We start from the raw sequence: 144,179 nt of genomic DNA, 5'->3' as shown, positions 1-144,179 counted from the left end.
AAATCATAGCTGTGTACATTAGTGCAATCGCCTGTACCCATTCTAAGATGCACCATAGATGTGGCCCCACCCATTACCCTCCCTCTACCAAAACCTCCCTCCTCCCTTTCCCTTCCTTGGCCCTTTCCCCATAGTCTTGTGCTATAGTTGGGTTATAGTCTTCATGTGAAAGCTATAATTTTTCTTTGACAGGCAGCTAGAAATCACTGTGCATTTGCCCACAGGTGAGTCAAACTTGTCTGGAAATTTACATATTCCTGGGACTTTTCATCAAATCATGCCACCTGAGGGGCATGGGAGTTTGGGCAGGCAATGAGGAGGTGCAATTTATACTCTTTCCACAGCTCATCTCTCAAACTGAGCCACAAGTAACTTTTTTTTTTTTTTTGTAGAGACAGAGTGTCACTTTATGGCCCTCTGTAGAGTGCCGTGGCCTCACACAGCTCACAGCAACCTCCAACTCCTGGGCTTAAGCGATTCTCTTGCCTCAGCCTCCCAAGTAGCTGGGATTACAGGCACCTGCCACAACGCCCCAGCCACAAGTAACTTTAATGGGACTTTGTTTGACAATACAACCATTTTTGCCCACTTCCCTACTTCTGTACAAGTAAAACACTGTTAAGATACATTTCAAGCATTCTACCCTATTAATTAGGTCTTATAGTAGGTTCAGTCAATAGTTCCTTTATTCTTTTAGTGAGGCTATTTTTTCTTTTTTCTTTTTTTTGACGGTCTTGCTGAAACTTGACCTACTTATTGCATTAGTAACCAAGAGGGACAGATTGCAGATCTTGAAAAAGGAAATTATCAGCTTTCAAGGCATCTGCCGCAACTGAGCTTCCTGTATGATTCTCAGCCTAGGAGCAATGCTAGCCTACAGCTGTTTATTCTAGCCAACCAAGAGGGTGCAATGTTTTTTTAGCGAATCTACGCAGATTCATTCCATGTCAAGCGTCATAGTTCTAACTTCTCTATCTGGGCTGTGACTTTAGCATAGGAGACTTGCTAATGCTACTGATTTAGCCTTTTTTTGTAGTTCTGCAACTCTAACCACCAAGCCCATGATTGAGAGTATTGATGTGGCAATATTTGCTATTAGACTCCAAAACCTGGAAAAAGGAGGCTTATATTAAGTGAACTAGTGGTGCCAGAAGTGCCTTACCAAAGTGTTTTTAGAAATATAGTGATGACCTAAGGTAGGTATTCTAGAAGAATCAATTATAAAATACCTAATAACCTCCATCTCCTCCCCAAGTTGTCTTTTTTCTCTAATAGGACTCAGAAGACGCTACCTTCACAGAAGTTATAAGTAATACTTTGATGAGGGGGGGCACTAGCATCGTAAAGATCAGTGTGCGCTGTCTTACACATTGGAGTTAACGATGGAGGTTGCATTTATGAAACTGGGCTTCCTAGTGATAATGAGCATCTTAAGATTTCAGAATAGCAGAGGCTAAGTGATAGCAATTAACCTTTAAAGAAAAGGGACCCCAGATTACTGTAATACAAACATAGGGCACTACTTCCTATACAATTCCAAGAAACAGAACCCATACATTAAAGGCGAGTATAAATGTACACGAGGAAGACCACTGTACCACGATAGCAAATGTACAAGGTACTTGTTCCTCCTATCTTTCCCCAAAACATTCTTCGGACATGTACTCACATTACAGTTTCATTATAGACAGATCAACATGATTTCTGGAACTTAGTCCATGGGTCACTATGAAAGTTTTGAGACAGATGGTGTTATTATCCATTATTTCACTTTCAAGAAACAGTTGACAGTGTCCTTTCTGATTCACCCATGCAAGTTTCAACTTGCTCGGCTTATGGGGTTGCTGGGAGGGCTTCATTTGTTTCCATCCATGTGAATTTTATGTTTCTTGTATTTTGTGTATCTCAACATTTGAGTAATGATGCACATATGCAGATTTATCTATAAATGTCTCCTCTTTTTAATTCGTATTAGGAAAGAGAATCAAAATTAGTTTGAATACACATTGAACAGAGAACTGTACATGTTTATAGACTTTACTTGATATTATACTCTTATTTGGCCTATTTTTTTCCAAGTCCTAATTCCTTTCTTTCCTACTAATTATCTCTTGAAAACACTTTCTAATATATCAATTTCATATGACTGTGCTTCTCAGAATCAATTTCTAGGGAACTCAACTTACGACATGTTCCATGTCCTTTGGATCATTTTACATGTTGTCCTAAATCAATTTTGGAAGAAATGTGGCAAAGATTCAAAAGTGAAAAATGAAACAGAGAAAATATTTGCCCTTGTATTATGCTTACACAAAATGAATTCATGGTAGGTTTTTTAATTTTTTTATTTAATTCATTTAGTTTCTTTGAGATGGGAGTCTCACTCTGTAGCCCATGCTGAAATGCAGTGACACATTCATAGTTCCCTGTGGCCTAAAATGTGTAGGCTATAACGATCACCCTGAAAAGCTGGCACTACAGGTGCACACCTCCGCACCTGGCTAATTTTTAAAACATTTGTTAGAAGTGAAATTTTGCTATCTTGCCCAAACTGGTCTCAGACTTTTGACTTCAAGTGATTCTCCAGCTCAGCCTCCTAGAAGTAATTTTTTTACTTTTAACTTTTGTTGATACATAATAGTTGTAGATATTTATAGGATATATGTGAAATTATATGATATGAGCATAAAAACTGAGTAGTAATCACATCAAGCACTTCTTTCATTCTTTTTTTTTTTTTTTTTTAATTGCTGGGGATTCATTGAGGGTACAATAAGCCAGGTTACTCTGATTGCAATTGTTAGGTAAAGTCCCTCTTGCAATCATGTCTTGCCCCCATAAAGTGTGACACACACCAAGGACCCACCCCCCTCCCTCTGTCCCTCTTTCTGCTTCCCCCCCATAACCTTAATTGTCATTAATTGTCCTCATATCAAAATTCAGTATATAGGACTCATGCTTCTCCATTCTTGTGAAGCTTTACTAAGAATAATGTCTTCCACTTCCATCCAGGTTAATACGAAGGATGTAAAGTCTCCATTTTTTTAAATGGCTGAATAGTATTCCATGGTATACATATACCACAGCTTGTTAATCCATTCCTCGGTTGGGGGGCATTTAGGCTGTTTCCACATTTTGGCGATTGTAAATTGAGCTGCAATAAACAGTCTAGTACAAGTGTCCTTATGATAAAAGGATTTTTTTCCTTCTGGGTAGATGCCCAGTAATGGGATTGCAGGATCAAATGGGAGGTCTAGCTTGAGTGCTTTGAGGTTTCTCCATACTTCCTTCCAAAAAAGTTGTACTAGTTTGCAGTCCCACCAGCAGTGTAAAAGTGTTCCCTTCTCTCCACATCCACGGCAGCATCTGCAGTTTTGAGATTTTGTGATGTGGGCCATTCTCACTGGGGTTAGATGATATCTCAGGGTTGTTTTGATTTGCATTTCTCTAATATATAGAGATGAGGAACATTTTTTCATGTGTTTGTTAGCCATTCGTCTGTCATCTTTAGAGAAGGTTCTATTCATGTCTCTTGCCCATTGATATATGGGATTGTTGGCTTTTTTCATGTGGATTAATTTGAGTTCTCTATAGATCCTAGTTATCAAGCTTTTGTCTGATTGAAAATATGCAAATATCCTTTCCCATTGTGTAGGTTGTCTCTTTGCTTTGGTCATTGTCTCCTTAGCTGTACAGAAGCTTTTCAGTTTAATGAAGTCCCATTTGTTTATTTTTGTTGTTGTTGCAATTGCCATGGCAGTCTTCTTCATGAAGTCTTCCCCCAGGCCAATATCTTCCAGTGTTTTTCCTATGCTTTCTTGGAGGATTTTTATTGTTTCATGCCTTAAATTTAAGTCCTTTATCCATCTTGAATCAATTTTTGTGAGTGGGGAAAGGTGTGGGTCCAGTTTCAGTCTTTTACATGTAGACATCCAGTTCTCCCAACACCATTTATTGAATAGGGAGTCTTTCCCCCAAGGTAAGTTCTTGTTTGGTTTATCGAAGATTAGGTGGTTGTAAGATGTTAGTTTCATTTCTTGGTTTTCAATTTGGATCCTCTCAATAGATGCAGAAAAAGCATTTGATAAAATCCAGCATCCTTTTCTAATTAGAACACTGAAGAGTATAGGCATAGGTGGCACATTTCTAAAACTGATTGAAGCTGTCTATGACAAACCCACAGCCAATATTTTACTGAATGGAGTAAAACTGAAAGCTTTTCCTCTTAGAACTGGAACCAGACAAGGTTGTCCTCTGTCACCTTTACTATTCAACATAGTGCTGGAAGTTCTAGCCAATACAATTAGGCAAGACAAGGAAATAAAGGGAATCCAAATGGGAGCAGAGGAGGTCAAACTCTCCCTCTTTGCTGACGACATGATCTTATACTTAGAGAACCCCAAAGACTCAACCACAAGACTCCTAGAAGTCATCAAAAAATACAGTAATGTCTCAGGATATAAAATCAATGTCCACAAGTCAGTAGCCTTTGTATACACCAATAACAGTCAAGATGAGAAGCTAATTAAGGACACAACTCCCTTCACCATAGTTTCAAAGAAAATGAAATACCTAGGAATATACCTAATGAAGGAAGTGAAGGACCTCTATAAAGAAAACTATGAAATCCTCAGAAAGGAAATAGCAGAGGATATTAACAAATGGAAGAACATACCATGCTCAGGGACGGGAAGAGTCAACATTGTTAAAATGTCTATACTTCCCAAAGCAATCTACCTATTCAATGCCATTCCTATCAAAATACCAACATCGTACTTTCAAGATTTGGAGAAAATGATTCTGCGTTTTGTATGGAACCGGAAAAAAACTCGTATAGCTAAGGCAGTTCTTGGTAACAAAAATAAAGCTGGGGGCATCAGCATACCAGATTTTAGTCTGTACTACAAAGCCATAGTGCTCAAGACAGCATGGTACTGGCACAAAAACAGAGATATAGGCACTTATTTCTATATGTTAAGAATAATATCTAACATTCAGTAGCACAATAGGCTGACCATAGTTAATAACTTATTTCATATTTCAAAATAACTAGAAGAGTTATTCTAGTTATCTAGTTATTCTAGTTATTCTTTATAATAATCATTATAGGTTTTTTAATAGAATAATCATGCTTTGGTTCTTCTAATGTCCAAGTTTCTCGAAATATTATCCCTGAGAACCAAGGAAATACTTCTGTTCTTCTTAATGTACTGTACCTATGAGCTAAAGGGAACTCTTTACTTTTTTCTTCATGTATGCAAACAACCAAACAAAAAGAAATACACCAAAACATAAATCATCTGTGAGTTCTTTTAGGAAGCAACAAAATTTCTTTTTTTTTTTTTAATTTTTAATTTTTTAATTTTTTTATTATTGTTAAATCATAGCTGTGTACATTAGTGCAATGAAAGGGTACAATGTGCTGGTTTCATATACAATCTGAAATATTCTCATCAAACTGTTCAACACAGCCTTCATGGCATTTTCTTAGTTGTTGTATGTAGACATTTGTATTCTGCATTTAGTAAGTTTTGCCTGTTCCCATTCTAAGATGCACCTAGGTGTGGCCCCATCAATTACCGTCCCTCCACCCCAACCTCCCCCCTCCCTTCCCCTCCCTTGGCCCTTTCCCCATATTCTTGTGCTATAGTTGGGTTATAGCCTTCATATGAAAGCTATAAATTAGCTTCATAGTAGGGCTGAGTACATTGGATACTTTTTCTTCCATTCTTGAGATACTTTGCTAAGAAGAATATGTTCCAGCTTTATCCATGTAAACATGAAAGAGGTAGTCTCCATCATTCTTTAAGGCTGCATAGTGGCTTTGCTAGTGAAGGGTTCATCATACCTCATTTGTCATTTTAGGTGTGCATATTAGCTCCATGAGGATTAGTTCTAAGGTCAAAAGTAAAGGATAAAATACAGAAAGGAAAATTGACAATGGCATCCGTATGGCCCACGACCATTATTAACTTAGCTGAGCAGGACCTCAAAACTCTGTGAAAAGTCACCTAAGTCTACCTAGAAAAAGCCTGAACATCTCCAGCAGGATACTGCACAGACTGCCCGCTGGCCAGGGCCAAGAACCTGGTGGATATGCTTGTCTATTTTCCCCATCATGGCGGCCATCATGCGCCCTCATGGATACCTTATTTCCTTTCATTTAACCTAGCAAAAGAGATCCCAAAGAAAGATAAAAAGACTATATAATAGATAGGATTGCTGATTTGTCCTTTTTTTAAATTGATTCCTGTTTAAAAGTATTCAAATTAATATATGGTTACAAACAATTAGGTTACACTGTTTGCATTTTTTAGGTAAAGTCTGAGTTGTAGCTGAGCCCTTCACCCAGCAGGTGAGCCGTCTACCCCTGCATCATACCCATAGGTGAGAGCACACCAATCCTCCTCCCTCTTCTCCCCTCCTCCTCCCGCACTACTTGAATTTAATTCTGTGTTTTTTCTTGTGTAGTTGTTCATCTACTAGTTTCATATTAGTACAGAGTACATCAGATGCTTGCTTTTCCCTTCTTGTGATACTTTATTTCAGCCATAAAGAAAGATGGAGACTTTATATCTTTTGTATTTACTTGGGTGGATTTGATTTTTTGTCTTATGTAGAGACTTTTTAAAAAAGTTAATTATACTATTATTAGTGTAATTATCATAAAATATTATTTAGGTCAGAATTTTCTCCCTATTTCTCCTGAAAATATCCTGCAAATTATAACTGGAATTAACTGACATCATTTAAGTCAGTGGCTGGTTAAAATGAAGTAGAAGTTTTATAGCCTTTTGGGACTTTCAGGAAGAAAATGGGGTTGTAGTCCCTTTTATAAACTAAAACAAGTTGTAATAGACATCATCACTTTGTGCCTGAATGTACTCTTGATGTTTTATGACATCTCTTGCTAGCACCCAAAAAAATGTTTTTCAAAAGAGGAAGCATGTTTCATTTCTTTCTTTCCCTTTTGCAGCTTATGTATCTGCTGATTCAGAGTACACAGATCTTCTTTCACTGCGCATAGCATTTGCGGGATACGTTTCTACTGAATCAAAGTTTAAGCTTTTATGAAAGCCTGTCCTTGCTTTTGTGACTTGATGGTTTCTTTCCAGTTCAATTGAAAAATGTGAAGATTTACCAGGACAGCTATTGCAGTACTAAATCCACATTAAAGCTGTTACATTATTTTTCTCATAAAGGGTCATTTTCTCATGGAAAAGAAAATCCAAGTCTATTTCCAGCTCTGATGAACAGATAAATATAGGTCACACTTCATATTTACTTGTGTTCAGAAATATGAAATACTGGTAATTGGGCCTGTGATTTTCTTTGACAGTAGTAATTCTAGCTTCCTGGGAACTATTTAATATTGTTTCATATTGTTTCATTTCACTGTAAACTTGGGAAGGAGAGGGTTTTATGCTTTTGTCTATTAGTTTTGAGGGTAATGATCACCAGAGGAAAAGTTAAACAAAAAAAAAAGAAAAAAAACCTTCATAAAGTTGGAAATAAAGGGGAAAAAAGGAAAAAAAAGATTGGTTACTGGGTTACTACTACATCTTTACACCTTTAGCTACTGCCTTTTACTAACTGTTCGTTTTGTCAGAATACAAAAGAAAGCAACCTCTAATATCTAATCAAGAGGTAATAGGATAGATTTTGTATCACCCAATGTTTACCTTCAGACAGTTTATGTTTTGCTTTTGGTAAAAACCCCTTTGCATTCATTACCTTATTCTTATAACCTTGTATGAAAAACAGTTACATCCATTTATCAGGAAAGTTTGTAGAAGGCATGCTAATTAGCCACACAATACAGATAAGCAAGAGGAAAAGTGTGTGACGTGTTCAGCATCCTTCTCCCCAAAGCAATACCCTGCTTCTGTGTAGTGTGAAGCATCTGCCTCCACCACAAAATGAGTGAAAATACCCAAGCAAAAACTCATCTTTGTTTTTCTTGCAGATTGCACAATTTATCTCCAATAACACACACATTCATCATCACCAAAGCTCAGTGGAATAATTCTGAGTATTTACTGAATAGACCATGCAAAGCCATATGCTGTTGGTAGAAAGAATGTGGAAGAGATACTGAAAACTGGCACAAATAATAAGACTGCAAAGTCAGCCGCTTGTAGTTGAATGGTATTGAAAATCATGCATGCAAACCGAGTGGCCTATATCTGTGAATAGAGTCCTGGATTTCCATGAAGGAGGAGTTTGATGGCTGAGGATAGGGGATAGGATATTTCTGCCACAAAACACAGATTCCTATCCTTCTGAGGATAGGGACTTCAAAATTTCTGCCACAAAATGCAGATGTTTTAAAAAATAAGTTATTAAAGTGTTAACATAACATGGATACGCATATATATCAATCTATACGTATCACTCTCACTTTGTCTCCTGTAATTTGCAATGTTAAAGAATTTAAAAGAAAGCAGGAGTCTAAGGGAGAAAAGCAAAATGGCACTAATGTTAAGAACAGCTTGCAAATCACTGTGAGGTAATACCGTAAAACATAATAATCCTTTGTATTTGCGTTCAATTTTGCAAAACCCTCTTCAATATAGGTCCTCATTGGATTCTTTCAGGATCAGAATCACAGGCCTCAATGCAATGCAAATCAAAATTATTTGAGACACCAAACTCAAAGATGACTGAGGACTGAAAAACACCCAAAGGAGAAAACAAATTTCCAAGATGACGTTAGGATTCCTGACCCAAAGCAGATACAATGGAGGGGAACGCCCACAGCCTGAAGCCAGGCCGTTGTCAGGAGGCTCTATTTCCATGTTAATTCAATAAAAATTTACAATTTTTAAGGGCCTTAGATCTTTGATGTTGAGCTTGTTGGCCATTTGTATGTCTTCTCTGGAAATATGTCTATTTATTTATTCTGTTCACTTTTTAATAAGGTTATCTGTTTTTTTGTTGTTTCTGAATTGTTTGAGTACCTTACCGATTATGGAAATTTAGTCCCTTGTTGAAATAATTTGCAAATATTTCCTCCCATTCTGTAGGTTATCTATTCACTCTTTTGATAATTTCTTTTGCTGTGCAGTTTTTTAATCATCTGATTTGTCTAGTTTTGATTCTGTTGCTTATGCAGTCTTAGTCACAAATTTTTCGCCTACACCAATGCCTAGAAGAGTTTTTTTTTTTTTTTCCTACTTTTTCTTCTAGGGTTTTATAGTCTCAGTTCCCTCAGTCTTTATTTCATCTTGGGGTATTTAAATGTTGTAAATGGTAACACAGGTCTTGTTTCATTCTTCTGCATATGACTATCCAACTTTCCTAGCACTATTTATTGAACAGAGTATCCTTTCTCTAGTGTATGTTTTGTATGACTTTGTCAAAAAATAGTCGACTATTGGTCTATGATTTCATTTCTGGGTTCTCTGTTCTATTATTCTAATCCTTGTCTCTAATTTTCTGCTGGAACTATGCTGTTTTAGTTACTTCAGCATTATAGTATAATTTAAAGTCAGGTAATTTAAAATCTATAGCTGTGTTCTTTTTGCTTCAGATTGCTCTGGATATTCAGGCTCTTTTTCTGATTTCATATGGATGTTTAGATTATTTTCTCCAGTTGTATACAAAAATGTCAGATTATAGGACTTTCATTGAATCTGTGAATTGCTTTGGGCAGTGTGGCCATTTTAACAGTATTCATTCTTCTAATCTATGAGCATGAGATACATTTCCATTTATTTGTGTCATCTATGATTTTGTTCACTGGTATTTTGTAGTTTTCCTTAAAAAGGTCTCTTAGTGCCCTGGTTATTCTTTCTTTTCTTTTCTTTTTTTTTAGTTTATATTAAATGTTAAATGAGATTGACTTTGTGGATTTTTTTCTCAGCTTGATTATTATTGGTCAATGGAAATACTACTGATTTTTGTACATTGATTTCGTATTCTGAAACTTATACTGAATTCATTTATAAAATCTAGGAGTCTTTTGGAGAAGTCTCTAGATTTTTCTAGATATGGGATCCTATCAGTAGCACACATGGACTTGCTCTTTTCAAATATGGATGTCTTTTATTTCTTTCTCTTGCCTTATTGCTCTGGTAGGAGAAATCCAGCACTATGTGGAATGAGAGTGGTGAACATGGGAATCCTTGTCTTGTTCCAGTTCTTAGGATAAATGCTCGGAACTTTTCTCTGTTCAGTATAATGATGGATATGAGTTTGTTATGTTTGGCTTTTATTATTTTGAGATTTAGTTTCCCTATGCTTATTTTGTTTATTTTTCTCTGCATCTATTATGTTTATATGCTTAAACATATTTGTTGATTTGAATATATTGAACCATCCTTGTATTCCTGGAGTAAATCCACTTCATCATCATGTTTATTGTTTTGATATGCTGTTGGATCTTTTTTGCGGGTATTTTGCTGGGGACTTTTGCATCTAGACTCATAAGGGATATTGTTCTGTAGTTTTCTGTGTTATGTGTGTCCTTGCCTGGTTACAGCATCAGGGTGATACTGACTTCATAGAATGAGTTAGGAAATATTCCCTCCTCAGTATCTTAGAAGAGTTTCAGTAGGTTTGATACCAGTTCTTATCTGTACATCTGGAAGAATTTAGCTGTGAACCCATTTATCTTGGGTTTTTGTTGCTAGAAATATTTTATTGCTGAATAGATTTCATTACTTGCTATTGATCCATTTGGGATTTCTTGTTCCAGTGTTGTGTGTGTGTGTGTGTGTGTATGATTGTTACTTCTTCCTGTATTGATCCTTTTAACTTTGTCTTTTATTTTACTGTTGTTGATTTAATGTCTGTTTTATCCAATATAAATATAGCTACTCCTCACTTTGCATTTACCTTGTGTGCAAAATCTTTTTTCATGCCTTTACCTTCATTCGGTAAGGGTATTTGTGAATAAGGTGAGTTTCTTGTAAGGATTATAGAGTTTGTTTTTTTATATATACATTCTACCAATCTCCATTCTTTAAGTATAAGATTTATACAATTCTCTTCAACATTAATATACATATGTGACACTTTGTTCAAGTCATAATGTTATCTATTTGCTTTGTTGAAGATTTTCTCTGCCTTTGCAGGCTTAATGCAGTTCTGACATTTTCCATTTGATTTCTTTCTCTTCCTCATTTGAGTAATTGCTTCATAAGATCTTTGAGTTTTATACTTTTGTGTGTTTTGTGGTGGCAAGTATTTCATATCCATGGTTAGAATTTCCTTGAGCATTTCTTGTATGGCCAGTCCAGTCGTGTTAGATTCTCGTAGTGTTTGTCTGGGAAAGACTTTATCGCACCTTTATTTATGAAGCTTATCTAGCAGGATTAAAAAATGCATGGCTAACAGTTCCTTTCCTTAAGCACTTTGAAAATAGAATCCCAAACTCTTCTGGCTTCTCCCAAGGTTTCTGCCAAGAATTCCACTATTCATCTGATGAGCTTTCCAATATAGGTGATTAAGCACTTTCCTTTTGTTGATTTTAGGATTTATAATTTTGCTTGATGACTATGTGCCATAATGATGTCCTTCACTGAATGTATTTCCCTAGAGTTCTTTGAGACTTTTGTATCTAGAGGTATAAATCTTTTGCTAGACTAGGGAAGTTTACCTCAATTATTTTCTCAAACACATTTCCCAAACTTTTGCTTTTTCTTCTCTCTCAGGAATACCTATGATTCATAGTTTTTAATGCTTTACATAGATCCATACTGTCTGTAGGGGAAACTGAGCCCTGATCTTTAGCATAAGACTCTCTTCCTGCTTGAGAGACCTGGAGAATTACAAGAATGACCTGTGAATTGTGTGCATGCAGGAGATCAGAAAACTGGCCTCCACGAGAAAATGTATGTGTGAGGTGTGGCAATAATAATCACGATAAAGAGTCTCTAGAATCCAAAGGTCTCTGGATTCTGGAGGCAGAAGTTGTGCTCAAGGTCTGCTGTTTTGCAAAAACAAAGGTGGAGACATCCTATCTGATCATCTCCTTCTCCTCCCTAATCAGTGTTAATGTCAGACAAGCAGCTTTTGTTTACTTCTTGTTTTGTGATAATAAATATAGACCCCAGGTTTACTCAGGAGGGCTCCTCCCAGAGTTCCTCAGTTCTCCAGCACAGACTGTGTCAAACCTCTTCATTCTTCATGCCCAAGACCCCCTCATCTGGTGACCCTAAACCCCTTCACTTCTCAAATACTTTGTCCATTTTTAAAAATTCTTTAAAAAAAAATTGTATCTGACTGAATTGATTAGAAAGTCTTCTCTTCCAGTTCTGAGATGTTTTCTTCTGCTTAATGTAGTCTATTGTTGAAGATTTCAACTATTTTTTTTAATTCTTTCAATGAATTTTTTCCAGAAGTTCTATAAATTTCTTTCTTTTTCATTAAATATCTATTTGAAAATTTTCTCATCCATATCCTGAATTGATTTATTTGTATTGGCTTTCAGATTTCTCTTAAGATCACATTAAGAATATAATTTAGCTCTTTTAAAATCAGTGTTTAAAATTCTTTATTGGGTATTTCTTATATTTCATTTGTTTAGGATCTATTGTTATGGAATTGGTGTGATCCCTTAGGGTGTCATAATACCCTGTTCTGTTTTTCATACCTTCAGAATAGTTATGTTGATTCTTTCTTATCTGGAGAAAAGGTCTTCTTATTTTTTAATTTATTTTCATTTTGATGTGATTATTTTTTCTGCTTAAGGATGCAACTGTAGTATATGTTGAATAGGGTCATTTAGCTTTGTTTCTGGGTGCTTTCACTGAATGAGACTGTATGAATTCCTTGGTCATAGATAGCCTTAGTTGGAGGTTTTCTTACATGCAGTGGTGGTGGTGGTATACTGGGTGTGTAGCCAGGCTCCTGGTCCCCTGCGGAGTGAAGGTGGTGAGGTCTCCAGAAACTTATCTTGTTCCCAAGTTCTATGGTCTTATACCAGATTTTTTTATTTGGTTATGCAGTTCTGCCTCCAGGCCACTAGATGGTGATCACAACTAAGAGCTGGCTATGGTGGTAGCAGTAGGGATTATGCTTCATCTTTGTACAGGAGTTCTGTGGGGTTTTAGTTCAAGGGTAGGTCTGTGGAATGCACAGAGGGAAATGGTCATTTATTATATATTTGTTGATTTTTTAATAAGTGAATATTTTGTGCAATTGTGCAATGTGATTTCTCCTCCTCTCTTTCAGTAATCCCTTCTCTTTTTCCAGCTCCTTTTCTGTGGAAGTTCTATAAGACATAATCTCTTGGTATTTTCTCTTAGGCTATTCCTCCTTTTTTTTTCTTTTTTCTTTCTTTGGCAAAGCTAATGCATTTTATTTGCTATATATTTTTTCATTGCTTACTCTTAATCAAAGTATATGCTCCATAGTAGCAAATTCCTTATTTCTTTTCCTTCCTTTAACTTCCCTGATTATTAGATGCAGCCTGAAATCTATTTCCAGGCTACTATTCCTAGCATGCCATTTTAATTAATGAACTCCATTTTTCAGGAAAGGCTTCTGGCTGCTGAATCTTATCAGATGGACTATGATTGGGAGACGAGAATATGCCAAATATACTGTACTCTATCCTTCTTCCAACACACACATTTTAAAAACACTGGTGTACTTTCTTGGTTTATCAATATAAAGATATATTATTTTATCAGAAGCAGTGAAGTATTAGTGGCTAGGGACAGATTCACCATAAATAGATTCCATTTTTCTCCAGCCTCGAGACTCTAACCGAAATATATACACCTTTGAGTGACATTATTCATATAATGTAGGGTCTTATCAGAACTGAGAATTTCAATTATTCTTTGACAATATGAAGTTTACAACATTATGTAAGGGCTCTTAAGTTCATGAATAAAAGTAAGGGCCAGCAAGGCCAAATCCATACTATGTTCTCTAATCTACTGAATCATATATCTGCCTTCATCTTTCCTGTTTTGTGGAAATTACATTTTTCTGCACTTCACTATCTCTTGGTCTCCTAATGATATAATTTCACTACTTTATAATTAAGAACAACCTAAAATTTAACTTGCCTGGATTTTATTGAATTACATTGTCCAAGGGTATAAACAAAATTAGTGAAGTATTAAAAAAGAAAGAAAGAAAATAAAAAAGAGAAGAAAAAGGGAAAGAAATAAAATCTCCAAAGAAAACATTTACAAAGGGAAATATAAAACAATCATATTTGCATAGCCTCTGTAATCAAAGAACTATCTCAACTGCCAATTTTGTATGATTTCAAATCAAAAGTGAATTTTTTTCTCCTAACAAATCAAAGCTATTATTTTTGATTTAAACATTTATTTAGATGCTTAAGAGGAATATTTTCATTAAAATTTGGGAATATATTATCGGACACTGAAATCTTCTTATACATTTTTTATTGGGTGCAAATTTGCCCACTATTACCAGTCAACTAATCGCTCAACTATTTCTGCATTTCACATACTTATTTGTTTTATAGTAATCTAGTTGGAAAATACGGAGGATTCTACTATAATTAATGTACTTAACAACAATATTTAATCATTTTGGGGAAGTCTTTAATTTACTGTGTCTCATGAACTCTCTCTCCACTTCTGTTACTTTCCTGTGAACTTCGCTTTACTCTAGCAATAAGTAATATTCACCTATGGGTACATGAATTAATTTTTAAAAGTTCTATTCATCTCATTAAGAAATATATTTCCAGTAAAAGTTTATTTTTCATGTTTTAATCAATTGTGTACTATTAATAATTGTATAGTAATTCAATACAAGGGAAGTTTATTAACATTTAGAGCTTTGCAGGAATTGAAAAATCAATTTCAATTTATAAATATAATTTAGTTGAAGAGAAGTATGTTAGGGTAAGCCACATAAAATGCTCATGCATAAAGTATAGTGTAATACAGTAAATGTGTGTGCAGGTAAACCATGCAAATAAGAGTTGGGGAAGGAAGATGCAACCTTGACTGAAAATGATCCTGGGAGATTGGTTTGATTATGTGCTAAATCAGATTTTTTTCTTCTTCTTTTCTCAGCAGGAGAGGCTACACCAAAAATGAGTTTCCAATGAGATCAGTGGTTTTTCATGCAAACATTCCTCTTTCCCTTGGGATCTGGAATTTCCCACTAGCTTCAAGACTTGCAGTGATAGCGCTTGATGTCAGATATTATGAATAAAATGCTGCCATTTGCAATCAGTTTTGCAGATATACAAGTTGTCCATGAGACTCTCCCTCATAAGGTTGCTCTCAATTTTCCTTATAAGAAAGGAGAAAAGTGAGAGAGGTTGTTCATCCACTGATGTACAGTACAGCCCCCTGCTGCATGCACAGCAGAGTTCCCTTCCCCCTGGGGGTCAATGGGAAGCTGTCCAGTGGTTGTCCTTTGTTTACCTAGACCTTATTAGTTTACTTGAAACAGAATCCATTGTTAACCCATATCACAGGTTGTGGAATCATTGCATAACAGGTGGGGCTACACATGGAGTTTTCTTGCTCAGCATAGAAATAATGTGAGATTTATGAATATTAAAATACAATACTACAAGATAGTTTTATATGAATAAAAGGGGTATTCACTCAGTTTCCACTAAACATATTTAAAAGAGTAAAGTATAAGTTTTATTCTGAAATTTCAATATTAAAACAAACAGAAGATTATGTATTTTGCTACCATTAAATGTTAAAAACAACTTCTTTTTGCCTTATTTTGAATTATAAAATTATTGAAAATGACATTTTTTTTTTCTCTTGGGACTTGAAATAAAATTTCTTAGGTCACATTTTCTTTTTTTTCCATTTTGTCGTAATCATACAGGCATACCTTTATTTCATGCTGGTTGTTAAACCTTCCTTGGAGGATCTTATAAGATTGTTTACCTTGAACTATTTGAACTCATCATCAAGTTGACAAAGTTTTATACAATGATTGCTATGCTGGTAACTCTCTCTCACACCTTGCCTTATTCAATGCAAATCTGGCTGATGCTAACTCTGAAATCCGTCGCAAATATAATTATTTTCCATCATTAGGAAAGAGTCTCCTGTGTTCACTTTTTTGCCTAGAAGAGCCTCCTGTGTTCACTCTTCAGTTTATTCTTCACATAGTAGTCAGAGTGGTCTTTCAAGATTAGAATTCAGATCACTTAACTCTTCGTTGATCCCCTTACATTTCCCCATTGCATGCCTTACAAGTGAATCTAAAATCCCTTTAAAGGACTACACCATTTCATGCAACCTTTCTCCTGCTTACCTCTGCATTCTCCTCTTGGACTTTGCTATCCCCTTCCCCCCATTTTTTTGCTATATCTCCCATTTTATTAAATTTCAAAATAATAAGGAGGTGTAAATGTTTTTGAAGTCAGGTAACATGAAGGTCACATTTTCTTTACATCACCATTAAGCAGAAAGTACTGCTGTAGCAAGACCTAGGCTAGTTTACCCATTTTCCTCCTATGTACCAGATTTATTTCTTCTGTGACCTGACCCTTTATTTGCATTGTAAATGCACTTTCCTTATAAGTGTGGCAGTGTTACAGTAGGTCTTATGTAAAAAATTTAGAAATCCGTTGCCAGCTTCCCTTTATCAATTTGGACTCCCCTGTTGTTCGGAAGGTGGAACTGGTTTTAAATACTTGTTACCTACTATTCTTCCTAAATCTGCTATGTCAACATCACCTGGGAAGTTGTTAGACATGTAGGTTATCAGACCCAATCTCAGGCTTACTGAATCAAAATCTACACTGTGACAGGATCCCCAGTTGATTCTTATGCACATTAAAGTTTGAGAAGAATTATTCTAAATGCAATCTCATTTGATCCCTTCATTACCTTAAGGAAATCCAGATGTCAGCCAAGGGCAAACCTTATAAGGTCTTTCTAAGGATAGAAATTACAGGCCTGCTCTGTTAACTCTATAAGGCACTCAGCCCAAACCAATGAACTCGAAAAATCTGCGATTTAATTAGTGAATTTTACCCAGGAGGACTTACATCTATTAATGGTTTCTACTTTAAGGCAAATTTATTGCTTGATAAAATTTTGGCTTCAAGCACGGTAAATGTTACTGTCTTGATTTACCATATTCAACATTTTGCTATTTAAACCAATGGAGAAATACAGTGGTAAAAGGAAATTAACAATGTGAGATATTCATTTATCTTTTGATGTTATTTTTTGAACTTATAGTGGGATTTTTTAGTATTAGTTCTAGAATTTACAGTTGTTTTTTTTTTTTTTGTGGAGACAGAGTCTCACTTTATGGCCCTCTGTAGAGTGCCGTGTACTCACACAGCTCACAGCAACCTCCAACTCCTGGGCTTAAGCGATTCTCTTGCCTCAGCCTCCCGAGCAGCTGGGACTGCAGGCGCCCGCCACAACGCCCGGCTAAAGAATTTACAGTTTTCAAACAAACTCTAAATCTCCATGGGGTTGTAACTGAGGCAGAGTTTGAAGGGTACTGTAGGGCTGAAGACAAACTCGCTCTTTCTCCCAAAGTTCGCTGAAAGATCAACTCACAATTAAGGAAGATTAGTAAGAGAAAGAATTTATTTATTATGCACTGGGAGAAATCACAGAGTTATAACACAGATTTCTAAGAGTTCAGATATCTTAGTACAGGCCTTTTAGAGTGTAGGGGAGAAACTGAGGAATATAGGATATGAATGGTTGCTAGGGAGGCTAAATAGATGGGGGAAAGGAAGTAGATTGATTTGCAGATTAACCTGAGAGACAGGTGCTTATGAGCCAAATGATTTGAGCAAGATCCAACACTCCTTATTGAAATATTTTGTGATAACAGGAAGCGGGAAGGGGAGTCAAGAGCCTCCACTGAGCCTCTCATCAGGTCAGTCCAGTTTATGCAGATAGATGGAGGGCCTCCCCCCGTGTTTCTTCATATTGAAAGGCCTTTGATTCAAAATATTCTTTATAGCGGGGGACTCATATTTTGAGGTGAAATTTCCTTAGCTCCTTCATTCATCATCATTCCTACTCTGTCTTCCCGAGCTTTTCTCTCATCTATAGTGGAGAATAAACACTTTTGAAATATGAGGTAATTTGTGTTGATCTATGAGAATGTATTATATGCTTTTTGAAGGTGGTTTTAAAATTTTTTTCTTCTGTGAGAGAGTGGCTAGAAGATTTTTTATTTATGAGATTCATCAAATTCCAGGCTTTGTTGGAAAATTGCCAACAACAGCAATCGTGTGAATATCCAATCTGAATATCTTTATTAATAGAATTAGAAATAAAAATTCTGCTGTAAAATATGAATTTCACTATAAACATATGATAGCTTGAAATTCCAAATGTATCCTGCCATTATTTCTACTTTTACCAAAGGTCAAATTTATAGGGGTGAATTTTCAGAATATGCAAAATAATTTAGTGAGAAGGAAAAACCTAAAATATATTCTTTCCTACATGTAAGTAAAATTTAGCTCATAGATGTAATTTTAAATGGTGTGAATTTATCTTATTTGAAAATTTCTTCTGTCAATTAAAAATGTTTAAATAGTAAGTCAGTCATGGGGTTTAAATATGCCAGAGACTAAACATGATAGCGAGGAAACACTAAAATTAACGGGTATAAAATGTTTAATTCAATGGAGTATTGATTTTGTGAAGGGGTTTTGTGGAGTGTGAATGAGAGATTATGGACCCAAAGACGAAAGATTATTCTAAGGTGCGACATGAAAGGAACACGGAGGCCTCGGTGAATGTGGTCTCTGTGGCTTTTATTCCACCCGGATGCAAGTGGGGTGAAATCCGGAAAGGAATTCCACACGGGGGTTATGGCAGATGGGGATTTAAAGGGTTAGGGAGGGCAGAAATTGTCGTCATTCCTATTTCCTGGGAGGGGGCATGAGTCTGACCCTACTTGGGCGGTTTATTTGGGCAGGTATATCTGATTCCATCACTGAATTTAGCTAAACACCTTTTAAAGTGTTCATTTTTCCACAATATGTTTCCAAATTCAGTTTAAATTAATCAAACTACTTCTAAAAGTTTCTATATTGTTCTCTTCTCAAATCTTATTAACCACACCAATTAGAAATTGTTTTCATTTTTTTCTCTGAGATACATTCATATTTAAAGCCTTAGAATTCTTAAATATCTTCACATGGGTTTCTCAGCTCAGACCCTTACAGCTTTCACTTTTAATGTGAAAAGTGGTCATGTATAAATATTCTATATTTCAGAAAATTTCTTTGTGGAGAGAAACATAATTTCTCTTTTTAAAGTGGTGGTAGGTAACAGAAAGTGTGGCATTTATGAGTCAATTAATAATTATCACTGAAGAAGGCCAAAGACTAAAATGTTAAAGTAAATAAATAATATATAAGTTAGAGTAATTGAGCAAACAATGTCTGCAATATTAGAATGGAACCAAATAATATTTCTTTAGCTAGGTGTTAATTATTCAAACAGAATTAGGTGGATTTTGGGATAGACTCATGGCAAACAAATTCTGTTGTGTGCTGTTTAGGCATTTGTTAAGGTATTTTATTTTTTGAGAAACTTTGTATTTTGAAAGCATAGAAATATATGTAACCTTTCAAATCAGGCACTGTTCACTAATTGACAATAGGTCAACGTCTAAGATTTTTTTTTTTCTGTCATCAATTACTTTGGGGATGGCTGATGGCCATTAAAATAGTCACATTTTAAATCCTGAGTAATTTTCCTAATTATTCTGCTCTCTCAATTGTTGCACTTTTAAAACATTGTAGTCACTTCATTTTTACAATGCTCTCATAAAACAATGTGTCTACATGTGAAATGAAGTAATGAGGGGGTAGATTTATTAGGTTTCAGTTGAGCTAGGGATTTTCTTTTAATTGCTTTATACACAATTCCAGCAGATGCCATACCAGGGTACTATCTTGAATTTTTAAATTAAAATTATGCCAATGGTAAATCGAGGGTTAAATGAGAAACTTCAAGCAGCCATATGAGCATTTTGGACTTCCACTATAATTTACAGTTATACAATTGAGCCATTTGAATCAGATCTTCTGAATTAATCTAAGACTATCTTTTTATATAGTTCCAAACAATATGACAGGCTATCATTTATCTCAATAAATTGTTGGCAATTACAACTGACAAGCAGATTAGAATAAAGCCAGAAACAGAAATATCTAATAAACAAACACTATTGCTAATGAATGTAATTGTGTAGTTTCAGGGCACCAGTGACCCAGGGACTGTAAGAAGAGACTCAGAAGCTTGGTGAGTACAAAGTTTATCATAAAAGCTGTCATTTTGTTATTGCAACTGGAGGCACAAGCCAATTTTTTTCAATGACAATATCTCTGTGTAATATGAAATGTTGTGTAATAAAAATTATAAATTGCTCTGTTGTCTTTGTGACACTGAGTCACTTAGGAAGAAATAAAACCAGAGAAGCCTAAGTAAAGAATAGAAACCATATTGTTCCAGAGGTCAGCATAGTCTCCTTAAAAACTTCTTAAAAATTGCTCATATAAAAATAAAGTTGATTTGTATTACAGTCATAAATGTCCTTAAAGAAAGAGATTAAATCTATACGGGAGCTGTTTGTTTGAGCATATTCAACATCTGCTTAATATGCAGATATTTTGTTTCTTGATTAAATTCATATTTTCCTTGTTACCCATGGGATTTTCTTCTTCTGAAGATGACTAGGAAAGATCAGTAAACTAAAAAATCATTGCAGCACTTTCATTAGTACTTCTTTAAATACACTCTGTAGTGCTATTATCCATTACAGAAATAATTTTGAAATCTATTATCATGCATTTCAGATTTCACAATAAAATATATTAAATCATATCAATATGTGTCATACACACATCATGTATGTAGCTTAGAAATGAGTAGAAATTATTTTCCTACAATTATTGGTAATACAAATGAGCATAATAAATAATAATGTTCTTGTAGCACTTGTAATAATTCTAAAATAATTTAATTTGTTTAATGCCTATCTACTCCATTTGATTATCAGTTCTTAACTGCAAAAAAGTATGCCCTGGTCCTAATATACTCATCAACTTGTTATTAACATGTCTTTAATTAAATTTATTAATGAATGAATAAATAATTTCTATTTGTTGATGTGTCATTATAACTAAGCTGAACACTGAGTTCCACTTCTTGGTTTTCAGATCATGTACTTATTCTGTGGATGTAGGATTATTATAATACGGTTGCTGATTTGGAAAGTGCAGAAATTATATGGGGTTGGGTAATTGCTAAGAATCCATGAGATATACGCAAATAGGCTTTACTTATGGAGGAAGATATGACAAAGCATGAGAAAGGAAGTAAAGACAATAGGTCAAAAACCTTCCAGGCACAGCAGCCTGCGTCCTTTGCACAGAGCCCATTTCATCTTTGGATCATGTACCACAAGGATAAATGGAAGTAACTTTGCTTTCAGGAGAACTGAGTCATTATTTTACTGAGGAATTTTTGTAGTCCCTGTTCTGTGTAACATAGTAAACCAGGTGTAAATCACCAGTCTGTAAATATTCAATAAAGAATGTAAAAAGAGCTAGAACAGGGTATAAATAATGTACTGTTACCTTTCTTCCTTGTTTGGGCAAAGGGTCAATACCACAGCTTTCAGTAGTCTCAAAGGAAGCCCAGAACCGCCAACCGGCTTCCTCATGCCAAGTACATGCTGCATCTGAAGGACAGCTTCCCATGCCTGTGTGGTGTCATCTCCAAGTGGACACTTCAGAGGCACCTTCAAAGTTCTGTTCCATTACATTGTCCGGCAGCTTCTGGGTTGCATGGTATTTAATGGTGTACAATTAATTCCCTGGTCACAGACACTCTTTGCACCTCATATCCTATAAAATGAATGTTCACTCCTTTGGTCTAAGATGGTTTTGTGTGGTACCTGACTTCATTTAAACAAATACTCTAAATTCTCCAAGAGTGCACTATTTAAATCCTTGAAATTATTATCAGATAAATTACACTTGAGGTTTTGTTTCCTTTCAAGTTTATAGTCACATATGTAGATAATCTTTTAGTAATCTTTTTTACTCCCCTCCCCTTTTTTTCTTTTAATAGAGACTAGACATGGGTCTTGCTAGATTGTCCAGGCTAGACTCAAACTCCTGAGCTCAAGTTATCCTTCCACTTCTGGTCATTTATCTTTTCTTCTTTTTTTTTTTTTTTTTTTTTGTGGTTTTTGGCAGGGGCTGGGTTTGAACCGGCCACCTCCGGCATATGGGACCAGCGTCCTACTCCTTGAGCCACAGGCGCCGCCCTCTTTTTTTTTTTTCTTTTTATTGTTGGATTCATTGAGGGTACACTAAACCAGGTTACACTGATTGCATTTGTTAGGTAAAGTCCCTCTGGCTCCGGAAAGGTGTGGCACATACCAAGGCCCCACCCGCCTCCCTCCTTCCCTCAGATCTTATCCATTTAAATTCAATAGAAAAACTTAATAAGATTTCTAAGACCTCAATACAATGTTTGTTATTGAGAAACAGTTTTAGATTCATTTAGTAAGAAAGTGTTTGTTGATTTCTTAAGTATCGAGAAGTAAGACATTGTTCGTTATTTGATTTATTTTCCCTTATACATGGTCTGTGCCTGGACTAGCTCTCTACTCCACATCAATCATCTCTGCTGTGGATCCAGTCACGCTGGACCCACCAAATTTACTCTTACTCTATGGGTGTTGTGATTGTTGCCTTTAGCTGGAATACTCTTCCTCCATGTGTTTGCCTAATGTGTTATTTAATCGGGCCTATACTGAAATGATCCCTTATCAGAAAAAGTCTCCCGACAATTCCATCTAAAATGAACACTGTTATTCCGCCCCTCCTTATTATGCTTCTTTTCCTCATTGCATTACGTTTGGTGAAAGTTCCCATGACCAACCATTCATTCAGAGATTTGCTAAAAGGATTCACAGATCAGTAGTTATTCTCAAGGTTATAGTAATATATAACAAAAGTTACAGAGCAGAATCAACAATGGCAAATGAATCAGGTAGACTCAGGGGATCAAGTTCAGGTTTCTAAACCACTCTCGTTAGGGGTTGCAAAAGACATACTTATTCCTCTAGCAACAATACATATGAAGTGTTCCTGCCCTGAGAAGCCAGACTGAGTCTCAGAGTTCAAAAAATTATATTGAAAGCTCCTCCTATAGTGTGCTGATCTTAATTTTGAAAGACAGAATTCTGAATGCCATAATCTTGAATGTTGGAATCCCTAAAATATAGAATCCCCAATGTCTAAAATCTCAAATATAAAAATCCTGAAAGATTAAAATCTTGAATGTTGAAATTCTGAAAGTTGAATTCTGGGAAAGGAATTAATGCATTTTTTGTTATACACAGGATAAATGCATTATTTTAGCTGCATCACGCTAGGCAGAACTATTACTTTTTTATTGTCTTTATTTGGCAGAAAATGCAGATAAGTAGATGGGCTATGCAATGCCGCAACAGTAAAAACTTCAGTTTAAAATGCCTTATCTGTCTGCATTGATGTTCCTTGATGGAATACCAGGAGCCCTTAGGGAATTAAAAACACATTTTCCTCCATTTGCAATCACCAAAATGTGGAAACAGTTTAAATGCCCACCAACCCAGGATTGACAAGCTGTGGTATATGTATACCATGGAATACTATTCAGCTATTTAAAAAAATGGAGACTTCTTTTCTGGAGGGAGGGCAGTGGGGCCTTGGTGTGTGTCACACTTTATGGGGGCAAGACATGATTGCAAGAGGAACTTCACCTAACAATTGCAATCAGTGTAACCTGGCTTATTGTACCCTCAATGAATCCCCAACAATAAAAAAAAAAAAAGAAAAAAAAATGGAGACTTTACATCCTTCGTATTAACCTGGATGGAAGTGGAAGACATTATTCTTAGTAAAGCATCACAAGAATGGAGAAGCATGAATCCTATGTACTCAATTTTGATATGAGGAAAATTAATGACAATTAAGGTCATGGAGGGGAGGGAGGAAAAGCAGAGAGAGGGATGGAGGGAGAGAGGTGGGGCTTTGGTATGTGCCACACCTTCTGGGGGCAAGACATGATTGCAAGAGGGACTTTACCTAACAAATGCAATCAGTGTAACCTGGCTTATTGTACCCTCAATGAATCCCCAACAATTAAAAAAAAAAAAAAAAAACACATTTGCCTAAGAAGGCTAGAAAAGGTACTGACTGGTTAGAAAATGGTTCTGTGTACAGTGGGTAAGAAGACTCTTAATGCTACTGTGTTGCTGTTCCCTTACCAGTATTATTTCTGTCACACTGGTGTCTGTATTTAAGTGCTGGCGGAACGGATTTCAGCACATGTGAAACAGCACAGAAGCAGGGCGAAGTTGGAAAAATGTCATAGGGAATGCTCATGTCAGTGTACACTGAATCACAGAAGAATTTCAAAAAGAACAGTGCCACAGAAAATAAATGTGAATGTATTCCCCAAGGACAGACATGCCTCAAAAATAAAAAGTTGTTAATTGTCCATAATCTATCCTTGGAATACACTTTACACTTTTTTTTCTATGCTGAATTTTCTTGGTATTTTGTTTAAGTTTTCCTTTTTTGCTATTTTTTATGTATTCCATCTTCACATTACCTCTGATGCCGGAAGTATAAATTATATAAAGACTTTTACAGAGTTCTAATTTATTTCATTCATTTTTTAAAGATTTGATTCATGAAAATGCGTTATCACAAATTGATTTTGTGTGTAAGCATTGCTCGTGTTTGCACGTTATAGAAACTCCCTCAATAAAGGAAGAGATGTTCTTTTTTTCACATCTGCATTTGTGAGAGATATGATTTCTGGAGATCTTAGCTCATTGGAAATAGCACATGTAATAGGGGCCCATCACAGTTTTTTATCTATCTTGTCAAAAGACAGGTCTCTGGGGGCCCACAATCACCTAGCATCGTGCTATGTGTTTATACATTTTTCCCTTTGACCTATTTCTTTTATAAATATGATTCCTCTGATAATAACCTTTATACCTGTTCAACTGTTCATATAGCTGGGTGGTTATGTTTGCAAATATTTGTATTATTATTGCCTACTTTATTGTGTCAAGTGCCTTATGAAGTGTTCTGTCGTAATTTTATATGCAGACGGTGCCAAAAATACATATACATGTTAAGAGATCTTTACTTATGTGTTATTTTTTGAAGTTGTATTGAAGGTATCCTTACTCATCAAGTGTACCTAGACATTCATATGCTTTTGGGGAATGATCTATTTTGCTTTCAAAAAGATCTCTTAAAATGTGTGTATAATTTTTGGTACACCCGGCATTTCTCAACTAAATCCCCTTTTAAGAAAACAAATGAATGTTGAATGATTTTTAATTACTTTGCTCCAGAATTATATTTGTGAGATTTTTTTTCTATTTTTTAATTTTTTTAATTTTTATTTTTCTTGTAATTTCAGGTTAATGTGAGGGTACAGACGACCAAATGACAGTATTTGAATTTGTTAGGTAGAATCCCTCCTGTAGCTATGTCCTGCACCCAAAAGGTGTGTCATACACTCCTACATTGTACCCATTAAGTGGGAGCACCGCAATACCCCAACCCCCCTGACTTTTACCCCAAACTTAAATTGAAATGATTTTTCTCCTATATGGGCACGGATTAGATCATCCACTGGTTTCATATAAGTGTCGAGTACATTGGATATTTGCTTTTCCATTCTTGTGACACACTGTGTTTCATCTCCATGTAGGTTAAATCCATCTCCATCTAGGATGAGATCACCATCTTTGCATGGCTGAATAGTATTCCATGTACATACCACAGCTTGTTAATCCATTTCTGAATTGATGGGCATTTAGGTTGTTTTCACATCTTGGTGATTACAAATTGAGCTAAACTAAACAATCTAGTGCACGTGTCCTTATGATAAAATGAATTTTGCTCCTGGGTATGTGCCTAGCAGTAGGATTACAAGGTCAAACGAGAGATCTAATTGGAGTTCCCTAACCCCGAGTCATCTCAACATCAACACAGGATCTCCAATACGTGTTGTATTTTTGAGATTTGGTTTTTAGGAATTGTGATTTTCAGAATTTGAGACTTCCAGAATTTTGGCCTTTTGGGATTTCAGCATTTGCGATTAGAGTGTTCATAATGGTGTGTTTTAGGATTATGGACCTAATCTCTCACATAGGCACAGGCTGCTTTCGTGGAAGCTGTGATTACTGAAAGTCCAGACCCAACAGGAAAGCAGGCATCCACCCTGTCTCACATTGTTTCCACACACTAGCTATGGAGTCATTTTTCAACATTTGTTAAAAGCAAAAAGGAACGACCACTCACTAACATATGCTTGGTAGGGCTAGAGTATGTAATAATGAAAGAAAAGGGACAGGGGCTGCAAGAGAAGATTATGTGGAAAGTGATGTTTCCTACCAGATATTGAGAATGAGATACAAGTACTTATTCCTCTTCCTGTTCCAAAAAAAAAAAAAAAACAGTGTCCGAAATTAACTTACAGGGGATGACAATAATGAAATGCTAGAAAATGTAAGGTGATTATGAAAAGAAAGGGAACAACTGTTCACCATAGATTTTGAAATGAGAATATAGGGTTTAATTGTGAGCTAAATTCATAGACGAGTGTGACATAGAAAGACAGTCATGTCAGGCAAGTATTTACTGTAAAAGGCTTTGAAATCGGTACAGAAACCATCAAAAAAGAAAAGATCACTTTTTATCCTGGGTTCTTTTGCTCTGATTTTACCACTTTATGGAGCAGATAAACAGAGCCTTTTCAAGGTCACTTTAGATCATAGGGCTGTGGCTTCAACATTTCCATCCCATCCTCCAAGAGTAACTGTACATATGGTAAACATTTTTCAAGAATATATGAGGCATTAGAAAGCATAAAATGCATTTTATTCTGATAATTTGAGATAAACAGTCTATTGTGCATGAATATTTCTTTCCTCTTCCAAACTCCTATGTTAATTTAAACATTTTTGAAACCAAATTATTATGTCTTTGCTAGATTTTGAGTGCAAGGACGTGAGCTGTGATTGAAGGAAGGAACTGAATGATGTAAAATAAAGGTGGGATAAGTAAGAAATATGTATGTCTTTAAAAATCACATAATTAAAAAAATTAAAAATACAAATTGCTAGTGATAAAAGAAAACTCATAATGTTTATAATTATTATAGCTGAAAAATATGATACAAGATATCCTGTGGATAATTTGCATGTACTCAATGCACATCAATCAATATCACTGGGTATACTTAGCCTGCAGAACAGATCTCAACATTTTACCAAGAACCATTTGAAATGACCATGCTTAAGTAAAATAATAATAAAAAGCAGATTTTAAAACATCTTAAGGGTATGGAGACTTTGTTGTCTACCTGTGTGGATTCTTCCAAAAGTTATTAAAAACAAAACAGAAACCTTATAAACCTTTGATAAAAGCAGGCACTAGAAGCGATAAAAAGCTCAAGTCCTTGAACTGTTTTGGAGACATCAGTAATCTCTAACCACAATGAAGTGGAAAAGAAATGAACTTTCAGCCTTTCCTTGGGAAGAATAAATGATTGTGATGAACAATAATTCACATAAAATGCCATGGTAAGTGAGTAAATAGCGCAAGGCTCCGCCGGCCCTCCAATATTCCTCTGCACTCTTTATTCATTCTACCCCCTGTTTTCCTCCCTTTGGTCACTAACACAATTTACATATTTTCCTTCAAACGTAGTCCAGAGTCTAGGAAGGCAGAAAGAGAGTAAATAAAGATTTCTCAAATTAGCAAAATAAAAACTTCATTTTATCCTGTCCAAAATTGTATATCATGTAAAGACAGCAGGAACTAGAGTCAGTGGTGTGTATTTTATTGGTACAGGCTGTCTTTTATATGTTAATCTGATTGAAAGTGCTGATTTAAAAACACACAAGGTGTAATGCATGTTTTATGCTGCTATGCTCCTAAAAGCGTGTGCACCACCAGGACCAGGCCTAGTCAGTTTGGAGATAAAATGTAGTCAAGAGAAATAACTAGACTTATTAGACAAAATCATTGCATGCTATGTTCCTGGAACAGTGGATGTTGTTTTAGGAAAGAAGTTGTTTTACAGATGACATGGAAAACCCAAAAAAAGGCTTGATTGTGATCATTAAAAACCTTATCAGGTTTCTAAAGAGAATAACAGTTTGCCTGTTGGCCTGATTCTAATGAGGATAATTAAATTCTGCATACCTAAAAACCTTCTCTGATTTCAACTTGGGGGAAGTTATTTATTTTCTATTATATTATGTACTGCCGTTCCAGGCTCTGAAACCCTAGCTGTCATTCAACCCAGAGATAATTGCATTTCCTTGGTGGGTGAAGTGTTACGCTTCATATGTTACCTAGTAAAATACTCTCATGTAAGAATTTATCCTAAATTTGCATCATTAATATGGATATTTGATCCTATTTTCTGGAATGATATAATTGTAAATATTATATATTTACTGCATCTTGGAGAAATAAAAATTGGCCGAAGTAGTAACATGGTGAATATTTTATAACTCTTATATGCATTCCATAGGACCAGAATAAGTCATATGAAGAATGACATTAAGTATTAATAATTTACCTAGGAATTTAGTATTTTAACATTTTATGACATTATTTTTTCCTATATGAGTGTTCAATCTCAGATTCTTACCTGCCAAACAGCACTGGTACAGCATCCAGTTGTCAACGGCCTGTAGCCATGTTTTCTTCTTCATTCAAACTAACGTTGATTTTGAGAGAAACAACTTTCTTTTTCTAAACATCCTTTCTCTCATTTCTATTTAAACCAGAAATTACCATTGCAAAATGGCAAGGGAAATAGTCTGGAAAGGCTGTTCCTTTGTACTTGCATAAAGCATTAACTTTATGCAAGGAGGCTGCCATTCAGCCTACTATTGTTACATACTACTGTCTAGTTATGATGCTTTCCTGGCTGAAATCCTTAGTATTATTGGGAATACTGTTTATGTCTTTAAACATTCTAGTGTTGCTCAATTAATTGGCCAGGTGCTTCTCATTAGGGTGACTGACAGGTGCATGATGAAGCTGTGATAAGGATAGTGGGGACTGGGAAAGACAGAACAAGAGCTCCTATCCTCTCCAACTTCATCTTACCATCCAGCAGGTGCAGTATGGGTGGGCCGCTGCCCTGCCGGCCTCCCGCTGAGTATCCAGGTGTAGACTATCAAACATGGTGTACAGTTTGGTTATTTATATAAATGTAATTAAACAGAAACTTTGTGATTATACCTGCTCTTCACCCAAGAATATTACCCCTGTGCTATGGAGAGTCTGATAAAGTCACCACAGCGTGAAATTGCAGCACGTTCTTAATTCTGCCAATGTATGTGTTGTCTAGTTTCAATTCCATTTTGCTTTGAATTTCAGTTTCATCTAAATCATAGGTTAAAGGGAACATTCAAAAGCAGTTTTATTACATTTCTAAGTTTCCAAAAAGGTTAATGAAGTTCAATGCTTCAGTTGAATCTAAAAATGAAGGAAAAAGGATGATTATTATAGTTTACATTCTGAAACCACTGCCTAGAATCAAGCACAAATCATTATAATATTGATGTCCTATGAATACATACATGGGCGTTATTTGAAATTCCTTCTTTGAAAAAAAATTTGGTATACGTTTATTTGGTACCTGCAACCACAGGCAAAGTAGTCTTGAATGTAAAAAGCCTTGCAGAATGAGATGTATGTTCTCAAAAATTTATCAGAAGAGCAAATAATTTTCCTGTGCTACTTTTATTCAAATTAATTTCTAATGGAGGTCTCTGAGGAAATCTGCTTTTCCTATATCTATGCTAAAAATAAATTTGTACTGAATAGAACAATGATTTTTTAAAGAATTAGAAAATTCATATTCATATAGCTACTGTTTCACAATATGAGTTGGAAATAAGTAAAAGTTGCTTAAGCTGAAGTTTCCCCAACTCATCATGAACAACTTTATATACAGTAGGATTCAAAAGGCTATTCATTAAAACTATCAGTCATGATGCCCCATGATCATATCAATGTATACAGTTATGATTTAATAAAAAAAATATATAAAAAAATAAAACTATCAATCACATTCAAAATCTTTATTTTGGATTTACAGTGCAAATCTCAGGAACAAAGAAATTGCAGTGGGGATTAACCCTTTTATATGCTCATTTATCACCTGATTGAGCTCCTAATTATCATGATCATTTTGCCAGGAAGACACAAGTCGATGCTTCTTTCTCTCGTGAGTTCTGTTGTTGCTCTTTTAAATATAAAAATGAGCCAGAATTTAAAATCACAAGTATAAATTATAAAGTTTTTTCACAAGTTCTACACAAGATGATGCCAGAGTGAACCCATACCCTAATTTATTCTCACTAGTGTGAGATATTAAGAATGAGGCAGGTATCCAAGAGGCTGCCATATACTTGTTACTTTTTAGAAAATGTACTTAGCTTTTTTAGTGATTTTGAATGAATTCTTTTTAACTTAGGTGATTTATCAGATAAAACATTGGTGAGTCAGTTATATTCATATGGCCCAGGAGAAACATTCCTCTTTTTGCTGAAACATATTGACATTTTGTTTTCCTAAAAATAATATATTTGGAGCTTTTATAAAGGATACGATGTAATGTTTGGGATTAGTTTCCAACAGAGCTAGCAATAGACTGATGTTTCTTGGCTGAGAGGAAGTCTTCATACTATTCTCTTCACTTTTAAACATAGTATGTTTGAAATATTCCATAATGAACGTTTTTAAAAATAATCTTCCTTAGTGATTGCATATGAGTGGTCTGCAAGCTGGATACAGTCAGCAACATTGGCCAGACAGTGCTTGAAAAGTGAGTTCACATAATAATCTGAAATTTCCGATTTCATTTTTCTTATGAAAAATCATAAGAAGTGGCAACATGAGACAGTGTCCCCTTATAATAAACACTTGGATAGTGCAGAGTGGCAGCTGCTTTTATAAGACAGGACGAGGACTTGCTGCAGCCCGTAAGCACCCAGATGTGTTATGTATTGCTAACTTTACTTACTCACTTCACCTCCCTGGCTCTTATGACCATCTGATGTTTAAGTTACAGAAAGGTTTTCACTTTCTTATTGAAAAATGCTGATACTAAGAACCATCCAGTTGTTCATTATGAATAGTATGAGCTCAATGTTACCAACTTCTGATTTTTTTTTTTTAAGAAAATATGAAAACTCAGATTGTATACTTCCAAGTTTACAAATAAGGTTTGGATCAAATATCACTAACAAAATTAACCAATAAATCAGATTGTTTTTTCTTTTTTTGAGACAGAGCTTCAGGCTGTCACCCTGGGTAGAAGGCCATGGCATCATAGCTCACTGCAACCTCCAACTCCTGGGCTTAAGTGATTCTCTTGCCTCAGCCTCCCCAGTAGCTGGGACTATAGGCACCCCCCCACACACAATGCCTGGCTATTTTTTTTTTTTGGTTGTAGTTGTCATTGTTGTTTGGCAAGCCCAGGCTGGATTCAAACCCACCAGTTCTGGTGTATGTGGTTGGCACCTTAGCTGCTGAGCTACAGGTGCTGAGCCCAGAATATTTTCTAATATTGTTATAGGCTTAAGTGATTCTCTTGCCTCAGCCTCCCCAGTAGCTGGGACTATAGGCACCCCCACACACACAATGCCTGGCTATTTTTTTTTTTTTTTTTTTTGGTTGTAGTTGTCATTGTTGTTTGGCAAGCCCAGGCTGGATTCAAACCCACCAGTTCTGGTGTATGTGGTTGGCACCTTAGCTGCTGAGCTACAGGTGCTGAGCCCCGAATATTTTCTAATATTGTTATAGCTGTTTCTAAACCAATTTGTGTTTCATCTCATGAAAGGGCTAAAGAAAAAAAAATAGAGAATATCAAAAAGGTATTCTGAAATACAAGAGAAAAACCTACCCCCTTACCACCCAAGATTTACAGTTAGCATGTGAGCTTTTATATATATATGTCTATATTTACTTATATTAGTTATTTATATTAAAGATTTATACTAGTTACTTAAATTCAGGATTTGTACTAATTGAAGAGTTTTATTCCTGAGCTCATGTGTTATTCTTACTATGGTCCAGTCACAATCTAATCAGCCACTCCAATCATAGTGATACAATCATATACATATATACACACACCCCTTACTGCATATTAAAGTATATTTTCCATGTCAGAAAAATGTAAATCAAGCATATAAAAATGAAAGGAGAAGAAAGAAATATACCGACATTGTAGGAAATAGAAGTAAGAAGAAAAATGAGTTATGGATGTCATTATATATCATTCATGTTTAAAAGAACTTTTTGTAACATGAATATTCAATTTACAAAGCCTTGTTATAAATCAACCATCATCAATGTGCGATTTATCTTGCTTGCCTGCGTGCTATCATAACTCATTGCTTTATAGGGAGGAAACCATAGCATAAATTGCTAAATTCACTAAAAATGTATATATTACTGTCTTGGAGAAAATCAATTTATTGAAAACTGGTAAACCATCTAATATTTGATTATTCTACACATAAATACTTCAATGAGCCTTTATTAGAATAGATATTCAAATGCAGTTATAAGAGATAAAATATTGTCATGTCAGGTTAACAATTTATTATGGTTCAGATTAGAAGTTTTTGTAGTGGGGAGAAGGCAACGTAAAAATAATGTTTTCTAAAAATTAATGGTCGAAGATTTTATTCCATTCAGGTGAGGAATTTTTATCACTGGGAGGGTATATGCTATGCAGAGAATTTTAGCACTGACACTAATTGCCATGCATATCAGTCTCACATTTAGAATGGGTCTAATAATAGCACATATTAAGTCTCTTCTGGCCTTTTGAGTTCAGGGAAAGCGATTAATAATACCTTGATTGGGAGGAGAATTAAAGACCTACAGGGCAGGTTTCTTTGTATTCATTTAAAGAAATGAATATGCCAACCATGAAAACTTTCCTTCCCAGTGAACACAGCACAGAGAGCATTTATATGGGGATATGTAACCCTTTGTGAATGTCATCTATTATCCTGGAACAGACTTTTAAAAATTCTATTAATTTCATAATAGCTAGTTGGCTTTTTTAGGCCATTAAAGAAAACATTAAAGATGGACTGAGACTGAAATGTGAGCAAGTAGCCGTATGTTTACTTACAATTAGATTGCTAATATGTATGTGCTTGGACTATCTTTGCATCTGCTGAAATAGAGGAATTAGGAAGAGACAACTGGAAATGTGTTTTCCAAGGTTAATGAAATATGAACTATGGCTTTGTAATGTACCAAAGATTATAAACAGGTTGTTTGCTCTTTTGGGGTAATAAGGTCTACCTTTCCTTAGCAAGAGATATACAGATCTGTTAGGAACATCTTGTCAGATTAATGGGGAAGCCATTCATCTTTCAGCATATGGAGTCAACCCCCTCTTTAGAACAATTAAAACAACAAATGAAATAAAGAATAAATAGGAGCTGAATTTATAAATTACGTTATCTTTTTAAGAGATTATAATTTTAAGACTCAAATTTTTCTTTCTCATATACTTGGTTGTGGAAATAGGCAGAGAAGAGGGTCATGTAACAATCTTTATCATCTTGGAGAAGTAGCTTGGAGAACCAAAGAGGAGAAAGACAACCTGAGGAATGGAGGGGAGGAGAGCATGAAACACAGTGTACACTAGCTAGCTAGCTGTGATCATGAAGTTCAAATGTGGAGTGTAAAGGAATGGGTTGGGTGAGTTACAGGTTCAAACTGGATTTTGTTCTCCAAATTCCATCTTCATCTTTACCCACACCAACCCTCACATTTTGCAGGTAGTATTTTTATCATAAAAAATCATTATGTAATAAGCTGTTCTTGAATCTTCTCAACATTCTTTTATGAGCTTCATAATTAGAGAGAGGGATGTTGTGTTTCCCTTCCTGAACCAATGGTGAGTACCTGAATCGTCTTTAGTGAGTATCAGAAGTCTGAGATGTATTCACAGTTGCCAAGTTAACTAGAAACAAAGCAAATTCAAATGTCCTGATGTTCTCCTCCATCCACAGAACAGAGGTGCAGACAACAACAGTGGGCTAAAGAGAAGGATCATGTCACACTGTTTGTGGTCCTTATACATTTCTTTTATTTCATCCTATTTTGCAATTTTACCCTAAATAATGGTTATATAATTGTTGGCTCCATCGCTCATGGAAGATATTGTTTGAAAAGGATGTTGTTTTTCGAGATGGAGGGCCACCTTGGTAGTCACTTTGCTGGGCACCCCCAAGCACTGGACTTGAGCACCACTTTCATAGTTAAAATGGACCAGGGAGTTCACTGTGTCACTGAGTACCTAGAGATGGGGTGGGTTTGGCTGTGGGTATTGAATCACACCATATTCCTTCAGTCCTAAAAAGATTCCATCTACTCGTATGGGTCTTTAATCAGAATATCCTTTCATGACCCTGAAAACATTTTTATCCACCTTTGGCCCCTAAGCTTCCCTCTCTACTGGCCTATGAGTTGGCTCTTCACAACTTTCTAACCCCATGTGACTAAGAACTCAGAAGATTCATTTCTTATAAGAAATTCTTCCCCACTATCACTCTCCACGTAATGACATTTCTTCAAATTAGTAAGTTCCTTCAAATTAAAGTGTGGGACCTTAACTGCCATGTAATTTAATACTCTTAGAATCATGCCCTTATCTTCCACAGACAGGACAAAACTGAGAATTCAGAGCATTTTTTTAAAAGTCATAAAATTTAAAAAATGCCAATTTATATCTTGGTAGGAGAATGTTGGACCAGATATTATGAAAAATGCCTAGAAATGCAACTAGTGTATAGATAAGGTAAAAACCTCTTTACTTAACCATTTTTAACCTCACTTCCATTTCCTGGACGTTTCTGTTTGAGTATCAAACACAACAGGGTGAGGTCAGTATCACGAAGACAGACTGATCATTACTTCGTGCAAGATCAGTTAGTTAAAAGCAAGATCAGTGACTTCCTCGTGTTTGTTTCCTCACCACATAACACAGTGCTGAGCACATGTGCAGCACAGAATGTGACTTGACGATGGCTTTAGTAATAAATGAGCAAATGAATTACAAAGACCAAATTGTCTGTTTTTAAGACCAAAACTCCAAAGTTTGAGACGTTTGTCAAAACATAGACAAACAACAATTCTCTAAATATTTGTATTTCAGTGATTTGCTTTAAGATAAATGACATTTTATGTTTTATATCAAGGATATCTTATCTTTCTAATAAACTCATTTTCATTTCAAGGCACTCTGATATATTCCTTAGAAAAAGGAGGAATGGGAGCATGAGCTGTGAAAGCTGCCCATTGGTTTTGGCACATAGTCACCTTCTCTTCTGAGTGTCTCCCGGCAAACACTAAGAATCTCTGCCAAGGTGTGGGGGGCTCTTAAAATGAAAAATTCATACAACCCTACATCAAGTGACAGGATAGTGACTCAGAGAGGCAGCTGACAGCAGGAGAGGAGGAAAGAAAAGAGAGAAACAAGTACCCAAGTATAGTTAATAAAAATATTCCTGAGTCTCACATTTAAATACCACAAGCTAAAAACCTTGCATTCCATCCTATATGGCTGATCAGAACAGTTGGCGATGCCATTATAGAGAACATAAAATGCTCCAGTGATGAGCCACATTTTACTTTCTTATGTTCAGGGTGAATTTCAAGGCAGTCGCTCATTTAACTTTGGAATTCTATTGCTCCTGCTTCTCTTTCTTTAGCTTTGTTAACTTTTCCTCATTATGAGCTAAATTGTGTTCCTTCACAAAAAGATATGCTAAAATCCTGCCATTGGTACCTAGGAATTTGAAGAGTTTGAAAGTAGTGTCTCTGCAGAAGTAATCAGTTAATTTAAGGCCATTGGTGTGGGCCCTGATCCAATATGACTAGCATCCTTATAAAAAGGTGATACTTGACACAAACACAGGCAGACCTTCACAGGAGGAAGAGGATGTGTTTATACGGAGAAGAGGACTATGTAGCTGAAATGCTAGATTTACAAGCCAGGCTGTAGATTGCTAGCAAACCTCAGAAGATAGAAGAGGGACGGAAGGGTTCTCAGGCAGAACGTGGTCCTTCCACTACCTTCATTTTGGATTCTAACTTCCAGGACCATGAGACAACAAATTTCTGTTCTTTTAAGCCATCTAGCTTTTGATATCTCATCATGGAAGCCCTCGGAAACTAATATACTGTTTTTTAAGTCTTATTTTAAATGCTGCTTTCTCTAGTAAATCTTTCCTAACGATGTTCCCCCAAATAGTGGGTGTCTGCTATCCTCTGGGGCCTCATGCTTGTAAGTGGTGTATGTCAGGCACTCAATAAATATGAATTGACTGATGATTTTATTGAAAGATGTCAATTATTAAAAATGAATAATGGGTTAATTCACAGACAGGCTGGAAATGCTGATGTGAAATACTTGTAGGTTGGGGCTTGCCCCTAATCAATCATTTACAAGAAGTTCAGTACTACATAGGAGATGGAACAAAATGTGCATTGCTGTTAAACTGTGATCTCAGTAGTTACTTCTTATCATCTGTAATTTAACTAAATAGAGACATATTTGTATTGCTATCACTTGGCATTATGTCTAATATGAGGTGGAAGAAATTTTTTTGGTGGGAAGGGAGAGGATACAAGATTCACCTCAGAATATTTCATGGTAATAAATCAGAAGATGTGGCAAAGATGTTGCCTGAAAACCCAAAATGAAGATAGTACTGATATTTTATCAGAGTATACCAAGGGGAACTTTTGGAAATCTTTGAGTATTCTAATTTGAAGAGTCAGGTTTCTAAATCATAATCAAATCATACTATGACCGTTACTATGGAAAAATAAAAAATAGTCACATCCTATGAAACTAAGAATGTATCAGTACTTGCATTTACTGAAGATAGTACCTGTTTTTTTCAAGGGATTGAAGGGCAGAGAGCTTTGAAGGGGACATTTAGTGAAGATTTCAGACCTGGGACATGAGTCGTATGAATGAAAAGACTTATGTTTTTTGGTGGGTGGGGGAATAGGGAGGATTTCTTCTTTGTAAATTTATTTTTATTTCAGATTAATATGAGGGTATAAATGATTAGGTTACATAGTTTGCATTTCTCAGGTTACCCTAAGGGAGATGACAGTCTCATGAGGGTAACAGATTATAGATGATCACATTAATAAACACATAAATATAAGAGAAAGTTTTAAGTGCTATAAAAGAAAGTATAAAGGGATTGACTTAGGTTTTCAAGGAGCAAAGAGAAGGTTTTATGAGAGATGACATTTACGATGGGATAAGACAAAATTAAATGGAAGCTAACTAGGTGAAGAAGGTACAGGAGGTACAGGTTTTTTATTTAATGTTATTTCCTTTTCAAGAGTATAATGTCCTATATACACACTATTAATAAGCAAAAATCATATGGCTCAATCCTCTGCTACGTGAAGCAAACGAATTATTCACTTAAAAGAAAATAGAGAGGAAGCTACCACAAATTCCCAGTATGTCTTGACTGTGTCTGCTTCTCATCATCTGACTGCTGCCATAATCTGACATCTCATTATTTCTCTTCTGATTCCCTGCACTAAACTTCCACCTGATCAGCTTGCTCCCACAACGTTTACCTTCCAGCCCAATTCCATTGAGTTTTCACACAGTAGCCAGTGTTTTTTTCTGAGAATCCAATTATGATCATGTAAATGTCTTGTTTAAATCTTCTCATCATTTCTGCAATAATAATGGAAATTCTTAGTCTGGTTTTCAAAGCCTGAGTTACATCTCTTCCCCCATACACATTCTAAAATTACTTGTGCAAATCTCTGATTGCCCCAGGGGCAGGGCACTCTGGACTTTTCAAAGAGGTACTCTTCATCTTGCTGCCTCAGACTCTAGATGAATTCTTTCTACCTGAGATGCTTTTTGTCACCTATCTGCCTCCTGTACCTTCTTCACCTAGTGAGCTTCCATTTAATTTTGTCTTATCCCATCGTAAATGTCATCTCTCATAAAAGCTTTTCTTTGCTCCTTGAAAACCTAAGCAAAATAACTAAGAAAATGCTACCAAAGCTATGTTAACTAATGTGATGAAAATGTGTCAAACGATCTATGAACCAAGTGTATGGTGCCCCACGATCATACTAATGTACAGAGCTATGGTTTAATAAAAATAAATAAATAAATAAAAAGAAAACCTAAGTCAATCCCTTTGTACTTTCTTTTATAGCACTTAAAACTTTCTCTTATATTTATGTGTTTATTAATGTGATCATCTGTAATCTGTTACCCTCATGAGACTGTCATCTCCCTTAGGGTAACCTGAGAAATGCAAACTATGTAACCTAATCATTTATACCCTCATATTAATCTGAAATAAAAATAAATTTACAAAGAAGAAATCCTCCCTATTCCCCCACCCACCAAAAAAAAAATGTTCAGGCTGTTTTGATTCACGGATTCATCCCTAGCACCTTGCAAGTCAAGAAGTATATGTTGAATCAGCAAATGAAAAGGAAGAATACATGAATTAATTGGTAGTTTTTATATTAGCCTTAGTCTAAGCCATTGTTTCTGAAGGCCTGCCAATCTCATGATCGTTCCATCAATATTACCAGATAGATATCTGTGTTACTATAATATAGGTTACCAGTCTTGTCCCATGGTTAACCTACTGTCTCAGGCTCTCTGGGCACAGGGCCCTGAATCAAAGAGGTAATTCTGCTGTGCTTTGAAGTGTGTGGAATCACTCAGCTAAGCAATATTTCCAGCAGTCTGAACATGTATAACTGCAGGAACGCCAAATTCAATCTCTTTGCAAAAGAGTAATTAACTATTAAATTATCCAAGTGTCCTCGTAAATGTGTAAGATTCATTACAAGGCCAGGTTTACATAACATTAAATTAATAAAGTTGGACTGCTATCCGGAGAGGAGATCACAAACCAGTAAATTAAATAGACTTCTTATAATCAGAGAAATTATGATACATGGAAATACATTTTTCTGCACAGAGATAGGACCTTTAGCCCTGATTAGAAAGGATAGAGGAAAATCTATGACGTACTAGGACCTCAACTTGAACTTTTTATTTTTTGCAGTTTTTGGTTGGGGCCTGGTTTGAACCCACCACTTCCAGTGTATGGGGCTGGTGCTCTGCTCCTTGAGCCACAGGTGTTGAATCTTAATAGATGAGTAAGGAGAGAGAAGGATATTTCCAGGGAGATAAAGTAGTTCAACATTATGGAATCAGGAAAGGGGAAGGCTGCTTGAGGAGTAAGGGGTAGTTTGTAAAAGGCATTATAAGCAAAACCAAAAAATTTGTATATTAAAATTTTCACTAATGTAGTAACATTTATAAAGACAAAGATATTACCTTTTACAATTTAGTAATGAACAAATACATCTCTTAACTGACTGCTGAAGCTTAGTTATTTTTTTCTGCCAACTCTGAAATAATATATTAAGTTGAAAATTATTATGTTCATCAACAAGAATATATTTTTTTTTTTTTTTGTAGAGACAGAGTCTCACTGTACCGCCCTCAGGTAGAGTGCCATGGCGTCACACGGCTCACAGCAACCTCTAACTCTTGGGCTTACGCGATTCTCTTGCCTCAGCCTCCCAAGCAGCTGGGACTACAGGCGCGCGCCACAACGCCCGGCTATTTTTGTTGCAGTTTGGCCGCGGCTGGGTCCGAACCCGCCACCTTCGGCATATGGGGCCGGCGCCCTACTCACTGAGCCACAGGCACCGCCAACAAGAATATTTTTATACCTATTTATATGAAATAGAAACCTCAATCTTTTAAATTCTTAATGTGAAATGTCATGTTAGAGTTTCTTTTTTTTTTTTTGGCCGGGGCTAGGTTTGAACCTGCCACCTCCGGCATATGGGCCTGGCACCCTACTCCTTGAGCCACAGGCACCGCCCTATGTTAGAGTTTCAATTGATGTTTAAAGACATCTACACAAAACCATACTTTGGAGTTTTCAAAATCATATTTTATATTAATTATTATCTAGCTATAGAAGATACACATTTAATAATCATTGACATAAAAAAGTATCACAATTGTTAACTGGAAAAGATTCTATAAATAAAAGAACAGGCTTCCTCTAACTCAATAGTTTTTTACCATAGTTATTCTTTAGAATACTTGGAAATGGGAGGCGGAGCATGATGGTGGATGGGACAGAAGTGTAGCCCACCTCTCCCAGGTCATTAGGTGAGAGGAAGGAAGGTCTGGACCTTTTCCCTGCATGGATTGTTGGTGTGGACAGACAGCCGGAGACACACAGCAAATTGGCGGATTGCTGTATATGAGGGGTAATTTAAAACCATGGACTCTATTGTAGAGATTTTCCCTGCTTGGCTGTGCTGGCCCGTAGGCCCCTACTTCACAGAGGACAGCAGCTTGCAATTCCTGGCAAAACCCAATTGACGAAAATTTATTCCTGAGCCGAGTTTACCGACCCAAAAGGGGTCCCACTCAGAGCCACAAGGGGCTAGGCAAACTGATGGAAAATTGAAGGGAAGGGATCCTGCCCAGAAAATAGACATTTTGAATTGTCTGAAATGGCGGACACCTTCCCCCAGAACAACAGGAGTGATTAAATAGACTGGACCATTCATGGTGGGGAATATTGGTGTGGGCTGGCAGTTCAAGCGGTGTGGTAAACTGGTGAGTGGCTGGACTCAAAAGTCCAGATTCAAAAGTGAGACTCTGAGCCACAAAAACTGAGGATAAGGTCTCCGTGTGCTACAGCCATGGGAGCCATTAGCAGTTAAAGCCAGCGGCAGCCAGCACCCTCCCCAATTGCAGTTGCCACTTACAGGAGAACATGGGAGCAGAGTGGAAATATTTGTGAAGCATGGACTCCTGCACCGAGTTGGGAGGTCAGATAGGAGTACTGTCCGGAACAGAGCAGCTGAGGTTGGACAATAATTAGGTAATAAACTTTTACAGAAACTCCAAAATGGCGATAAACCAGGTAGGGTGGTTACCATGGTAACAGTGTAAACTGTGAACCAGGTATAAGTCTGAGAACCACTCACAGCACCACCTGGTGCCCAGAAAGTATATTGCATTATAAATATATTCCTACAAAAGTTGATCCCTACGTCATACATATAGATGTGTATTTCTACATATATACAAGAATAATATTTTTGTGGTTGGTGCCTTTTTTTTTCTTTTATTTTCCTCATCACTTTTTTGGAGGAGCTATTGTTAATTTTATTATTATTATTATATATTTTTATTTTTATTTTTTCTATTTTTAATTTTTTCTTTCTTTTTTTATAACTTTTTTATGAACACGACATTTTTTTCTTTTCTTTCTCCTTTTTCCCTTCTCTCTTCCTCTTCCTCCCTTCTTATAGTTTCTAAGAGTGCTAACATCAGATTTTTAGAGGTTTTTTTGTTTGTTTGTTTTGTCTGTTTTTTAACCTTTTTTTCAACCTTTTTTTCAATTATCTTACGATTATCATTATTTTTATTGTAGTTGTTTTTTTTTTGTTGTCTGTATGTCTATGTGTTTCTGATTGTTTGTGCATCTGTGGGCTTGTGTGTCTGGTAACCTTTTTATCTGTCTATTTGCTCATTTGGCCTCAATGAGTTTGGTGTTTTGCTAAATCCTCGGGTTGGCTATTTTCCCTAACTCTAATTTTCACATTCAACAAGAACAAGCAGGAGTCTAGAGCTGACAGCTAACCATGCTGCGAATACAAAACTACAGGAGTAAAGATAGGGCCTAAGGCACAGGTTCTGGGATAATCTATTAAATAATCTCAAAACGGCTTCTCTTCTGCAGGAGAATTTAGCAGGGACAGAAATAAATTCCCACAAAGTTGTTCTGTTCTGTCAGTAACATCAATCAGGGGCGAGGCTGGAACTGAATGAACAATCCCCAGCCTCCATCAAGCACCTGAAGTTGTCAGGCCTCACCTCTCCCTGCTGGATAGAGACAGAGAGCAGCAGCCTGGCTGATCAGATATAGATTTCCTTGTGATTCAGGCAGGTACAAACCCATGGAGTATCTGCTCACTAGAGACAACTGGGTCACAGCCCTGTGGGGCTATCAGTTACTGGGTGTGACAGAAGGGCAAGGTGGGGAAGGAGGCATCAACCTTCCCAGACTAATCTGTTTCCTGGGTGGGTCCTCCTGACTTCACAGAGCACTGGAACAAGTCATATTTGAGTTGTCAACAGACCCCTGTGATCCAGTTGCCAGAAACATTTTAAGCTCTCCCACCTGAGACAGGTGCTGACAGAGACAATTGATTTGGACCTTTTGAACTTAGCCAATCGCCCAAAGACTATTCAAGTGGTGCCCTGGGTGTGTAGTGGTAGGAAGGTTAGATTTTCCTTTTCCAATTGTTGCTTGTGGGGGTGGGGAGACTTAATTGCTAGTATTTCTCCACAGCTCAGACTTCAATCCAGAGTAACTGTTTCACTTGGGTCGGACAGAGACCAACTGAAAACAAGACAGAACCACTTAGCCCCACCACACCAAACAGGTCCACAGTTTCTCAGGCCGTAGCACTGCATGGGTCCTTGACAAAGGTCCAGGGGAAAAGTCAAATGGTGTAAAATACTCATGGGGAAGAATCAGTGGAAAAACTCTGGTAACATGAATAACCAGAATAGATCAACCCCCCAAGGCAAGATATGGCAGATGTAACTGAAGATCCCATTCATAAACAGCTGGCTGAGATGTCAGAAATAGAATTCAGAATTTGGATTGCAAACCAGATTAATAGAATGGAGGAAACTTTGGAATTAGAAATCAGAAGAGCAATTCAAAAGTCGGAATTACAAATTAGAGGAGAAATTCAAAAGTTGTCTCAAGAATTTAACGAATTTAAAGACAAAACCACCAAAGATTTTGATGCACTGAAGCAAGAATTTGCAGCCCTCAAAGATCTGAAAAATACAGTAGAATCCCTCAGTAACAAAGTGGAGCAAGCAGAAGAAAGGATCTCTGACATTGAAGACAAAGATTTTGAATGCTCCCAAACTCTCAAAGAGGAAGAGAAATGGAGAACAAAAATCGATCATTCTCTCAGAGAGCTCTGGGATAATTCAAAGAATGCAAATATCTACCTCATTGGAATCCATGAAAGTGATGAAGTGGCCTTGCAAGACACAGAGGCTCTTCTCCATGAAATTATGAAAGATAATTTTCCAGACATGCCAAGAGATTCTGAAATTCACATAACAGACAGTTTAAGAACCCCAACATAACTCAATTCAAATAAGACATCCCTTAGGCATATCATAATTAACTTTGCTAAAGTTAATATGAAGGAGAAAATTCTCAAAGCAGCCAGACATAAGAATGCCATTACCTACAAAGGGAAGAATATAAGAATGACTCAGATCTCTCTGCTGAAACTTTTCAAGCCAGAAGAGGGTGGTCATCGACTTTTAATCTCCTAAAACAAAATAACTTTCAAACCTGGATCCTGTATCCAGCTAAACTGAGTTTCATTATGATGGAGAAATTAAATACTTTAATTACATTCATGTGTTGAAGAAATTTGCCATAACCAAACCAGCTCTTCAGGATATTCTCAGACCTATCCTCCATAATGACCAGCCCAATCCTCTACCACAAAAGTAAACTCACTCAGAAACTTTTGATCAAACTCCAACTTCCACAGTGGCAAAAAGATTAAAAATGTCCACTGGACTTTCGAAAAACTCGATACCCAAAATTTTACCAGACTTATCAATATTCTCCATTAATGTGAACGGCTTAAACTGTCCTCTAAAGAAGCACAGGTTAGCTGACTGGATACAAAAACTCAGGCCAGATAGTTGCTGCATACAAGAGGCACATCTTACATTAAATGATAAGTATAGACTCAGGGTGAGAGGATGGTCATCCATATTTCAGGCAAATGGTAATCAGAGAAAAACAGGTGTAGTAATTCTATTTTCAGACACAATAGGCTTTAAACCAACAAAAGTAAGGAAGGATAAGAATGGTCACTTCATATTTGTTAAGAGTGATACTCAATATGATGAGATTTCAATTATTAATATTTATGCACCCAACCAGAATGTGCCTCAATTTACAAGAGAAACTCTAACAGACATGAGCAACTTGATTTCCTCCAGCTCCATAATAGTTGGAGATTTCAACACTCCTTTGGCAGTGTTGGATAGATCCTCAAATAAGAAGCTGAGGAAAAAAATTTTAGATTTAAACCTGACCATTCAACATTTGGATTTAGGAGACATTTACAGAACATTTCATCCCAACAAAACTGAATACACATACTTCTCTTCAGTTCACAGAACATACTCCAAAATCAATCACATCTTAGGTCACAAGTCTAAACTCTGTAAATTTAAAGGAATAGAAATTATTCCTTGCATCTTCTTGGACCACCATGGAATAAAAGTTGAACTCAGTAACAACAGGAATCTGCATACTCATACAAAAACATGGAAGTTAAATAACCTTATGTTGAATAATAGCTGGGTCAGAGATGAGATTAAGAAGGAAATTGCCAAATTTCTAGAACAAAACAACAAGGAAGACATGAATTATCAGAACCTCTGGAATACTGCAAAGGCAGTCCTGAGAGGGAAATTTATAGCACTGCCAGCCTTCCTCAAGAGAATGGCAAGAGAGGAATTTAACACCTTAATGGGACATCTCAAGCAACTGGAAAAGGAAGAACATTCCAACCAAAAACCCAGTAGAAGAAAAGAAATAACTAAAATTAGAGCAGAATTAAATTAAATTTAAAACAAAAGAATTATACAACAGCTCAATAAATCAAAAAGTTGGTTTTTTGAAAAGGGAAATAAAATAGATAAACCTCCGGCTAACCTAATCAGAAAAAGAAAAAGAGTAAAATCTCTAATTTCATCAATCAGAAACCACAAAGACGAAATAACAACAGACTCCTCGGAAATTCAAAAAATCCTTAATGACTATTACAGGAAACTTTATTCTCAGAAGTATGAAAATCTGAAGGAAATTGAACAATACATAGAAGCATGTCACCTTCCAAGACTTAGCTAGAATCAAGTGGAAATGTTGAACAAGCCAATACCATGTTCTGAAATAGCATCAACCATACAAAATCTCCCTAAAAAGAAAAGCCTGGGTCCAGATGGCTTCAGGTCAGAATTCTACCAAACCTTTAAGGAGGAACTACTACCTATATTACTCAACATGTTCCAAAATGTAGAAAAAGAAGGAAGACTACGCAACACATTCTGTGAAGCAAACATCACCCTAATCCCCAAACCAGGAAAAGACCCAACAAGAAAAGAAAATTATAGACCAATATCACTAATGAATATAGATGCAAAAATATTCAACAAGATCTTAACAAACATAATCCAGCAAAACATCAAACAAATTATACATCATGACCAAGTCGGTTTCATCCCAGGGTCTCAAGGCTGGTTCAATATAGGTAAATCTATAAGTATAATTCAGCACATAAACAAATTAAAAAACGAATACCATATGATTCTCTCAATTGATGCAGAAAAAGCTTTTGGTAATACTCAGCATCCCTTCATGATCAGAACACTGAAGAAAATTGGTCTAGAAGGGACTTTTCTTAAACTGACAGAGGCCATCTACAGCAAACCCACAGCCAATATCGTATTGAATGGTGTTTAATTGAAATCATTTCCACTTAGATCAGGAACCAGACAAGGCTGCTCATTGTCCCCAATGCTCTTTAACATTGTAATGGAAGTTTTAGCCATCACAAGTAGGGAAGAAAAGGCGATCAAGGGTATCCATATAGGGTCAGAAGAGATCAAACTTTTGCTCTTTGCAGATGATATGATTGTATATCTGTAAAACACCAGGGATTCTAGTACAACTCTTAGAAGTGATCAAGGAATACAGCAGCATCTCAGGTTACAAAATCAACTTTCATAAATCGGTAGCCTTTATATATACCAACAATAGTCAAGCTGAAAAAACAGTTAAGGACACTATTCCGTTCACAGTAGTGCCAAAGAAGATGAAATATTTTGGAGTTTATCTAACAATGGACATGAAAGATCTCTATAAAGAGAACTATGAAACTATAAGAAAAGAAATAGCTGAAAATGTTAACAAATGGAAAAACATACCGTGCTCATGGCTGGGAAGAATCAGCAGTGTTAAAATGTCCATACTACCCAAAGCAATATACAATTTTAATGCAATCCTATTAAAGCTCCCCTGTCATACTTTAAAGATCTTGAAAAAAATAAGACTTCATTTTATATGGAATCAGAAAAAAACCTCGAATAGCCAAGACATTACTCAGAAATAAAAACAAAGCAGGAGGAATCACGCTACCTGACAGCAGATTATACTATAAATCGATAGTGATCAAAATAGCATGGTACTGGCACAAAAACAGAGGAGTAGATGTCTGGAACGGAATAGAGAACCAAGAGATGAGTACAGCTACTTACCGTTATCTGATCTTTGACAAGCCAATTAAAAACATTCCGTGGGGAGAACATTCCCTATTTAACAAATGGTGCTGGGTGAAATGGCTGGCAAACTGTAGAAGACTGAAACTGGACCCACACCTTTCACCATTAACTAAGATAGACTCTCACTGGATTAAAGATTTAAACTTAAGACTTGAAACTATAAAAATACTAGAAGAGAGTGCAGGGAAAACCTTGAAGAAATCAGTCTGGGTGAGTATTTCATGAGGAGGATCCCCCAGGCAATTGAAGCAGCTTCAAAAATACACTACTGGGACCTGATCAAACTAAAAAGCTTCTGCACAGCCAAGAACACAGTAAATAAAGCAAGCAGACAGCCCTCAGAATGAGAGAATATATTTGCAGGTTATGTCTCCGTCAAAAGTTTAATAACCATAATCCACAGAGAACTCAAACGTATAAGCAAGAAAAGAACAAGTTATGCCATCTCAGGCGGGCATGGGACTCAAAGAGAAACTTCTCTGAAGAAGAAAGTTGCATGGCCTACAGACACATAAAAAAGTGCACATCATCTTTAATCATCAGAGAAATGCAAATCAAAACTACCTTGAGATACCATCTAACTCCAGTATGATGAGCCCTAATCACAATGTCCCAATACCAGAGATGTTGGCATGGATGTGGAAAAAGGGATCACTTCTACACTGATGGTGGGAATGCAAATTAATACATTCCTTTTGGAAAGATGTTTGGAGAACACTTAGAGATCTAAAAATAGATCTGCCTTCAATCCTATAATTCCTCTACTAGGTATATACCCAGAAGACCAAAAATCACATTATAACAAAGATATTTGTACCAGAATGTTTACTGTAGCCCAATTCATAATTGCTAAGTCATGGAAAAAGCCCAAGTGCCCATCGATCCACGAATGGATTAGTAATTGTGGTATATGTACACCATGGAATATTATGCACCTTAAAGAAAGATGGAGACTTTACCTCTTTCATGTTTACGTGGATGGAGCTGGAACATATTCTTCTTAGTAAAGTATCTCAAAAATGGAAGAAAACGTATCCAATGTGCTCAGCCCTACTATGAAACTAATTTGTGGCTTTCATATGAAAGCTATAAGCCAGTTATAACCTAAGAATATGGGGAAGGGGGGGTGGAGGGAGGGTGATGGGTGGGATTACACCTGTGGTACATCTTACAAGGGTACATGTGAAATTTTAGTAAATGTAGAATATAAATGTCTTAATGCAATAACTAAGAAAATGCCAGGAAGTCTATGTTAACCAGTGTGATGAAAATGTATCAAATTGTTTATAAAACCAGTGTATGGTGCCCCATGATTGCATTAATGTGCACAGCTATGATATAATAAAAAAAAGCATAAAAAATATAACACTTGGAAAGCTTTTAAATGAATTGAGAGGTGTTCAATATAAATTTCTTCTGTTGATTTAGAGTTTTCTTATTAGTTTAAGTGACTAACAATGAACAACAAAATCTAATTATCTGTAGTAATATGCTAACATCAGGAAGAGATAGATATATCATAAAGGAAATCTATGTTAATATTTTCTTAAAACTAATGTTTCTCTTCAAACACACTCTGGTTGTAAATTCTTAGCCTCTTCTAGCAGACTAAAGGTGATATTATGTGATATCCTCAATGATAAGATTTTAATTTGCAGTTCTTATTGTTTGGGGGAAAATATTTGTGATTATCTCAAAGATTACGAAGAATTTTATCATTTGTGTACCATATTTTGCAGTGCCTCAGGTCTTATTAAATTATATTAACCAATTAACTTTTAAGATTTTTCTTTTTCATCGTATTTTTATTCACAAATATCAACATTTAGTATCATAAAAAAAAAATAGAGAGGAGCATTAACTTCATGAATTTTTTTCTGTGAGAACCACTGTGAAGGCCAAGCCTGCCACATTGGTGTGTCAGCGGCTCTGCTGCCTTAATGTGATACATGAGCTGATTACTGTGTGTTGGATTAATGTCCCCCCTGAAGAACGGAGTGGAGAGAAGCTTTCTTACTCAACTGACTTGCCTTCTAAAAGTGATATTTAATCCTTTGAGCTCTATCCCCACCACAATTGCAATCAGATTTCCTACCTCCAAGAGGGCTTGGGCATGTAAATTAGAGTATATGAAAAACACAGTCCTAACAGCAGAAACATATTTCTTGGTGTAGAAAGCATGAGTAGAGTCAGAAAATTTAAACTCAAAGTCTTAATAAATAGTTGTATATCCCTGTACATTTTGGCTTTTGATTTTCCTGTACTGCCTAATGGGAATAATTTATGCCCTTGTTTAGTTAACAGCGTGACAGTGAAATACAGGACTTTACACTTGTACAGTGATATTAAATAATATGATGCCTTCAGCCTGTTCACTTGGCATCCACCCATTTAGTAAATATTTTTTGAGGATGTACCATATGGGTATACTGTGGTGATTAAAATCATGACTTTGAAGTCAAACATTACTACTTTTTCCCAGTTGTATGGCCTTTTGAAATTAAATGTATTTCTTTATTACCAGTTTTCTTATCAGAAAAGTAAAAGAGATTAGGGGCATGTACCTTGTGAATTGTTGGGAAATTTTAATAGAACCACATGTATTAGATGCTTAGCTTGGTATCAAATAGTAGGTGGGAATTCAGTAACGTTAGCATGCAAGAATGTGGAGGAAAGATTAACATAGCAAGCCTGATCTGTAGAAGGGCTGGTCCTTGACTGGCTCCAGGAAACTTGGCATTGGAATGTTGGGTACACTGAAGAGGTTGCTGTACCACCGTTATGTACAGACTATGTAATTTATGGTAAACATCTGCTTTCCTTCTGGGAATCTCAAATTTTGATACCTGTGTTTATGTGACCAACTCCCAATAAAATCTTGGATTCTGAGTCTCAGTTGAACTTTCCTGGGTAGAAATAGTATGTATTTCACTGGTGGAAGAAGAAGAGCATTGTGTGTGGCCCCTTTGAGGAGTACATACAAAGCCTGAGTGGAATTTTACCATACTTTCTGCCATCTGTATTTTACCATCTGTATTTCACATTATGACAAAGTTGATTTTGACTCTGTTGTACTATGTGTATTCTTTCTCTGTACTATTCTACAGTCATGAGTACAACTGTCTCTGAGCCTTCTGAGTTCATCTAGCAAATCACCAAATATGTGAGTGGTCTTAGGACCTTTACTAACCTAAGTAGTGGCAATGGTTGAATTTCCTAGAACAACCTCCACTCACTGAAACATAACAGGAATGTTCTTTTGAGGAAATGAAGAGGAAGAGTTAGGGATGCTGAAGCCCTGATCCCTAGATATCTATGGAATAACCTGTATACAAAATAGCAACTGAGTTACGATCTGTTATGAGAGGTAAATGTCATCAATGCAGGTTTAAATGATAAATCTAATTAAGAAGAGCTGGCTCAACAACTCCCTTGGTTTCTTCAGGGTGAGCTAGCTAAAGTGAATAAAAGTAATATAAGAAATAGGAAAGAATAGAAGGGACTCAGAAATTTCTAAGATTGTACTTCTAAAGATAGGAAGGAGAAACGTACATTTTGTGAATGCCTAAAATGCACAGTATTTTTAAGAATTAATTTAGTATTAAAGTGAAATAAAATTTAATTGAATAAATGCTTATTTTAAGCCCTACTGCAGGCAATAAGAAAATATCTTTTTAAAAGTAGAAAAGAATTTAAAAAATTAAATATTATACTAGATGTCTGCTTAATCATATCCTCATACAAACACCTACCCTCTGGGAGATATGACTAAACATAATTGCTGCTATAAACTTTGGAATTATAACAACATAAAACTGAATTAGATCAATAAAGACAATTTATTTTAATTAATTAATTAATTTATTTTTCCTTATCTTTCTTTTTATGTTTTTTAAAAATTGTTTGGGATTCATTGAGGGTACAAAGAATTAGGATACACTGATTGCATTTGTCAGATGAAGTCCCTCTTATAATTGTGTCCCACCCCCAAGAGGTGTAGCATACACCATGACCCCTCATCCCCCGCCCTTCTTCCCTCTGCCCACTTGCTTATTCCCTTACTCCTCCTTGTATTAGCTCATCTACTGCCTTCATATTAGGATAGAGTACATTAAATTCTTGCTTCTTAATTCTTGTGATGCTTTACTAAGAAGAATGTGTTCCACTTCCATCCAGGTTAATATAAAAGTTGAAAAGTCTCCATCTTTTTCAGTGGCTGAATAGTATTCCATAGTATATATGTGCCACAGCTTTTTAAGCTATTCCTGGATTGGTGGGCATTTAGGGTGTTTCTACATTTCGGCAATTGTAAATTGAGCTGCAATAAACAGTCTAGTGCAAATGTCCTTATGATGAAAGAATTTTTTTTTTTTTTGTAGAGACTGAGTCTCACTGTACCGCCCTCAGGTAGAGTGCCGTGGCATCACACGGCTCACAGCAACCTCTTTACTCTTGGGCTTACGCGATTCTCTTGCCTCAGCCTCCCGAGCAGCTGGGACTACAGGCGCCCGCCACAACGCCCGGCTATTTTTTAGTTGCAGTTTGGCCGGGGCTGGGTTTGAACCCGGCACCCTCGGCATATGGGGCTGGCGCCCTACTCACTGAGCCACAGGCGCCGCCCGATGAAAGAATTTTTTTTTCTTCTGGTTAGATGCCTAGTAATGGGATTATAGGATCAAATGCAGGGTCTAATTGGAGTTCTTGGAATATTCTCCACACTTCCTTCCAAAAGGTTGTATTAGTTTGTAGTCCCACCAGAAGTGTAAAAGTGTTTTCTTCTCTCCACATTTACACCAGCATCTGCAGCTTTGAGACTTTGTGATATGGGCCATTCTCACTGGGGTTAGGTGATATCTCAGGGTAGTTTTGATTTGCATTTCTCTGACTAGGGAAGATGAGCATTTTTTCATGTGTTTCTTAGCCATTCTTCTGTCTTCTTTAGAGAAGGTTCTATTTATGTCTCTTGCCCAGTGATATATGGGATTGTTTGGTCTTTTTTTTGGTGTTGATTCATTTGACTTCTCTATAGATCCTAGTTATCGAGTTTTTCTCCAATTCATAATATGCAAATATCTTTTCCTATTTGTAGATTGTCTCTTTGCTTTGGTTGTTGTTTCCATAGTGGTACAGAAGCTTTTCAGTTTAATTAAGTCCCATTTGCTTATTTTTTGTTGTTGCTGCACTTCCCACGGAAGTCTTCATAAATTTGTTCCCCAGGCCGATATCTTCGAGTGTTTTCCCCACACTTTTTTTGAGGATTTTTAAAGTTTCATGCCTTAGATTTAAATCTCATCCATCCTGATTCAGTTTTTGTAAGTGGTGAGAGGTACAGGTCTAGTTTCAGTCTTTTACATGTGGTAAAAGTACCTAGCACCATTAATTGAATAGAGATTTTTTTTTTTCCCGCAGTGTATGAGATCAGATGACTGTAAGAAGTTAGTTTCCTCTCATGGTTTTCCATTCGGTTCCAAATGTCAGTGTTTATATTTTTGTGCCAATACCATGCTGTTTTGATCACTATGGCCTTGTTAGTATAGCTGAAAGTCTGGTAGGGTGATGCCCTCTGCTTTGTTTTTATTACTAAGAATTGTCTTGGCTATATGGGATTTCTTCTGGTTTTATACAAAGCGAAGAATTAATTTTTCCATATCTTGAAAGTATGATGAGGGTATTTTAATGGGCATTGCATTGAACCTGTAAATTGCTTTGGGTAGTATAGACATTTGGACAATGTTTATTCTTCCCAGCCATGCACATGGTATTTTCTTCCATTTGTTAATATCTTCTGCTATTTCTTTTCTTAGGGTTTCATAATTTTCTTTGTAGAGGTCCTTCACCTTTTTGTTACACATATTGCTAAGTATTTCCTTCCTTCTTTCCTTCTTTCCTCCCTTCCTTCCTCCCTCCCTCCCTCCCTTCCTTCCTTCCTTCCTTCCTTTCTTCCTTTCTTTGTTTCTTTACTACTATGAAGGGAATTGTATCCTTGATTAATTTCTCATCTTGGCTGTTATTGGCATATACAAAGGCTATTAATTTATGAACATTGGTTTTATATCCTGAGACATTGCTGTATTTTTTGATTACTTCCAGGAATCTTTTGGTTGAGTCTTTGGGGTTCTCTAAGTATAAGATCATATCATCAGCAAAGAGTGAGAGTTTGACCTTCTCTGCACCCATATGGATGCTCTTCATTACATTCTCTTCCCTGATTGTTTTGGCTAGAACTTCCACCACTATGTTGAATAGTAATAGCGATACAGGACATCCTTGTCTGTTACAGTTCTAAGTGGAATAGCTTACAGTTTTACTCCATTCTGTATAATATTAGCTATGGTTTTGTCATAGATGCCTTTGATCAGTTTAAGAAATGTGCCACCTGTGCCTAAATTCTTAAGTTTTCTAGTTAGAAAGGATACTGAATTTTATCACATTTATTGAGAGGATCATATTGTCTTTGTTTTGCTTCTGTTTACATGGTGAATTACGTTTATGGATTTGCATATGTTAAACCAGCCTTGCATTCCTGAGATTAAACCTACTTGACAGTGATGAATGATTTGTTTTAATGTGTAACTGTAATCTATTGGCTAGGATTTTATTGAGAATTTTTGCATCTATATGCATTAGTGAAATTGGTCTGAAATTCACCTTTTTAGATGGGGCTTTTCCTGGATTTGGTATCAGGGTGATGGTTGGTTCATAGAATGTGTTGGAGAAGATTTCTTCCTTCTCTATTTTTTGGAATAATTTCTGCAGTATGGGTATAAGCTGTTCTTTGAAGCTTTGATAAAATTATTGTGAAGCCATCTGGACAAGGACTTTGTTGGAAGACTTTTTATTGTTTCTTCAATCTCAGTTCTTGAAATTGGTCTGTTCAAGAGATCTATTTCTTCTTGATTAAATCTAGGGTGAGGGTGTGATTCCAGGTATTGATCCTTTTCGTCCACATTGTCAAATTTCTGGGCATAGAATATCTTATAGCACTCATAGAGGATCTCTTGTATCTATGGCATCTGTTGCTTTTTCCCCTTTTCATTTCTGATCAAGGTACCGGAGATTTTACTTTTTTCTTTCTAGTTAACCTAGCCAAAGGTTTATTGATTTTATTTATTTTTTCAAAAAACAATTTTTTGTTTCATTCATTTTTCTGAATGATTCTTTTGTTTTCAATTTCATTAATGTCTGATTGAATTATGGTTATTTCTTTTCTTCTGCTGGGTTTGGGATTAGATTGTTCTTCTTTTTTCAATTCCATAAGTTGGTTCCTGAGTTTGTTGATGCACTCTCTTTCTGTTTTTCAAATGTGGGCATCTAATGCAATAAATTTTCCTCTTAAGACTGCTTCTGCTGTATCCCACAGGTTTTGATAACTTGTCTCTTCATTGTTGTTATGTTTTAGAAATTTAACAGTTTCCTCTTTCATCTCTCCCTGAACCAAACTATCATTCAGCATGAGGTTGTTTAATTTCCAAGTCTTTGTGTGGGGATGAACGTTTTTTGTTAGAGTTGAATTCTGCCTTTATTGCCTTGTGGTCTGAGAAGAAATGAGGTATAATTTCTATAGTTTTCATTTTATTGAGGTTTGATTGGTATTCTACGATGTGGTTGAATTTGGAGTACATACCATGGCTGACATGAAAAATGTATATTCCTTAGCTTTGGATGTGTGATCTATCTTTGTCTATTAATCCCATTTGTTCTAGAGTCACATTTAAATTCTTTGTATCTTTGTTTAGTTTCTGTTTAGAGGATCTGTCCAGTTCTGTCAGAGGGGTGTTAAAGTTCCCAATTATAATGGTGTTATGGGATATCTTATTACTCAGACTGTTCAAGATCTATTTCATAAATCTTGGAGAATTTAAGTTGGCTCCATAAGGATTTAAAATTGAAATGTCTTCTTGTTTCATTTTTCCTTTGATCAGTAAAAAGTGTCCATCTTTGTCTTTCTTAACTTTAGTGCTTTAAATCACTTGTATCTCGAAATAAGATTGCAACCTCTCCTTTCTTCTGATTTCCATTTGTTTGAAATGCTACTTTCCAACCCTTAATCCTAAGTCTTCCTTTGTCAGGGCTATGTGTCTCCTGGAGACAACATATGGATGGCTTATGCTTTTTTGACTTAATCAGCTAGCCTGTGCATCTTTGGTGGCAAATTCAATCCACTAACTTTTTTTGAGAGAACTGATAAGTGTGGTGGAGTTCTATTCATCTTATTTTGTGAAAGGCCATTGTGTAGTTTTATCCTTTACCCCATTGTGAAAGCTAAGTTTTAACCTTCAGCTTCTGGGTGTTTACTTTTCTGGTGGTCCATTGTGATGGTCAGTGTTGAAAATAGGTCTAAGTATTTCCTGTAGAGATGACTTGTGGCAAATTTCCTCAGTGCTTGTTTATCTGCAAAAGATTTGATTTCTCTAACAATTTTGAAGCTTAGTTTAGCAGGATACAGAATTCTGGGCTGAAAATTGTTTTGTTTAAGAATGTTGAAGTTGGATGACCATGTTCTTGTGGCTTGGAAGGTTTCATTTGAAAAGTCTGTTGTCATCCTAATGACCCTGCTTCTGTAGATCACTTGGAGCTTACTCCTGGATGCTTGCAGAATTTTTTCTTTCATCTTGACTTTGGACAGGTCATTACAATGTGTGCTGGAGAGACTCTGAGCTATGACTCTGGGTAAGGTCCCTGCACCAGGTATGGTTGGGTTCTCTCTTTTTCCCCAGTCATTCTAGCAGAGCTCAACTGAATGATCCTTCTGGTCTGCATATTGCTGTTGAAATCCAATAGTAATAAAGATAACTTAAATTGAAAATTTATCTATAATAATGTAGACAATAAAAAACAAATTAATCAGTAGTTTTCACAAATTTATATAATCCACAGATATAAATTTATATCTATCCATAGCATACACATGAATTAATGTTCTTGAAATTTTTGTTTAAAATTATATTGTAATTTTAGAGTGGGAAGAGACATTTACAGGTCAATTTTCAGATAAAGGTTGTCAGAAGATATCAAAGCATTGATAAGCCTCAATTTGTCCTATCCCACTGCTTTTTCCAGAAAAATGCAGACCTCTCTGGCAATGGCAGGGAACCTGCAGACTCCAGGCCACATGTGGCCCTCAGGATCCCCAAGTGTAGCCCTCTGACCAAATCCAAATTTTACAGATTAAATATTTTTAATAAAAGAGTATGTCCTGTGAAATTTGAATTCAGTCAAAATATCTCACTTCCCAAGGCCTCAGTTTCTCCAGGTTTTTTGTCAAGTAGTTAATGACATGCAAACACCTAAATATATTTATTGCTTTTAAAAAAGTGCTTTTTCAAATAACATTGACAAAATTTACATATTGAAAATAATAAAACCTTAGTATTATTTTAAATAAAGTTCATATTTTGTGAATTAAATCAAAATAATCTATCTGCATTTAGCACTAAGCAAATGCTAAACACTGGCAATTCTTTAGCAAAGTCTTTAATCTAGAACTGAAAAAAATTACCTCCACCAATTTATACCACTTTTCACCTTTAACACTTTTTAAGAACACTGATTAAAATATAAATTGCCCTTTTGTCTAAACCTGCATAAGCATTCGTAACTTGAATTTCATGAGGCCAGATACTTTGGAGTCGGTGTGAGAGGAGCAGTTTGTGTGAAGATATACTCTTCCTCAGACTCATAATGAAACACCATTCAGAATGTGATAATATAATTCCTTATAAATCACACAATTTTCAGTGTTATCCTTCAGGTAGATGACCCTGCTCATTTGGGTTATCACTCATGCTGCATACTGCCAAAAATAGATTGGTTCTTTAATATTTGTAAAGTTCAAGAGGCTGAACAAAATATAAAGGCAGACAGAGAAAAAGGGAAAAATTGTCAAGTATTTGTGAAGCCCTTTCTAGTTTGCTTGGATGCAGTCACGGTGAGAAGGATGCGTTTCCCATTGACTCAAAACAACAGACATTACTAGTGATCAATAGAAAATGTTCTATTGGATAGGGTGAAGAGCTTCTCAGCCACATTGTTGGTTACTCTTTAGTTTTTTCAGTCATGACTTTCAGCTTTTAACATTAAAAAGAGTTTGTTGAAATGCATTTAAATTTCCATCAAATAGGTTAACTAAGAGAATCTATGTTTGAAATCTTTAGAAACTTCTAAGATTTCAAAATACCACATAGAAACATAATTGCTGGGTGACTGTCATTACATTTATTACCATTTATTTATATCATTACATTTATTACCACAGTGACAATTAAATATTGAAACTTTAGTATATTAGAAAACTTGTGTTGATGTTTTTATTTTTAAAAGAGAAGTAGGAATGAACAAAATTTAAATGTTGGGAAAGACCTTAGAGGCCATCTACTGTTAAGTCTTTTTTTTTTTTATTTCAGAGAAAGAGAACTGAGAGAAAATGAGAATTGAGAGGTTAAATTAAATTTTCAAGAGGACACAAGAAATACTACAAAGCCCCTTTCCTTATATAAGGTCAAATTCTTAGAGAAGTAGCTGACATTTATATACATTTCTTTGCCAGTACAATGACAAAACAAGAAGGATCTCCCTACTGTACTAAGATTTTCTAAATCCAGTTTAGTTAAGAATGGGAAAAGAAAGTGGAAATAAAGTTATAATTTATATTCAGAGTACAAGCAAATAGACACAGTCAATACATTGGTAATATTAACAATTTTAATATTGCTTAGTGCTATTTTGATATGGATAGTGTAGATGAGGTTGACAGCATTTACAACAATAAATGCTCAGAGTGTTATCATTGTTATTATCACTGATACTGCTACTAGTAGGACTCCCAGAGTAGCTGTTCCCACTTTTATGTCTATAACTGAAGGGTTGAAAATTGTTCAACACTGAAATGTTAATAGTAGGTTTAGCGTGTCTCTATGTATTCCTTCCTTTCTTCCACCTGTCTTCTCTTCCTCTTTTTCTTTCTTCTGACAAATAAAAATTTTATATGACAAATAAAAATTATGTGTATTAAAGGTGTACATCTTGATGTTTTGATATATGTATACACTGTGAAATGATTATTTGAAATTAAGGTAATTAATGTACCAATCCCTCACATAGTTACCCAAATGAGTGTATGTAGTGAGAACATTTGAGATGTACTCTCTTAGTAAATTTCAAATATGCACTACGTTATGTAGCTATAGTCATCATATTGCACTATAAGTCTCAAGAACATCTGCATCTTATAACTGCATCTTTGTATGTTTTTGACCAAAATCTACCCGTTACCTATACCCTTGATTCCTGGTAATTAACCTTCCCCTCTGTTTCTATAAGTTTGACTTTTTAAGATTCCACATAATTGTGAAAACATTCAGAATTTCTTTTTCCATGTCTGGCTTATTTCACTTAGTATGTCCTCCAGGTTCATCTATGTAGTAATATTTTCTTCTTTCTGAAAGTTGAATAATACATCATTGTGTATCTACATGTATACCTCATTTTCTTCTTTATCCATTCATACATTGACAATTTTGTTATGAAAACATGTTGAATTCTGTCAAATGTATTTTCTACACTTATCAAGATGAACATACAATTTTTGTCCATCATTCTGTCATCATGGTGTTTCACACTTATTGACTTGCATGCATATATATATATTTTTTTAATTTCACAATATTATTGGGGTACAAATATTTTATTTACATAATTTTTTATGCAGTTTCAGTCAAAATTACATAAGTGTGGTATGGTATGCACTATGCCCATTATTTGTGAATTTACCTATCTTCTTCTGGTCTCTCCCACTTGCTTACTTTCTGTTGAATTTCATTACTAAACGTGCATCTGGGTGTTGATTAGTTAGTTCTAATTTATTAGTGAGTACCTATGGTGTTTGTGTTTCCATTCTTGCAAAACTTCACTTGGAAATTTCCAATTCCATCCCAGTTGCTTTTTACAAAAGATACTAGATTATCATATGTTTTATATCTGAGTTACTGCATATAGAACATTTTTGTTAATCCATTTATGTATCGATGGGTACTGGTTGGTTTGAATTAATGAATTAATTTTTGTTAGTGGTAAGAGGTACAAATATTGTTTCAATTTTCTATATATGGCTATCCAAGTTTTCTAGCACAATTTATTGAATAGGGATTTTGCTCCCCAGTGTATATTACAGTATACTTTGTCAAAGATCAGACGGCAATATCAGGATGATTTTATATCTGGATTTTATGTTCTGTTTCATTGGTCTATAATTCTGTTCTACCTGTACAGTGCTGTTTTGATTACTGTAGCCTTGTAGTATAGCTTTATTTTTGTATCTTTATTTTGCATTTGTATGTTATCTTTGATGAATCGTGTAAGATATTTTTTCATTTTCAATCAGCTTTCTCTGCATCCACTGAGATGATCATGTGGTCTTTGTTTTTGCTATTATTTATGTGGTTAATCACATTCATAGACTTGAATACATTGAACCTTCCTTGCATTCATAGAATGAAGACCCCTCGGTTGTGGTGGGTTATTTTTGTATGTGCTATTGAATTTCCTATGCTCAAACTTGACAGAGAAATTTTTCCACCTATATTCATTAGGGATATTGGTCTATAGTTTCCTTTTTTTGTTGTGTCCTTTCCTAGCTTTGGTATCAAGGTGTTGCTAGCTTCATAGAGCAAGTGGGGATATTGTTGTAGGTCTTCGGCTTTGAAACCATCTGATGTAGAAATTATTTTCATTGGAAGATTTTTTTTTTTTAATTGTTGCTTCAAGTGCATTACTGGATATTGGTCTATTTAGTTCTTTTTCTTCCTGATTCTACCAAAGGAAGTTGTGTGTTTCTAAGAATTTGTCTATTCCCTCAATATTTTCCAGTTTATGTACATAGAGGTTTTTATAGTATTCAGAGATAATGTTTTGTATTTCTTTGATATCAATCGTAATACCTCCTTTCTCATTTCTGATTGACCTTAGTAGGGTCATTTATATTTTTGCTTAATCTAGCAAGTGGTCTGTTGATTTCTTTAATTTTTTTTTTTTAAATAACCAATTTTTGTTTCATTGGTCTTCTGTATATTCTTTTGTTGTTGATTTCATTTAGTTCTGCTTAGAGCTTAGTTTTATAATTTCTTCTGGTGGATTTTAGATTTGTTTGCTCTTCCTTTTCTAATTCCTTCAGGTGATTCATTTGATTTCAATTTTAGATTTTTTTTTTTTTTTTGCTTTTTTAATGTATGATTTTAAGGCTGCAATTTTTCTTCTTAGGACAGCTTTTGCTAGATCCCACAGATATTGATAACGTATGTCTCCTTTGTCATTTAGTTTATAGAATCTGATGATTTCTGTCTTAGTTTTCTCTTTGAGCCAATAGTCATTCGGCAGTATGTTGTTAATTTCTATGACTGTGTATAATTGAGTATTTCTGTTGGAGCTGATTTTTAATTTCATTCTACTGTTATCTGAGAGAATATGTGGTATAATTTCTATTTTTTTTTTAATTTGTTGAGACATGTTTTGTGGCCTAAGCATGTTTTGTGGAGAATGTTCTACAAAACCTCTGCTGATAAGAATGTGTATTCAGTAGTTTTGGGGTAGAATGTTCTGTAAATACATGTTTGTTAGGACCATCTGGTTTAAAGTCTCATAGAAGTTTTTATTTATTTTTTGCTTGGAGGATCTGTCTAGTTCTGTTAGTGTGGTTTTGAAGTTCTCAGCTATTACGATATTGCTGTTATCACCATGTTTAGATCTAATGTGGTATGCTTTATAAATCTGGGTACACCTGTGTTAGATTCATATTTAGAATTGTTATGTCTACTTGCTGAATTGTTCCCTTTATATTATAGAATAATGATAATCCTTGTTTTTTGCTTTTTTGTTTTGGCATCTATGTTTTCTGACTTGAAAATGGCTACACTCCTTTATTTTGGTTTGCATTTGCCTGAAATATTATTTTCCATCTTTTCACCTTGAGACTGAATGTGTCCATGAGGATTAGATTCATTTCCTGGAGATAACAGATACTTGGCATTTTTTAAAAAATCTATTCAGCCAGCCTATGTCTCTTGAGAGGGGTTCAATCCATTCCCATTTATTGAAAGAGTTGATAAGTGGGGTAGATTTCTTGAGTAGAACTTAACTTCATTGTTTTACCTCTTGAGCCACTGTAATATCTAGGATTTTCAGCATTTGGATGATTTTATACCAGTGGATGTCTTTTGTGTTGATCATTGTATAATGCAGATCTGAGTACTACCTTTATGGCAGGCCTGATCTTGACAAATTTAGCTTTAAATCAGTGGCCCAAGGAGTGGCCAAAACAGATAGTTGATGTTACTTTTACAGGTCAAAATGCTCACCATTAAACAAAATATATAGTTGATATTTCTATTAATTTGTGGGGTCGAGATTGACTTCAACAGTAGAAAACTATGGTAACTATTCCTTCATCTCAGTAAAACAATAAAGTCCCCATCTGTGTGATCCTGTGTTGGAAATTCTAAGGAGAGTAGAAAATGGATATTGCAAGGTTTATAAAGAAAAAGTTATAGTAAACTAAGTTTAATTTATTGTGGAGAAAAATTGATATAGCTTTCTAGTTACTGTGAACCCTGGACCAAGCTCCTCTGGGCAACCTATAACAGTCCCCCCCATATCATCATCCAGTTTCAGCAGGAAGTAGCTTGGAGTGGTCAGCATCCCTTTTCTCTACCAGCAGTTGGAGTTTCTATTCAGAGAGGAAGGATTGCTACAGGGTTCCACCACTTAGGACTAGATAGAAAGCTCCCCATTCTCTAGGCCTAGGTGAGCTTAGATGTTGTTGGCCTCTCTTCCTTTTCTTTTATGAAAACCCTCACTGACTTCAATAATGGTTATTCTATGTTTTTTCCCATGACCTAACAAGAAAAGCTCTTTGGTGAGGAGAATGGCTGAAATAATAAATGACAAATTTTCTCCCCTGCCTATCCAGAAATGTCTTTGAATACACAAGAGGGGGGAGAATGTAGAGGGCATGGAGAGCCTGACGGCCTCTGAGTGAGATGATTTGCAGTCTGGGGGCAGACCCTTGGGTAACTCATCCGCAGGTGTTGAAGCTTAATCATCCTCTAGAGTTGCGGAGAAAGAGTCCCAACTATGGCAATCCTTAAGCATGCAGTCATTGTCTAATACTCCCCTCACCTGTCATGGACTGTCTCAGTAAATAGCTATTGCGGAGGTTGCGGGGGGCGACCCTGCACTTATGGTTAGCCCACCTCTTGCAAGCCTGTACTTCAGTCCGTGTCACACCTGTTTCCTTCATGCGGCAACAGGGACAGGGCGTTAGGGGATGCGACAGCTGTGGTATGTATTTTCTTAAATTATTCATTTCCAGAAGCTCTGGTTGGTTTTTCTAAATAATTCAGTTTCTTCAGTGAATTTTTCATTCATTTTCTGCATTATTTTTATGGCTTTTTTGTGTGTTGGGTTTCTACTTTCTTTTTTTTATTCTTTTTTTTACTTTTGTGAGGATGAGTCTCACTCTGTTAATGCAGATTAGTGTGCTACAGTGCCGTGGCATCAGCCTAGTTCACAGGAACGTCAAATGCCTGTGTTCAAGTGATCCTCCTGCCTTGGCTTCCCAGAGTACTAAGATTGCAAGTGGCCTACTTTCTTTTGTGTTTCATCGAGCATCCTTACAATCCACATTTAAAATTATTTGTCAGTCATTTAAATATTCTCATTTTGTGTGGTTTCCATTGGTATGAAGTTATTGTTTTCCGTTGTAGGTGGTGTCCTTTCCCTCTCATTTTTCATGTTTCATGTCACTGATTCTTTCTCGGGGGAACAGCTATTGCTTCCTAGTTTTTGATTATTTTGTTTGTTTAGATAAGGGCATCCCAATTTAATCTCTGGGACAGTAGGTGGTGCTAGTGGAAGAGACTCAACAACACCTATGATTGAGTTAGTAAACCCTATAAACGGCTATGCAAATTGATCTCTCTATAGGTGGCACTTGTTGGAAGGAATAAGTTGTGATGTTGTTCTGAGGCCTGTGACCAGCTCTACTCCCTCAGGAAAAGCACTTGACTGCCCCAGGTAGTCCCAGATACTCAGGAGGCTGAGTCAGGAAGATTGTTTGAGCCCAGGAGTTCAAGGTTACAATGAATTATGATTGTGCCACTGCATTCTGAGCAACCTATCAATAAATCAATTTTAAATTATACCAAATGTGTTCTCTAAAATTAAGCTAAACTAGAAATCAACAACAAAAATGAAATTTGGGAAATCTCAAGATATGTAGAAAGTTAAAACAAAAGCAATTCTTTTTTTTATTTTTTTTTAGCGTTTTTATTTTTATTTTTTATTATTATTATTTTTTTTTGTAGAGACAGAGTCTCACTTTATAGCCCTCGGTAGAGTGCCCTGGCATCACACAGCTCGCAGCAACCTCCAACTCCTGGGCTTCAGCGATTCTCTTGCCTCAGCCTCCTGAGTAGCTGGGACTACAGGCGCCCGCCATAACGCCCAGCTATTTTTTGGTTGCAGTTCAGCCGGGGCCGGGTTTGAACCCGCCACCCTTGGTATATGGGGCCGGCGCCTTACCGACTGAGCCACAGGCGCCGCCCAAAACAAAAACAATTCTTAATAACTAACATGGATTTCAAATTTAAAAGACCCACAAAAAACTGGATGTAAAACATCAAGTCAAAATTTCAGAGATAAAAATAAGGCTGTACATATAGAGAAATAACTAGCTTTTAAATACTTATATTAGAAAAATGGGTAATTTAAAACTTTCCAAGAAATAGCTGAAGATGTTAACAAATGGAAAAATATACCACGCTCATGGCTGGGAAGAATCAACATTGTTAAAATGTCTATACTACCTAAAGCAATTTACAGATTTAACGCAATCCCTATTCAAGCACCTCTCCCATATTTTAAAGACCTGGAAAAAATAGTACTTTTTTTTTTTATTTTTATTAAACCATAGCTGTGTACATTAGTATGATCGTGGGGCACCATACACTTGGTTCATAGATTGTTTGACACATTTTCATCACATTAGTTAACATAGCTTTTGTAGCATTTTCTTAGTTATTTTGAATCCTAGTAGAATGGAATGTAAAGGTCTTAGTACTTTGTTTTATACAGAAACAGAAAAAACCTCAAATAGCCTAGACATTACTCAGAAATAAAAACAAATCAGGAGGAATCACGCTTCCAGACTTCAGACATTATTATAAATCAATAGTGATCAAAACAGCATGGTACTGGCACAAAAACAGAGAGGTAGATGTATGGAACAGAATGGAAGACCAAGAGGTGAACCCAGACACTTTATCGTCATTTGATTTTCCATAAGCCTATTAAAAATATAAATTGGGAGAAAGAGTCCCTATTCAATAAATGGTGCTGGATGAATTGGCTGGCAACTTGTAGAAGACTGAAACTGGACCCACACCTTTCTCCTCTAACAAAAATTGACTCTCACTGGTTAAAGGACTTAAAATTAAGACATGAAACTATAAATATTCTTAGACAGAGTGCAGGAGAAACACTTGAGAAAATTGGCCTGGGAGAATACTTCATGAAGAAAACACCCTGGGCAATTGAAGCAACATCAAAAATACATTACTGGGATCTGATCAAATTAAAAACTTCTGCACTGCCAAGAACACACTGAGTAAAGCAAATAGACAGCCCTCAGAATGGGAAAGGATTTTTGCAAGTTATGCTACTGACAAAGGTCTAATAACCAGAATCCACAGAGAATTCAAACTTATTTCTAAGCAAAAAACAAGTGATCCCATTTCATTGTGGGCAAGAGACATGAACAGAAGCTTCTCTTAAGAAGACAGGCGCATGGCCTTACAGACACATGAAAAAATGCTCATCATCTTTAATCATCAGAGAAATGCAAACCAAAACTACTCTGAGATACGATCTAACTCCAGTAAGAGTAGCCCACATCACAAAATCCCAAAATAACAGCTGTTGGCGTGGATATGGAGAAAAGGGGACACTTCTACACTGCTGGTGGGAATGCAAGCTAGTACGTTCCTTCTGAAGGAAGTTTGGAGAACAATCAGGGATCTAAATATAGACCTGCCGTTCGATCCTGCAATTCCTCTACTAGGTGTATACCCAAAGGATCAAAAATCATTTGGCAATAAAAATATTTGCACCAGACTGTTCATTGCAGTTCAATTCATAATTGCCAAGTCATAGAAGAAGCCCAAGTGCCCATCAACCTATGAATGGATTAATAAATTGTGGTATATGTATACCATGGAATATTATGCAGCAGTAAAAAAGAATGGAGACTTTACCTCCTTTATGTTTACATGGATGGAGCTGGAAAATGTTCTTCTTAGTAAAGTATCTCAGGAATGGGGAAAACAGTATCCAATGTATTCAGCACTACTGTGAAACCAATTTATAATAACTCACACTTGCATATGAAAAATGAAACACAACTTTAGGCTAAGATGAAGGAGGGAAGGGGAGGGAGAGGGATGAGGAGGGGGTGGGAGGGATAGTATGGGGACCACAACTATGGAGCACATTGCAAGTACAAGTTGGTTCTATCATGTGTAGAACACAAATGTCCTAATGCTATAAATGGGTAAATGAGACGAAAGCTATGCTGATTAGTATGATGTAAGCACTCCAATCTGTACAAATAATCAACACACTGAAAAGGGCATAAATGTATTTATGATCTATGTACAAAAGGCTTAATTAAAAAAATAAAATTAAAAAAATCAAAAACTACAGACAAAAAATAAATAAATAAATAAAAATAAAATTTTCCTTTAAGGATTAAGAAAAAAGTGAGAAAAATAAACTCACTAAGCAATGAACTATAAAAGAATGATGTTCAAATAAATAAAAAAGAAATGAAAAAAGAAGATAAAATCAATGGAACAAATACTTGGTTCACTGAATGATAAAAATAATTTACAAATCTTTATATTGCCAAGAGAGAAGACACATATTATCAAAATCATAAACAAAAAAAAGATTCCCGTAATTTTTAAGAGCTTTATATTTCAAAGGCAATCTTAAAGAACTCCATAAGGGGTTGTGGGACATAGAGAAATTAGATTGAAGTAAAATCAGAATATGTAGGTTAGTACCAGACATTCATGAGCACTTTGGTTCTCTCATTGGAGAAAGTGGAGTGCTTGATGCTAAGACATGATACTCTCTCAAAGGTAGCTTCCTAGGAAATTTAGTACATGCCACTAATTTAGTTTGGATGATGTTCTAAAAAGTTTAGGCTTGTTTTTTGTATATATTTCTTGTTTTCCACAACAAACCATTGAAAAAATAGGTGCTTAAAAATGGCTTAGTTAGCCAGACAATTTAATCAATATAATGTTGACTTCCCTATTGATTTTGGCATTAGAGTGGTGTGCTATAACCCTTTTACTTTCCACAGAATGAAACTCAACTCAAAGCTGACACCTTGTAAAGAATATTAAGTCATGTGCTCGCTTCGGCAGCACATATACTAAAATTGGAACGATTCAGAAAAGATTTGCATGGCCCCTGCATAAGGATGACACGCAAATTCGTGAAGCATTCCATATTAAAAAAAAAAAAAAAAAAAAGAATATTAAGTCATGATCTCTTCACGTTCTCCAGAAAGAGTTTCCTGGAGAATAAACTCTGTGATTAGTGATTTAAAGCAACTTATACCATCAAAAGAAAAAAAAAAAACACAAAGTGTAAATACGAAGCATTGAGGAACTTAAAAGCAAAAATCTTGCTTATTTGGGAAAACTGCTGTTTAACATTTTCAAAGGAGTTAAGAAAGAAGTTCATTAATCAACAAAAAATAATTAGTCTCTAAGCTTAGGTCTCTGTGCCCATGAAGAGGCAAGGGCAGATTCCACCCCAGAATCTGTGTGGCAGTCAAATGATATACTCAAAAGAGATAATGGTTAAAGTAAAGACTTTGATTTTTTAAGAACTTCTCTAAACATTTATATTTAAGTGTATTTGTTTCACTATGTAACATGTTGTGTGATCCAGTAGGAGGGATGTCCTATGTGATTTACTAGGTAAATGGAAGGGCATTGCTGAGAAAAGAAGAGGTAAAGCCATAGCTAAACTCTGTGAATTTGATTTCCAGGGTCCTAATTGCCTCAAAGTCCAAAGTCCCTAGCAGTCACAGAGAACTCACTTTTAAAATTTAAAGACATTCATGATTTCACTAATTAAAAGTACACTTGCTACTAAAGAGAAGGCATATTCTCCGTGTCAACCAGGTAAATGCAAGAGATACTTCGTTATTATTGCTAATCAGTGTTCTCCTGTTCCTAATTTGGGAATTGCATGAAAGAGACAGTCAGGAGACACCTCCCCACCTTTGTAACAGAACATGAAGTCTTCACTTGGAGTTCCTGCCGGAAACTATGGAGGCAGCCTTACTACTAGGTCTGACTCTACCCTTCCTTCTTTATCTCTGCTTGCCTTCTTATGTTCTTCAGGCTCCACTGACCTACGTAAAAACAACAGATCCTATACATGGTCACAGTTAAATTTTTTTTCCTCAAATGATCATGTGAATCTGTAGAGCAACATAAATTTAGGGGAAAGGTTTATCTAACTCTATACTCCAGGTATATTTGAAGCACAGATCTTACCCATCTGTGAATTTTAAGATTGTGGAATTTATAATAAATTTTCTAAAATTATAGAAATTTTCAGACAATTTCTAAATGTTTTACATGTTAATGTTACCATATTTATTATTCAAGATAACACTTTATGAAGGGCATAAATATACTCAGATGAGAAAACCAGAGAAAATAGGATTTAATTTAATGGTAGTCAGATGGCAGAGCCAGAATTCAAATTCAAAACTCCATTTCTTGAATTTCCACTTTTAGTCATCACATCTACTAACATGCAATATATATATATAAAACATTACTACAAAAAAAAAGAAGAAGAAGAGCAATGTAGAGCCATTTTAATGCTCAAAAATAATCCCATCTTCCAGATAAGATGATGAATTTTTCTTTAATTTCTTATGTGATAAATCTTGCATGTAGTTCTGGTAAATAAGTTATGTGTATTGTTTTCAGGTCTAATATTTAGTTGCCTGTGTGAGACTTCTTGACACAGAAAGGGGTATATTCAAGGTGGTGGATGTCCATCTATGTAGGTTCCTTACTAACTACAATGAATAGAAACACCTGTGAGGAAAATATACTTGAATAAAAATCAAAATTGTGTCACTTCAAGTGGCATAAATTTGGTAGCTGCTTACTTACAACAGTGAAATCTAAATATGTCACATGATTCTGATATGAGTATTGCAAAAAAGTGTCAACAAAACATGTAAGCAATACATGTTAATCATTCCAGAATATGTCATCAGAAGATAACATTAATGTCAATCATTCTAGAAACTGTTATCAGAATTAAAAGACAATATAAATATTTTTATCATATATAATTTTATATTTATTTCATCATTTTATCTTTGTGAATACCCTGCTAAAAATGATTTTTTGCTTCCATCACCATTCTTAGCTAAACATTTAAAAATGTATGACAAAAGACAATAAAAATATTATTGAAAACTAATACATTTCTTCATAACAGTTTATATGAAGTTATACTTCTCACTTTCTGAGGTTGTTAGGTAATAGTTGTTGTAGATAGAGATAATTCAAGCCTTGTCATTGGTAAAATTCTGGACACTATGTTCATCTAAATAAAATATTAAGGTTAGTTTTCTGAAGGAAAATTTCTGCAAAATAAATAATATATTTATCAAGCTTTTCAGTCCCATGGGGAAAACCATTAATGTGTTTACCATGCAAATAAGAACACCTAATTTTTCGACAGCTGTGTTATTTGAAAGCAAGAGCTTTATGTATTGCTACCAAAGCTATTTCCTTAAATTCTTTTACAACATTTACTCTTAAAGACAATGAAATATATCCCATTTTTTACTTTTTTAGGGAGAAACATATGGTAGTAAGAGTAAAGTTGATGAAATTGGTCACATGTTCCACTTACTAGGGAAATTTCCCTTGAATTAGTAAAATTAAAGGGAAGAGAAGATTGACTTGAGCTAAGTTACAGAAATGTGAATATGGAGCTTCTCTTACTATAGAAAATTAGAGTTAACTAAATATATTTGTTATTAGATAATCATTAATATAAAGGTAAAATACATACAAACAATTTTAAAATGAGATTTGAAAGAGAGGAAGTATCTTCCCTAACCCTCTTTTTCGAAAGACCTTAATTTTATTCTTTTTGTTAACAGTAAATGGAAAACATCACTTCCCTTTTTGTGTGTGTCTTCCTCCGACTTAATTTCTCCTTTGTTATAGCCAGTGTTTGGAAGAACAAAGAAGAAAGAGAAAATCGATACTTGAATTGTGAATGAAGGTTATTTAGGGACAAAAACATGATGAAAAAAATCATTTTGCTATCTATCCTCTACCTTAGTCATGGAGAAATGTTGCTTTGAAAATGTCTGTTTTTATAATTAATGTGTTCATTCACACTGTTTGGATTTTCACACAATGAAATTTCAAAATATATAATGTAGGAGTACTTTATATGTGAAATATTATAAAATAAAAAATGTATCAATGCAATAGCCAAAGCAGGTCTGCCTCCTAGCTATGGTAGCCTGAATGGGGAATAAAGAGAAGGACTTGTGCTTTAGAAGCCAGTAGCATAGTTCTAGTCCTAGTTTCTGCCTTAGAAGAGCTTCAGTAGTTATAAAGAGATTAAAACATTTAAAATATCCAAAAACTTTCAAAATGTTATCTAAAAACAAATATGGGCTGCTTGTTGAATAAAAAGTAGCCAATGGTATGTCCTGTGATCCCAGAAGGCTTATTCCCTGGGGTGTTATGCCTGTTTAAATCCGATATTCAAAATGTATAGCATATATATCACATATTGATATTAAAAAATTGGCTTTAAAATCATCCAGATCTGAATTTACATATCCTCTCTCGATTTTAGCTGCCTTATCTTCAAAATAGAGATACTGATAGTAGCTAATACTAATTGAATTTTTGAAGGGACAAGTATGATAATATTTGTAAAAAAGTTTAGCTCAGAGGCTCATACATACTAAATATTCACATAAATATCAACTTCTTTCATAATTAACATAGGATGACTCTGTTTTATTTACTGTCAGACTTGATTTCATTCCAGATAGGCCTACATTGTGTGTATGACGGGGAAATAAACAAATGTGCATTGGATCACTACAAATTGCATAATGGTTTAGACATCTATGCTTAGGTCAACAATGGCTTCTCAAGGAACAATTAATTATTCATTTTTAGTTTTCCTGTCCCTGAGATATGCTATCAATTATCTGATGGTGGCCAGCCCATTAGATATATAGTGAACTGGTAAAAATTCTCCAGGAAATGGAAACAATTGTGTGTGTGTGTGTGTTATAAGGAATTGGCCATGTGATTATGGAGGCTGGTGGATTGAGACCTAGGAGAGCCAATAGCATAGTTCCAGTCCTCATGCAAGTTCGACATCCCAGTGAAAGCAGAAAGACAATTCTTTCTAACTCAGCTGTTTATTTTATTCAAGTCTTCAAAGATCAGATAAGGCCTGTCCACATTGGAGATGGTAATCTATTTTACTCAGTCTATAAACTCAAATTTAATCTCATCTAGAAATACCTTTATAAACACACCTAGAATAATGTTCAGTGAACTTTCTGGTAACTCTGTGGCCTAGTATTGTTGGCACACAAAATTAACTACCTAGCAGCAGTTTCTCAACCTGTGGGTCATGACCCATAGGAACTGTACTAAAGGGTTGCGGCATTAGGAAGATTGAGAATCACTAAGCAGAACTGGAAACCCCATATTTCCTATTGTTTGCTTTCCTTTTCCATGACTTCTATAATCAGGGCTTATTTCTAATACATAAACAAATCCAAACTATATAACCTGTTGTATGTACCCTTATATTAATCTGAAATTAAAAAAGAATGATTCAGTTCGAGATATTCCTATTTGCTATCAGGAACCATCCTTGACACACTTTGGGTTTACTTCCTAGTGGTCTGGTGGTGCAAGGAGACTGGAAAATTATTAGTAGGAGTTAAAGAATATTAATAAAGAGAAATAATAGACACAGACAAAGAGATAGTTTAAGAGCAGAGGAGCTCAGGAGGTGGCACACACTTCCTCGTGTGGTTTCCAGTATGCCGCACAGAGTATCAGGCTAGCTCTGTATTTATTTCCTACATCAGCGTTTAAGTCATAAATCTCATGAAAGCAAGGCAAACAATTCCATCAAGGTTCTTGTTGTGCTTGCATTCCTACCAAGTGTCCTCAAACTTTTTAAACAGGAGGCCAGTTCACTGTCCCTCAGACCACTGGAGGGCCAGAGTACATTTTAAAAAGAAAGAAAAAACTATGAACGAATTCCTATGCACACTGCACATATCTTATTTTGAAGTAAAAAAAACAAAACAGAAACAAATACAATCATACCACCTTATGTGGCCCGTGGACTGCAGTTTGAGGATCCTTGATAGACTAGCTGTTTACGTGAATTGCATGGATATATTTATTAGTTTTTACTGTTTCAAAGTGTTATGGTCTTAACGTAAACAAAGTCTTGATAAGGAAGCCAATCAGAGGCTGACCCAAGGTCCTAGCTGACCCACAGTCACACACCACAGATGTGATATTTTAATACGCTGACAGCCTTGTGTCCAAACAGACTCCTCTGGCCCAGTCAAGGTGACAGAAGAAAAGAGATCTTTCTTCTCCTTGTCTGGTCTGGAGAAAGTCTTCCTGAGTTGGACAAAGTTGAAAGAATTCACATTCTTAACTCCTCATTACCACTCCTTCCCAGCCTTGCCCTGGCAGAAAGCAGCTTCAAGGCCTCCAGCCAGCTGCTGCACCACAGCTACAAGGGGACAACACACCAGGCTTCAGAAATATTAAAGTGACAGGATCTCGCATCTTATTGCTCAAAGCCAGGAAAATGGGTCCAAATTGACTCTCTATAACTGTCTCTTTTTGTTTAGACTTTGTTCCCTATTCCTAATAATATTTCTAATTTACTAACAATTAATAAATTAATATTAGTTTCAAACTTATAAAATCATTATTACTAGTAATGCAAACACATCAAGACATGACTCCTCCCTTAAGTATTCCCACACGCACTCTTCAATTTGTGATGGTTTAGATGTGGTCCTTGCCCAAACTCAGGTTGAAATTTAATTACCAATATAAACATGTTGAGACATGGGCCTAGTGAGAGGTTATTTGGATCATGGGTATGAATTTGTTATGAACAGAGAAATATCATATCATATGAGTGAGTGAGTTCTTAAATTTTCAGGAATAGATTAGTTACCTAGAGAGTGTTTTGTTATAAGGCAAGATTCTTCCTCAAGTTTGGGCCCTCTTTGCATACATCCTTTACCCTTTCTGCTTCTTTTTTATGTCTTGAAGCAGCACATGACCTACATCAGAAGCCAAGAAGATACTGGCATCACGCTCTTAGAACTTCCCAGCCATGAGAATCATGAGCTATAAATCTGTATTCATTATAAATTACTGAGGCCCAAGTATGTACTAACTCTAAAATGGGCTTAGACACATAGTCATACTTATTGCCCTTAGCTTATGCTCAAATTTAGATTTTCCATGTGTCTTACTTAGTATTTATATGGAATTTCCCAGGAAAATACTACTTTTTAGTACTTCAAGTTACCACCAGCCAGTTATTTTACGAGGCAACATTTAATTGAATGTTTATTTGTGCTAGGCTTTCTTTGTATCATTGAAACAGTATATGGGAACTAAAAATGTGTTAACACATTAGAATGAAAAAAAATCTGGAGATCTTGGTTATTCAGATTTATCTGGAAAGTATTCATCTTTATATTTGGGGGGGGAATTTACATGCTAAAATAAAAATGAGCATTAGAAATGAGCCTTTAATGAATATTTACAGGAGTAAAATTTACCAAAGTTAATGAAGTAAAATCAAATATTTACTTATTTGTGAAATGGTAGCAGTACTTTCTTTCTATTAAAAGTCCATATATCTTTTACATATTAACAAATGCTTTAGATTTATGGAATTTTAGAGCTGGACTAGAAGGTGGGCTTCAAAGGCAATGTAATTTAATTTCTTCATTTTTCAATAATAGGTCAACTTTAGAGAAAGGAGTTTGAGGTAAAGCTTACATTGTCATCTAGACCACCTGATTCCCCAATTTGGGGTTCTTCCCATTATGTAATACTCAGAATGAGAGGACAGAGATAAATGTTCCAGATGTTTCAGAATAGATAATGATTTCAACATAGTTTCTTGGTTCTCAATCATCAATCTCATTTACTGCCAAATTTCTTAGGGAGTTGCTATTGTAGAAGTGGCATTTATACTAAAACATGCCAACAATCACCACAATTGTTTTTTCAGAAGGAATGAAAACACTCTCTATGTCATAAAGGAATTATCTAAGTTATCTAAGAGCATTTCAATGTTATCAAAACATTTTCTGGATCATCAGAGAAGCCTAAGATTCTAAATTTTCTTCTAATCATATTCTTTATCTTTTCCTCTTTTTTCTTAGATATATGTATATATATCTCCATATATATGCTATATATATATATCAGTATTACAGAGCCATGATCTAATTAGTATGTGATAGCTGAACCAATCTGATGCCATAATAATATTCTCTAGTTTACTAGGTTTGAGTTGAAAATTGTACACATTATCTTAGAAAGTAAAAATTCAATTATTTTCTTTCATTTTGATGATTTTTTTAAATTTTTTACTCACTCTGAAGAGCTGTTTCGGGTTTATATGTGGCTATATACAGAATATATATTGACAATTCTCATTTTAAGTTCATTTAAGTTGGTAGTTACAATACAATTTTTATCAATCAAGTATCGTGTTCTTCTAAACCACATGAACAACACAATAGGCTAGTAATTTAAATACATTTATCAATATATAATTAAGTTATAAACAAGACTTTGTGCTGTAGTGTTTATAGAACTCTCTGATACCTAGAATATTCATTTCCCAATAGTCTGTATTTCAGGCAGCCTTTATAAACAAAATCTATACATAAATATATCCATCCACCAACCCATCATTCATCCATGAACTTATTTTCTTCTGTGATTGTTATTCCATTACTTCCTTGAAATTAAAAAAAAACAATTCTCTAATATTTTACTTTCTGAAGACCAGAAAGACAATACAAGGACTAAATGAAAGCTAATTCATAATGAAGTAGTTAACTTTTGAAAAAAGTAATAAGGAAACCAGAAATGGACCCAACTGAACAGAATTATCAGAAGATACAGGGACCACAACTTGGAAATAAAATCACCGAGTATGGTATTTGTAGCTCAGAAAAATCTCACCCAGGATTTTAAAGTATCCCGCCAACATAATGGAGGACAGATAGTTTTCAGACCTCTCCCAAATTTGTATTGATAGGAGTTTTTGTTTAATTTTTTTTGTGTTTAATGTTTATCAGTTCTTAGTATAAGGAAATATGCTATTGACCTACATTGTTTGAAGTTATGATTTTTAACTCATTTTTAGTATGTAAATGAAAATCTCTTTAGGTTACTCATATATATATAACAGATAATTGAATGATTGTTTTTAACTTGCCTACAATAAAGAAAACTTTGTTAATCAGTCCTTATTTATATTTAACTCACTAAATACAAGAATTTTTCTAGGAAATACTTTTATTTATTATATCATAGCAAATTTTACTGAAACTCATGAGATCCAGCTATGATTTGTATCAAAGTATTAAACATGTTAAATCTTCTAATTAAACCATTTTTAAATAAGGGCCTAATTTGATAGTTGAAAATAATTAGAGAACTTTGTGTGGGTTCATTCAAAATGTTCGCTGAGGGGCTACTAAGCATACACTAGTGTAAATATAAATGTATTGTTTCTTTGTGAAAAGATAAAAATATAAAAATCTTTAAAACATATACACAGAGGAAAAGCTAGAGGTGATTATAGAAAGAAAAAGAATCCTTGCTGTGGGAAAGGAATCTTCAAGACCCTGATAAGAGTATTGCCATCTTGGGAGGACAGCTAGTGATGGAAGGGAAATTATAACCCAAATGGCATGGTCACAGCACTCCCCTCCCCACACTACTGGAATATTTCATGGCCAGTGTTCCTGGGAAACAGAACAAGCAATCTCCTGCCCTGGTCCTGGCTGACACTAGTGGTAAGGCCCTGGTGCAAGGTTAACACTTTTGTGGAAGGGAGTAATTCTGTGCTCAGTTGTTGACACAGCATCATTCACTCTGCAGAAGAAAGATGACTTCCATCACCTCTCAGAACTTCCACACACATTCCAATTACATTAATAAAAGTCTCTTGAAACTGTGAGCTGGGAGCTGACTCCTGGTCAGAGTTCACCCTGCTTTTTTCTTTAATCCCTGGACTTGCCCATTCTCCTTCCTGCAGACCCTCACCCTGTCTTTACCCCAACTTCTCACTTTCTGAGAGGACCAGGTAGGAATTTTAAATATAATGCAAGGTTAGAAAGAGTTTCCAAAAGTAAAAATAAAGGTCCTACGTATATTAGGAGAAATCACACAAATACACACACATACAATTAAACATATAGACAAGAAATGTAAAATATTTCTGTTTTAAGTCATGTTCACTCTTGATTTTTCAATTTCAATATTTAAATTTTCTTCAATTGAAAAATTTTAAACACTGTCTCTGAATATTTTCTTTCTCTGGTTATCTATAGTTGTTTTTCGTGAAATTCTTCTTAGATAAAATAGAAGCTTCTCAGTTTGTTCTTCATATCTTTCAACTTTCAGTCCTTGTCATCTTTTTATCGCTTTTTGTTATCTTCAGTGATACATTTTATAAATGCTAGTAATCAATTTTCTCTTCAGGATTGTCTACTAGTCTACTATTTATTTCATATTATAATTTTTGTTCAGATGTTTTGTTTTCATTTCCAAGTTCTCCAAGAAAAAACAATTGGGTACATTTTGTTTCTACTGCCCTAACAGGAAGCTCTCATGTGGATTTTTTCTAGGGTGCTACTAATCCCATTTGGTCATTGTAAATCCTATAAAAGTCATGGTCAAGGTCACTATAGCTATTGGCCTGTTCTCTGATTTGTTATCAAAGATTTTCCACATTAGTTCCCTTTATGCGCTGATGAACAATGCTTTTTTCTTTCAGTTTGTAAGAAAAATAACATGTAAGAAGTTGATTATATTAAGTTATTCATCATGTCCCTATCATGTTGAGGCTGGCATTTTAATAAATATCATGTCCATATGTTTTTATTAGCTTCATGCAGAAAATTAAATCAGAAATTTTTAAAAATCCAGACACTGTAACAGACATATTTGATTCTCTAAAAATATTAAATAATTATATGATAGACACTGAACTCGCAAGCAGAGTTTAAAAGAAAATGGCATTCTATAAAATTTGCTTCAGTACAATCATATTCAGTGACTCATACTGTTGTGCCATATAACCTCTGCTCTTAAAAACAAGCCCTTAGAAGGTCACTGCAACCTTAAGTGATGTTGATTTCCTCCAGATTATGCTGTAACTTGACAGGAGCCATAAGCAGGCCACATTGTAAATGATATATCTTGGTTACTAATGTCCTTTTCTCTGCTGGTACTCAGACAGCTCTTGTCAAAGCTCTGAGACTGGATAATATTTTCTTACTCTACTAAAGGATGATAGGAAAATGCTACCCATATTGTCACCCAAAGTCCTAGAATTATTTTTCTTTACATATTTAACACCTTGGAAAACACATACACACACAATAGGAAGTTCCCTTTTTTTACTCTTTTGGTAATATAGTATAGAAACACAAAATTTAAGAAATTTTAATTTCTATAACTTTTTTTTTTTTGGTTGAAGAGTTTTTCTTTGTTGTGTTTGCTTGTTTTCACTTATGTAAAGTCAGCTTATAAGTACAACAGAAGATTGCTGGGTACTATTTTTTCCCAGTGAAATTTAGCAGAAAGAAATGTAAATAATTTAGTTTTTGTTTTCCTGACTTACGGAAAGTATTTAAAACACTAACATACATGTTTATGTGTCAGTTTTACCATCTTTCTTCACTCCTGGTGTATGTTAAACTAATTATTCATAGACTTTTGAAGGGCTTTGGGGGCAAGGAATGAAGAAGCTTGGCACAGGGTCTGTGCTGGGGGACCAAGTTGCTCAGGGAGGAGTCATCTCAAGCAAACCTCATGTCTTTATTTATTATGAAAAATCAGGAAGAAAGAGATAAAAGCCGCTTATAAGATATCAGCACTGATAGGGAGGACACGGAAAAGGTCAGATACAATGTCTCCACCTTTGTTTTTGCAAAACCGCAGACCTTGAGTACAACCTTTGCCTCCAGTGTCAAGAGATGTTTGGAATCTAGAGAATCTTTATCATAACCATTGGGCCCGGTATTGCCACATATCACATATGCATTCTCCCCTGGAAGTCAGTTTTCTGCTCTTCTACACGTACACAACTCATGTGCCATTCTCATGACTCGTCAGGTCTCTCAAGCAGAAAGTGAGCCTATGTTAAAGATCAAGTACCAATTTTCCCTACAAACTTTAAAATCTATACTTGTAGACTTTAATAATCAAAATGGTCAGAAAGACCATGTAAAAATATTAAAAATTACTTACTGTAATTTTACAATAAATAATTATTTTTAAATGTCCTTACTACAAAAACCCTTACCTCCTAGGTAGACAGGACACATCTTTGGGGAACTTCTTTTATCATATGCAAAGTGAGAATTGATATTAATCAGTATCCCAAGCTCTTGTAATGTCCTTACGCTTAGGAAGGTAAAAATATTTGATGTGACAGTCAATACTCTCATTCATCTTGCATACCCTATCCAAAGTTAGGTAAAATTGATGCAAAAGCTATTCTGTTTGATGAACTGAATGAGGGAAATAAACGTACAGTTTATTTCATTTTTAAAACAAAATGAGTTGTTTGTCATACTAATGTGACATCTTAAGAAAAAGATAAAAGAGAACATCTCTTTCACTTTAAGAGGAAATTAATCATCCAGTAATAAAGTTAATTGCTGCCAAATAGGTTACAAGGTGAGTTTTTCAGGAGAAGTAATGAATTCCTTAAAATCTTACAGACATTTTAAAAGAACACGCTATAAAATTGCTTGTCATAGAATTATCAAAAGGTAATAACAATATTTTATATATGAATGAGACTATAAAGAACTTCAGATACCTTCTAGTCTCATATCAAGCATATGAAAGACCTATGTTTAATTGGAGCTGGCACAGAAATTGAATATTTCTGAGAGGTCAAATCAGACTTTGCTAAAAAAAGAGTGATGAATAATAATGATTGCACTTAATGTTTGTATAGAAATATATTTAATTATTTAATCTCCTTTTATATCTATAGCTCTAGACTAGAAAGCAAAAATTTCATAACATCAAAATTATGTCCCAAACTTATCTTCCATTTATGCAGCTGATATGGCTGCTATATTGAGTATCTCCTTTCTCTGGAAATGCCAGGAACTCTCATACAAATTGGCACAAAAATCAGATTTATGATTGTGGACAGTATTACCTGTAGAAAACTAAACATCATTTCTCAATATAAGCAGTGATCTTCAGATCGAAGTAGTTAGACATATTTCTACTGATTTTTATAATGAGGGAAACCAAGCTAAGGACCATTCAAATAAAGGAAGTTTCACATTAAGTGTATTTCTTAATGTAGACCAAATGCATATATGATAAAGCAAAGATAACATTTTGAGATATAGCTTTGAAACTGGAAATATAACAGTGACTGTTCTAAAACCTCATTTCTTCTACCCACTGTCAATATTCAAGCAATATCTATGTAGTTACTGCTCTGGATACTGAAATAAAAATTTCTGAAGGGAAAAGGATGGCAATTATAAAGAATGACAGTTATACAATACTCTCCAATTTAAAAAAAATTATGATTCCAGTAATTCTACTTTGCTAGTAGATAGAAAACCATTCCATGTTCTTCACTATGGATAACATTTATCATCATAAGTAAAATATCTACTATTTTGGTTTTACCAGACTTTCACTCTAATCAACGTAAAGAACTTGGATTTAAGTTTGCTATACAAATGTTAAGATTTTGTGAAATTATTTTCAATATGTCACTATTAATAGCTACATTAAGTTTCTTTTGATGTATACTTATTTAAGATATTTCTGAAACAAATTTCAAAGATATTCAGTTATCTGAAACAATGCCAATTAAGATAATTTTGGTTAAAATAGAAAAAAAAATGCTCTCTAAGAAAGTAAAAGGAGCATATTCCATGACCAAAGATGAGCTGCTGCTGCAGGTGTTGTACAATTGGGTGCTAAGATTTTGGAGAAATCAGTAACTAATGTGTCAAATTGTATAATTTCTATTTGTTTCAGACAAATAGACTGTGCAAACATTCTTGAGTGTGGCAGGGTGGGAGCAGTAGAGAGGAGAGCCTTCTAAGTCTCTGAGGACAAGAGTAACTTGAGCATAAGCTGCCTAATGTGAGTTCATTGTAATAAACATCCACTCAAGAAATCGCTTTGTCTTCGTGAGCTTCAAAATCTCCATCTCGGCAAATTGGACCATCCATAAGAAACAAACTGGCCTGGGTATTACTTCATACTTTTGGGTCTGAATTTTCAGCTAGCTTGTGGCTTACCTGGAAACACCACCCACCACATGGAACACATGCCAGCTGCTAAGCGCCACCCATCCTCATTGCCCTGATGGAATTCTAGGAAGCTATATAGACTCAAAGTTGCAGTTCTCTCCCTGCTTTCCCAAGAATAAGTCTCGGGATTGTCCAAAACACATACCTAACAAAGCACTAGTCCCTGTAATAGAAAAAGAACTATTAAAATTGAATAGTAAAAAGACAATCCAATCAAGAAATGGATAAACAGGTAAATGACATGACCAGTCACTTGACCAAAGAGAACATAGCAATGACAAATAGGCAGGATGTTTAGTATCACCAACAATAAGAGGAATGCGAAATACTTAATGATCAGGGAAATATTAAAACTACACTATACCCATAAGAATGTCTACAATTAATTAATAATATTGAAAACATCAAATGTTGACTAAGGACAGAGAATTTGGATCACTTTTACGTTGCTGATGAGAATGAAAAGTGATGTAAGCACTCTGGAGAATAGTTTGGTCTTGTGTTATGAAATTAAATATGCAACTACCATACAATCTTATTATTGCACTTTTTGGTTTTTATCCCAGAAAAATACAAACTTATGTTCACAGAAAACACATATATGCATTTTATTGCAGATTTGTTCCTAATAACCCCAAACTGAAAACAGCAGATATGTCATTAGTGAAAGATGAACGGTTAAAAAAAATTGTTAAAGTAATAATGAGCTATTGATACACACAACTAATTGGATGATCTTTACATATTCACATTGAGTAAAAATAAGTATTTCAAAGAGTTACTATATGATTCCATTGATATCATGTATGTGAAATGATAAAGTTTTGGAAGTAGAAAACATATTAAATTTCCAGAGATTCATGTTTGAAGTACAAAGAGGGAAGATGATTTAGTTACAAAAAGACAATGCAGAGAAATATTTGTTAATGGAACTGTTTAGTATAGAAACCTATATGTGATAAAATTATATAGAATACACAAATAAAGTAAAACTAGAAATGTCTGAATAAGTTCAGTAAATTGTGTTGATATCCAAACCTATTTGTGATTTTGTAATGTACTTTTGTGAAATGTTCCCGTTGGAGAAAATTGGGAAATGTGACACAAGCTTTCTGTATTGTTTCTTAAAACTGTGTGTAAATATGCAGTAATTTGAACAAAATAATCAATTTAAAAATGAAGCAGTAAAGAAAGATATACAATTATGAACCAAAAAAATGAAAAATCTATATTAATTAAAATCTATATTAATTTCAGATGAGGTAACCTATGGAATAAAAAAGAATGCTAGGGATAATGAATCACAGTATATGAATGGGTCAGTTTTTCAAGAAGACATAGTAATTGTACATGTGCAAAAACCACCAACAGAGCTTCCACTACATGAGGCAAAAACAAAAAGATCTGGGACTACAGGCGCCTGCCACAACGCCCGGCTATTTTTGGTTGCAGTTTGGCCAGGGCTGGGTTTGAACCCGCCACCCTCGGTATATGGGGCCGGCGCCCTACCGACCGAGCCACAGGCGCCACCCCAAAAACAAAAAGATCTGAACAGCACTTTAAATGTTTCAGTGATGCCTTGGCCAAGAGGTTGGATTTTTGAGGGTGTGTTCAGAGGAAGACATTTCAGTGTCACATTTGTGAGATGATTCACTTGTGGGTGTCCGGGACAGTTGTCTGCTGTCGGTAGAATAGACCGTTTCTTCTTCTTCATTTCTTGGTTGATATCTCTTACCTAGTCCTTAAATAGAGCACTGGAAATCCACACACATTTGTTTGATCTCTAATTGATAGGGAAATCTTCAGGTTTCGGGTTCTTGAATTCATGTGGTTTTGCTGATTTACCATTCACCAAGAGCTCTAGTTTCTCTCTGATTGAGCTAGAGCAAAGCAGAACTTTGAAATGTTCTTTGGAAAGTTTTCTACTCTTAACACTTTCCATGGTTCATGAGCCCTGAGCCCACACCCCAGGGTACAGTGCTGTAGCTGCTCCTGATCCCTGTCATCTCTGGGGGCCCACTTTGGATCCGTTACCAGGACTGACATCTCAGGGGCCCAGTAGATTGGTTGCACCAAATTCTCAGTATGCATCTTGTCTGCCTCCTTCTTAGCTGTGGCCATGGCAGCAGATGTCTCCTCTGCGTTGCCATTAAGGTCTGCACTTCTGGCTATGTGGGGTAATGTGAGGAGAACATTCTCCTTATGAGAGTTACGAACTCTTGTGGGTCAGCTGTGAGCATTTAGTGTGGGATTTTCGGTTATACAAGTCTTCAGTTGTAAAAGAGGCATGGACCTGAGCGAAACCTTTCTCCTGTCAGGCCCCTGTCTGGGTGGCAACAGTCCTGCTCTGGGCTATGTGCCCACTACAAGGAAGGTATGGTGGGGGAGTCTGCTCTTGTGGTAGTAGGAGCCACCTTTGCAGCTGGCTCTGCAAAGTCTGGGTGGGCACTTGCTTTCCCTGAAGAGCTGAGGTTCAATTCCTAAAGAAGAGGGACTGTTTCCCAGTATTGGTAAAGGTCTCAGTTCTGGTGCAAGGCTAGATGACCTCACCTCCCTTCTGGGGGGCGGGGAATGGAAGGATTCCTCCTTCTCGCTCCCTTCCTTGCCAGTCCTGCACAGGGGCTTCTAAAATTGATGACATGGGTTCCTTTGGCCAGCTTACATATCCTGTCTTTCTTTTGCTGGGATAGGTTTTGATGGAGGGCCATAAAACATTATAAATGGGGTAATTTTATTCAATTTGTCTTGTGTGCCATTCTCTGGCCTTTTTTCCCAACTTCCCAGAGAATAGTGAAGCCAGACTGTATTGCTGTAAAATACTATTTGCTTTTTGGTTGTGGTCGATTATCTGAACAGTTTCTGATGCCAGAGGAGACACCCTAAAAATTCTTCCCTTAGAGACATGGCTCTAAGATCCAGACTTCACATTACTCAGGCCAGAAACGAAGATGAACTTTTTACAGATATACCAGACAAGGATCAAAACCTGAAGATGACCATTGTTTTCTTTACATCAGAGGTTCCCCTTAATGATGCAAACAGATTTCTTTTAGTCTCCCAGACCTGAAAGGGAGTCCTTCCTGTTATCAATCTTCCTGAATCTATTAGATTAGGTTCTAATTCAGACAACACATTGCCCTAATGATCAAAATCAAAACTACTCTTTTAGTCTGCTCAAGGAATCAGATAACTACTAATCTCCTTAAAAGAGCACTGAAGGGAAAGATCAGGCTCTCTATGGGAGGTCCTGTGGCCCAGTTAGTGGACTAGACACCAGGTAGGCAGTGACCTGAGGTCTCTCTCTAACCCGCCTTTGGCAACTTAGGAGAGTTAGCCTGGTGTATTTCTGCAGCCCACAATTTTCCTATAAGGATCATAAGAGGGAGGTCAGGTTAAGGGCTGGCACACAGGCCCATCTGGCTACCATATTTGGTATCTGAAAGATTGATGTTCATTTACATGGTGAGGAACAAATGAACATGAATCTTGATCAGTAGGAGGATATTATTACATGTAGCAAGTTAGGAGAGCACCTTCAATATTCTCAAAAACAGTGTCTCTCTGAAGGAGATTGGCATGGGGGTTTTGTGGGGCAGTAGAGAAAGGAAAAGAAGTGTCATCACATGTATGGATGAGCTTCCCATTGTGCATGTGTGGTTAGTATGTCATGCTACCATACAGGTTGCATATTACGGCAACAAAGCTACAGCTTCTCCCAGGGTGGAGACTTTGGCATGGTGATGAGGTCAGTTCACTTGAGTTTATCAAGAACAAACTAAGGTTTGTCAAGAGCTAGTTTTAGTTAGTTGAGTAGCTACAGACCTTGTAGAAAAGCCCCCAGAACAGATTGATTGCTCCAATTGTTTAATACAGATAGTCCTCGGAGAACCTCTCTTCCTACCTTCATGCTGATGTAATGAATCTCCAGAAAGGCAGTGCAGAGTGGAGCCATGGAGACAAGGCCTCCCCTGACATCTCAGAACTGTAGAGCCACCAAGTATAACACCAGAAAATGGTAGAGTTGCAGGCACCAGACCCCAACCTGTGAAAGTTACAATGTAGGCTACACTCAGCAAAGTCGTGGGGGTGGGTCTGCCCAGAGATTTAGAGGTATAGTTCCCATCCTGATATGTCCAGAACGTGTAACATGGAGTCAGTGAAGATTATTGTCAATATTAAGATTTAAGGTTTGCCCTTTTGGGTTTTGGATTTGATCAGGACCTGATCCATTTCTTTCCTATTTCTTTATCCATTTTCTTTCCTATTTCTCTGTCTTGTTATGGAAATGTTTAACCTATGCCTGTCTCACCACTGTATTTTGAAAGTACATAACTCGTTTAATTTTGCCAACTCACAGCTTGAGGAAAATTTACCTCAGGAAGAACTGTGCCTTGAGCCTCACTCATATCTGATTTAGATGAGAATCAATATTTCGGGTTTTTGAGTTGGTTAAATGAGTTAAAACTTTTGAGGTCTACTAGGATGTAATGAATGTACTTTTTAATGTGAGAAGACTTAAACTTTGGGAGATCAGAGTGGAATTCTATGGTTGAATGCCATATATTAATAGTTACATGATAGAATACTACAAAACAATAAGAATGAATAATATACAGAAGTCAGCAATATGTATAAACCTCATGAAATGTTAAAATATGCCTGATTTTTAAAAATACATAATAAATGTATTTGAATAAATGAATAAAATTCATTTGTTGAATTTTATTATTATTATTTTTTTCATTGTTGGGGATTCATTGAGGGTACAATAAGCCAGGTTACATTGATTGCAATTGTTAGGCAAAGTCCCTCTTGCAATCATGTCTTGCCCCCATAAAGTGTGACACACACCAAGGCCCGACCCCTCTCCCTCTGTCCCTCTTTCTGCTTTTCCTCCCCCCCACAACCTTAATTGTCATTAATTGTCCTCATATCAAAATTGAGTACATAGGATTCATGCTTCTCCATTCTGTGATACTTTACTAAGAATAATGTCTTCCACTTCCATCCAGGTTAATATGAAGGATGTAAAGTCTCCATTTTTTTTAATGGCTGAATAGTATTCCATGGTATACATATACCACAGCTTGTTAATCCATTCCTGGGTTGGTGGGCATTTAGGCTGTTTCCACATTTTGGCGATTGTAAATTGAGCTGCAATAAACAGTCTAGTACAAGTGTCCTTATGATAAAAGGATTTTTTTCCTTTTGGGTAGATGCCCAGTAATGGGATTGCTGGATCAAATGGGAGGTCTAGCTTGAGTGCTTTGAGGTTTCTCCATACTTCCTTCCAGAAAGGTTGTACTAGTTTGCAGTCCCACCAGCAGTGTAAAAGTGTTCCCTTCTCTCCACATCCACGCCAGCATCTGCAGTTTTGAGATTTTGTGATGTGGGCCATTCTCACTGGGGTTAGATGATATCTCAGGGTTGTTTTGATTTGCATTTCTCTAATATATAGAGATGATGAACATTTTTTCATGTGTTTGCTAGCCATTTGTCTGTCATCTTTAGAGAAGGTTCTGTTCATGACTCTTGCCCATTGATATATGGGATTGTTGGCTTTTTTCATGTGGATTAATTTGAGTTCTCTATAGATCCTAGTTATCAAGCTTTTGTCTGATTGAAAATATGCAAATATCCTTTCCCATTGTGTAGGTTGTCTCTTTGCTTTGGTTATTGTCTCCTTAGCTGTACAGAAGCTTTTCAGTTTAATGAAGTCCCATTTGTTTATTTTTGTTGTTGTTGCAATTGCCATGGCAGTCTTCTTCATGAAGTCTTTCCCCAGGCCAATATCTTCCAGTGTTTTTCCTATGCTTTCTTGGAGGATTTTTATTGTTTCATGCCTTAAATTTAAGTCCTTTATCCATCTTGAATCAATTTTTGTGAGTGGGGAAAGGTGTGGGTCCAGTTTCAGTCTTTTACATGTAGACATCCAGTTCTCCCAACACCATTTATTGAATAGGGAGTCTTTCCCCCAAGGTATGTTCTTGTTTGGTTTATGAAGATTAGGTGGTTGTAAGATGTTAGTTTCATTTCTTGGTGTTCAATTCAATTCCAAGTGTCTATGTCTCTATTTTTGTGCCAGCACCATGCTGTCTTGAGCACTATGGCTTTGTAGTGCAGACTAAAATCTGGTATGCTGATGCCCCCAGCTTTATTTTTATTACTAAGAACTGCCTTAGCTATACGGGTTTTTTTCCGGTTCCATACAAAACGCAGAATCATTTTTTCCAAATCTTGAAAGTACGATGTTGGTATTTTGATAGGAATGGCATTGAATAGGTAGATTGCTTTGGGAAGTATAGACATTTTAACAATGTTGATTGTTCCCGTCCATGAACATGGTATGTTCTTCCATTTGTTAATATCCTCTGCTATTTCCTTTCTGAGGATTTCATAGTTTTGTTTATAGAGGTCCTTCACCTCCTTCGTTAGGTATATTCCTAGGTATTTCATTTTCTTTGAAACTATGGTGAAGGGAGTTGTGTCCTTAATTAGCTTCTCATCTTGACTGTTATTGATGTATACAAAGGCTACTGACTTGTGGACATTGATTTTATATCCTGAGACATTACTGTATTTTTTGATGACTTCTAGGAGTCTTGTGGTTGAGTCTTTGGGGTTCTCTAAGTATAAGATCATGTTGTCAGCAAAGAGGGAGAGTTTGACCTCCTCTGTTCCCATTTGGATTCCCTTTATTTCCTTGTCTTGCCTAATTGTATTGGCTACAACTTCCAGCACTATGTTGAATAGTAAAGGTGACAGAGGACAACCTTGTCTGGTTCCAGTTCTAAGAGGAAAAGCTTTCAGTTTTACTCCATTCAGTAAAATACTAGGTGTGGATTTGTCATAGATAGCTTCAATCAGTTTTAGAAATGTGCCACCTATGCCTATACTCTTCAGTGTTCTAATTAGAAAAGGATGCTGGATTTTATCAAATGCTTTTTCTGCATCTATTGAGAGGATCATGTGATCTTTATTTTTGCCTCTGTTAATATGGTGGATAACGTTTATGGACTTGTGTATGTTAAACCAGCCTTGCATCCCTGGGATGAAGCCTACTTGATCATGATGAATGAATTTTTGATGATAAGCTGTAATCTATTGCCTAGGATTTTGTTGTGAATTTTTGCATCTATATTCATGAGTGAGATTGGTCTGAAATTCTCGTTTTTGTTTGGATCTTTTCCTGGTTTTGGTATCAGGGTGATGTTTGCTTCATAGAATGTGTTGGGGAAGATTCCTTCTTCCTCAATTTTTTGGAATAATTTCTGCAGTACAGGAATAAGCTCTTCCTTGAAGGTTTGATGGAATTCTGGTGTGAAGCCATCTGGACCAGGGCATTTTTTGGTTGGAAGCTTTTTTATTGTTTCTTTGATCTCAGTGCTTGAAATTGGTCTGTTCAGGAGCTCTATTTCTTCCTGGCTAAGTCTAGGGAGAGGGTGTGATTCCAAATATTGATCCATTTCCTTCACATTGTCAAATTTCTGGGCATAGAGTTTCTGGTAGTATTCAGAGATGATCTCTTGTATCTCTGTGGGATCAGTTGTTATTTCCCCTTTATCATTTCTGATTGAGGTTACTAGAGATTTTACTTTTCTATTTCTTGTTAGTCTGGCCAATGGTTTATCTATTTTATTTATTTTTTCAAAAAACCAACTCCTTGTTTCATTAATTTTCTGAATGATTCTTTTGTTTTCAATTTCATTGATCTCTGATTTGATTTTGGATATTTCTTTTCTTCTACTGAGTTCAGGCTTCGATTGTTCTCCTTTTTCCAATTCCATAAGATAGCTTGTGAGATTGTTGATGCACTCTTTCTGTTTTTCGAATGTAGGCATTTGTTGAATTTTAAAAGCAGGCAAGGTTAATCTATGTTGTTAGAAGTCAGGATAATGGTTAAATTTGAGGGATGAAATGATAGTAAATATAATTTTTATACAGGTAATACTAATGCTGTGCTCTTGATTTGTCTGCAGATTATATGGATGATTTTGTTTTTAAAACAATCAGTGACCTATTTACTTATCAAATATTCACATAGGAGTATGTGCATATGAAGTCTATATCAAACTTCCATAAAAGTTATGAATTTGCAAACAAACATTTATAATAAATTTTAGTAATTGCCTGGTTGGGTTGCTATACCAGAATACTATAAAGTGGGTACCTTATAAACAACAGAAATTCATTTTTCATATTTCTAGAGGTTGAGAAGTCAAAGATCAAGGTGCTAGCTGATTTGCATCTGGAGATGGCCTACTTCCTCATAGATGGTGTCTCCTTGCTCTGCCCTCCCATGGCTAAAAGAATAAAACAGCTTCTTTGGCTGCTTTCATAAAGGATTCCTATTCATAAGGGATTCACCCTTATGACCTAATCACCCCTGAATAAGAGTTTTTTTCTCCTAATACCGCTGTCTTAAGTGTTTGAATTCAACACAAGAATTTTTTGGAAATAAAAATTCAGACCATCTACAAATGTAAAGATAACTAACAACTAGGAAGGAAATTGATTAATTTGGGGATTGCTTAATTTGTTATAAAAAAGTAGTCAACCAAGTTACAAATTGAGATTGACAAATTGTAATTGAGATTACAAATTGACAATGATATAGAGCTTGAGGTGTAAATATAGAATATTTTTAGTATCAAAACATGTGAAAGATATAGGTAGGAGGCATTATTGGGCAGAGGGAGAAGAAGTAGGTAGACAAATTCTCAGCCTACTTAATGATGTTCTCTGGAGTGGATATTGCCCATTAAATTTGTCTTGCATCAAAATGATATGGCCTGGATTTTACACCTAACCTTCCTCAGTGACAAGATGAAGACTGCCCCAAAAGAATTTGACCCTAGATTATACAATTTTCTGTTGCTGAGGAAAATGCTGAAAAGCTCCTGGTTGTCTGCTTATTGTATTTTGTGCAGCAGAGTGGCAAGTTTCATGACTACATACCACACATCCAAGACCTAATAAATCTACTCTAGTGAAGCAGACACATCTGGCACAACAGTTCTGCCTGGACATATTACTTGTTTGAGATTTCACATCTACAATCATCCTCCAGAATCTCTCTAGTTTCTTTATGGGCCAGAATGATAAAATAAACAGAAATATTATGGGACCACCAACCCAGCATCATTTGCATCTTTATTGGTGTAACTAATCTGTATCATTACCACTCCCCCATTGCTCCCTCCTCACCCTCCAACCCCAGCACATACACAGTATGTGCAGTGTGTTGTTCCTGATTTACCAACATTGTGGAGTAGATGAGATAGTTTCAAAGACTTACATTCGGCCTACCTCAGTATAAAAGTTCTTACTGAAAGATCACAGACTCCATGTGGAGGCTTAATGAAGTATTAAATATGTCAATCCAAATTACGAATTTGGAGACCAGGAAAACGATTACCAGATGGGTCTGTGAATCTAGTGGACCACCATATGGTCAACTTTGGCTAAGATTTCATTCACTGTTGGGCTCCATATGCTCCCACTCTAACAATGGTACCTCAAAGTATCAAAGTCAGCGCAGAATCTCTGTTTAACAGTCCTCAAAATGTCTGGATATTCAGGTATCAACCTTTCCCAGTGTACTGTGTCCTAAGTAATTGATCTTTGGCCCTTTAGGAGAAGGACTGAGATAATCATTACTATATATAATTGTTGTGACATTATAAACCAGCCCTTATTTTGAGTAGATACCAGGTCTGAAACTTAGCCTACATTCAGAAGTGAACAAGTGATCATGGATTTTTATTGAGATACTTGCCTTCAAATTTCTTCATATCCATTCATTTTGTTTTTATAAGCTGAGTGATATTTGTTTTTGTCTGTCCATATACTTCCCCCCCTCGGGATTACTATGTTCTGGGATCCTTGTACATAACTCTCTGCAGGTCATACTCCCATGACTTATACTCTGACCATTCCAATTATTATAATAATAGTTGCTCTGGGCTTCTGCCAATTAGCATCTGGCACCTGTCTATTCTGTAAGAGCTACTATGTATAATCTGCCGAGGAAAGATTTTTAATGATGCTGGGGCCCTCTCACCATACATTACATATTACTGTCATAAGTGGCACATAATTTGTTTTCTGTGTCTAGGGTGACATAGCATATAGTTTTCAGCTGCCTGGTTCTCTGAGCCTTTTAATCCCTACTTCTGTGCTTCTGCCAAAACTTCCCTAAGCATGGACTATCATTTTTGCTTGCCTTTGTGAACCATTATACACTTAGTAGTGAGGTTTCAGTAAAGTATACTCTTAACATTTTATTAACTTCTTTTATTATATTAGCATACTACCTTTTCTGATATTTCTATTTTAAAAGAGTTTTCCTCCTTTAGGTTTGTGTATTTTCTGTTAAAATAATTCTTTAGAATTCCAACTCACATTAAATTTCACTGACTTAGTTCTCATGGGTTTTCAGGATCCTCTGTTTGCTCCTTTCCCGGTATCTGAGGATAACACTTTGCTTATTCCATTTGCGTAATCTCAGATTGAGCTCCTTTCCCTTTCCTATGAGGAAAATTGTTCAAATTGCACCACCTTCTCGGCCACTTAATCCCTTAAAATGTCAGAAGAAATTATGTATATACAGGCCTTGAAAAATAAGCACACAATTAAAAAAAAAAGACTAATCTTAAAGAAATTAATTTTTTGAGTTTTTAATAAATAAACAAATATTCTTATACAGGCCTATAATACTCTTTATTTTCCTGGTTATTTAAAGGAAAGTGCATATCTTTTAAGATAAAGAAAAAGTGCCAAATAATGACTATTAACTTTTAAAATAGATTAAGAACAACTTTGGCAAACTCTTTGTAACAAAACTTTAAGAAGCATAGTAAGCTTTTCATTTCTTAAGGTGGATATCTTTTTGGAAAGTACTCGATAGTTATTTATTATTATTTGTGTATTCAGTAGTTATGTTTTCCTGATCTATACTTAATAACCATTTGTCAAGGTGAACGTAAACTATGTCTTTTAGAAAGTAAATTATTTTTCCCCTTAATCCATCTATTTTCCTTAATCTTCCCATCCCCCACTTTTAAAAAGAATTCTCTAATTTACCTCCCAGTCAGAATTTTAAGTTCTTCCTTCCAGTTGAAGAAAACAGATTTTACAAAAGGCAATGAAGTCCAGCATTCATTTTAACTTCCAGGAATACACTCTACTGTATCAGGCAGGATGATTCAGAAATCTTTGCCCAGTGCCTGGCAGTTAAAAAGAGTATAATGTCATGAATATTCATGATTATATTAAGATTGAAAAATTGTACATGCTCAACTTTTACTAGCAATTTTTGAAAATTGTATTGCCCTTCGAATATTGCATTGCTCTTTTTAGGTGTCATTAATTGAAAAGCAAATCTTGAATCGTCTGTCATTTTTAAAAAGGTTTATCCAGTTTTCTCAGAGAATGTAGATGATTTGGTGTTCTACTGGTTCTCTGACATACAAAAGAGAGTTTCCCATCATTTCAACCATTCAGAATGAAATCAAAACATACTTTTATAGAGGCAGACAATAAGCACCTGATGACTCGATGAATGAAATGAATTCATTCATTTTTCTTCATTCTTTAGTATTTGCCTTAGGATAGGACATGTAAGAAAAACTCTTGTGGTAAAGTAAAAATAAATCACATCTCTTTGGCAGTTGGAAGGAGGTAGGGGTGATATATTATTTTTCCTCTTGGATAGGTAATTTTTAAAGCTGGTGGTAGTCAAAATGTAGAGACAAAGTAATATCTTTGAATAACAGGAGAGCTAGTATAAAGGCACTTTTAGAAATTGTACTTTTATTAGCTTCCATTTCATTTATTGCCATTCTTTCGAGGTAATTGTTTATTCATTTACTATGTGACATAGAATTTATATATTTCACATGGAAACAAATAAGGAAAAATATATGTGTTTTGTTTCACAGGGCCTTCTCACTGCATATCATTAAACTTAAGAACACAAAGACTTTGATCCAGTGAGAGTCTATCTTAGTTAATGGTGAAAGGTGTGGGTCCACTTTTAGTCTTTTACAGGTTGCCAGCCAGTTCACCCAGCACCATTTGTTAAATAGGGAATCTTTTCCCCACTGAATGTTTTTAATTGGCTTGTCAAAGATTAAATAACGGTAAGTAGCTAGATTCATCTCTTGATTCTCTATTCTATTCCAGACATCTTCCTCTCTGTTTTTGTGCCAATACCATGCTGTTTTGATCACTATTGATTAAGTCATGGAAGAAGCCCAGGTGCCCATCGATCCATGAATGGATTAATAAATTGTGGTATATGTACACCATGGAATATTATGCAGCCTTAAAGAAAGATGGAGACTTTACCTCTTTCATGTTTACATGGATGGAGCTGGAACATATTCTTCTTAGTAAAGCATCTCAAGAATGGAAGAGAAAGTACCCAATGTACTCAGCCCTACTATGAGACTAATTTAGGGTTTTCACATGAAAGCTATAACCCAGTTACAACCTAAGAATAGGGATAAGGGGGAAAGGGAGGGGAGGGAGGGGAGAGGTGGGTAGAGGGAAGGGGATTGGTGGGATTACACCAGCGGTGCATCTTACAAGGATATATGTGAAACTTGGTAAACGGTCTGTGAAGCTAGTGAATGATGCCCCATGATCATATCAATGTACACAGCTATGATTTAATAAAAAAAAAAAAAAAAGAAAAAAATACACCAAGGATCTATACAAAATTCCTGAGTGTTTGCCTAAGAAAGCAATTTACAGAATATCACTGATTCCACTGAGTGGAATAAGGTAGATTTTAAGATTCATGTCAGAGAAAAAAAAAGTGTAGTGGGAAAAGGACCTTGATTTCAAGGACTAATGAATGGATAATACTGAATTAGAGAGGGATATTATAAAAAAAAAAAATAGATTGCTATTGCTGATTGCTGTCTAATCCTGTTTGTAAAATACTCTCAGGGACACCTGACTACTATTATGAAGAACTTGGGCTGTCTCATCACATTTAACTTTTTATAACAACAATCTACCGATTATTTCTGATAGAATTAAAGAAAAATAATAAACCTAAAAAGAACACAAAGACTTTTTAATGTACAGTTTTTAAAGAAATCTACAAAGAAGGCCAAAAATAATCCATTTATTGTATTTGTTTAATAGAAGGGTTTAGGGCATTGCTAAGGCTGCATTTGACATATTCTAAATTTTTTCAAAAATAGGGGATAGATAAAAAGCCACCCTATTTGTGTAGCTTATTGTTTCTCCTATAAAGTGGGAATGTTTACCTGTTTGAGAGCTATATTATTTATAATATGGGCAAAGTCTAACTAAAGTATATACTGATCAACTAATAATTTTTCTTTTCTTTTCTTTTTTTTTGGAGACAGAGTTTCACTATGTCACCCTCAGTAGAGTGCTGTAGCATCACAGCTCACAGCAACCTCCAACTCGTGCATGGGCTTAAGTGATTCTCCTGCCTCAGCCTTCCAAGTAGATGAGACTACAGAGGCCCACCAAACACCTGGCTATTTTTGTTGTTGTAGTTGTCATTGTTTAGCTGGCCTGGGCTGGGTTTGAACCTGCCAGCTTCAGTATATGTGGCTGGTGCCATAACCACTGTGCTACAAGCACCAAGCCTGATCAACTAATATTTTTAAAAACAACTTTTATAGGCATTTAGAACTATAATAATAAAGCGAAATTATGCTAAATGCAGTCAATACATTTAAAATTGAAGGAGCAGTTGCACTGCTATTAAATTTGCAATTTGGAATTTCCAGAAAAAAATTAAAAGAGTATAATTGAATTTAGATATTAAATATGGATTTCTATCTTAAAACTTGTAAAAACTTATAAGTTTCTTATTTTGGAATTAGATTATTAAAATTTTTAACTTGTTTAAAAATCTGGGTTTCATATTAATATTTAATATACAATTTCCTTCTAGATATTATTTAATACTTTCTTCCCAACTCAAAATAATACTACTCTACTTTGACTGGTTAATCAAGTCTTATTCCATTGCCATTAGTTAACTACATATAAAGCCTTTAAAGTATGACTCAGAGGCATTTTTATTTCTACCATCTGCCAAGGAAAAAGGTTTAGTAACTATAGTTTTGAGATTCATTGGGTGATTAGATGACACTTAGAAGTTAACAATAAACTATTTTTTAATAATTTTTATTTCAAAATATTAAGAGAGTACAAGTGTTTTTGTTACACATATGAATTGTATGCTGCTAAAGTCAGAACTTTTAGTGTGCCTGTCACCAGAATAGTGTACGTTGTACCCAACAGTTAAGTTTTTATTTCTTACCCACTCCCTCCTTAGTTTTCAATGTCCTTTACACCATTTTATGACTTCATGTCTCCATAAGAACACATGGTATTTTTCTTTCCATTCTTGAGATACTTGTCTTAGGTTACTAGTCTCCAGTTCCATCCAAGTGGTTGCAAAAAGTTATTATTTCATTCCTTTTTTGTGGCTGAGTAGTACTTCACAGTGTATGTCACCATTAAAGTGCTGTCTTTGGCCATATGGTGACCAGAGTAATATTCAGCAATAAGATATGTGGCGCTTTTCTAGGACGAGTTTGAAACTTAGTTGTCTGACCTTGTACCTGTGTGTGTCTCTATGTATATATCACATTTTCTTTATCCACTTATCAATTGAAGGGCACATAGATTGTATCCATATCTTTGCAATTACAAATTGTGCTGCAGTAAATGTTCAGGTACAGGTGTCTTTTTAATATGATGACTTATTTTCCTTTGTTTGGTAGATACCCAGGAATGGCGATGCTGGATAGAATGACCGGTCTGTTTTCAGTTCTTTGAGGAATCTCTATACTGTTTTCCATAGAAGTTGTACAATAATTTACAGTCCTTCCAATACTGTGTAATCATTTCTTTTTTACTGAATCCACACCAATATCTGTTGCTTTTTTATTTTTAATAATGGGCATTTTGATAGCAGTTTGTGGTATCTTATTGTGGTTTTAAATCTCATCCCTATAATCACTGATGTTGTGCATTTTTTTTTTTTTTTGTATGTTAGTTGGTCATTCATCTATATTTTTTTTTTTGAAAAAACTGTTCATGTCTTTTGCCCACCTTTTAATGGAGTTGTTTGTTTCTTTCCAGGCTGATTTTTTTTTAATGGATTCTGCATGTTGGGGTTTTTTAGATGTAAACTTTGCAAACATTTTTTCCTATTCTGTAGTTTGTCTTTTTACTTTGTTGATTACTTCCCTTCCTGTGTGAAAACTATTTATTAAGAGCTGCTTCTTTTTGATACTAAATACCATAAAATATTACATTAACACTTGTGGGACTGGAAGAATAACAGAAAGTTAATTTATAAGAAGGCATTTTTTGTATTGCAAAACCCTGAATCTAACTTACACAAACACTTTATTTTACTCCAAGGACCAGAACATTCTCTGAGGAGTCTATTTACAGCTTTTGTTCAGTAGTAGGTAGGTTTACATTAAAATTGAGACTTAAGTGTCTTTTCCAATTGTTGATAATGTAGTAAAGTACAATTAGTTCAATAAAGTAATTAAAAAGATGATTAAAATGTTATCTTAATTTTCTTTAAACTAAAACATTCCAGTGTCTTTAATGAGAATTCCTATCATTATATGGTGTTTATAGAACAAAACTACCTATGATTGTTTTGCATAAATGTATCTTTTCCATCTTTTTTGGTGCTAAGTGCTATCTTTTATGAAATATGCAATTGTAGAAAACCAGAATTATGACCTGATATAAGAGAAAAATTCTTTTGACATTATTAGGTCATAGCCAGTTAGGTAACTTCTATAGTACTAATTTTGGGGGCTCTGGCAGTAATGGCAGCATCCAATAATGGAGTAATATTCTTTACACAGATGGAAAAATGATGAGTTTAATGATTTTCTGTTTGCTGATTCTTAGAGAAGAGCTGTAACACACTTTGATTTCCCCTGATTTCGCTATTCTTGTTCTTACTGTTGGCATCTTTTTATCTACATTTTCTGTTTATTTTTTTCTTCTATTTCCAACCAATGCCTGTCCTTTCCTTTCTGCAAGTATATTTTTATTCATAAGTTTTCAATATCTTAACTTCCCTTGAAGATCCTTCTATTGATTATATCTTGCCAGACAATGATTACAACTATCTATTGATATGCCAATATTGATGAAAATAGTATCATTTTTATTTTCTAATTGTTTTGCTGATTTTTTAAAATGTTCTCATCATTTCACTCGCTCACAATTGCAAGCTAATGGCCCAGTGTGGAAAGATGCTCTAAGTGAGTAAACAGGCCTTGGCTTCTCTCTATTTGAGGTTTTCTATTTCCTTCTTTTATTTCTCCTCTTACGTGGATTGTGCCAGCCAGCTGCAGCATGCTCATGAATACAAAGCTTCTCATAGGGTTTCTGGGAGTTCTCAAGCCAGATGTCACCAGATAAGACCTTTAAAAAAAATTCTTCTTAAAATAAGAAAAAGTAAATTCTTCCAAGAGTTTGTGGTTGTTCCCAGTATAGAGGGCATGGGTGTGCTGGAGCAGAAGAAAGAGAAACTGAAAGATGAACGTGTGAAGTGTAGGGTAGCCGTGAACAAAGCAGAGAATGAAAAAAACAGGATTTGTATTCTCTGCCTGCTGACCACGATGGCAGAACTACAGAGGACACCAAATAAAATGTACAATCAATATACACATTTTTCTTAATTTCTGTCTTAAATGACAATATATTGGCTGCATCACACACTGAATTAGGCATATCTTTACCACACGATATCTTTCATGATTATTTGCTAGGGTCTAACTCATGGAACTAACGTTCGTATTGAGCACTTTATGTATGAGCTGCATGTGTCTGTGCTGTCATTGGCCCTCCCATGATGTGCTTTACGCTGCTCCTTGGTACACTGCTACCCTCTCCATCACCAGGACTCATCACTCATCACAGTGCCATATAATAAAACTATCATCCCTGACAAAGGAGTGAATTAATCCTGATAACTAAGTGAAATATAAACAGTGCATGTGAATTTTCCTCTTTTGTTTTGCTTATTTTATGTTATGTAGTTGCAACTTCAATTTACGTAATACAAGAATTTCTTCAAACCCTATTTATCCACTTGATACTATTGAAAATTAGTCTTTGACTAATTTGTCTTAAATTAAGCTGAGCTGATGTTGACCTCTGATATTGATATCACACAAAGTATAAAACTACTGATGTTCAAACATGTAATAATTTAGTGAATCTAATCTTGAAGATCATATAGTAACAATATTAAATAACACATCATTTAAAAACTTTAGTTTCTTAATTGTAGTCAAATTGTTCTACTGTTGCCTTAGAGATCAGTAATTGGCAACAAAAATGGAAGTTGCTTCATCATATAAAAGATTTAAGTATATTACTCTTAATGGCATCAAAAAGAATTTCACAATGTTTTATTGATCCTCAAAACATAGAATAATATGGAAATTTATTTTATTTTATTTTATTTTTTTGCAGTTTTTGGCTGGGGCTGGGTTTGAATCTACCACCTCCAGCATGTGGGGCCGGCGCACTACCCCTTTGAGCCACAGGTGCCATCCAGAAATTTAGTTTTAACCAAACATTTACTGTAATTCAATATCATATATCACAGTGTATTGAAAAGTTATTTCAGAATAAAATATTTATATTTTGGTTTAGAAATAATCTGTAATAAGTTAAGCAAATATATTAATTGGGTCAATCTAATAAGCAAAACAGGAAGAATAAATTGCTATTAAAATATTATAGATGAAAATTTTAAATTTGTAAATATGCTATTTTAAGCATGTATTTTATAATAGATAAAAAAGTGAGAATTTTCTTAAATACTATGTCTCCTAAAATTTATCTCAAGAAAATAATCAGACAACTCGTTTACCTCTTTATCCAAATAAGATATCAAGTATTGAGTACAAAAGGGTAAAAAAAAATGAAGTCATCAACTTTTTGGTCCAAAGGAAATCATCTGGTAACTGAAAAGAAATCTTATTTATTCTTTGTCTTATAAAATCATAATATTTTAATTGCTTAAAAAGTTATGATGTGTCTATATAGAAGAAACCTTCTTTTCTTTCATAAAAGAAACCATACAGGCTACAGTCTTGTAGAACTTATTTCAAGAACTTTCAAGTTACAATCATGCCCTAAAAATTTTAAATCTGCTATTGTCTCAGTAAATTCTTATACCCCTAATTTTATATCTTCTAACTTTAGAGTCCATTCTAAGTTGAAATTAATGCTAACCACATATGTAGCTTTATAGAGATTCTTGAATATAAAAATCAATGATAGTTTTAGAGTCTAGCTTTCCTTCCTAAGAATTCACTTCAAGTATGGTTTTATTTAAAATTGCAACATAGTAATCACCCCCCCAATTTTTCTAAAATACCATACCTGCATTATTAAAATGTGTTTAAGTATCCAGTATAAACATTTTAGTCATTTTTTATCCTAACAAATCTAAATTACAGTTGTGCCTTTGTTCATGTAAAAAAATGCTGAACTAATTTATTATGAAAAATAGACTCTATATGGATAATATATTTTGATTCATACAATTAAAATGCTCCATATAAATACTGAAAAAAGTTTATGCGAAGAGACAAAGTCAGCTTTTTAAAAGTTGGTGAAGCCGGAAAACTTTAAATCGTTCACAATTTTGTGTTTTGGAGAAATTATGGAATGCTAAGTTTAAATAACTAACCGTGAGTCATTATGTGTTTCCTCTAAATACAATAGGTATTAACATTTTTAGATATTGCATTTTAACAATTAGTGGATCAAGTTTATGTTTCCAAACATAAAAGTTAGGAAAAATTTTGTCACTTGTCTTTCCATTTTGAATTAATTTTGTTGCTTTTTGTTTAGTATGTTTGATCAGGTCACTATATAACTTTTAAATTGTTAAAAATGTTTATTTTTTATTTATTTCAGATCCTATCTCATGTAACAATAATTAAAATTAAAAAAAATCATGATATTGTATAAAGTAGGCTAAATATATATAATAAGTTCAATAATTGTCTAAAATTCAAATACAATAAACTTTCCTAGCAACTTTGTGAAATGATTTTCTAACTCTGAATACTTTCTATCCACATAATACATTCCTAAACTATTCACTATCTTAATAAATGCTCCTGGGAGGTTCATCACCAACCATAATCCCACTCCACATAGAGTTTTTGCAAATAATCAGGCAATCACAAAGTTCATATAATAATAAACCTAATCAATAATATATACATGTGACACAATTAGCTATATATTATTTATAAGAACATACTATCCAACCAGCATAACGAAGTGTCAGTGGAAATATTTGGACTAAATTGCAGATATAACACCACTGAGGTAAATCACATAGCTTGTACCTATTTAAGGAATTCAGAATAAAGTCAGTGCTATCAGAATATCTCCAATGTTATTTTGTATGATTTACGCTACACAGCTCTGCACCTCACTATGATAAGAGATTGTGACTTTGGAACTATAGGGATGAGAAAAAGGAACCTCTCCCTGGAGAGCAGAACCAAAGGCTACCTGATGGACTGAAAAGATGAGATTGGAAACTAGCGGGACCAACAGTTTAAAAGTTGTGAAACCCAAAGCAAGGGCTCTGACAAAAATGGGAAAACAAGACTCAGTAAAGAGAATGGTTAAGACCAAAAAGAACCAAGATGGGGACCCAAATGACCTCTGCTCACCCTTTTTGCTTATTATACCCTGCTTGTGTTGTGGGAACATACTAAAGGAACTCCCACCAGTGCTATGGCAATAGTTAACAATCACCATGACAACCCCTGGAAGTTACCTTATATGGTATCAAAAAAGGAGGAACTTCCCTCCCTCTCCATACCTATAAATCTCCACCTACTTCCAGAAAAACCATGAATATTCTATTCCTTATTTAGCAGACAGTATAATCAAGAGATAGCTATAAATAAAGTTTTCCAGCAGTATATAGGAATTGCTCTATCTATGGGTTAGCCTGCTTGCTATTTGTTTAATAAATGTTGTTTTCTCATTTCTAACGTAAGGCTTGTGCTTGAATTCTTTCCTGCACAAGAAAAGAACTCTATTGGCCTTTAAGCTGGATGTCCCCATGTCTAAGACATGTACCCTACATAAGGATGAAAATCTTACCAATTCTTACCTTGTTAAGTTTTGGTCAGTATCACAAACCAATAATTTAAAAAGTTCTCTCTCCCTTTTTCTTTCTTTCTTTCTTTTCTTTTTTTTTTCTTCTTTTTGCTATATGCATCTTTTTACTATATACACATGTACACTGTTTCTACTTAGCCAATGTATCTGAGTAATTGCAGAGATAATAGGGTGCCTATTAGTTTTTGTATCACTTAAAGAGCCAAATTCTAAATATGGGCAAGACTGAGCAGTAAATGGAGATACTAGGCTTGATTTAGATCTAGTAGTTGACAGATACATCTTTCAGCAAATTGTCACATAGCAGGTTCTTAGAATATTTCTTAGGAGGCAATTAGCGCACACCTTGTGCCCTGCCTTTTCCTATACCTGTATTCTTCATTGGTCTCAGAGCTTGACATTTCATAACGATAAATAGTATACTAGGAGATAGTGGAAGAGAAGTGTTCAAGAGGTTTGGATACCTGAGGAATTGATTAGCAACTTTTTCATAATAGCCAATTTCCATATTGTTATGTGAAAGAGAAAAAAAAAACTTCTATTCATATCATCATAAACTGATGTAATTTTCTTCTCATTGCTCCTATACAAACATAATCTGATAATAGTACATATGCAATAAAAAACTGATAACACTGTACATATAATAGGCCCAAAATATATCATACCTGCAACAAAATCAATACTATGTAGACAGGACAGTTGTCCTTTGCTATCTGCAGGTGATTGTTTCAGAAACCCTGCAGATGTCAAAATCCATGGATTTCCAAGTCCCTTGTATGCAATAGGGTAGTATTTGCAAATAAACTATATACATCTTCCCGTATACTTTGTATTGTGCCTAGATTAACTATAATATATGATATAATATAAATGCTATGTAATAATAATTCTGTATAAATAGTTGTTATGCTGTGTTGTTTTTATTTGTATTTTAAAAACGTTTTTCCAAATATTTTCCATGTATGAGTGGTTTAATTCTCAAATGTGAAACTCATGGATATAAATTGCTGAATATATTCACTGACCACATGCAATTAAAGTATAAATCACAAAATCATAATTTAATTTTCTTTTTTAAAACACATAAGAAGTTAATTTAAACATATATGGTCTTTTGATTTGTGAGCAGAAGAAAATAGAAATTCAAAAAAAAATTGAATGCAGTGAGAATGCTAGGATGAAAAATCTGGGATTTAGTTTAAAAAGTCATAAGGGAGATTAATAGAAATATATTCACTTATTGAAAAAGAAAAAAATTGAAAGTAAGTAACTTTTTTTTTTTTTTGTTTACAGAGACAGAGTCTCACCTTATTGCTCTTGGTAGAGTGCTGTGCTGTCACAGCTTACAGCAACTTCCAGCTTCTAGGCTTAAGGTGATTCTCTCGCCAGCAGAGCAAATGATAAACTCAAAATACAAGGAAGGAATTTATTAAAAAATAAGAAAATAGTAAAATATAGGAGAGAGATAACCAACAAGATAGAAAACTATTTCTTTGCAACATAAAATACAAGCAAATTTTTAAAAGTTCTTCTTATATAATTATGAACAATTAGGTAATTAATACATAAACAACTTCAAAATTAAATAATTGGCCAAAATTACAAATACAAAGAATATTTTTAATTATGAAATTACAAGAGATGTTATTTTAAGGAAATAAAGTACCAAATTGACTCATAATTATAAAGAAAACTATATAACCACAAAAAAAAAGATGATTATTTAAATTCTCAAAGTGCAACAGGCTAAATGTTTTAAAAGCAATTTCTATTACATTTTTGAGGAACAGAAAATCTCACCTTTCCCAGAGAAAAAGACACTTTGCCAGGACATAGAAAAGCCTGGGAAGTTATCCAACTCATTTGTGTGTTAGCATAATTCTGATAATGAAAACAAAACTGAACAGAGACCCAAAGAAAGCATTAGCTAGTCTCATTTTCTGAACCTAGATATAAAAAACCTTGACAAAATTATAGCAAATTAAGTGTATCAATGTCCAAAAAGTAAACTACATCACAACAAGCACAGTTTAGTTTATTGTATAATGTTAGAAGTCAACCTGAGAAAACGAATTGACAAATGTGTAATCCATGAAAGCAATCTATTCAAGTAGCAAAAAAACATGGTTCTGTTAACATATAAAAATAATAAGACTCAATATAAATTAGAAAACTTCTGAGCAGACAAGAAAAAAATTTTAACTTAAGAATTATCTTTTGAAGGTTATAGTAAAAATTAAACTTCGTGATGGAAAATCAGCAATATTTCTATTAAACTCAGGGTAAAAACAGACTTGCCTGTTATTACCAGTGCTGTTCGGCTTTGTGGAGACCTTCACAAACTAAAGGGGGTGGGGGGGCGGAAGAAGTAGCATATATGGAGGTTTGGGAATAAAGGATTTAAGAGTCATATATATATATATATTTTTTTTTTGTAGATAGGGTAATTTGACTATTTAAATACTAAAAACCAATTAAACCTATAAAACTTTGTTACGTTTGACAAATTTTGTAAGAAAAGTGGATTTACGTATAATTACCATCACAGGAGTGTGTTCCCTTTGTGAAATTTATCAGAAAGTACTTTCATGATCAGTACATTTCACTTGCTTTCCCACAAATGCTACATTTCAACACAAAATTTACTTAAAAAATACTCTTTTGGATTTAACCATTGTTCTTCTCTTTTACTTAAACTCCACATCTAAAATGCAAGCAAATTTTGTTGACTCTACCTTCAAATTATGTTTAGAATCTGACCAAGTCCCACCATCTCCACTGCCTTAATCCAAGTTATCATCATTTGCCATTTCTTACGTGGATTATTATAATGACTTTCTAACTGCAAATGTACTTCTCCGCTGGGCTCCCTTTAAGTCTATTTCAGCACAACTATCTAAATAATTGTTGATAAACAAGTCAGATCTTTTTTACTGTTGCTTAAAACCATCTGTGAGAGTTAATTTTGTGTGTCAATGTTGTTGGGCCATAGTGCCTATAGGTATTTGGTCAAACTTTAATCTGGATGTTTCTGTGAGGGTGTTTTTTGGATGAGATTAACATTTAAACTGGTAGACTTTGAGTAGAGCAGATTGTTCTTCATAATGTGGGTGGACCTCATCCAATCTGTTGAAGGCCTTACTAGAATAAAGACTGACAACCCCCAAGCAAGAAGGAATTCTTCCAGCATTTGCCTCTGGACTGCTGCAACGCTCCCTGAATCTCCAGCCTGCCCGCATGTTCCAGCAGATTTGGGTCTTGACAAGCTTCTAGAATTCAGTGAGCCAATTTCTTGAAATAAATCCTTTCTATGTGCAGGTACACCTTGTTTTATTGTGCTTCACTTCATTGTACTTTGCAGATATTGTGCTTTTTACAAATTGTGCTTTTTACCAGGGCGGTTCGTGGCAGCCCTATATTGAGCATGTCCCTCAGTACCCTCTGTCAACAGCACGTGCTCACTTCCTGTCCCTGTGGCAGCATTTTTAGCTATAAAGTATTTATTATTTAATTAAGGTTTGCACATTTCTTAGACATAATGCTACTGCACACTTACACTCTCCAGTACAGTGTAAACATAAATTTTATATGCATTGGGAAAGCAAGAAATTTCCGTGACTTGCTTTACTGCAATATTTGCTTTATTAGAACCCAACTGCAGTATCTCCGGGTTTAGCCTCTATGAACGTTCTATTGGTCTGGTTTCTGTGGAGAACTCTGACTAATACACACCCTATTCCTTGCAATATGGAGACTTTCTAACAACCCCCAACTCCTAATGTGCTCTGCTGCCCGTAGCATCTCTGACTCCATCTCCCACTTTTCTTTCACGTTCTGCGCTCCTACCACGCTTACTACCTTGCTGTTTGTTCCTTGAACACACCGTGCATTCCTCTGAGTCAGGTTACTGGCACTTACTTTTATCTCTGGTTGGAGCACTTTCTCTAGACATCTGCTTGACTTACTTTTTTTTTTTTTTTTTAGTAACTCAAGGTAGGGCCCTCCCTAGACAACGCATTTCAATTTGCATTACCTCTTAACACTTGCTATCTACATTCAGTACTTATTACTTTTTCATGTTCTTTATCTATCCGTTGGTATTTTGTTTATTGTCTGTCTTCCCCACTAGAAAGTCATATTTGTGGAGGCAGGATTATATTTTTATTTTATTTTTTTTTAGCTTTAGTCCTAAAATGATGTCTGTTACATCCTACTCACTCAATAAACATTTGATGAATGAAGGAATGTGTAAATGGACACAAATGGCAAAAGATGTTTCTATGTTAGAGGGCGTACTATGGTATGCTAAACTGGACTTCAATGTGTGATATAGTTTAACTTCAGTTTAGAATGAGTAGAGTTTCTTTGTATTCACGTTTTTCTGCCCACTTTTGTACTCCTCCTCTTTCTCCTACCTTCACCCTCAGTAATTCAAGCCAACTGCATTTAATTTAATTGTCTTTCCCAGTAATTGATTTATTTTTCCAAAAGTCTTCAAATATGTTCAATTGTAAATGTATTGACTCACATTTTTCTTAAACGTCTCTTCCAATTCTTCTCTTATTCTCTCTCCATTGCATTTTTCAAGCTTTACACTTACATTCAGTGCTTCCCAGGGAACAGGGAGCTATTCTATTTCCTCATAGCTCACTGGAATTTTTAGTGATTTCTAACCCAACAAGGAGACTATTGGGCCACATGTTGAGAACTGCTTGTGATCTCAAAATGCCTTTAAGCAAAAGTCAACAGCAAGTTTTCTGATGGCTATTTTCTTCACTTGATCTTAGCCAAAAAGCCAAGAAGCATTTGGGTATTTTCTTAATCAAAGAAAATTTATCAGCAAGATAAAAATAAGCATGCCAAATTCAAAAGTGAACATTACAATTGTTTAAAATATGTCCATAAGAAAAATTTGGGAAACATTTTAAGATAATTTGAACTAGAAAATCTTTCCAGATTCATTGTTTTGGTGTAGAAGGCCTCATTTTTAATTTGTAGATAAACTGAAAAACTTGGCAAACTGCTTAGTTGGCCTTACCATTTTAACAAGCATGTACTATCTGGATTAGAAATGGACAGGCTTAGCAATGGATAGGTATTTCCCATAATGATGAATTTGTAAACACAATTTCTTAGGTTCCTGAGGTGCTCCTGGAAGGTAAACATACATGACGCTCCATAAATAATATCTGCCTGCAACTTTTAATATAGAGTAACCAAGAATATCCCCTTATTGGTAGCAAGGGCCGCATAAATTTGATACTTTACTTCCAGCTAAAACAGAGGGGCTGACACAGCAAGTTGAATTATATTGTTTTAACAAAAAAAAATTCTACAAATATTAAATAACCTATAGTATGTAATTAATGCTTTCCACATATACCTTAAAAATATTACAATGTAGGAATAATCTGAAAAAGTGAGCATTAAATTCTTATGATGGTGGAGAGTGTCTTATGACGAATATTCTAAACTTGTCTAAGAGGAGAACAAGTTGTTATCTTTTTGGCTATGCTACTTGTTACATTCTAAACTATAAAATATATTTTACTGAGGAAATGGATTTTGACAATTATGTCTTACTCATATGAGAGAAAAAAAGTGATTTAAAATAATAATTAACTAATTCAATATCTATAAATGATGCCAGAAGGGCATTATTGCTCTAAACTAAACTCTGCGAATTTCTAAGAACTCAATATTTCTTATAATTATTTTAGTTATCTGTCTACTGTGTATTAATAATTTTACTAGATGCTTTATTTAGATTCCAAATCATTTTCCTCTTAGGATTAACTGTCATGTTATTTTTTTATTGGATCTCTCACGAATAAGATTAGCAGGATGTCAGAAGGAGAGTGCAAATATTCTAATGTCTTTCTTATCACTCTTGGGAAAGTCAGATTTGAGAAAGCCCTATTATTATTTTTTTTTTTTCCAGGGAAAATCAAATAAAGGGTCCTGAATATTATTGTGACCATTTTTTATGTAATCACTTATGAAGAACACTCAGGTAGAATATCTTTTACTCTCTTCAGTCATTCTTTTTTAAAAAATTTCCTTATTTTTGTTTATGATCAACGTAGGATTCTTTCACTAGACGTCTTCTCCAATGAAATAGATATTAGTACAGAAAAGGGAGACATGATACTGGTGGGCAGAGAACCCTTTTGGAGACAGTATTGTTCTGAAGATTGTCATATGTATAAAGCTCAACATGGAGGCACTGGTTTTTACCCAGAATAGGCAAACACACACTTGAGAGTTTGATGCTGCACATAGCAAGACAATAAGCTGACACAACTACTTCGGTGCTATAGGGAAAGAATACAAGTATGAATAAAAATATATCTAAGTGTCCTAATAGAATTCATTCAATATGTCTATCACATAAAAATTGTGTATTTCACATGGACTTCATGTGACTTCCAAACTGTCAGAATTTATTTGGAGAAAAATTGGATTAGCCAATAATGGGTTTAGAATAATTACAGCCAAGTGCTTATTGTACCTAATAATAAAGGTTTTAAAAAATATTTTTCAAAGGAGTGCTATATAAACTAAGCTCTCTGTAGTCATTAAGTATTTCTCTTCTGGGGTGAATAAATTTGCTTAGTTTTACATAGGAAAATGTAATACATGAGAAACAGATGGGAAATGGTGTTCATTCTTGTAACTATTTAACTTTCATCATTATTCAAGTCTACTCCATTTGCAATCTATGTTCCTTAGTTTTCGAAAGTTACAGTCTTTCCATGGGTCTTAACTTGGATGATTTACTTGTAAAAATCTATATAGTCATGAGTATCTGTTCCCACAGGAACTTATTCAATTGTCAAAATTTAACACAGTATGTTAATGTCTTCATAAAGCTTCTTTTTATGTATTAATTTTAATATATTAATTTTCAAATTACTTAAATATTTGACTTACATACCTAGTACATTATTTAAACTGATAGTATTTTTATGGGTATTTTGAAAGTAGATTCTAGTGTAGATGCAGGTTTATAAATTCTTTCTAAGATAGTGAAAATAATGAAAAGAACCAAAAATGAAGATACATAAACTTTATCAATATTAAAAGTAGACAATGTATAGAGCATCATCTTGTAAACTCTGGGGAATTATTTTCATTTATAGATAAATTAAATTTAGACTCTAATAAGGAAATTATTTTTATTATAATTGAGCTAACAAAAAACTTTCCTCCTTGAGGCAGGGTGCTCTACAATATGAAGTAAGTGCATGCATTTCTAATGTGCCTGTTCATACCCTTTCATCATGAGCAACAAACTTTAGGGGCATGTCAGAACAACAGGACATGGAAATCACTTCATATGTAAGCCATCCCCAAACTGTGAATCAAGCATTGGCATTGAGGATAAAAAAGGGTTGTGCAATTATGCTTAGTCACATTTTTTCTGCCTCTATCTTAAATGAAGAGTGAATATTATAGAAAATGAGAAGATAGTAAAAAAACTGAACTATGACCCAACTTCACAGTTGCGGGCAACTATTGAGCATAAATGTATAAGCCCAAAAGATCTATATTCTATTCCACAAAATAAGAACACAAGGCAAGGTACTTCACCTTAATTCAATTCTCAGTTAAGTAGCTAGCTAACTCTAAACAAGGGACAAAAACAAAACAAAACAAAAAGTCAAATAAGGACTGAATCATTGGGATAGAGTAAAATACAGTAGGACAGTGGTTCTCAACCTTTTTCATGCCATGAACCAGTTTCATGGATGACAATTTTTGTATGTATTGGGGTTGAAAGGGATGGTTTTCATATGAGTCAAGCAACTGATTTATTATGGTCTCTGTGCAGTCAAACCTCTCTGCTAATGATAATCCATGTTTGCATCCACTCCGAGCTCTAGCATCACCACCACAGCTCTGCCTTAGATCATCAGGTGTTAGATTCTCATAAAGGGCATGCAACCTAGATCCCTCACAGGTACAGTTTACAGTAGGGTTTTTTTTCTCCTACGAGAATCTAATACCACTGCTGATCTGACAGGAAGCAGAGCCAAGGTGGTGATGAGAGCAATGGGGAGCAGCTGTGAACACAGATGAAGGTTCCCTTGGATGCACCTCTCAGCTCCTGCTGTGCAGCCTGGGTCCTGATAGGCCAAGGACAGGCCTGGTCAGAGGCCCTGGGAGCTGAGGACAGCAGCAAGGTGTTTGTCCTTAAAAAGAAAACCCTAAGGAAGGAAAGTTCAGTATTTAGAAAACAAATGGAAACAACGTGTATTGTATACAATTGCTATGGACAATAATCTATTTTATCCCTCTAAGAAATTATCATTTAAACTCTTGACACCAGAAAAAAATAAGATAATAAGAGACAAGTTAAATGCAGCAAATCTCAGCCTTGCATATGATAACAGAAAGCTTCCATGAGGTAAAATTTTACACTGCAGGATGTTAGAACTTGGATAAGTACTTAGAGGAAAAAAAGTTCCAGACATATGGTGGGAGACATGAAAAACTGGTAAACAGTATAATTCAAGCTAATTGACAAAAGACAGTTTATGATAAAAACATTTAAAGAACAGCTTCAAATGTTTTATAAAAGTAGGAAAACATAAGCTCTGATTTGCAATAAATGTGGGCTAGGTTACATGGAAGCATCTTCCTATTAGAAAACAAAATGCACTTAAAATTTTGGATCAAATATGAAAAAAATCTCAAAAATTAATGAAAGGTCTGAAACACAAATTAAAATTACAAAACAGAAGAGGAAGTAAAAATACTGAAATGTAAACTATACTCCTATGAAAAGTTTTTTTTATTAAATCAAGTTGTGTAATTTTAGTTAGATTTTGATAACCTTAAAAAGGATAATAGAATTCAATATTATATTAATATTTTTCCATAAGTGGTTCCAATGTCAGGATAAGAATAAATCAAACATAAGCCACTAGCACTCTCATTTTATCTGAAGAACTAAGAGGAGACCCACTGAATAGAATAGTGAGGATTAAACAAAAGAAATTTCTAGAGATACTACAATTTTAAATTTCTGCGTGCCCCAAACATAGTATCCATTCATGCAGAGTAAGAACATTACAGTTCAAACCCAGACTCGGCTAAAAAAAAAAAAAAACTGCAAAAAAAAAAAATAATAGTAAGGTTCATTTCTAGGGCGGCGCCTGTGGCTCAAAGAGTAGGGTGCCGGTCCCATATGCCGGAGGTGGCGGGTTCAAACCCAGCCCCGGCCAAAATCCACAAAAAAAAAAAAAAAAAAAAAAGAAAGTTATGTTCCTATGCCAATGCCTAGCCCACCCTTGAGAGCAGTTTTGGAACTCTTAATTCTGGAATGGCCATCAGAGCTGTGGTATAAGGATTTAACAATTAGGTTTTCTAACTTGCCACCGTGTGTTTACATTGGCAGCACCGTATAAACAACATGGTAAGGTTTACATCTATACTGTATAAAAGATGTAATTTGTAAGATATATAGTATAGTGTGGAAGAGTAGAGTAAAAGTATAGAGATTTTTATGAGATTAAATTTGTGATCAGCTTGAAATAGAATGTTATAACCATAACATAATTTATATAAACTTCACATTAACTACAAAGAGAATATCTATAGAAAATATATAAAAGAAAAAAGAAAGAAATTAAAACGTGTAACCAAACCACAAAAATAAAATACAGGGAAAGACAAAAATTGTACAAGATAGTCAGAAATCAATTAACAAATGATAATGGCAAATCTTTTCTTATCAATAATTACTTCAAATATAAATATATAAAACACCCATTTTAAAGACAGACAATGAATTTAAAAACAAGATAAAACTTTATGCTGTCTATAAGAGAGTAATTTAGATTTAAAGATGCCCATAGGTGGAGAGTGAAAGGATGGAAAAAGACATTCTATGCAAATAATCAAAAGAAGGCATGGGTGACCATTCTTATATTGGATAAAATAGATAATAAATCAAAATCTATTACAAGAGAATAGAAGAACTTCAAATAATATTAAAAGCACAAATTTGTCAAGAAGATAGGATAATTATAAATACATATGCAACTAATATTAGAATATCTAAATCATGAAGCAAACTCTGACAAACTAAAAGGAGAAATGTATAGCAAGACAATAATTATAGGAGATTTAAAACTAGGAATTTATACCAGAATGTAGAAATTAACAGCATAAGAAAAACTATAAAATTCACAAATATGTGGAAATTAAACAATCTACAGTTGAAGTATCAATGGATGAATTAGAAAATATCTTGAGAAAAAAATGAAAACACACATAGCCCAAACTGTGGGATACAAAAAATCAGTAGTAAGAAAGTTCATAATAATCAACAGCTGTAAAAAAACAGAAGAAGAATCTCAAACAACTAAATTCAAGAGGTAAGAAAAAAAAGAAAAAAGAACATGCTATACACAGAGTTAGTGGAAGGAACTAACAAAGATTAGATGAGAAATAAACAAAATCTAGAATAGAAAAAACAGTCCATGAAACTAACAGTTGATTTTTTGAAAAGATCAACATTATTCTAAAGCCTTTATCTAGACTAAAAATGGGAGAAAATCAAATTAATTTAAATCAGAAAAAAAAGACATTGCAACTGATGTTACAGTTATGGATAATTATATGACAATGAATTCACTAACATAGAAAAATGGATAAATTCCTATAATACTTACGTGGACTGAATCATTTAGAAATAGGAAATAGGAATAGAACTGTGATATTGAGCAGTTTTAATCAGAAGTCAGAAACTTTCCACAAAGAAAAGTTCAGGTCTAGTGAATTCTATTCAGTGCTATAAAAAAATCCCTGATAACATAAATTAAAAAAATACTGAACAAAATATAGGCAATCTGTATTCAACAGCATTGTCTAAAAAAAATCATAACACCATGATGAAGTGGGATTCATCTGTGGGATGCAAGAATGGTTCAATATGCAAAGATCACTCTCGATTAGATACACTGTATTAACAGAAAAAGGAATAAAAATCGCTTCTTTATCTCAATAGATACAGAAAAGCCAACTGACGAAATTCAACATTATTTTGAGATATAAATTCACAACAAACTAGGAAAAGAAGGAATGTTACTTTAACATAATAAAGGCCATCTATGAAAGCCCACAGCTATCATGTTACTCAATGGTGGAAAACTGAAAGCTTTTCCTCCAAGGTCCAGATCAAAGTAAGACTGCCCATTCTTACTACTTCTTTTCAACCTCTCAGTGGAAGTTCTAGCCACAGCAATAAAGCATGAAGGAGATATAAAAGACATCCAGGTGGGACAAGAAGTAAAATTTTCTATTTGCAGATGCCATGATTTTGCTTTAGAAAACCCTAAGGAGGGCGGCGCCTGTGGCTCAGTGAGTAGGGCGCCGGCCCCATATGCCGAGGGTGGCAGGTTCGGACCCAGCCCCGGCCAAACTGCAATAGAAAAATAGCCGGGCGTTGTGGCGGGCGCCTGTAGTCCCAGCTGCTCGGGAGGCTGAGGCAAGAGAATCGCGGAAGCCCAAGAGTTAGAGGTTGCTGTGAGCTGTGTGATGCCACGGCACTCTACCCGAGGGCGGTACAGTGAGACTCTGTCTCCACAAAAAAAAAAAAAAGAAAACCCTAAGGAATCCGTAAAAAAATTAGTAAACAAATTCAGTAAATTTGCAGATGCAGCATCAATATACAAGTCATTTGTATTTCTATACACTAACAATGAACACTCAAAAAGGAATTAATAATATTTGCATAATTATAATTAATCAAACAATCCATTTAAAATAACATTAAACATAATAAACTACTTAGGAATAAGGCTAAGTTAGAAACTTTATTATGTCGATGAAAGAAATTAAATAAGTTACAAATAAACAAGAAGACATGCTGTGTGCATGTATCTGGAGGCTTAATATTGTTAAAATGTTTATACTACACTATAGGGAGGGAAGCAATCTATGGAATGGGATAAAACATTTGCCAGCCATATTTCTGATAAGAAGAGAATATCCTATAACTCAATAGTAAAAACGACAAATAAACTGATTAGGAACTGCACCAAGGACTTCAATGGACATTTCTTCAAAGAAAAGCCCTTCTTCAGAGGGCTAACAGGTATATGACAACGCTAAACATCACCAATTATCAGGAAGATGCAAATCAAGACCACAGTGCAGGATCACCTCACATCATTAAGACGCCTACGCTAAAAAAGCAAAGGATCAACAGAACGAGTAAGAATGTGGAGAAGGTGTAAGCCCTGTACAGTGGGGGTAGGAGCAGAAAATGGTTCAGCCACTATAGAAAACAGTACGGAGGTATCTAAAAAAATTTTTTTAAGAACCATGCGCAATACTACTTCTGTGTATACACTGTTATTTTTCCTGTGTAGAACGCAAGCTCACAATTTTTGCCCAAACTTTCAGGAAAACGCCCCCAGAGAACTTAGTGGGTTCTCAGCGGGGAAAGGCACGTCTGGAGGGCCGAGTCTCCCCTGGTAAATGTGCACACTGCAACTCCCTCCAGCTGCCACCTGCTCACGGTTTACCATCCCTCTCTCCCGGAGCCCTTCCCCTCCATGATGTCAGGGACTGTGGCTGAGACCACCCGGCATGTGGTCAGCTGGGCGAGAGCCAAACCAAATGTTTAAGAATAGGATTGAGAAATGTAAGTTATAGTCTATTTGTATCTTAGAACACTATGCAGTGTTTAGGTGAATAAAGTAGATTCTATAAATCAAGATCAATAGTACCAAAAGGACAGTATTGAGTGATAAGGGCAAGATTCCATTCAGGTATATTTTGTAATAAAAGTATAAACATTAGAGGGAATAGTAGTGGGATTAAAGCATAGTTATTGCTCTGAAAGCAAGACAGATTTTCATGATGTGTGAGCTTCAAATGCATGTTTAAAATTATCTAGATGAACCCAGATTGGGGGGGATATAATTTCAGCTACTGGGGAGGCTGAGGTGAGAGGATCCCTGGAGCTCAGGAGTTCAAGGCCAGCAGGCAAAACAGCACGTTCCCATTTCAAACAAAGAAATAAACATAAAAATTGACCAGGCAAAATTTATTTAGTTAAAGAAAAACAATTCAGATGAAATACATCCAAATAAATATAAATAAGTGAAAACAGGGAATGAATAATTTAAATCATAATATATACTTCTCTTTATATTTAACTTTGAATTTTAAATATTATATATTTATAATTGGAATGGGAAGCCAGAGATTTTTAGATTTAGTAATTATTGAATTTTTTGTAAAATTAGTTTTACTGAAACTGCATATTATAAACTGCATACAAACTTCAAATTTGTGGTGTTTGGTACTGTGGCTATAGCTAAAAAAAAAAAAAAAATTAGCAGAAAAAAATGCTGCTTCAAAGGTGACATAGATCAGCATTCAGGACTCAGAAAACTGCTAGAAATTTAATGGGGGAAATGTCAGTTAAACAATTGCCAAGGGAGTGAGATCCAAATTGTAAGGATAAACTCTGACTAAACTCCGGCTGACAGCTAACATACAAATGTATGAGGTGAGATTTCCAAGGAGCCTGACAAAAAAAAAGGAGGTGGCTATGAGCGAAATCTACTCTTGAAAAACAGTGCTACACAGAGCTAATTTGCAACTTTTCTTATTTTCTTCCACATACCGGAGATGGAAAAGTAATGAATCAACACACTTAAAAATAGATGACAAAATTTCCCATTCCACTGAAAGAAGAGAAAAATTAAAAGAGAAGTGATCAGTACCTCAGATGTTTTGTTAGACAATAGTAAGTGGTACAATATTTACAAAAATGTGAACACAGCAGGTGAAAATGAGATACGGGTAAAATACATGCTTATTAAATAATGGCCATCAGTTTCCCATATTTGATAGAAAACATTAGTTTTGAGATCTAAAATTTATATATTCAATAGGATCCACTTTACTTAAAATTCTAAAAAATGGTAACAAACTAATAATATGAGAAGGTAAAATTATGGTGATGGATATGTTCATTTACTTGACTGTAGAAATCATTTCATTACATATATGTATGTTAAAACATATATATCATGTATATACAATAAAAATCATAGATGGATGAATAAATAAATAAGTACAAGTATCTACCTGATGGCAGGATGTATTGCAAAGAGATCTGAAAGATTCTTTGAAGGAGTGATAGAAATTTTTTTTAATTATAATAGTAGTTTCATAAGTATATATTTCTGTGAAAACACATTAAGTTATATATTTTAAATATGCACAGCTTATTTCCTATAAATTATATTTTTGCAAGAGCAAAAATGATTTGTCCACATTAAACAAGCTAATAAAAATCAGTAAAATTTCCAACTTCACAAATAATTGAATAAATTGTATGGTATGAATAATCATATATTTTTTTCATCTAGCAAACTGTCACAATTTTTAAAATATTTGATGTTGATAGTCTGATAAATATGCACTGTAATATAGTCCTATTTACACTACAGATTTACAATCTTCTTCTTCATCCCTGCAGTAAAAATACATGCAAAGATATATGCAAACTTATTCCCCCTATTCTTTGTAACAACAGAAATAAAACAGAACACCTTAATGTATTGCTTAAATACAGTACAGTTTATAAAAGTGGAATAGTGCAACGATGGGCGTGAAGTTCACATTACTTGAATTTTCTCTTCCATTGGAAGGTGTGTAGCATTGGCTAATTACGTAAACTGTTTCCTCCTCTGTAAAATGTGAACAATATTCGTATATTTCAAAGAATTCTTAGCTACAAGGCAATGGCTTTCACTGGCAGTAATTTGATGTTTCCCCAGTTTGGCTGATTTGTATCTGCACACTGCTTAAAAAAAGGGATGAACACTCAGAATAAAAAGCAGATTACCTAGAAAAATGAAAAAAAAAAAAAAAAAAGAAAAGAAAAAAAGAAAAAGAAAGAAACTAGAACCAAAACCTCAGAAATCAATCCAGACTTAAAAATATTAATAATTCAGGCTGCTCCATTGATTTAACCTATACTTTCACAAAAAATCTTCACCAGTATGATAGTAAATCTCTAGAAAAATGTCAATCTCATAATGACCAGCTATTTATTAACCAAAATTATCCACTTTTAAGAAGGTGTGCTGTGTTCATATTGTAACCTTCACTGAGTTGCTACCACATTGCGTGGCAGGCATCAATGAAATAATTAGAAAGCAGGAAACTCAATTTCTTCCCAAAAAGACTTTTTTTATGTATTCAGAGCATTTAACTTAGAAAAAAGCTAAGATAAAACAAGAATAAAATAGATACATAAAACACCAGAAAAATATACATACACATCACCAGAAAAAAAAATGTCTATATACATATACACCACCAGAAAACTGGGCGCAAAAAAATAGACCTAGGCCAATAATGATAAAAGAAAGGGATTTCAAAAGTCTTACAAAGGGATAGAGTTTGAGTTGGCTCTTAAAAAATAATAAGGGCATATGAGAAATTTCCTAGTGGGGGAAGAAAAACCAACATAAAACATAGATCCAAGAAAGACATATTTTCAGGACTTGTATTAAATATGTAAATAATTTTGAAGTTGCATAAGGCATATTCAGTGGTAGGTTCCTTGCTAAGATATCCTTTGTTACATATTTACATAAATAATGATTTATTTATTTATTTTGCAGTTTTGGCTAGGGCTGGGTTTGAACCCACCACCCCCGGTATATGGGGCCGGCACCCTGCTCCTTGAGCCACAGGCGCCATCCCATAAATAATGATTCTTTAAGCAATTTGATCTAGTTTATTTTCACAACTTTAATTCCCAATGATAATTGGAGTCGATACATAAAAATATCCAATTCCACAAATTTTTAATCTGCAAGGCCATTTGGAGCCTTGCAGATGGGAGAAATTAAACTTAAAACAAGTATATGTGTAGTTTTGTTGTTTGACTTAATCCTGATCTCCTGATATCATTTTGACTTCCTGGGCAAATGAAGTGATAAATAAACTCAATTAATAGACTAATAATTTAACTTGATTTTCCTTTTTGAGGTTTCTGCTTATTTTTCTAAATAGTCATATGATCGTTAAGCTTTATTTGTTTTTTATTTTATTTTATTTACTTATTATAAGGAATAGAGTATGGAAGGATAGCAAAGTTTTTCATTAAAATTCTACGTGCATGTGTGGATTTGAGATACAGATCATTGTTGGCAACCTTGCTGAGACTATCTATCCTGAGGGTATATTTGCCTGGTCAAGAATGTTAAGTAATTTCAGTTATAAATATATCAAAGAAGTAATGTGAGTTCAAGTATCATTTGAATGAGGAACTCTTCATCAATAAAACAATTAATTAGTCAATACAGTTCTTGTCTCTCTTCTGGATTCTTGACAGATATGCTTTAAGGGACTGTGCCATTAGAGCAGGAAGAAGAAATTTAAATAGGACACTTTAAATACGAAAACTCTCTTCACAGCCACAAGTGAGAGCAAGGAGATTTAAAGAACCCCAGAAGGTATCTAATTGAATCTCCTTATTTTACAGATGAAAAAAGTAAAGTTCAAGGCTGTGATTTCAACTGGGTAAATCACCCTGAACTTGCAGCTGGACACTGCTTCAATTGCATCAATCTGCTTCCACACGTGGTTATAAAATATCTTCTATAATTTACAATAGTAACAGAGAAATCTACACATGCTAACATGAAATACAATGCAGCACCGAGAAGTGCAGTGACAATGTTCTTAGAGCTTCTGACATTAAATCACTTAATAAGGATCAACAGATTTTTGTCTGTCATCCATCACTGCCTTTGGAAAAGATGGAATACAATTGTGCTTTACATTAACAAAAAATTCTTAAGTTTATCTTAGTATAGATTATTACATAGTACTTGTCTCAGTCAGACTGATGATTACTAATTTTATTTCTATTCTTATTTTTATTTATCTATATTTTTTACTTCTATTTTTAAATAGAAAAGCAAGGCAGACAGGTTAAGTAACTCACCCAAGCAACGTTATGTTAATTGGAAATTGTAGATCCAGAATTAGGACCAAGGGGATGCTCCTAGTCACTGTTCTTTGGAAATCAAGTCTGTGAAAAAGCTTTCATATGTTGTACAATACAGACCCCTCTGTGAATTGGGAATGGTTGCCCGAGTTCATCCCATTTCTTCCTTTTCTCCCTAACCTCTTGGTCCCAGATGGTATGCAATTGTACAGGGTGATTCCTGAAAGATCAGTCCCACGTCCAGACCTTTTAAAGACTTAGGAAATTTAAGAACAGAAAAAGTTTTTAGGTCTATTTCTACTGTATTTCTACTTAAAAGAACAGAAAAGTGAATGGAATCAGGGTATTTTGTTTCAATTCCTGACTTTCCCGCCTCATGTGTTTAAATACAGTCCTCCTTGGCTCTCTGCTTTGCTGAATATGATGTGTGGTTTGAATGGGTGGTGGTCTTCAAGGATGTGGCAATGCTTCATAAGAATTACTATTCCCTTAGAAGAAAATATAGAAATCTAAGAATAAATCTTAGTGGCCCTGGTTAGATAATGATTTCTTAGATATTTTCCCAAGGCAAAAATTAAAGAATATTGGTAAATTTGACTTCATCAAACTAAGCTTTATGTTTCAAAAGACGCTATCAAGAATATTTTTTAAAAACCCATCCACCATAAGAAAACAATTTTAAATCATATATCTGGAAAGGAACTGCTCCCAGAATACATAAAGAAATCTTACAACTCAACAATGAGACAAATAATCACATAAAAATGAGCAAAAATCTAAATGACATTTCTTCAAAGAAGATACATGAATAGCAAAGCAACCCTGTGCAAGGATGCTCAATATCGTTATTCACTAGGGCATCGCAAGTCAGCACCACAGAAAAAGACCACTTTACAACCAGTAGGATGGCAATAATAAAAAAGACACATCGTGAGAATGTTGGCAAGGATGTGGAGAAATCGAAACCCTCACACACTGCAGGAGGGAATGTCAAATAGTATTAACACAACCACTTTGGAAAACAGTTTGCCAGTTCCACAAAATGTTAAACAGACAGCCACATGACCCAGTCCTTCCTCTCCTAAGAATTAATTTCAAGAAAAATGGGGGAAAAAGTATTGACATTAAAAAATGTCTACAAATGTTTATAGTAGTAGTAGTAGTATTCATAGTAGTCAAAAATTAAAACAACACAAGACTAGATTAACTGATAAATGAGTAAGCAAAAAGTAGCATAAGTGTATGTGCTGTGATGGTTCATTTACATTGCAGGCTCTGGTGCTCAATTGTTTTTTCAGACATTGGTCTATACATGGCTGTGAAAGGCATTTTGTAGATGTGATTATCACTGGCTGACTTTAAAGCAGAGTGGCATTCGTAATTTGAGTGGTCCTCATTCAATCAGTTGAAGATCTTAATTGGGAAAATAGAAATAGAATCCCAGATAAGAAGGAATTCTATCTCAAAATATAACTTAGAAATCCAGTCTGTGTTTCCAGTCTGCTGGCCTGTCGTAAGGGTTTCAGACTTGCCAGTCCCCACTATCACGTGAACCAATTTCTTAAAACGAATCTCTCTCCTTCTCTCTGGAGATAGATAATGTACTATTGATGCATGCAACAATTTCATTGAATTTCTAGCAAATTATGTTGCACTCAAAAAAGACTATCCAGAAGATTACATAGTTCATACTTCTACTCATATAACATTTTGGAATGAAGCTCAGACTAATGGCTTACAGGGTTAGAGTTGCAGGAGAGAGGGAATGAGGGAGACGTTGCTCTGGTTGTGAAAGGGCAATCCGAGGGATCCTGTGACTATGGAGCTGTTCAGAATCTTGGCTGTGTTAGTGAATACAAAAACCTACACATGTCATACAATTGTATAAACTGACACAGATATACATAAACAAGTTTAAGTGGAGAAATCGGTATAAGATAGTTGGATTGGATCTAAGTCAATATCACAGTTTTGATATTACACTGTAATTTTGAAAAAATATTTCCATTAGGGAAAATTTCATACTATACATGAGATTGCTCTGTATTATTTCTTATAACTATTGATCTATAAGTATTTAAGTAATGTTTCATTTTTTTAAAAGGAATAAAATACTGCTGCAATATGGAGGAACCTTAAAAAATGGATACTAAGTAGAGTTCACTTACAAGAAAGGAGATAAGAGAACTGCATAGGGCTGGGGTGGGGAAGGAGGGAAAGTTCTAATGTTTGTGATTTCTTCTCAGGTTGATGAAAATGTTTTAAAATTAGATTACCGTGGATGTACTAAAAACCATTGAATTGGATGCTTTAAACAAGTGAATTGTGGTATACTAATTATATTTTAGTAAAGCTGTGTTTTTTAATGAAAAAAAGAACTAAAATTATAATTTTTAATTTCTGTGTCAATTTTTTTTCTTTTCTCAAACTTGTAGAGTTTTTCCAGATTTAGGAGAGATTTTTGCCCCCATTCTAACCAGCTTTTCACATTTAAGCCTGTGCCTTAGCAATTTCTCACTTTACTGAGTGAACAGACAGACCTGAATAAACTTCTTGGAGTGAATTGTGAAGCCAGCTGCTCAGTGAGTGAGAAGCTAAAAGGGCTTGTATATTAACACACTTTCATTCACACTCAGCCAATGGAGCCAGGATTTCACCGGCCTTTGCCTGATGGACTTAGGAAGCTGTAATGTTTATTCCTGCCATCTTTCTCCTCTAGTAGATCTTTCCTTATAGGTTCTTTTATCTATCTGACCTTACCTGTTTTATAGCTCCAAGAAATTTCCAAACATTCTATTTTCCAAAATAAAGCATCCTTTTTTAATCTATTAAAATAATCAAGCAGAAATATTGAGAAGGCAAGCTGATGCATGAGGTCTAACCTTGATACATTAGTTTTCATGATATCTTTGGTATGTAGATAATACCTAGGGTTCTCCAGGGAGAGAAAACTGTAGGCTAAATGAAAGGGGGAGTTGGCTGACAGGCCCACAAAGGCAGATGTGTCCTACAGTGGGTCATCTGCAAGCTAGAGAACTAGAAAATCGGTGGCAGCCAAGCTTAGAACCAGGGAATGTGACAGTCCAGCCCACGCCTGAGGTGGAAGGCCTGAGGGCCACTAGGAGGACTCTGGTTCAAGTCTTAGGCTCCAAAAGCCAAAGAACATGGAATCTAATGTCCAAAGGTTGGAGGACAGAAGTGCATTGCTCTGGAAGGGAGACAGAGTAGAGAGAGTGAATTCCCTCCTGACTTCCTGTTTGAGCGTGGAGCTTCCTCTTTCGGTCCACTGACTCAAACATCAATCTCTTCAGGAAATGCTCTCACAACACACCCAGAAGAAACGTTTCCCTTCACCAGCCATTGAAGCATCCCTGAAATTAACCATCACACTACCTGCAAAAGGTATAAAAAAACCACCAGGAATGCTTTTCTAAGTAGAGAAGGATTCACTGATGAGTTAAAAGAAAAAAAGAAAAGAAAGAAAAGAAAAGCCTATTTGTTGTATTTGAATAAAACTGTAGAAAGTTGTTTTTGTTCAGTAGGACAAGTGATAATTGTGCCAAATGCTGCTGATAGTTAGGGTAAAAAGAGGATGAGCAAATACATAATCTTCATTTGGGAGTCACAGCTGGTGAATTGATCGATTCCAGGAATAGTTTAAGGAACTGCTGTACTTCCTGCTAAGGCATTTGCAGTTTCACTCACCATCAGTTTTGTTTGTTTGTTTTTACAACCAGTGAGAATGTTAACACAGTGAAAAGACAAATATGAAATGTCTCGCCGTATTCTAAAAAGAATTTACCTCACAACCACATGAAAGGGTCTAGACAATTCCCATGGGTCTAGGGATCACATTTTAGAAACCACTTCAGTAGTGATATGGAATTTAATTTAAATAATTGGATACATATAAATATTTACAAAAAGAAAATATCAGTGGAATTTTATAATGTGAGTTTTCTTTTTATACCACTGTGGTCGTGTGCTGCAGGATGATGCCCCAGTCAGCAACCTCCCATTCATTGGGGGGGGGTCCTGTGGGATTTCAGTGGAGCATAAATAGAAATCTGATGTGTGGTACTTGATTATGGATCAAGTAGGGGAGTTGATTGATATAAATAATGGTGTTGGGGAATTTGGTTTTCCATAACAAAAATATTATAATAAAAATTACTATCTATCTATGCTTATGTAATGGTAGTCTCTGATATTCTCATAAGAACAAAATTATCTAATGATGCATTTCTCACAAAATATCCTCACAGTTAAGTAATACATAACTGCATGATAAATTTCTGTCCCTCAACTAAATTATAAAGATTAGTTTATTTTTCACTATAAAGTGAACAATTATTTTTCAGGAAGTTATATAAATATGAGGAATAGTATCTTAAGATTTAATTGTTTATGTGCTTTTAATGCACTGAAATGAAATATTTGGACATTATTATTTCCATTTTATTGAAAATTAATCGAGACTTGTTCTGTTATAAATAAGGTAATAAGGCTTGGCACCTGTGGCTCAAGTGGCTAAGGCGCCAGCCACATACACCTGAGCTGGTAGGTCCAAATCCAACCCGGCCTGCCAAACAACAATGACAGCTGCAAAAAAAAAAATAGCTGAGCACTGTGGCGGGCACCTGTAGTCTCAGCTACTTGGGACGCGGAAGCAGGAGAATCGCTTGAGCCCAGGAGTTGGAGGTTGCTATGAGCTGTGATGCCACGGCACTCTACCCAGGGTGACAGCTTGAGGCTTTGTCTCAAAATAAATAAATAAGGTAATAAATGTCAATAATTGACAACCTGATATTTACTTACTAAATTCCTTGCAATGGTATTATAAAATGGCATGGATATTTTTAGCAATGATAACTTGATATAATTTGAGTTTAATATTGATGTTTCAGGTTTTCAGAATTCCATGCTATAAGCAAGAAACAAAATTAAAAATAATTTCAATTATTTAGTCTAATTTTTCTTCATATGGATAATGGACATTTATTAAGGACTTATAAAATAACAAATGTTTTAAAGCCTTAGTTATCCTGCTATCTGGTAATGGATAATCCATGCATAGATAAATCTCATGGCTTTATGTTAATTTAAGACAATTCTAATAAATAAAAACTTGAAATTTTGGTATGAGTAATCACTTAATTGTTGAGCTCATAAACTGATGGTTTTAAACAGGTGTGTCTTCTCTTTATAAGTATAACAAAGCAAGTTCCAGCTAGGAAAGGGGCTGTCACTTCCTGGGAACATGAAGTAGATAAAGAGCCAAAGGATGTTTTCAGGTGTAGATGAAAGTCACAAAGAGTGTGAATTAAAAAGAACAGATTCATTTATCTTTGTCTTTTTACACCTGGACAGAATGCTAAGAGCCATCTGTCAAGACTACATGCAATACAATAAAGGGCATTTCATTTATCTGTGAATAAATTAAATAGATTTGGATGGATTTTAATGGAAATATGTACAGTGTAGATTTCCAAACAAACAAGCTTGGCATTTCCTTCAATAAGCTTTGATGAACCTCTTTAGAAAGCAATTCACAAGAATAATACCCCTTTTCTGTTTTTCTTCTTGGAATATGGCCAATCAACCAATCATTTTCTTTAATATTTGGCACCTTTAGAATCATTAGGAATTTAGAAAAGCATTCCAACTACTCTCTACCACGAAAGGTTTGTCTTGGGATGGGTAGATAATACATGAAGTGAAAAAGTATAATTTTATTTGGAATGTCAAGAATAGGTTTTCACCAATATTGGTGAAAATAATATGTATATGATCAACCGACACATCATTTATGCTATTAAATCATTCACAGTACAATATTATATAATTTTTTATCTTTAAATTATTTTTCCATTTCAAGAAAGAGAATCATATTTTTTCAAAATTTTTAGTCTCTGTCTCTCTTTAATTTTTAACTAAAAATGAAATGAAGAAGTACAAAATTACAAACATAAAACATCAATGAGAGAGTGAAATACAATTTAGAATTAGAAATGTTAGTGTTTGTCCTTGGAAACAGAAATATAATTTCTTAAAACTTAGAGTTTTCGAAAATCATGTTTGAATTATTGATGCTAAAATATCTGGTTTCATGTAAGTAGTTGTGAAGACTTTCATGATACCAGGAACATTTCATTGAAAGAAGGTATTTCTGTGAAATATTCCTTCAAAATACATTAATGTTTGTAATTATATAGAGTAGGACTGGATTTTCAAAGGAGTAAGTCCTCTAATAATAGAACTTGTATCAGAGAAAATGACACAAAATGGAAATATTAAGTTTACATTGGTGCTATATTCTAAGGTCATTTTTTAACCAATAAGAAGATGTAAAAAATTAAGGCTATCATGTCTTTTTCAGAAATCTAACTTTAAAAGTATACTTACAAGAAGTGGAATTTCCTGAATTGCAACAAACCTTAAAAAATTCACTCCTCCCTAAATGCAAGTAAAATACATGTAAAAGTTATTAAAAAATCAACATTTTTAACATGCTAGAAAATATTAATTATCAGAGGAATGTTTATTTTAATAAATGGCTGACTCTTGTTCAGAACAGGGAGGGTCATGGCATTTAAATTGCTTCATTCTCATTTTTTTTCTCTATAGTCAATAGTAGTCTTAAAACTGCATCTTTGCAACCTGGTACTTATGAAAGATAGGACCCTACCTGTCACAAAGTGGGTGGGATTGTATGGCGGACAAATTTGGAGCATCACCAAAAGAACCTTCCCCAGAGCATTCTGACTATTTGACCTTCCTGGTAGCTCCTCAGGAAAACAGTAACCTCATGACTTGCCTTTAGTTGACCTGACTCTGAGATTGTTCAGTGACAAACTGCTTGTCTATATGGGTTTTGTCAGCAATAACATTTGGGGAAAATCAGAGACTGGCCAAAAACAAGCAAGAAAGGAGGACTTTACAGGAAGATCTGAGAATGAGATGTCTATCAAAGACTCCCGAAAGTTTCATAATATCCCTGGGTATGTAGAAGTCCATATATGTGTCACAGACAGCACACGGGCCTAATCAGGAAGGACCTGAAAAGCTCTTGACCTCTCTGCTCCAGCTTACATGGAGACCACTTGCAAACACAAGGTGAAGGCTAGTCTTGAGTTGGAAAGTGCCATACTTGAAAGGCAATTAGAGCTCCTTGGCAAATGGGCATTTTGGTTTAAGTTGTTAGCTAATCACTAAGCGAACCAAGTGGAGATTTTAGTGAAAGCTCAGTATGAGAAACACAGACTATAACATTAGTCAAGGAAAGCCACAAAATAAACAAGTAAGACACCAGTAATAAGAACTATAAGGAGAAAGGAATCCCATCACGTGTGAAGTACATGGTAGGTACTCTGTCACTTTACAGATCAGAAGAATCACAAATAATAGTCAGTGATACTATGTCGTTTGCTTTTTGTGGGCATGAAAATGTCTGTAAACAATAAAATGTTCACACAATATGCAGTATTATTTTAGGTAACTGAACTGTTTTTATTTTACTCCAATAGTATTTTATCTCTTCAAACACATTTTTTTCATACTCTAACAGCCAACATAAAGTAAGGTACAGCAGAAAGTAAAAGATCATCTCTTTTCAACAGTTGCCTTCAAAGCAAAAGTGTGCAGTAAATAAAGAAAATAAAAAGGAAAACACAATTAAAAATAAAGCTGAGTCTGTGATGCTTTAATAAGTGCATGTCATCCATACTTGAGAAAAGTTCACATTTGTGCTTAGAATTTTTGAAAATATTTTTAGTTCTCTTCCTGCCAAAATATGTCAGGTTCATTTGCATCACATGAAAGCCTTTGGATGAAAGGGCTGCAGAGAATTCCCAGAAGGGCAGCGCTCAGCAGTGTGTGCTTAGAAGCATGTGGAAGGACATGGGAGTAAATGGGAAACATCAGAGTTTTGGATTTAACAAGCCATCTATTTAGAACATGAAGAGAAGAAAGTAAGGATGATACCTTTCCACATTTACCTAGAAGTGGACCATCTCCAGTGCTTTTCTTCTTGAGGGCATTGTTTTTCATGTGGCTTCATTTCTCTTGAAGCTTGAGATGACGTTCACATTTCTTGCTGTGCAGATTATCTGTGAATTGTCTCCACTTTTGTTTATCTAATATATATTTTATTTTTATTTATTTTTTATTATTAAACCATAGCTGTGTACATTAATGCGATCATGGGCACTATACACTGGTTTTATAGACCATGTGACATATTTTCATCACACTGGTTAACATAGCCTTCCTGGCATTTTCTTAGTTATTGTGTTAAGACAATCATATTCTACATTTACTAAGTTTCACATGTACCCTTGTAAGATGCACTATAGGTGTAATCCCACCAAGCACCCTCCTTCCACCCATCCTCCCCCCTTTCCTCCCCTCCTCTCCCTTTTCCCCTTCACCATATTCTTAGGTTATAACTGGGTTATAGCTTTCATTTATTTTCCCCCAGCTGAGGACCCATGGACATTCCTGTGCCCACTTCAGTGGCCCTCTTTATGTGTAGCTACTTCAACATCCCAGAGATCAGAGCTCTATCTTGTTACTTGGCAAGATCACTGATCAATTTTGGCTCGATGACCCTTTGTTACAGAGAAAGTGCCTTCTGGACAAAAAGTACTGTGATTCTGGGTTTTAGTGCATGAGTTTTTCTTCTTTCAAGGAGAGCCATCCTTTGCTGCCTCTTGTTCAGTGCTTCTTGTTCAATACCTTAGGTATTTTTGATAAGAGAAAAAGTCTACCAATTACTCTGATGTTCAGATCTAACAGTCAATTACTTATTGGCTTTTTAGTGAAAATCCAGAAATATAAATGGATTCTTGTTGGTGAAATTAGAATGTGCAAATATTTAGGCTTGCTGAATTTTTCAGAGAATTTTCTTACTTTTTATAGCACCCTCATCCTAACTACTTTATATGAATAGGGAATAAATATATAGCAATCCTTGTATTATCCCTGTAGGGGCAGTAATATCATCTCAATCCCTAAGTAGTTGGGTGTCTTCCTGCTGGTGATTGAAAACCAGCATTGATACTTGGCCAAGATCTTTCTAAAGAGGCGGCCAGGATTTCATCATCAACCTTATCTCCAAATTTTGCAGAATTTAATCAAAAACATTGGGCAGTGCCTGTGGCTCAGTGACCAGGGTGCCGGCCCCATATACCTAGGGTGGCGGGTTCAAACCCAGCCCCAGCCAAACTGCAACAAAAAAATAGCCGGGCGTTGTGGCGGGCGCCTGTAGTCCCAGCTACTAGGGAGGCTGAGGCAGGAGAATCGCCTAAGCCCAGGAGTTGGAGGTTGCTGTGAGCTGTGTGACGCCATGGCACTCTACTGAGGGCAATAAAGTGAAACTCTGTCTCTACAAAAAAAAAAAAAACATTTTATTATTCTGTTATAACATGTTAAAAGAAGGTGTGGAAGGAATACTGCCCCTTCATTTTTACCAATCTGATGCTTTGCATGTAAATCTAACACAACAATTGAGCTGTAGTTCTTTCTTTCTTTATATCCTTCCCCTTCTAGAGGGTAACTAAGTTCAAGACTAAGGTACTTGTAACATCTATGAAAATTGACATGAAGATTTCTCAAAGAACGAAAAGTAGGAGTCATTTTTTGCAAGACTGATAAAAAATGAGTTCAGTCTAACAATCTAAAAATTGTGTGTCTCCACACACATTTTCATAATTTAACTGCGTCTGTCTAGTGGATAAGGTGGCAAGGTGGTGCACAGAGCCAGCCTCCCGTTACTTACCATCCCTGGCAAAGAACTAGATAGCTTGAGTGGGAGCAGGTGTTCAGAAGTTAGCCTAAAAATAAATTGTAGATTTTGAGAACTAGGTGAGAATATCAGACTATGTGTGTGTGTGTGGGCGGGGGGAGGGTTGCTAAGAACAAGAAATATCTTCTTAATTTTTAGAAAAGGATACTCTAGAAGTATTTTCATGATCTTATCAATAGCCTACTATTTCAACTTATGAGAAGAGTGTTTACACTACAATATGTGAATCATCAAACTTGAGAAAATATTTCCTGATGTTTTGAGGATAAATGAGAATGAGTTAGCTGAACTTATTACCGAATTTATTTCTTTGAAATTTGATAACAGGAAGATTTACTTTCTTATATAGATGGCTGGTGTGAGTCTACCTGAAGAATATAGGGTGACCTAAGGCATCCAGCTTATACTAGAAAACCAAGAGGTAATTATATGTAAGCAGAACTGCGAGGGGCTTAGAGCAGGGAATGGTTCCTAAATCTGCAGTATGCCAGGCATAATTCCCATTCCTATTTTCAGGACTTTATTTCAAGGCTTCTCTGAAAGAGTAACCTACTGGGGTGTTTTCACATAGGCTTAGATATAATTACACACATTCAGCTCCTATAAATTTATTAAATATCAAATAATGGTGTTACAGAGTACAGAAAATAATAAAAAGAAATGGATATTTCTATTGTGCAAGTTTTCACCTGATTGTGAACCTGTGAGAGGCAGGATGTTCCTTTTCCATTTACTTTTCATGTCACTGTCATAAATCATCTGTCTTATGTTTTTAGCCATTATGAATTTGCCATCCTCTTCTACTTCACTATACCTCTATTATCACACCCCTAACAGGAGGCCTGCCTCACTTTATCTTTTGGATTTCCAAAGATTATAATTTCACAGCCCCTCTCCCTAGACGTGAGATTTGCAAAGGAATTGAAATGTGTGTGTAGTTCCAGCAACTTCTCCCTTACCTATGTAATTGTAATCTAACAGAAAAGTTGAGCTGCAGTTCTTTTTTTTTTTATACCCTTCTGCTTCTAGGGAGTAACTAAGTTCAAGACTAATGTACTTGCAAGCTCTATGAGAATTGGCATGAAAATTTCTCAAAGAATTAAAAGTAGATCTACCATTCTATTCTGCAATCTCACTACTGTGACTCTACCCAAAGGAAAATAAGTTATATAAAAAAAAAATACCCGCACTTCTATATTTACTGTGGCACAATTCACAATCATTAAGATATGGAATAAATCTAAGTGCCTATTAACTGATGAATGGATAAAGAAAATGTAATATGTGTGTGTGTGTGTCTCACTCACACACCATGGAGTACTACTCAGCCATAAGAAAGAAAGAAAGAATGTCTTTTGCAGCAATTTGTATGGAACTGGAGGCCATTATCTTAAGTGAATTAATCTAGGAACATAAAAATAAATGCTGTGCATTCTCACTTATAAGTGGGAGCAAAGCTGTGGCTCAGCAAGTACACATAGAGTGATACAGTGGGCACTAGAGACATGCAAAGGGTGAGGTTGGGAGGAAAGAGGGCTGAAAAATTATCTAGTGGGTACAATGTTCAGTAGTCAGGTAATAGGTACACTAAAAGGCCAGACTTCAACACTATACAATACATACATGTAACAGAATCCAACAGGTACCTCCTAAAACTATTGAAGTAAAAAAATAAATAAATAAAATGAAAGACTAATCTTCTTGTCCTGGAAGGCAGCTTAGGCCAATGGCACTCTAAAAGAGTAGGGCAAAAGCTTTTCTTTCCTTCCTGTTTCCTGCTCTGTATTTTCCATTTGTACTAATTCTTTCTCTTTTTTTCCATTTATAATCATTTTATTTATTTATTTATTTTTATTGTTGGGGATTCATTGAGGGTACAATAAGCCAGGTTACACTGACTGCATTTGTTAGGTGAAGTCCCTCTTATAATCATGTCTTGCCCCCAGAAGGTGTGGCACATACCAAGACCCCAGTTTATTATACTGCCTTTATATGTATTAGGGGTTTTATGTAGGTGAATCAGTTAGAGCTGGCCTTATAGCTGCAGATTCTTTTAGCACATAAAGCTTAGGTAAAAACTTCTTCGCAAGGTTTAGCCAAATCATTAGCATTCTACACTGAGCTTTGTTTAAATTGCTAGATAAAAAATGAAATACGACTGTGCTTATCATTGTCTTGTGTACACATTTCTTCCAAGAATTGTATGTAGAGGATTATTTATCATTTGAGATGACATATATAATGTATGTCAAATGAGCATCAAGTTCAGTACAGAGGGAAACATCTTTAGTCCTCAAAATAGTTTTTTTTTTAAATAGTCCATTTTTTTTTTTTACTTCAAAATAGTCCATTTTGAGTGTAAACAAGTCATTTCAGGTAATACTCAATCTTTTAGAAGATAATTGCTCAACCTCTATTGTATTTTATCCTACCCTCTTCTTGTCCAAGGGAGAGGGCTTTTCAGCTCTATCAGGCTTCGAAATGGCTGGCTGCTGACTCAGTTTCTTTGTTGTATCACTCTCTAGTTCCTCACGTAAGTGGACACACAGTTCTTTCACATCTGCCTCCACAATTACGGTATACCCACCAGCTCCCAAGTCAACCTCAGTGTCGAAAACAGGAGCATCTGACAGGCCACCAGACCAAACTTTCCTCTCATTTTAACTACTCTGCCAAGTGATCATATGAGTCTCTCCATGAATTTCCAAATGCAAACTCAGAGAGAAGCAAGTTACAAGGTGATGGTATCAGCAATGCTGAGTGAGTACCTCAATGAAATAGGCCCAGTGCTAAGAAACTGAATTCTCATTTGGGACCTAATTTTCATTTTTTTCTCCTTTCCTGAAGGTAAGTAAACTATAATGATGGAATTATATATCTTCTCTACATCTGACTGAGAGAGTAAATCTCTGACTTCCAACAAACTTATAATTATTTACCACTCAAAAACTTCAAAATAGCCTTACTTATGTAAGAGCTTGTTTTTGTCTAAGTCTCAGACTCAAAAAGGAATTGTTAACATTAGCTCGCAGTAAGGAGTTAAGCACAAAAATACTCAATATTTGAGGGGAAAGGCTGACTGAGAGCAGCTTCCGAGGGAGGCTCCTGTCCAAAAGGAAAGATAATGTCCAGAAACAGCCCAATTAAGCTGAAGACTGGGAGCCCAGCTGAGAGAGAGATGATAACTGCAGGTCACCTCTGCTAAGGCAAGCTGTGACTCCAAGAAACCAAGCTTCAGGTACAAAATTCATCTGGAATGAGGAGTGTCCCTCTCCTTCCCCAAGAAAGCTGTGGTTTTTCTTTGTTTTTCTGTCTCATTTCTTTTCTCTCTTTGTTTGCTCCTGTGGGTTTTCTACAGACAAGTGGTGAACTGCAGACCTCTTGCCTCACCCCATTGGTGAATGCTGTGCGAAGTGGGGACTACTTCCACAGAGGGACCTTGCCATGACTCTGAACACTCTCTTGCTAGGCAGAAATATCAAACTAAGATCTTCTCTTCCATTCTGATCTTCCAGTATGCCCTTCCCCTCTTACCTGATGAACCAGAAGCCTAACCCCTGCTGAGACTGAGGGAGGAGGTTCTAGAGCAGTGTTCCCGAACTCTGTCTGCCAGACCAAGTGCCCCCAAGCAAGAGACTCCAGGGGCCACGCTGAGCCCCATGCGCCAAGATCTCCACCAGCAGCCACGCAGCCTCACACCCCATGCCCGGCGACTGCGGCTGCCTGGAACTCCCTAGGAGCAGCACCGCAACCTGTGACCTGCAACCCGTGACCCACAATTTGCGCCTGCCAGGACCTCCTTATGAGTGGCACCAGGACCCGTGACCAGTGATCCTTGACAGCCGGGCCTCCGCACGCCCTGACCAGGAACTCTGGAAGCCATGCAACCCTACATCCTCCCTCCCGTACCCTTCCTTCCTCCATAATGGCCCATTTGTCTGGCCAGGGACTCTGGGAGCCACGCACCCTCTGGAGCCCTCCCTGCCTCTGCGCAGAGCCCTTCTGCCAGAGACAGCTGGAGCCTTGGGCTCTCTGTGCCAAAGTCAACAGGCACCAGGCACTCCCAGAACCATGTGAACCACTCTTTGTCCTGTTGCTGGATCTGGGTGTGCCACACAGTGGACCTGCTCCCACAACTAGAACTCCCTGGCTGGGGCAGCCACAGAGAAGCTACACAGGGTCACTCCCTAAAAAGTTCCAGCAACAATAGTGATCCCACTGGGGTCTAATCTTGGAGAGACACCTCCCCAACTCTGAGGACGCCCAGAGGCAACGGTAAAAAACAATCATGAGGTGAAATCAATGGAAAAACTCTGGCAATACCAATAATCAGAGTAGATCAACTCCCCAAGGAACAATGGGGCATCAACAGCACAAGATCCCATCCACAAACAAATAGCTGAGATGTCAGAAATCGAATTCAGAATCTGCATAGCAAGTAAGATCGAATTAGAATTCCAAGCAGTAACCCAAAAGATGTCTCAAGAATTCAACGAATTTAAAGACCAAAGATTTTGACACATTGAGACAAGAAGTTGCAGCCCTCAAAGATCTGAGAAACACAGTAGAATCCCTAGGTAAAAGAATGGAGCAAGCAGAAGAAAGGATTTCTGACATTGAAGACAAAGCTTTTGAATGTTCCCAAACTCTCAAAGAGGAAGAGAAATGGAGAGCAAAAACAGATCACTCTCTCAGAGAGCTCTGGGAAAATTCGATGAAAACCAATATTTGTGTTATAGGGAACCCTGAAAGCAATAAAGTGGCTTCAAAAGGCACAGAGTCTCTTCTTCAGGAGATTATGAAAGAGAACTTTACAGACATGCCAAGAGATTCTGAAATTCAGATAGCAGAAAGTTTCAGAACTCCAGCACGACTCAATCCAAATAAGACATCCCCTAGATACATCATAATTAATTTCACTAAAGTTATTATGAAGGAGAAAATTCTGAAAGCAGCCAGACAAAATAAAACCATAACCTACAAGAAGAAGGATATTAGAATAACTTCAGATCTCTCTGCTATAACCTTTCAAGCTAGAAGAGGATGGTCATCAACTTTTAATCTCCTAAAACAAAATAACTTTCAACCCAGGATCCTGTAGCCAGCTAAACTGAGTTTCATTTATGATGGAGAAATTAAATACTTTAATGACATTCACATGATGAAGAAATTAGCCATAACTAAAACAGCTCTCCAGGATATTCTCAAACCTATCCTCCATAAAAACCAGCGCAATCCTCCACCACAAAAATAAACCCACCCAGAAAATTTTGATCAAATTCCAACTTCCACAGTCGCAAAAGGATTAAAAATGTCCAACGGACTTTCAAAAGGCTTATCAATATTCTCAATTAATGTGAATGGTTTAAATTGTCCTCTAAGGAGGCACAGGTTGGATGACTGGATACAAAAACTCAAGACAGATATCTGCTGCATAAAGAATCTCATCTTACCTTAAAAGACAAATACAGATTCAAGGTGAAGGGATGGTCATCTGTACTCCAGGCAAATAGAAAGCAGAAAAAATCAGGCATTGCAATCCTATTCATAGATACAATAGGCTTTACACCAAACAAAATAATGAAGGATAACTATGGACACTTCATATTTGTTAAAGGTAATACTCAATATGATGAGATTTCAATTATTAATATTTATGCACCCAACCAGAATGCACCTCAATTTATAAGAGAAACTCTAACAGACACGAGCAACTTGATTTCCTCCAGTTCCATAGTAGTTGGAGATTTTAACACCCCTTTAGCAGTGTTGGATAGATCCTCCAAAAAGAAGCTAAGCACAGTAACTGAGATAACGCCGGAAAGGCTATGTTAACCACTGTGATAAAAATGTGTCAAATGGCTTATGAAGTAAGTGTATGATGCCCCATAATCATATCATTGTATACAGTTATGATTTAATAAAAAAAAAAAAATAAATAAATAAATAAAATAAAATAAAAAAAAAAGAAGCTAAGCAAAGAAATTTTAGATTTAAACTTAACCACTCAACATCTAGATTTAACTGATATCTACAGAATATTTCATCCCAACAAAACTGAATACACATTCTTTTATCAGCCCACGGAACATACTTCGAAATCAACCACATCCTAAGCCACAAATATAACCTCAACAAATTTAAAAAAATAGAAATTATTTTTTACATCTTCTCAGACCATCGTGGAATAAAGTTGAACTCAATAACAACAGGAATCTGCATACCCATACAAAAACATGGAAGCTAAACAACCTTATGCTGAAGGATAGATGGGTTATAGACAGATTAAGAAGGAAATCACCATATTTTTGGAACAAAACAACAAAGAAGACATGAATTATCAGAACCTCTGGGATACTGCAAAGGCAGTCCTAAGAGGGAAATTTATAGCACTGCAAGCCTTCCTCAAGAAAACAGAAAGTTAATAACTTAATGGGACATCTCAAGCAACTGAACAAGGAAGAACATTCCAACCCCAAACCCAGAAAATGAAAAGAAATAACCAAAATCAGAGCAGAATTAAATGAAATTGAAAACAAAAGAATTATACAACAGATCAATAAATCCAAAAGTTGGTTTTTTGAAAAGATCAATAAAATAGATAAACCTTTGGCCAACCTAATCAGGAAAAACCGAGTAAAATCTCTAATTTCATCAATCAGAAATGGTAAAGATGAAATAATAACAGACCCATCAGAAATTCAAAAAAATCCTTAACGAGTATTACAAGAAACTTTACTTTCAGAAATATGAAAATCTGAAGGAAATCGACCAATACTTGGAAGTACACCACCTATCAAAACTTAGCCAGAACGAAGTGGAAATGTTGAACAGGCCTATATCAAGTTCTGAAATAGCATCAACTATACAAAATCTCCCTAAAAAGACAAGCCCAGGACCAGATGGCTTTACGTCAGAATTCTACCAAACCTTTAAAGAAGAACTAGTACCTATATTACTAAACCTCTTACAAAATATAGAAAAAGAAGGAATACTACCCAACACATTCTACAAAGCAAACATCACCTTGATCCCTAAACCAGGGACAGACCCAAAAAGAAAAGAAAATTATAGACCAATATCACTAATGAATATGGATGCTAAAATACTCAATAAGATCCTAACAAACAGAATCCAACAACACATCAAAAAAATTATACACCATGACTAAGTGGGATTTATCCCAAGGTATCAAGGCTGGTTCAATATACGTAAATCTATAAATGTAATTCAGCACATAAACAAACTAAGAAGTAAAGACCATATGATTCTCTCAATTGATGCTGAAAAAGCTTTTGATAATATCCAGCAGCTCTTCAAGATCAGAACACTTAAGAAAATTGGTATAGAAGGGACATTTCTTAAACTAATAGAGGCCATCTACAGTAAACCTACAGCCCATAGCATATTGAATGGAGTTAAATTGAGATCATTTCTACTTAGATTAGGAACCAGGCCAGGTTGCCCATTGTCTCCATTGCTCTTTAATATTGTAATGGAAGATTTAGCCATTGCAATTAGGGAAGAAAAGGAGATCAAGGTTATCCACATAGGGTCAGAAGAGATCTAACGTTTACTCTTCGCAGATGATATGATTGTATATCTGAAAAACACTAAGGATTCTACTACAAAACTTTTAGAAGGGATCAAGGAATACAGAATGTCTCAGGCTACAAAATCAACACCCATAAATCTATAGCCTTTATATGTACCAACAATAGCCAAGCTCAAAAAACAGTCAAGGACTCTATTCCTTTCACAGTAGTGCCAAAGAAGATGAAATATTTGGGAGTATACCTAACAAAGGACGTGAAAGATCTCTACAAAGAGAACTATGAAACTTTAAGAAAAGAAATAGCTGAAGATGGTAACAAATGGAAAAACATACCATGCTCATTGCTGGGAAGAATCAACATTGTTAAAATGTCTATACTACCCAAAGCAATATATAATTTTAATGCAATTTCTATTAAAACTCCATTGTCATATTGTAAAGATCTTAAAAAAATAATACTTCATTCTATATGGAATCAGAAAAACCTGGAATAGCCAAAACATTACTCAGAAATAAAAACAAAGCAGGAGGAATCACGCTACCAGACCTGAGACCGTACTATAAATGGATAGTGATCAAAACAGCATGGTACTGGCACAAAAACAGATAGTAGATGTCTGGAACAGAAGAGAACCAAGAGATGAATCCAGCTACTTACCGTTATTTGATCTTTGACAAGCCAATTAAAAACATTCAGTGGGGAAAAGGTTCCCTATTTAACAAATGGTGCTATGTGAACTGGCTGGCGACCTGTAAAAGACTGAAACTGGACCCACACATTTCACCATTAAGACAGACTCTCGCTGGATAAAAGATTTAAACTTAAGACAGAAACTATAAAAATACTTGAAGAAAGTGCAGGAAAAACTCTTGAAGGAATCGGCCTGGGTGAATATTTTATGAGGAGGACTCCCCAGGCAATTGAAGCAGTATCAAAAATACATTACTGGGACCTGATCAAACTAAAAAGCTTCTGCACAGCCAAGAACATAGTAAGTAAAGCAAGCAGACAGCCCTCAGAATGGGAGAAAATATTTGTGGGTTATACCTCCAATAAAGGTTTAATAACCAGAATCCACAGAGAACTGAAATGTGTTAGCAAGAAAGAACAAGTGATTCCATCTCAGGGTGGGCAAGGGACTTGAAGAGAAACTTCTCTAAAGAAGACAGATGCACGATCTACAAACACATGAAAAAAAGCTCATCATCCTCAATCATCAGAGAAATGCAAATCAGAACTACTTTGAGATATCACCTAACCCCAGTAAGAGTAGCCCACATAACAAAATCCCAAAACCAGAGATGTTGGCATGGATGTGGAGAAAAGGGCACACTTCTACACTGCTGGTGGGAATGCACACTAATACGTTCCTTTTGGAAGGATGTTTGGAGAATATGTAGAGATCTAAAAATAGACCTGCCATTCGATCCTATGATTCCTTTACTAGGAATATATCCAGAAGACCAAAAATCAGAATATAACAAAGACATCTGTACCAGAATGTTTATTACAGCCCAATTCATAATTGCTAAGTCAAGGAAGAAGCCCAAGTGCCCATTGACCCATGAATGGACTAGCAAATTGTGGTACATGTACCCCATGGAATATTATGCAGTCTTAAAGAAAGATGGAGACTTTACCTCTTTCATGTTTACATGGATGGAGCTAGAACATATTCTTCTTAGCAAAGTATCTCAAGAATGGAAGAAAAGTATCCAATGTACTCAGCCCTACTATGAAGCTAATTTATAGCTTTCATATGAAGGCTATAACCCAACTATAGCACAAGAATATGAGGAAAGGGCCAGGGGAGGGGAGAGGGGAGGTTGGAGTGGAGGGAGCGTAACTGGTAGGACCACACCTATGGTGCATCTTAGAATGGGTAAAGGTGAAACTTAGTAAATGCAGAATACAAATGTCTGCATACAACAACTAAGAAAATGCCATGAAAGCTATGTTGAACAGTTTGATGAGAACAGTTCAGATTGTATATGAAACCAGGACATTGTACCCCTTGATTGCACTAATGTACACAGCTATGATTTAAAAATTAAAAAAATTCTCAATATTTTCTATGGGTTAATTCCATATCATAATTATCAAAAAATCAAAACAAATTAGGGCTGCTATGAAAACAGGAAGATTCTAATAACACCGCAGCGAATTTTATATTAAATAAGAATTAACGTGAAAACTTTTACCTCCCTTGGAAGGAACCAATATCAGATAAAAAAAAATTCAGTTTACTTATTTCCTATAATTCAATTTTTACATCTATGCTACCATAATTGAAGATTGTTAATAGCTCTCCCCAGTACACCCATAGCTATGATCCACAGGTAAAATTTCAACTCAGTAAACTCATATTTATTGAAACAAATAAGGTTCTAATTACAAATATTTTAATGTCTTGTACAGATTAGCTTGTCAAAATTTTGACTCCTTTAGAAAAATGAGCCTGAGAATTATTTCAGTGTCATACATGACCAGGCCAGTCTTGTCCTCTGACAGATGACCATTAATTAACAGAATACAGAAACCTGTCCCTGTATAGAATCTCTATGGAGACTCTTGACACATCAAATACCCAGTTGCTCAATAATTGCTAATTGGTAAAGATGATAATGATATGGTAATTCATTTCCCAAAGGGCCTTCTTGCTCTCAGTTGGTTTCCCCATGCATCTGCTTTGGAACATTGAAAGAAAAAAATAGTCCTCATAAGAAGTATAAAATCTTCCACAACTGATGAAGTTCAAGAAATGTCTCATTATACATTTTAATCACAAACACACACACACACACACACCTCACTACCATTAATTAGTTTATAATTATCAAATTCCTATCTTTGAATTATAGCAGATACTTCAGAGATTAGTGGATGAAAAGAAAGGTTCCCCATTTCTGTCTCTTGTTATTAACTTCTCATGATTATTCCATCCATATTTGTGCGGTTCCATTGTAGGGTCTCTATTCTCTCCCAGGGCTCTAAGTGTCAAACTCTTATGCTATCATTTGAATAGTCTTTAGATACTGAAATTAGGTAGACTAATTTTGTCCACTTTATTATTCCTCTTCTCCCCAGCACTATTTTAGTTTTTCTAAGGTCTTTGTCTTTTCTCATAATTTGTAGCTTTTTTATTAGTATAATTTGGTCCACATTAAAAAAACTTACTGAGAATATTATCGGATTGATTAAATCTGTATATGAATGTTTTGACCATTGACCCCTTCACTATGTATTTTCGAGTCTATAATCACAACATGACTCTTCCCTTATGTGTATCTTTTAAAAATTTCTTTCATCAGCATTTTGTAGATGTCAACAAGAAAATCTTTTACATGTTTTGTTAGATTTATACTATTCCACATTTTGAGCAAATGGTATTGTACTTTTAACTTTGGAGATCACATATTCATAGACAGTATGTAGAAATACAATTTGTTTTTCTAATGTTTATTTTATGTTTCTCAAACTTGACCTCACTTACTAATTCTATGAGTTTTGATTTGTTTCTTTTGCTTTTTTAAATTCCTTGGGATTTTCTACATATAAACTTATGGCATCTACAATTAAGAACAGTTTTATTTATTCCTTTCCAATTTGAATGCATTCTACAGGATATCCAAAAAGGCACCCCCAAAGTCACCAACAGGGAAAATGGGAAATTGTAGCTGAATGTACTTTTGTTTAGAAAATATTCATTACATAATTTTAAAAAATATTTATAAAATATTCACTACATGTTATCCACCTTTTTTGTAAGATTTTGTAATGAATATTTTGTAAATAAAGGCACATTTAGCTACAATTTCCATTCCCCCTATGTCTAGTAGTTTTAAAAGAGGCTTTTAGGGTACCCTGTACTTCCTTGACTTGCAGTGGTTAGAAAGTCAGGCACTATATTTTGTCAGAGTTATGAGAGCAGATGTATTTAGGGGAAATAGCCTTTTATCATTAAGTACAATGTTCTCTATTGGCTTTTTTTACTTGTGTTTTCTCAAGTCAAGAAACATCCCCTCTAACTTTAGTTTTTGAATTAATGCATGTTGAATTTTGTCAAATATATAAATTAGTATGATCATATTTTTCTTCTTTAGCTTGTTAATTATATGGATTTTCAAATATTTAGTCCAGCTTTGCATTTTTGGAATAAACCTCATATTGTCATGGTATATAAATCTTTTCACAAAATAAGAAACTGAGGCAGGAGGATCCTTTGAACCCATTAGTTCAATGCTGTAGTGAGCTATGATTTCACCACTGCATTCCAGCCTGGGTGGCAGAGCAAGTCCCAGTCTCTTAAATAAATAAATAGATAGATAGATGCATATACACACCATTTATCTATCTATTTATTTATCACATATGATACATAATGTGATATATACACACATACACATATATAGTGTTCATATCTACACACACAACTAGCTAAATTCAATTTTCTAATACTTTGTTAATAATTTTGGTGGCTATATTCATTATTCATGAATGATACCACTCTATAGTATTCTTTCTTTTGTTTTTGTAGTATGTTGTATACTTCAGATGTTAGAATAATATTAATTCCTGAAACGAGGTGAGAACCATTTCCTACTCTTCTGTTTTCTGGTGAAATAATGCAGGATTGATATTAATTCTTTAAACATTCTGTAAAACTCTGCAATGAAACTGTCTGAGCCTTGTGACTTTTCTCTTTTGAGAGTTCTTAACCTATAAATTCAATTTCTTTACTAGAAAATTATCTATATTACAATTATTTATTTCATATGATATGATTTGTGGAGTTGTTTATATTTTTTTTATTTTGGAAAAATGTCTCTTTATTCTAAGTTGTCAAATTTACACCGGCAGCAGATGACCTGACAATACCTGACTATGCCTTTGACTTCTGTGGGATCTTTCATCCCACAGTAGTAGTAACGGTGATTCAGGTCTTTGTGTGAATGTTTGTTACTTGTCAGTCTAGATGGAGGTTTGTGTACTTACTTGATCTTTTAAAAGGATACTCTTTTGTGTCATTGATTCTCTGTTTTGTTATTAGTTTGAATTTTATTGATTTATGCTTTCATATTTGTTATTTCTTTTCTTCTGCTTGCTCGATTTATTTTTCTCTTTTTTAAAATTGTCTTTAGGCGGCAGCTTAGATGAGTTACCACCTTTCTTCTTCTCTGAATGCATGTATTGGTAAAATTTTTTTCTCAGAACTTCTGTAGCTTTGATTTACAAATTGTGATATACTCCATTATAATTTCATTCAGTTCAGCAATGGTTTTTATTGGAAATCTTCTTGACCCATGAATTACTTAGAAATATGTTGTTTTGTACCAACAGTTTGAAGAGTTTATCATTATGTTATTGATTTATAGTTTGATTCCACTGTGAGTAAAGACACCTGCTTATTTAATTCCTTAGATTTTATCAAGGTTTATTTTAAAACCCAGGATATAGTATATCTTGATACACATTCTTTTAAGGATGAAACAGAATGTGAATTCTACTGTTCTTGGGTAGACTGTTCTCTGAATGTTGATTCGATTTTCTTGATCGATTCTATTGTGTTGTTGCTAATTTTGCGTCTAGTTTTTATATTGTTAAGAGACGAGTGTTTGAATCCCCAATTTAAGTATGAATTTGTCTCCTTATAATTCCAGGTTCTCCTTCATACATTTTGGAACACTCCCCTTCTATCTCAGGTACTAATCTTTGCCTTGTTAATTGTTTTAACATGTACCTGTTTTACTTGATATGAATACATAGTATAGCCTCTTATGCTAACCTTTGATCTATATTTGCGTGATACATATTTTTCTCTCCTCTTGCATTTAACCTGCCTAAATCATTATATTTGAAGTGACTTTCCTATGGAAAATACATAGTTTTATTTTGCTCTTTCCTCTACTCTGTCACACTATTTTTTGCTGGTGTATTTAGACCATTTACATTTGATGAATTATAAATATCTTAAGATATGTCCCATTTTATTTTTTTATTTGTTTGTTTATTATTTTTTAAGACTAGTCTCCCTCTAATGCCCTAGGCTAGAGTGCCATGGGGTCAACCTAGCTCACAGCAACCTCCAGCTCCTGGGCTCAAGTGATCTTCCCGCCTTCCTAGTAGCTGGGACTATAGATACTGGCCCCAATGCCTGGTTAATTTTTCTTTTCTTTTTCTTTTTTTTTTTTATTTTGGATTAACATAGGGTAAATATGATTAGGCTACCTTGTTTTCATTTATAAGGCAAAGTCCAAATTGTAGTTGACTTCTTCACCCTATATCCCTATATTGAACCTGATAGATGCGAGCTTACCAAACCCTTTTCCCTCCTTCATGAACTTGGTTGTATTTTTCTCTCATGTGAGCATGTAGTTTTTCTATTTTTAGGAGAGAAAGAGTCTCATTCTTGCTCAGGCTGTCCAACTCCTCAGCTCAGGCAATACTCCCGCCTCGGCCTCCCAGAGTGCTTGGATTCCAGGTGTGAGCCACTGCAACTGGTCTCCATTTTATTTTTTTGTTTTCTGGTTTTCTCTAATTTTTTTTAGTTACTCTTATTTCTCAGTTTGTTTCTCCTTTTTCCATTTTTCCTATGAGTTCTATGAATATTTTTTAATTCCACTTTGATTTATGTACAGTGTTTTTGTAGTATCTTATTGTATGTCTTTTTTAGTGGTTGTTTGACATTATATATATTTAACTTACTATAGTCTCCTGGTATTATAATTTCAAGTGAAACCTCACTTCTCTGTATGTCTTTTTCTTCTCTCCCATTTATAACACAATTATTTTAAATAGTTCCTCTCCAAATGTTTGGAACGTCTCACAGAGTTAAAACGTTTGCTTTAACTGTAAAGCATAATTTAGAAAACTCAAGACAAGAAAAGTCTGTTACACATTTCTGTGTATTTTGCGACCCTGTTCTAAGATTTCTTCTTTTGCTATTACCTTTAGAAAACTGCTCTTCACCCATTTTTTAGGTTACACATTTTCTGATTTTATAAGGGTGTCTTTTTTTCCCATTTATTCCTCAATGATAATTTTGCTAGACATCAGATGGTGGGTTGACAGTTCTTTTATTTCAGCTCTTGGAAAAAAAAAATGACACTTTTTTCTGGCCTCCATGGTTTCTGATACGAAATGTGCAGCTATTCAAGTTGGTGTTACACACACACACACATTTACTGTAGCTTTTATGATTTTTTTCTTTGTCTTTATCTTTCAGAGCTTTAAATGTTAATTTGTCTTATTGTGATTTTTTTCTTTGAAATTTAGCCAGCTTTTTATTTTATTTTATTAAATCATAGCTGTGTACATTAATGCAATCATAGGGTACAATGTGCTGGTTTTATATACAATTTGAAATATTTTCATCAAATTGGTTAACATGGCCTTCATAGCATTTTCTTGGTTATTGTGTTAAGACATTTATATTCTATATTTCGTATATTTCACATGTACCCTTGTAAGATGCACCGTAGGTGTGGTCCCACCACTTACCCTCCCTCCGCCCACGCTCACCCCTCACCCCTCCCTTTGCCCTTTCCCTATATTCTTGGTTAGCCAGCTTTTTGACACTGTGAAGTTTCCATCTTTTATCAAATTTTGAAAGTTCTTAGCATTATTTCTTCAAGTACATTTTCAGCCTCAGTGTCTTTCTCTTCTCTTTTTAGAATCACTACAGCATATTTTTTAGCTATTTTATAGCATCGTAGATCTGTGAGACTGTGTTCTTTGTCATCTCTCTATTGTTCAGATTGGGCCATTCTATTATTCTGTCTTCAACTTCAGTAATTATTTTCATTGTCCTCTCTGTACTTCTGCTGAGCCCATCAATTCAGAATTTTAACTTCCGTTATCAGAAGTTCCATTTTAAAATTTTGCTTTGGTTTCTCTTTACATGTTGTATTTGTTTGCTGGGATTTTCTATACTTTTATGTACAGCACGTGATTATAATTGTTCCTTAAATCATTTTTAACATGTCTATTTAAAATTTTTGATCAAATAATTTCTGTTATCTTAGTTTTGACATTGATTGACTGTCTTTATTCATTTAGTGTGAGATCTTTGTTTTTGATATTATAACTAATTTTTTGAATTAAAATCTGTATCATACCAAGAGAATCTGGATCTGATTTAAACTTTCTGTTGAATTGACTTCCCTTGACACCACTCCAACATGAGAAGCTGCTTTCTTTCTGTCAGGTCAGGGTTGAATTTCTGGTTCTCTGCAATCAAGGTTGAGTCCTTAGTGAGGCTTGGGACCAGTCCTGGGTGCCTTATAGCTTTACGCTGAAATCTCACTGGATGAGGAAAGTAAGAGTGCCAAATTACTGCTCCCCCATGTAGCCTCCACTACATGATGCGTGTTGGGGGTGATGAGTAGCCTTGTTGCCATTGGGTGGTGATGAAAATCATGATTGTCTTCTGATGCTGTCTTAGCTGGGGTCAGGGAGCATGGAGTATCGATTGCGCATGTGGTATTCATGACAGCCCTGTGAAGGATATGTGCTTTCCTTTTCAGAGGGGATAAAAGTTCAGGCTCCCTACTTAGTTTTGTTTGACAGCACCCCTGCAGGGAGGAGGAATTCAGGGGGGTGGAAGTAGTTGAAGTGCCCAGTTCCAGCCTCATGAGTGTGGAAGTCTAGCCTCCCCCCACCCACACACACACACTCAGTCTTTGCTGGTTTAGGTGAGTGTAGGGCCTCAGTTTTTTTCTGTGATGTTTGTTTGTAGTAGAGTGGTCATTATGAAAAAGTTCTCCAGTCTGCAAGGCTGCCTTTTTCCAGGTTATATTTTTACAGAGGGCAGGCAGTCTTTTTGTTGGTGAATGTGTGTGTGCCTGGGTTAATGGTTTTTGGGCTGCTTTCTTATGAAATATCTGAGATAGTAAAAATCTAGAGAACTCCATCACATGGGAAATCAGTAATTTGTCCGTCATTCCTACTTTTCTCAGCCAGTGAGGTATCCAGGATAAGCCTATTAAGGAGCTGAGACCAATCCCCACCCATAATGAGGACCCAACCTTGGGTGTCAACAAGCACCAAGTAAAGAACAAGAAATTCTACCCTAACCTGACAGAAATAAATCAGCATCCTCACCCTTCCCCTGTTGGAGTGGTATTAGGGAAAAACCAATGATAAAAATAGAAGGTTTATATAAAATATGCAGTTGTGTCTAAATTCTAGCCAGTCTTCCTTCTCTCTTCAATTTTCATTCTTTTTATATTTCTTTTACCTATAATGTCCAGGATTTTTAATTGTATTTAGTAAGAATAATAGGGAATCTATGTAATTTAACTCACTGTAAACAGATACCCCCATTATCTAAAAACTTAATTGTAAATATACATATTTTTATAAATATATATTTATAAAATAGACAAGTTCATGGAAGTCAAATGTCATATAGCATCTTCTTACTCAACACGTTAGATTACCTTATACATTTTACAAGCTAAATAGAATTTTAATGTCTTTTAAGACCACGCAAAAGTATTTGTGAAAACAGAACTGATAAAATAAATATGAATTGTGCAAAGGATCGTTTTAATTCTTTTCATGCCAGGTGCCCTACTAAGCTTATCATATAAGCCAATTATAATTACAACTACATTCTTTCTCTTTGAAATCTCCCTTATGGCTCAGGCTTAGGGGTCATCCATATTGCTCATTATTAAATTTTTTCTCTGAAATAACAATTCCATATTATGGTTTGATAAAACTATGTGGTAATTTTCACACATCCTTATCGTATCACAGAATATAAATAAATCCTCTGCAAACTTTCTTTATCTGTGCCTCCATTACCTTCTCTATGAACCCCAGAAAGATCCATTTACCTACTTTACCAAGAATTCTAAAGCCCTATCCCTAATTTGATGTATCATCAGATCATAAAAGTTCTTTTAGGAGCAGCCATGTACCAAATAACTGCTACAAATTTGCCCTGGGAGCAGCCATGTACCAAGTAGCTGTGCAAGAAGAGCCTGGAAGCATTCACATTTTTACTACTAAACAGTGTTGTCTGCTCTGTAACCACTAATAGGCACTGGAGTACATTTTGCTAAACTTAGAAAAAGCAGATGTATTTCCTCAGGCACTAGCTTACTTTTTCTGAAAAGGTCTAGCATAGGGTACCATTTCTGACATGTTAAGCTTAGATGCATGCGTTAATTGGTTAATGCTTCAGTAGCTAGTACATTTGTGCTATTTGTATGTACTTAGGTAATTATTCCAGGGCCATGGTTTATTTATTGCATAAAGCTAATGCTGTCATCTAAAAAGATTGTGATTCCATTTTGCTGGTGTAACAATTGAAGCAATAAAAAGCTCCATAAAATAATTA

At 35.2% G+C, this 144,179-nt stretch overlaps 1 non-coding gene across 1 annotated transcript; it reads left to right on the top strand.

Moving 5' to 3' along the window:
* The first annotated feature begins 65,976 nt into the window (after positions 1–65,976).
* On the top strand, positions 65,977–66,083 carry LOC128586922 (U6 spliceosomal RNA). Its single transcript, XR_008380379.1, has one exon. It is a non-coding gene; the product is annotated as a U6 spliceosomal RNA (small nuclear RNA).
* Positions 66,084–144,179: the final 78,096 nt, after the last annotated feature.

Source organism: Nycticebus coucang, chromosome 5 (genome assembly GCF_027406575.1).
Source record: "Nycticebus coucang isolate mNycCou1 chromosome 5, mNycCou1.pri, whole genome shotgun sequence".
In the NCBI taxonomy this organism is placed as follows: Eukaryota; Metazoa; Chordata; class Mammalia; order Primates; family Lorisidae; genus Nycticebus; species Nycticebus coucang.
The sequence above is the reverse complement of the archived record's forward strand: the minus strand, read 5'-3'. Positions and strand labels throughout refer to the sequence as shown.